The 144,179-nt window shown below is 47.7% G+C and overlaps 1 long non-coding RNA gene across 1 annotated transcript; it reads right to left on the reverse strand.

Annotated features, from left to right (window-relative positions):
- Positions 1-13,598: 13,598 nt before the first annotated feature.
- On the reverse strand, positions 13,599-84,729 carry LOC138527992 (uncharacterized). Its single transcript, XR_011284096.1, has 3 exons — positions 84,593-84,729; positions 84,155-84,269; positions 13,599-13,826 (listed from the first exon to the last, which is right to left on the reverse strand). It is a non-coding gene; the product is annotated as an uncharacterized lncRNA (long non-coding RNA).
- Positions 84,730-144,179: the final 59,450 nt, after the last annotated feature.

Below are 144,179 nucleotides of genomic sequence, written 5' to 3' on the forward strand. Positions count from 1 at the left end.
ACAATAAGGCCTTGCCATAGGTCCCCACAAAGTGGTCATTTCCTTCTACGACAACGACGTGGTGCTATTTATCCAAAACCCCACCGAAAATCTAAACCCCATAATGCATGAGATCATCAAATTCAGCACAGCCTCAGGCTTGAAAATTAATCACTCCAAGTCGATAATCTTCACTTTAACCCCTTACACCAGGAAATTGGCAGATGATTACAATTTTAGGTGGGACCAGGAAATATTCCAGGACAACTATGAATCCAGGTTAAAATCTCTCCAAGAGAAGGTACATAGGTGGAAGTCGCTGTCATTGACACTCTGTGGAAGGGCTTAATTAGTAAAGATGATAATCCTACCCAAACTCCTATACTTGTTCACAAATATACCACTCTTACTGCCACAGCGGTACCTGGTGAAACTAACAAGCCTCATTTTGGACTTAATATGGGCTGGTAAACCGGCAAGGGTAGCAACTCAATACTCATATTACCGACAACGAGAGGGGGGCTCGCGCTTCCCGACCTGGAACGTTACTATTGGTGCACAGGCGCATGTTCTGAGCCACTGGTACTCCGTCCATTTCATCAGGCCCCATGTACAGATAGAGCGTGCCCTGGTGTCTCCGAATCTACTGAGAGCTGTCATCATCAGCCAACAAGCGGTGCCACACGCCACACTAAACGTGGTGCAGGACCACGTATGCAATATGGAAAAAAAATCACCCAAAAGTATGGGGCGGTAACTAGATACTCACCGCTGCTACCCATTAAATTTATACCAGGAATTCCGCTGACAAATGAAAAGGTTTTCCTCCAATGGGCAGACAAAGTACAAATACAATCATTCGGCGACCTATTTGTCGAGGAAACATTCTTGTCACCCCAACAAGACAGGGAAAGAGGTAGCACCTCATCTCTAGACACATTCATATACTTCAGATTGCGCCACGCTATCCAAGCTCTCCTCCCCTCATTCCCACGTCAACCCCCAACCTGGGCATTAATCCATACAAGCACAAGGAGAAGGCAAACTGATATCCTCAATATATAGATCCCTCCTAACAGACACAGTGCTAGAGAACACTCACACGAAAGCGGGGTGGGAAAAAGTGTTACAAACCACCATCCCCGAAGAAGAATGGACATACATACTCAGTCAAACCCAGAGGGTTGCATTGAACTCACGGTTTAAACTTATCCACTTTCACTATTTACATCAAACATACTACACCCCAGCTAAAAGATGCAGACACAGACCAGAATCGGGGGCGAAATGCGAGAGGTGCGAAGAACCAGCTGCTGATTTCTTTCACCTCGCTTGGAGCTGTCCAGCACTGTCCAAATTTTGGTCCTAAGTCATCCAAGAGACTGAGGTGATAATAGGAGAGAAGCTAAAGCCTATCTCCTTAGTGGCGCTGCTCGGGATGACGAAACACTTGACATCCGCATCGAGGAAACTAGAAAACGTTTTGTTGATCCTGGCGCGCAGAAGAGTGGCAATGGCCTGGGGGCACGGCCCGGCCCCCTCAGTCACAAAATGGCAAAAGGATGTACTCTACTATCAGGACGTGGAGACGGTGTTCATAAAGACGCTACCCTTACACGCACGCCCTCCGGACATCTGGGGGCCCTATGTAGCTTATCTGATCAACACCAAAGATGACTCCTCGTCTCCCTCATCCCCGAGTTAACCAATAGGCTGAACTCTAACGAACAGGTACCGCGGGAGAAGCCTCAAAGGGGAACAATACCTTGCATTTGTGAACATTGGCTGGACGGTATGCGGCGGGCGGTGTGGGGAGAGGTGGGGGAAGGGGTTGTTTCGGTGCAAAGTTACCTGTCCCACAGTTGGGCTGAACGAGATTCTAACCTGTAATTGTTTATGGCTGAAAATATAAAGTGTTTAAAAAAAAATCTGCATGCATCTTGGCTTCTGGCGGTGAACTATCCGCCACAGACGCTGAGTTTCTGTGTGAGTTAGCTGGGTGACATGAGGGTGACTGCTTATAGATGATGCAGCAAGACTTGAAGGTGATTTGTGTGTGCTGTTGGAGCCAGTGAAGATCAATGAGGGCTGGGGTGATGTGGTTGTAGCTGCGTAGACCATTGATGAGGTGTGCGGTAGCATCTAGGACACTTCTCAGGGGCACAAGGGAGGATGCCTTTGAGAAGGGCATTGCTCCCATCCAGGTGGGATAGGAGCAGTGCTTGAATGATGGATCTAAAGCTGTCAGAGGGAGGAAGGGCTTGACTTTCCGCAGGAGGGAGAGCTGATACCCAGCTGTCTGAGTTTTCTTAGCTATGTGTGTCTTGAAGGAGAGGTGTTTGTCGATGTGGAACCCGAGGGACTTGGCTCAGATGAGCTCAAGTTTGAAGCCCTCAGGGTTCATGGTTGATAGCCAGGTCTGTATGTCTGTATGTTTGGTGTAGGTGAGGAGAAGGAATTCGGTCTGGGAGGAGTTGAGCTTCAAGTATGCACTGAGCATCCAAGACTGGATCAGCGAGAGGCATGTTTTGAGCCCTTGGGATGTCCTTGATGGAGTCGATCTTGAGTTGTAGCTGTGTGTCAGCGTATTGTTGGATGCAGATGTTGTTTGTGGCTAGGAGGACTCCTAGCGGCTCCATGTATAGATTGTAGCACACAGAGGAGAAGATGGAACCCTGTGGGAGTCCACAGCTGATTGGTAGCATTGGCAATTTAGAGCAGTCCATCTGAACAAACTGCTGGCGGCTGGAGGGGTAGGACTTGAACCAGCATAGGACAAGGTTGCTGATCCACATGCATCGATGTATGGTGTCCGTCAGCCCCAGGTGGTTTACTGTATCGAAAGTGGTTGAGTAGAACCAGGAGGCAGAGGTGTCCGTCATCAAGGATGTTGAGGGCGTTGTCGACCACCTGTTTTTTTGCTGTCTCTGTGCTGCATTTGGCTCGATGCTGCATCTGGGTCTGAACCCGGATTGGTAGGTTTGGAGGAGATTCTTGGGGTCGATGTGTTGCTGTAGTTGCGCGACTACCGCTTTCTCAATGGTGTTACCTAGGAAGGGAAGATGGGTGATGTAGCGATAGTTACCTAGGTTGTTGAGATCCAGAGTGGGTTCCTTTAGAAGAGGGAGGTTTTGTCCTGTCTATAGGCTCGATGGGAAGGTACATTGCGTTAGGTAATTGTTGATCTCCAGGTGGGGAAGGAGAGATTCTGCAGGGAGGGTCTTGAGGATTGATGCTGGGAGGATGGCGTCAGTTTACGATGTGACATTGCGGGTGGCCTACCAGGTCCTCTCTACAGAGTGTCTTGAATGTTGTCCAGAGTGTGGAGATTTGGCAAGGAGGGACGTGAGGTGGGTTTGTGGATGTAGAGCGGGTGTCAATGTGCTGATGAATCTTGCTGATTCTGTCGATGAAGGTATTGATGGTGCTGGATTTTTTGATGAAGTGTTGTAAGGCAGGCTTGGGTAGCGGGTTGATGCAGTGCTTGACGGCTTTAAAGAGGGCCCTGCTTTTGTTGTCGGCTTCTACTTCGGGGTTCTGATAGTAGGAGGCCTTCTCTGCGGATTGCTCTGAGTTCCTTGAGGAGCGCCTGGTCGGTTGCAGTCTTAGAGATGCGCCAGGTTTTCTCTTGTTTCCTGATTAATCTTTTGTTGAGTTTGAGTTCTTGCATGTACCAGAGTTTTGACAGTTTTGGTTTGTATGTGTGTTGTTTCAAAGGCGTGTGGCGGTTGATGGGGGCTGAGAGGGTGGCATTTAGTGCTTCCATTAGAGAGTAGAGTTCGGTTGGGGGTGTTCGGTCCACGTGAGCTGGAGGTTGGCGAGGTCTTCCATGATGGCTTTCTTCAGGAAGTTCTTGAAAGACCTGAAGGTTTGTCTGATGGGTTTATGCTGGGAATGCTTGACCGGGGTGGTGCAGGCACGCCCCTTTACACTCACACCACAATAAATGCAACTGACTAGGGAAAAAATGGCAAGAGATTGCTTGCAAAGATAACAGGTTTTAATCGCACAAAAGGCAACGGTGCAAGAAAAGGACTCTGCTGCTCGAGAATGTTCTGCCAGAGTCTGCATGAACAACACATTATAAGAAGGGTGTTTGGCGTCATCAATTGCATCATCACATACAGTTGGAAATCGCAGGTCTGGTTGGTTAGGCCCTATGCATGAGCCTGCGCCATAGGGGATGCCAGGCTATGATTGGCTGCAGCCTTGTCTGCTTGTCTCTTCCCACGTGGGGTCAGCTGGGCTCATCTCTCCAAGGCCCGAAAGTCGGGCTTCTTACATGTTGCTGTTCTACGATTACTTTTACTACGATAACACTACTACATCATTATAGCATGCACCTGGGAAACTTGGGGACTGGCACGGGGGGAGGGCAACGGTCATGCTAACACACACATTTTCTGGTTGGTTCATATCACACTGTACGCACCCAAGGCTTCCACCCTCGTTTTGACCTATAATGTATTTCTCCTTATAATATGAAGGGTATATTTATGGGATGAGATGAAATGGTTGTGTTCGTTTAGATCTTTTTTGGCCATAGATTTTATTGTCAGTGGCTGGAGGTCCCCCACTATCATGGAATACAGGGGTTCTTGAACTGAATTAGTGGTGGGTGCCATTGCTCCTGCCGGCTGGGTGGGGGTCGGAGGTGTGCTGTTGGCCTGGCTGTGATGAATGTGTGCCACAAGGAGCCTGGTGCTGTCTCATGGCCTTGCAGGGCACATTCCTCTCTGGGATAATAAGTAATTGCAACAGTTGAGGAACAAAGGGAAGTATATGTGAGAGTTAGCAGCGCAGGATCATCTGCCTTCGTTGGGGCCTGTTCAAGTTTCCTTGCCGGGCCTACAAATACTGCGCAGCCATGCAGGACTGAATGTGTCTACCATAAATATAAAATGGCATCCCTTTATGTGCGCGCTCTAAGTCTATGCATCTACAATTCCTCTCATATTGTACTTGTGCCAGTTTTCTTAGCACGGCCCTTTCTCTACTGTACATTGCACGTCTACCTATGGGACTCTCCTCATTCTAAAGCGCCTAGGAGGGTGGGACAGGCTCATCTCCTTCCCAACATTCCCCCCTTTCATTACTTCTAGAGTAACTAATTCCTCTGCATACTTGCGCTCGTTTTCCCTTCTCAGTGGAGCCTCATATGGGGGTTTCCTTTTATTGGCATCCATGCCCTACATACTTTCTGCAAGCTATCTCCCGCTAGCGCATACTCTTCAGGAGTACATGTCATATAAATGCAGCCCTCTTCCCCCGCTAAATCTACCCATACTTATTTATAGTTTTCAGGGTTGGGGGGCAATGATGGTGTGGTCTAGCTCGTCTCCGTAGGGTATTGGGGATCACGCAGGGGATGGGGTGGTCAGTTTGGACTTCTATCTCCTTTGTATTATGAGGTGCCTTTGAAAGGCCAATTGACACTATCATCATTGCGCTATTGGTACTGCTTTGGTACAACACCAGATGCAATAAATGACTGGTATAAACACGAAGATGGGCACCAGCATCTGAAACCAGCGCTCCCAGCCAGGACTGGCTCCTTCCCAGAGAGGATGTGAAAGTCTGGCGGTGGCAGCGTATTTTGTTCTGCGATCATTGGGGACACTGTTGGTACTTCTTCGAGCAGTGGCCCCCCTTTCAGGTGTTCTTCTGGGATTACTAATAGGGCTGAGTGTAGCATAGCTAGCAAACAATATCCCCTCCAGGATGGTGGGAGGTGCAGGTACACTTGTTGGCCACACACCTAATAGTAGTCCATCAGTGCTGCTGTGCCCCTCTTTAGATCTGGAATCAACACTGTCCTGTTGCATCACTCGTTGGAGCCGACAAAGACAGTTCTTTCACTGAAAAAGCACAACTCGTAGTTATTTTATTGGTGCACTTTTACTGGTTTCTCCATTGCTGCAATCCATGTCAGTTTTAAAACATTCTATGTCCATGTGTGTACACGTTCTTTCCATGAGGGCCACTGTTTTTATGGGAAACCCTAGGAGGCCTCCAGCTCGGCATGTGAGGGTTGTTTCCTGCCACTTCTTCTTAATATACTTTGCTCCCTCAAACACTTGCTTTAGACAGTTGGTGTTTGTCGGTTTGTTTTTGCATTTCTGAGCATCTGGATCGACAAGTTGTAGATACACGCTGTGTGCCTGGAAGGTGCCTTTGAGCCTACATAGCGCAAGATGGATCAGGCTTTTTGCCTCTATAATTGGTACTTCTTGTGTGCCCTGATGCGTGCAGTATCAACGAGCATACATAGCAACTACTATTGGTTGTTCATCTACCCACTGCACTCATGTCAGAGTACCAAGTATTCGAGTGCTCAGGATGAGGGATATCTTCAACCGCATCCAGGCCTAAGTCACGTTATGCATCATATTTGAGACTACGCACTTGTCTTTTCATCCTGGCATGGCGAGATATATACCTCTTTGGTGAAATACTCCTGCTAATAGTGGTGCTATTGCTACTATTTGTGCTACAAAAGAGGTTTTTAAGAGTGAAGTAGTATTTCAAACATTTTATTCGTTCATACAGTCATACAGGCGCTGGTGTTACTACTGGTTTGGCACGTGTTATACATATATACAGTTATGTTTGACAGTTCAGTTACATTGAGGGGTGTGCTTTTGTTCAGGGTTCCCCTCACCTTTCAGATGTCTCACCCAGATAAAAGATAACCCCCAATATATTTCCAACAGTAACATAAGGAAGGTAAACAAAATCCCTGTAAAATACAGGCTGCATTGATAAGAATGGGACAAGAGATGAATCGAAGAACATGGTAGCTCTCCTCTTTTTGCAGTTTTTAACTTTCTAAGACACCCCTTTCACTGAACTAACTAGTCCCCTGTAAACCAAAAGGCTGACGGATCCCACTACTTACCTGACTTGATCAAACTGTCCTGAAGACCGTTCGGTACCTGGTGTATCAACGCTGCCTCCATCTCTTCAGCCACAGCCACCAGCTAGTCACACCTAACCAGAAACACAAAATAATGTGTCGACAAGTCCAAGACAAGGCGACACGTCCTGTCTTCTGAAACAACATATGTAAAATACTGTGTTTTTTCACCTTGCATACTAACTCACAAAGTAATGCATACTCCAATGTGCTTAGTATGCATATCTTCAGCGCCACGGCGCAGTTTGTAAATAAATTGTTTTCCTTTTCTTTTTTCTGTGTTAGTGTAAAATAAAAAACCCGGTTTTTGCTATCCTTCACCTCCTCTGGGTTTTTGTCCACTAGAGCTAGCAGCTTTCTAGCTCCACTGCAAATCTTGGTGACCCTATGTCATACCACTGGTCAGGGTAGCTTCGACTCATCTCTTGTCCCATTGTACCTATTCACCCTCCTGAGTCAAAGCCCCCAAAAAAAGAGGGTCCGCCCATTTTTTCTTTTCATGCATTGATAAGAATACATTCTAGTAGAACTAATACAATTTCTGTCGTTATGCAATGAACAATTTGACGTTGAACGATGCATCTTCTTTCACCTGTAATGTGAACAAAAAAGGGTATGGAAAAAGGATGGTAGGGAGAGGGGGTCAGGGGAGGAAGTTTGGGGAGGTAGTGGAAAAGAGAGAGAGAGTTTGTTTTAATTAAAATAGCTTGTACTTTTAGCAACAATGCATGTCTGGTGTCTTTGCACATGCACTCATTTTGACAGCCTTAAGCTATGTAAGGTGAGGTAGACTGGTCGTGTTAACATTTAGGGTACTGATGAGGAATTTGGTGGTGCCCTTCGAATGTCTGAAAGGTGTATCCAATATCGAAGCCCTTTCACCTTTACAGCGAGAGGGGTAGAAAACATCACTTCATAGGGCCCATGGAACCTGGGATAGTTGGGCTTGTGCTCACAACCTCTTTACACAGACTAGCTCCCCCGGCAACAGTGGTTGGGCAGGTGCTGTGTCCGCAAGTGGAACTGTAGTGTTGTGGGTGTCGTCTGGGCGAGGTGATCCGATTTGTTTTGAGACACATTTGATCGAACGTGTTAAGTTTGTCAAGTATTCCTTGAACTCCTCTCCCAGAACTGTTGCAGCTCTGTGGGCATCTGATGCCCTCTTCACAGGGGATATAGGCCTCTGCATATGCCTACCTGTCAACATCTAATGTGTTGAGAGGTGATGGTCCTTACTTGCCTGAGTGCGCAAGTTGAAAAGGGCCAGAGGCAAACAATGCACCCAATTCTTTTTTAGGGTGTTGCAGAGTTTGGAGAGCTTGCTTTTAAGAAGGCTATTGATCCGTTCAACACCATTGGCTTGGGGATGATACATTGAGCACATTCAGTGATTTCTTCCTATCAATGAGAAAATTGACTTTCACACAATAACTGCACCACAGGTATAGTCAAAACCTTGTCTGGTTGTTTTAATTTTATCATTCAACTTCCGTAGGAGAGCCCTTTGTGATAACACGTGTTTCGGCATGTCATGCGCCTTTTTCAAATCTGGGCAATTAGTGTTACATTATCACACGTTACTTTCAAAACAAAAACAAAATTGAGTACACATATGCGTGTCCATAAAACATTCCATGTCATGGCAAGATTGGGCAGAATACATAACATCCCTTTGATGCTCTGAGCGTTTCTATCAACACTACAAGCTCTGCTGCTTGTACCGAGTAATGCATGGGCAGTCTTTTCATTACTAGTGTTTCATATTCTCCCGCTTCTAAGAGCACCACTGCCGCCCCAGAATGCCTTTGTCCTGTCTCTTGGTCAATTGTTGCCGACCCATCAATAGAGATCATTTTGCTCTCTCGTGGTGTACTATCCTTATCTCTGGGGGTGTCATCTTCTTCGCTTTCATAGGTGGTGCAATTGTGGTTTTGTAAATCCTCATCTGTGCATGGTTCTGTTAGGAACATGGGCGGGTTCACTGTTTTGCTCCTTACATCATGGACATTTGGGTTTGAGATAATTTTGTAGGCCGATGCCCACTGGGTGGTGAGAGTGGACTTCAACCTTTCCAGGATTGCAAATACTGAGTGTCACTGAACACCTATTACAATTGTGGAACTTTTCTCGATTGCAAAGGCAGCTGCAGCAAGGGCTTGTTCGCGAACTGTCCTTCCATCACTGAGTCTAATGTACCACTATAATAGGCCAGTGGCGTGTGGCCCATTGTGCTCTTCTGTGTCAGTACATCCGTCATAAATGTGCTGTTCGAGTGGGGAAATATGTAATAATCCTGCGTGTAATCTGCGGTGGCGAGGACTGGGGCTGTAGAAATGATTTCCTTTAGATCATTAAAACTGCACCATGTCTGCTGTCTGCTCTATTTCATGGCTGTCTTTTTGTGCTTCCTTGAGGCCCTGTAAGAGTGGTCTAGTGTAGGCTGTGTAGTCCAGAATCCAAGCCCTACAGTAGTTGCACAACACCAGGAATGAATGCATGTCTTTTACTGTAATTGGCTTGGGCGTGGCGCGCACGATTGCTGCTCTGTACAGTATAATCCTTTTGCCATCTACTGAAAAGAGTTGCCCTAGATGGAGTACTTCGAGCTGGCAGTACTGGAGCTTGGCCTTATCAAACATATAGCTCTTGCAGGCTAGCAGTTGTAGCAGGTCAATGGAGTCTCTGCGGGAATGCTCACTTCTACTGCACACCAATACATCTACGTATTGGATAACCGTGCTGGGTACATGGATGTTGCCTAGGACTTTGTGTAATATCCTGTTAAATATGCTAGGGCTCTCGCAATATCCTTGGGGCAAACGAGTGTGCTCGTAGAGCTTCCTGCCATGTGTAAATGCTGTGATATACTGTGAGTCTGGGTGCAATGGTATTGAGAAAAAGGATTTTTTAAAAGTCGATCACTGTGAAGTGTGTTGCTTTTTTGGGGATACTGCACACGATGGAGGCCGGGTTTGTAACTAGAGGAAACTCCTTCTGTACTATCATTGAGGGGTCGGAGTTCCTGGATCATTCCCAACTACCCCATTGCCTTTTTAACAGGGTATATGGCTGTGTTGCATTGTGAGGTAGAGGGCACTGTGAACTTTTGGTGTAGCAGGGCCAGTATTGTGTCTTTTATCCCGTCTTCTGCCTCCCTTGAAAGTGGGTACTGTTTCACTCGGGGTAATACTGCTCCATTTTTCAGTGTGATTCTGACCTGGGTCACTTCTTTTAGGCGTCCCACATCATGTGGGTTAGTTGTCCACAACTGTATTGCACATGTTGTAAGTGGCCTTGGGTAAAAGTGGGCGTTGTGACAACGGCCACGAGGGGGCTCTGCACGCTCCTATACTGCACCATAATATTGCAGGGGATGCAAATCTCAATTAATATTTCGCTGTCGCTTTCATTGTGCTCAAATAGCTCTGTGTCTGTTAGTTCCTTAAGGGGTACAGTGGGATCAATGCACATGAGCATGTGCCATTAGCATCCATGAGTGTCGGTACCTAGGACCACAATTCTCTTTGCTGATACCAATAGCCCCTCCAGGTCTAGGCACAGTAGAGTGCCTACCACTAACTCAGGGGACACTACAGGGCAGAAAATGAAGTCAGTTGGCACTCACCAACAGGTTTTGGTGATTTGCAGTACTGCCTTTGCAAGTACTGTTATGCCGTAAATGAACATGTCTGGGTCTAAGGAGAGGACTCACACCACCACGTCACATGCCATGGCGTGTATCACGAGCATCGCCCTCACTGTGCACATGCCTAGGGAGGAGCACACAATGCTGCTGTCTGTGAAGGAGATCGTCATGTTCAACTTGCTAAGCAGATCCCAGTCTAGCAAGTTGACAGGAGAGCTTTCAGAATACAGTATGGGGGAGCATGTGCCACCCTTCCTCATACCTTCACATCCAAATCTTTCGTATAGGGAACCGTTAAGACCGCCCCAGAGAATCCCTGCATGTCTAGAGTTTTGCCAGATAGTGGAAAGTTGCCTTCACTGATGCATGATTTCTCAGCTCTTGAGTCTACCATAAAAATGAACTGTTTATTCTTCATCTCTGCCCCCACCAAGGGTTCCTCTTCTCGGTTTAGGGTCATCGATAGGACTGGAGACACAAGTGCTCTCTGTAGGCTGTCCTAGTCAGGATACGTATTTGTTCCTGGGAACGAAAAAAGGTCTCCCTCCCCCACTACTGTAATGCACTGAAACAGGGACACTGTACCATTGGACGCACCACCAAAGGCGTTTGTGTTCCCCGCTCACTGCATGCTGGAGTGGGGCGGGTAGTGCTATGCCATCTGTTGGGGATGTCGCAGTGGGGAGGCAGCATCTGTGAGGGTAGCTGGGTGTAAGCCTGGTGGATTTTGTATGGTATTGAGGTCATTCTGGGAGGATAGTCCTTGGGGGGGTCCCTTGGGGTGGGGAGCCACAGTTCTGCTGCCATTGTCATACCCCGTTCCCTTGCCTACTCCTGCATTCCCTTGAAAAATGTCCCAACTTCCCACATGTCCAACACTTTGCCGTTCCTCCCCCCGGGTCCCAGTCCCCCAAATCCCCTCTGATCCTCTGAGCCCACCTCGTACTCGCTGCTACCCACTGTGGCCCAGATAATCGCAGGTTTCTGGCCCACTGTCCTTGTCCTCCTTCAGCCTACACCGCAGATTTTCTTGCATTTATTAAATTGGGGATATATCCTCCCTCCTCTATCTGTGCTGGTATCGGTCATGATGCTACCCTGCCTGTCGTCTCTGAAGCGTTTCTTTCTCTGTCTCTTTTATTCTCCTACAATGATGTACTATAAGGCTTTGAATCTCAGGCCACCCTTTCGTCTCTATAACGGCGATTTTGTCAATCGCTTTTTGCATTTCTTTCAGTAAGCCTTGTTTTACTATAAAATAGAAAAAGTGTACTGACTGGTCCCAAGCATTACCCGTATCTGCCCTCCACATCTCTTGGACTTTAAGAATGAACTGAGTAGCATCTTCATCATCGCCCATTGTACATTACATGATGGACTGTAAATCTGGCGTGCCTGGGAACACTCGCCGCAGTGCATCGCACACTCTTGATCTGAACTTATTTAACAATGCCCCATCATGAGCATTGTTTGTCAACGTTACTCCCAGGTATCCTACGTTTACCCACACATTGGCAGCCTGATCCCCAATTACAGCTACTAATAAACGTTTAATGTCGCCTACTGCTAAGGGTACACCCGCTGTGTATATTTTGAAAGATTATATCCATTTCCCCGCACCCGCCGTGAGTGGTGGGAGAGCCTTAAGTAAGTTGTTCTTATCCATCTGTGCCCATGCTACGTATTGTGGTATCCCTGCACCCTTGTGTATCAGGTGCATTTGCATTATCATCTTGCTCCTTCCGCACTTAGTTGCACTTCCCTTTTTTCTTGGTATTGCCTCCGCCTAAACCTTTCCCTCAACCTACTGTCCCAAAGACTTTTCTCCCTCTGGGTGCGTTGAGGTGCTAACTCTACCTCCCCATCTTCTCCTTCCTCAACCTCATCTAACTCGCTCCACTCCTCTTCATCTCCCCTTCGGGACCCAACATTCTCATAGCCCAAGCTATCCGTATCGCCATCACGCTCTACATGGACGGCCTTTATGGGCGCATGGTCTATTATGAATAATAAATGTCCTGACTTCCATTGGCTGCACCAGTGTCTCTGCTTTCGTTACATCACATGCCGCCCGCAATCTGGCTACTCGCTTCGCGTTTATGATAGTGATACTTATAAATCTCTTGCGCTTACACCAATGTGTGCTGTGGGGGCACCTTTGACCTAAGGGGGGGAGACATATGGGGGAGGTGTTGCTGTCACTGGTGTAGATAAATTTGTACCCGTTGACACATATGTTGTGTTCATGTACCCCTCTGCAGGACAGGATGCTAAAGGGTAGATTTCTTTCTTCCCTGTCAAACCCTTCCCCTTCTCCGGGATCATATTTCTGTCATCGCCTTGTGCCCTTCTTTCCTCCCTATTGTCCTCTGTTACCCATTGATTGTGATATTTCTTTATTTTGCCGTGATTCAACGGCAGACCCATGTACATGTACTCTATGGGCGTTTCTCCCTCCCAATGGTCGCATCCCCTGTGTGCCTGCTTATTGGAGCTATGCCTGTACTAATGCACTACAGTTGTACACGTCGTGAAAGGAAAAAAAAAACAGTTTAATTCCCCCATCCCTCTGTTGCCAGTTAAAACTTCTCGTTCACACAATCTGCACTCCCAGTATATACCCATACAAACACATACACACACATCCCACACACCGCCCCACCTGGTCCTCTTGACTACACAATAAGAATACAAAAACTAAATAAACTAACCTAACAAATTAAAATAAAAAACACTACTATTCCCGAGCTCTCTAATTATAATGGCACTCCTATGTATTTCCTCCATGTCTTCTTCTTTAAGCAATAGTTATGGTGCCACCTTGCCCTCGGGGAGGCATCCTATCTTCCGTTTTCCTTATTATTCTCTTTTAAAAATCAATAAAACCAAACAACCATCACAATTCATAGACTTGCCACGCTCCCACTTCCATTTACTGCGTGTTCATACTGTTCACACTTCCCCATACATTCGCCCCCAACTAGTTATCCCCTGCAAGCCTATACTCACGTGTGCACGTCACCCGAACTCACCCGTTCATGGGGTTCCAACACAAGCCTGCACCTCTCCTTGGGGCCGCACCCCGTTCCAAGGAGCAGGCAGGATCCTGCAAAGACGGCTCCTGCACGGCCACTGCACTTCGGGGCTGGTTGCTGTAGGTGGACACGGTCCTTCCGGAGAGGTCACCTGGATAATTCTGCAGGTACGGGGGGGTGCTGGGATCACGTTGGGGTCACCAATTAAAGGCACGCCCCTGTAAGCTCATGCCAGAATAAATGCAAACCACTAGGGAAAAAAGGCCAAGAGATTGCTTGTAAAGATAAGTTTTTATCACAAAAAAGGCAAAGGTGCAAACAAATGACTCTGCTGCTCGGGAATATTCTGTCAGAGTCTGCATGAACAATACAATATAACGGTGTTCAGTGTCATTAATTGACTGGTTGGTTAGATCCTCTGCTTAGGTCCTATGCATGGTCCTGCTCCATAGGGGATGCCAGGCTATGATTGGCTCCGGCCTCGTCTGCTTGTCTCTTCCCACGTGGGGTCAGCTGCGCTCATCTCTCCAAGGACCAAAGGTCGGGCTTTTCACATGTTGCTGTTCTAGGATTACTTTTACTACGATAACACTACTACATCATTATAGCATGCACCTGGAAAACATTTGGGGACTGGCATGGGGGGGAGGGGAATACGGTCATGCTAACCCACACATTTTCTGGTCAGTTCATATCGCACTCTAACCACCCTCGTAATTAATTTCTCCTTGTACTACAAAGGGTGTATTCATGGGATAAGGTGAAATGGTTGTGTTCGTTTAGCTTATTTTTGGCCATAGGTGTTATTGTCAGTGGCTGGATGTCACCCACTATCATGAAATGCAGGGGTTCTTGAACTGGGTCCGTGGTGGGTGCCATTACTCTTGTTGGCTGGGTGGGTTGGAGGTCTTCTGTTGGCCTGGCTGTGATGAATGCGCGATGCGAGGAGCCTGGTGCTATCTCACGGCCTTGCAGGGCGCATTCCTCTCTGGGATAAGTAACTGCAACAGTTGAGGAACAAAGGGAAGTTTCGGTGAGAATTAGCAGCGCAGGTACATCTGCCTACGTTGGGGCCTGTTCAAGTTTCCTCACCGGGCCTACCTTTACTGCGCAGCCATGCAGGACTGAATGTGTCTACCATAACTATTAAATAGCATCCCTTTATGTGCGCGCTCTAAGTCTATGCAACTACTATTCCTGTGATATCATACTTGTGCCGGGTTTCTTAGCACTGACCTTTCCCCCCTGGTACATTGCACCTGGGACTAGCCTCACTCTAAAGTGCCCAGGGGGGTGGGAAAGGCTCATCTCCTTCCCAACAGTGGTGTACAGGATGTTGAAAGGCAGAGCAAGGTGGCCAGACCAGTGAAGTGGGAGAGGATATCTGTAATGTAGAGAAAGCAGTGCAGTGATGATTAGGATGAGGATGTTACCTTTCTCGTGTGTTGGGTCTTCTATGTGCTGTGTGAGGCTGAGGGTGTCGAGAACGCAGAGGAGACCTTACTTCATCGGTTTGTTGGCCTTGTTGCTTTGGAGGTTGAAGTCGCCTAGGCATGTATGAGAAACATTGTTTTGACCATGTCAGTGAAATCTCTCATGAAGACGGTGTTGGATTTGGGTGGTCTGTACGTGAAATGGAAGGTGACTGTCTGCCGGGCAGGGTGGGAAGTGGCAGGAGAGGACTTTGAAGGAGCCAATGTTGTCGACATTAAGTCTGGTGCAGGGCCACAAGGTCTTGTGGATGACTGCGAGTCCTCCGCCTGTCTTGTTCAGCCGGTCTCTGTGTTGGATGCTGTAGCCGTCAGGGACAATGATGTCTAGGATGTGGGTGGAGGAGGCGAGGTCCCAGTGATTAAGATGGCGGCAAGGTCATGTGTTGTGTGAATGGTAATGGGGTGCTTATAGGCTTGAGGCTGATGTGGATGAGGTTGTTGCATTACGAGTCCATTCCTTAGAGGAGGGGTGATGTTGACATTGGCCTTGCTGGTGATGGTGACGATGGCCTGTGGGCACTTAGGGAGAAAATACATGTCAGTACGTGTTTACCTGTTGTCCTCCCAGTCCAAGCCGTTTCAACAGTAATTGCCAATTTCTTTGTCTGCCCTTCACTTTGGACATCTGGGAAAGAGACACCCTTGTTCTAAGAGTTAAGAGCAGAAAGTAAGAGGCAGGGCTAAGAAGGTGGGTGGGGCTTAAACAATGTGACCTAGATCCACTTTCACCTGCTCACCAACTGCAAAGGAAGAGAGGGTTGCGGGCTGCTTGAGTAGGGAAAAAGGGCTGAAAACAGGAAGGCACTAACAGTTTAGCAGTGATTTACAGGTGGGTGGGGCTTAGGCCATGTGACTTAGATCCACTTGAACCTGCTCACCAACATCTGTCAACATTTTCAGTGTTTAGCAAAGGAGGAGTAGGATAGACAATAACTTTCCCAGATGTACGATGAAAAGGAACCTGAGCACCACAAGATCTCAGCAGGCTCCCCTGGTACTCTGTGCAGGATCGGTGGAAACCCAGGGGGCCAAATATACTGATACATGCGTTCAAACACTTACCTGAATTTCTTGGCCAACTCCATGGCCCTTATTAATCCACGGCCAGTAACTAGGGAGAACCTTGACTTTAAAAAGAGCTCTTGCACCGTGGAAAAAAATAACATGTCCGCACTGTCATTCATCTAGAAAATGTTATATGTGTCATGAAACATGTACTGACTGTTGCATTGGGGAAAGGCATGTTTTTAAGCTGGTGTCAATCCTTGAATTCACTGGCCCACAGGCCACTTATGATGAACCCTCCAGCCATACATGAGCCACGCACATCAATTTGAACAAAGGAGAAACTCAGCAGCAGCACCCACTGGGCCTGTAGACTCAGCATCACAGGAATAAGACATTTGCAAGGAAAGTCACATTCATGCACCCCTTCTCCACAGAAGTTTGAGTACAAACCTCTGCGGACTGGTCTGGCCTCATATACAGTAAACATACATCCAATATGGGGGCTTGCCTACTTGAAGGTAGCGTTGTGGCCTTGTGCACTGGTATGCCGAGCAAGCAGTTGGGGAATCCTATATATTTTGCACACAACAAACCTTCAGCTAATGTTATTTACTATTTAGATGGCAATGGGTAGACCCAATGGAGTATAAAAGTGGACAGAGGACAATGAGTGGTGTCGGACTCAAAAGTTGGAAGTGTGAGGAGGAAAGAAGCAGGACAGGGAGGAGAGAAGAGTACAAAAGGAGTGAACGTAGTGTCAGAGGAGAAGAGGAGACAAAGAGGAGTAAAGGAATGTAGGTGAGGAAATGAGAGGTTCAGAAGAATGAAGGGTAAGAGATGATAGAGGAGGTGTGGAGCACAGAGGAGGTGGTAATGACAACATCTGAGAGAAGAGGCGTGGAGGAGCTCACAGAGGAACCCAGGAACTGAGAGAGAAAGTGGTAAAGTAAACATCAGAGAGAAAAAGGTTTGGAGGAAATTAAAGTGGTCCAGAGGAGGTGCACTATGACAAGGTGGGGTTTAGTAAGTTATGCATATACAGAAGTATAATAAGAAGTGCCATAAAAAATTAGAGCGGAGTAGAGGAGCGTAGGAGAGGAAAAAAGTTGAAGAGCAACAAGGAGTAACATGAGAAGTTAGCGTGGTGAATGCTGCAGGTGAAAAGGAGGTGATAAAACAGGGAGAGCAGGGACGGAGTCTCATGATTTCTATCATGACCTGTGTTAGAAAAGATTTCATTTATGTGCAATTTTCCTTCCATTTATTGACCCCCGAAACCTTTTGCTTTTGTTTGGCTTTCCTATCCTGACTTTCTCCAGTGGAGCCCAGTCTTCAGCTGAACTCCCCTGGGCTTTTGCTCACTTGTTATGGGGAACCGACACGTCCTTCACACTGTCAGTACTGTGAAACTATATTTCCCTGAGTCTTTCTCTATATTGACATTTCTTGGCAACTTTGTAACCATTTTAAACTGTAAGGGAGGTCCACCCAAGAAGTAAGAAAGCTGAACAGCCTCCCTAAATACCTTTTGTTGTCCCACAAATTGGTACTTTAGGGATCAGTTCATGAGATTTCGGCTGAACTTGTTACCAACGAGAGAGATACTCAGCCGAAGAAAGAATAACGAAGGCATAACAACATGTAGACTGTGTACAAAAGAGGACTTGTACAAAACTTTGAAACATCTCATTTTGTCCAGTAATGAGCAGCTTGATCTTACTTACCGAATCTACTATGCAATATGGTGCCCGAACGCTGGAAGATTGGTGGATTGAGCTACTGGGAGGAGATCATATACCATTGACTGTGGCATTGGTAAAACTACTTCTAAAACTCTTTGCGGATATCAAAGACGCAAAGTAACATTTTTTATTAGTTAATCAAAAAGACTGAAATGTAATGGAAACTGTGTTTTTAAGTTTGTTTAGATACTGGCAAAAGGTTATCTCTATTGTGTAACCATATAAAGTCAATAAAAAAACAAAATATTTGTTTAAAAAGTAACTTTTTTACAGTGCACAATGTACCTACCAGTACCTTGCGCTGGGGTCCCCTTTTGTTTTATGGCCCTAGACACCCTCAAAGGATTGTTTGGCGATTGTACGAGTGTGTTTGGGAAGAACTGGTGGTAGCAGTTACTTTTTATAATGTTTTACTTCTTTTTACTGAATCATATCATGCTTACCGCATTTGGATCAAGACTGTGGGCAGGTCCGAAAAATGGCTGAGCCACAAAATTGTTCTGTCCCATGGCCATTGGTCCCTTGACTGTCTGGTTCAAATTCACCCTACTGGTGCCAAGATGTCTGGAGTGCCTGAATGACTGAGACCACCGTGGACCGTGATTGGTCCATGACTGGGACACCTGCAAGAGAGCAGAACTTCGATTGGAAGTCCTCCGATTTAGGCGCAAAGCTAATCTTGGATAAGATAAGGGGCTCTGTATCCATTCCAGGTCGATCACCAGATTTCTCACCGAACTACAGAAGGAGCCAAGTCTCCTGCACGAAGAAACAGACTTGTGAAACCACCGCAGACGATTTGGAAGGTTTTGGCACCCTTCACCCTATGCTGTCCGGTCGGACCCCTGCTTTCTTCTTTGATCAATAAGGCCTGCCAAGGCATTCGGCCCTCTGGAGTAGTGGGAACTACTCTCGGCGCCCCGTGCTTACCCACCAAACGATCCCCTTCGGAAGTGTTACTGGGCCATTCAGTGAACTTTCCAACTCTATCTTGGGGTATCCTGCAGAAACGCTGCCATCTCGAGTGCTTGTGGTCCCGTACATTCTCCCGCCAAAGTTCAGAGCCTAGTTCCTCTGGGTCCCGAATTAGGAGTGCGTAACACTGACTGCACTTGTGATTCCCACATCAATACCTGTTGGTGACGGTCGCTGTACATCTCTTGCTGCTCTGCTCTCCTGTGCCCTGAAGCCTGCTGCACCGGAATTTTCTTCATACCTCCTTTGGAAGCTGAAAAAAAGCAACTGTCCTGTCACGGACGATCGTTCTTCCCCGCAGTCGCTGAAAGCCAGAGCACTGCAAAACTCGTACCTATTAACAACCTCGACTAAACTGGTAAAATTTGGTGCAGACTGTGCCGAGGGTCAGTGAATACTTGCATCACTTATCAGTGGCCCCTGGCACAACTGATCACCTTTACGCGCGAGAATCCCTTAAAAGGTATTCGAGGTGCTTGGAGGTCACCAGGGAGCGCACAGGCAGTGGCTGCCTGAGCGTACAGCTCCCGCTGGGGCTGGGCCATTTCAGAGGGTTGAGCCCCCCCGAACCCCCCAGGTGAACGCAATTTGGCAACTCAGCGTTGTGACCCCCCCGGGCACCCTAGGCTTGAAAGAGCGACCCCCGGGAACCCCGCGGAGCCTGAGAACGGGCCCCGACACACACGAGAGGAGAAGGGAAACGAGGCCTAGGCAGCCGCGGCTCCAGAGGAACGGAGGCGTTTCACCGAGGCCTCGAGGAGGCGCGGATCGAGAGCACAAACCCGGAGCGCGAGGTGAGCCCTCCCCCCACCCGGGCCGTAACGCACTGCCCCGAGGCCGTCGGGAGGTGGGGGATTGGGGGACAGGAGCAGTGGAGCCCCCACTCATCGGGACGGGTCGTCGCTGGGCTCTGGACAGCATGAAAGAGTCAAGGCTAGCCGGGAGGTACAGCTCCCACCAGAAGAGCGAGTGGAGGGAGCGCGAACACGCCGACTTCAGTCGTGGAGGGATCCGCAGGCACTAAGTGAGGACGGCGAGGTGGAGTAGCCAGGCCCTTTGACCATTCCCTCCCCCACAGGAGACACTGAGGAGGCCCGGGTGCGATGCCCCCACCAGGCATTGGTGGCGCGTGTGCCCGCCCGTGGACTCCCTCTGGGCCTGGCCGGACGGACCCAGTTGCCTGCTCCGCCAAGAACCTCCGACTGCTGCAGTGAAACTAGATAGGGTGTGAGGCCCCCGCTCGGCGACGGCGGGGCGTGTGCCCGCCCAACACCGATACCCCCCGCAGCAGCAGGACCACACTAAATCACCGGCTGCCTCTCGACGGTGGGGGACTAAGGGTGACCAGATGAACTGGCGGAAAACATTGCAGGAATTTCGCTTTCTGGAGGCTTTGAGTAGCATCCAAGGTACGACCCTCAGGAGTGAAATGGCCCAGCCGGAGGCCCTGGCACCCTCCACAGCGGCAATGGAAAAGGGTTTCGCCTCGATCCTGCAGGAGATCAGGGACATGCACTCAGACATCACCCAGAAATTTGAAAAAATTAACCAGAGGGTGGGTAAGGTCGAGGACAGACTACTACAGGTGGAGACCAACCAATCCTCATCTGCGTCCCAAGAAATATAAATAGGCATGAGGCTAGCGGCCCTGGAGAAGAGGGACGAAGAGCGGGCCAGGCAGATGGACGACTTTGAAAATAGGGAATGGAGGAACAACCTCAGGATCTTTGGGGTCCCGGAATCGGAAGGAGAAACAGAGAGAGACATTAACCGCACGGTGAGAGACATCATCACCCTGCTGTTCACGGAGGAGATGACGACGGAACTCACATTTGATAGAGTGCACAGGGTGGAGGCAGAGCGGGGGGGCCCCCAATCGATCCTGGTCTGGTTCCACTATTACTTGGAAAAGACAGAAGTGCTGGAGGAGGCCAGAAAAGCCCGGGAGATCACTTATAATAACGCTCAGATCTCAATATACCAGGATCTTTCGGCCTACACATTGGCCAAACGCAGAATGTGCCGCCCCCTAACGCAACTGCTTAAGGAGAAAGGGATGCGATACAGATGGGGCTACCCCTTCTCTCTGACCTTTGAATATATGGGTCAACGGTCAACTCTGATCACGGAAGACGACATAAGGGGAGCCATCCAGGACTACGTAGTGGACTCGAACCCCCGGAGGGGCCCATCCGGCCCGGAGATGGGCAGATCAAGTGGCGCTGGCCCATCGGGAGGCAGGAGAAGGAAAAAGGGGCACAAGGAAATTCAGAAAAATGAATACACCATCGCCAGCGAAGGACGGAGAGCGGAACGACTCTGAGGACAGAGGACGGGGGCATCCCGTCAGGCTCCAAAATGGTGTAATGATGTCTCGGAAGTTCAATTACTCACAGCGTCCCCATGAACAGCAAGTATAAGGGGGCCAGTGAGGGGACGCTGCAATAAGGGGGTAGGGGGGGCTCAAGGCGATGAGCTTTACACAGAGAGCCTGGCCGAGGTGGGCAGGCTGGTGGTTCGGCCAAAGCCAGCGATGGCAGAACTAATTGGCTGGACGCCGGGGAGGGTGGACACACGACAGTTGGGGTTGTTCAGTTCTGGACAGGGATTGGGGGGCAGTTGGGGAAAAGTTTCAGGCCCACCCAGGGGGGTGGGGCAGGAGGAATGGGGGAGCACAAATTGAAACCAAGGGAGCACGCAGGAAAGAGCGGTGAGAGTATGTCGACAGGGAGAGGAGCGATCTTAGATAATGGCTGAAAGTCCGCCGGCCCTGGGACTGGGTTCCCTTAACGTGCGGGGCCTAAACACCCCCACAAAGAGGTCCCTGGTCTGTAGGGAATTTAGGAGGGCTAACCTTGACCTTCTTTTCTTACAAGAAACTCACTGGGCATGGGGGAAAGAGCCCAAGATGCGGGGGGGGAGGAATAGGGGAGGTTTTTTGTGCATCCCACAAGGGTAAAAAAAGAGGGGTAGCCATCCTCCTGGCGAGGAATTTTGGTTTCGAAAAAGAAGGACCCTGAGGGCCATTACTTGCTGGTACGAGGGTCCCTGGAGCGTGCCCCACTTACCCTAGCGGTGGTATATGGCCCAAATGAAGGTCAAGCCCAATTCTGGGAGGTGGTGGGGGAGAAACTTAAGCTTTTCGTCCGGGGTGTGTTGGTGGTGGGGAGAGATTTCAACATGGTCCTGACCCAACCCAGGACAGGAAACGTGTTGGTCCTCAGTTGTCCAGGGCAACGGATGAGACCATGGCTCGGACCTTCCAAAGGGTTAACTTAGGACTAGGTCTGGTGGACACGGTCCCGACTCCCAGGACGGGAGCCCCCTCCTTCACATACTATTCAGCCATCCACTCATCTTTTTCCAGAATAGATTACATCTTAGTGGACGAGACCCTGCACCCATTCGTCACTGGCCACAAGGTCGACCCCGTCCCCTGGTCAGACCACGACATGGTCCGAACCACCATTGCAAGGGGCTGGCTAAGCGACCGTAGGGGATGATGGAAATGCAACGACTCTTTGTTGAAGGATGAGGTCCACGCTCAGGAGGTGCTAGACGCCTTAACAGAATTCTTCGAGTTTAACGACAACAGGGAGGTAGGTCCGCACACCCTATGGGACGCCTTCAAAGCGACCCTGAGGGGACTCCTTATCAAAATGGGTGCCCAAAATAAAAAAGTAAGAGATGCCCAGGAAAAATCCCTGAGAGAGAAAATAGCTCAACTCCAACCGGGGGGTTCCCCTGCAGATCCATTGGATCGAGATCAGCTCACCACTCTGGCCGACTATAGGCTCCAGTTGAAAGATCTCCTCCTGCACAAAACGGAACACAGTCTGCAACTAGTTAAGCAAAAGTACTACGAAAAGGGGGATAGGGCTGATAGGATCCTGGCCTGGAAACTGAGGGAGGTGCAGAGAAGCAGAATGGTGAAAGCAGTAAAGAACGAAGAGGGGTCAATAGGCCACGACACTCACCACATAGGAGAGGCCTTCCGCCGATACTACGAAAATCTATACTCATCAGAATATAACGGGGGTGACGCGGAGATAGAAGGGTTCCTGAACTCAATACAAATGCCGGCCCTGACTAGGGAGATGGCAGAGGGGTTGGAGGGCCTGGTGACCGAGGATGAGGTGGAACACGCAATCAGCGGGATGAAGGTGGGCACTTCCCCGGGAGAGGATGGCTTCACAGTTTACTTTTATAAAAGGTTTCGATCGACCTTAGCCCCGCACTTAGTGAAGGTCTTCAACGCAGTACTAGAGGGGGGGACCATCCCGGACTCCATGATGGAGGCCATAATTGTTGTATTGCCCAAGGAAGGAAAGGACCCCACGGAGTGCTCCTCCTACCGCCCGATATCCCTGTTGAACATCGATGTTAAGATCCAAGCCAAGATAATCGGGAGGCGGATGGAGGAGATACTACCGGAACTGATCCATGGGGACCAGGTAGGGTTTATAAGGGGAAGACAGGGCTCAGACAACATCCGTAAAACCATAGTCTTGTTCCACCACGCCCAGGAGTCGGACCTCGACGCGAGTGTCCTCTCCCTGGACTCGGAAAAGCCATTCAATAGGGTCGAGTGGAGTTACAACGAACTCCTCCTCCAGAAAATGGGATTTGGCGTACATATTAGGGGATGGGTGGCTGCACTATATAGAGCTCCGATGGCAAGGGTACAAGTGAATGGCAGGTTATCGGATCCCTTCCCCCTTTCACGGGGCACAAGACAGGGATGTCCGCTGTCCCCCCTGATATATGTCCTTACAATGGAGCCCCTGGCCATAGCAGTTAGATCACACCCGGATATCATAGGGGTGAAGTGGAATTTAAGCTTTCCCTGTTCGCGGACGACATCTTGGCTTACCTGGTGGACCCCAGCTCCTCCCTCCCCCCCTCCTGTCTCTGGTGGGCGCATTCGGGCGCTTCTCGGGGCTGAAGATTAATGTGTCTAAATTAGTTCTGCTCCCCATGAGAACACGGGACCCGGGCTTAGACTCAGTGGGCATACTTAACGGCATAGCAGTGGGAAAGGTCTCTATCTGATACCTGAGTGTCCTCCTCACCAGGGATCTATCAAAACTCGCCCCGACCAACTATGACCCTGTTTTAGCAGGTATTACTGCGGACCTCAGGAGGTGGGGTTCAATGATTCTGTCCTGGTACAGCCGCATGACGGCAGTGAAGATGAATGTGCTGCCGCGTCTGCTGTATGTCTTCACCTCTCTCCCAACCAGCGTCCCTGACCAAACCTTTAGGACTCTACAGAATGCGGTCCGTGACTTTATTTGGCAGGGCAGGACCTCGAGGACCGCAAAGGCGGTCTTCACCCTGCCGAAGGAAGAGGGAGGGTTTGACTTACCGGACTTCCAACTTTATTTCCGCGCTGCCCAACTGCACGTCCTCCTGGAGCACATGAGGGAAGGAATGGGCACCTACTGGTCCTACTTGGAGGATATGGATGCCCACCCTCTTAAAGTTCGAGACCACCTCTGGGCCCCACGCAGGTTCATCCCAAACAGACTTAAAACCCACCCCACCCTGGGAGTTCTTTGGGCAATCTGGAGGGAGGGCCCCCAGACAGCGCACCTAACGTTGTGGTCATCTCCGATGTCCTCACTCCCTCAATATGGGTAGTAGGGGGTTCCGCAAGTTACATGCCTAGTCCGACTCGGGACTGGAATGGGTGGGGCAGTTGCTCCGGGAGGGGGAATTCCTACCATACGAGGATCTGTGGGACGCTATTGGGCAGGGTGCCTCTCCATATTCGAATATCTCCGCCTGAAGGGCATTCTTTGCGACCAATCATGGGGTCAGAACCTGAAGAGACAGCTAACCCCCTTTGAGAAACTACTTGACACAGCGACTTCTAGGAAGGGAACGGTGTCAGGGATGTACAGGATCCTGAACACTGCTAATTTAGTGGAGAGACAGGGTTTCTGCACATTTTGGAATGACCTGGCAAGAGAGGTGATCTCGGAGGACGCCTGGTCACGGATATTTAAAATAGCATTCCATGGGAATTTATTCACAGCTGACATGGAACACAACTTCAAGATCTTGCAGGGGTGGCACAGAGACCCCGTAAAGCTATCAAAAATGTTCACGGGAGTGTCCCCCATGTGTCCAAGGGGGTGCAGCCAGACTGGATCGAGGGGCCACATGTGGTGGCAATGCCCAAAAGTGCAGGCGTATTGAGATAGGGTCAGGGGCTGGATTGCTGAAGTCACCAAGGAATTGCTCCCCCAGAACCCTCTGACGGTGTTGTTGGGTCTCCCCCCGGAGGCCACAGACATTTACAGGTACCCCAGAATGTGGGAAACAATGCTGAGGGCGGGAAGGGTGGCCCTGGCTCAGAAATGGAAGAGCCCGGACACCCCCTCAAAGGAGGACTGGCTAAAAAAATTGAAAAATATGTTCTCAATGGACAAGCTGATGGCAATGATGAACAATGACTCTGGTGCATTCCTAGAGAACTGGTATGGGGTGCAGCAGACCTGGGGATGGGACGTCCACTGATGCCCGGTAGGGGGAAGGGAGGGGAGGCCGGGTTCATTGGGCCTGTCATATGTACATCTTTTTGAACATGCATGGAACCCGTTTGTTATATTAAGAAAATGCTAATATAACCAAAGTTTTAAAAAAAAAAAAGATATTCGAACTTGGCTGGGTTAGCTGCGCTCCCTAGCTATTCTCGCCATTTGAACACTGCTTTGCCATCAAGGGCAGGGCCTACTCGAAAAGTGGGAACCAATTCTTCATCCCCCTCAAGCGCCTTCCGGACTTGATACGGCCCTCCCAAGAAGACCCGGATTTTGCTTCACCTGCGCGATCGTGCCCTTTTATGCACAACTATACTGTTGAGCACAAGGCTCCACTTTCTTAGGGCTGAACTCGAAAGTTAGGGAATGGCAAGTTGTGGCTGCATTTTATCACTGAATTGCATTAGGAAATGTAATGTATATATATATATATTGTATAGTATAAGGATTTTGTGTGATAACTGTTTTCAAATTGCTAAAGTTACTTGTGTCTATTGGTCCGACCGACAATAAATGTATAGATATTTTTTCATATACACTTGCCTAAGAGTAATTTGTGGTTCGTTGCTGTGTGTGCTCATTTTGGGCTTCCGATCACTCTCACCCCTACTGAGACTTAGTCTTCACCGCCTGCCAAGCTACCTAGATTGGTCTGGCTTGTCCAGAAGGTTCTCCTGTTTCACTAAACCAAGGGTGGCCTCGTAAAAGTCTGCCCACCTGGTCAGAGTTTAGAAATCCACCTTAATAACCTGCATGCCAGAGCATAACCTTTGCCCCAAAGGTAGTTTAAATGGCCACCATGGGCTGTCGCATGTTGTACAGCAGAGCATAGTGCAGTACCCGACAAGGCTCTGGAGAGAGTTGGTTCACTGAGCTTTGTGCAATAGAAACCACTACTCCTCGACACTTAGGATTACTATTGGACAGAAATATGTTGTGGGCCTAACCTTGTTTGTATGATAGGGGTGTCACGGTATTGGTTTTATGGCGGTATGATAACCTTCTTGCATCATGGTAATCGCGGTATAGCAGGTGGCGTTAATTAATCTTAACAAATATTTTCTTAAGGTCATAAATTGTCAGCATTTTGAAACTTGTCTCTGCACATTTTTAGCTGATCCTCCAGGAATCAAAGGCGGCTGCAGATTTGGTCTTTCATGGCGCTCACTCGTTTATTTGCTTGAATGAAAGAGTGGCTAGAGGAAGTGTTAAAATGCACATTTTGAGCAATGAGCTTGCTGCTCAGTCACAGGTCAGCGTTTTGAAAATCGGCCCGACCTGCATTATTTTAGAACCACATGGCATGGGCACCATGACCCCACTCTGCAGTCAGTCATAAAAGTTTGTTTTGATAATGTTTTATCCCATTAAAGGGAGAAAAGTCACTCTTGTGAGGTCTGAAAGCCCATGTTGTTGTGTTTCTTTTGTCAAAATGTCATAGCCAACACACACTCACCGAAAGGTTGCATATTGATCAAATCACTATAGCTTGTTTACCATCTGCCTGGTGTATGATAAAGGTCTGATGTTGGAGTCACCACTGACCATGTAATCCTAACAGGACAGCGTTCAGTGGGCTCTGTAGATTTCTTTCTTGATTCTTGCAACACATGTTTATTTACCTTCTTAAAGATAGTGGTACAAAAACATTCTGAAAATGACAAAGTTAAAATACATATCGGCACAAATATGGTCTAGAACACTACATCACCACAGCCCCATTATTACCATTTTCCCCAGGTCTGAGCGCATTAGGACCCTTGTCATGTGAGTTGAGACAGAGGAATGCTTTCATGGGTGGTGTCACAAATCGAGAATAGACCTGAGAAATATCTCACCCCCATTGCTCTGGATACTTCAAATTGAATGGAGAATCTGTCCTGCCTGCCTGAATCCAGTGCCATATGCAGAAGGCAGGTGAAGGATCAGGCGAAGCAACAGCTTTAGTGCCAAAAATCTACACGGATGACAGTTGTGGGGGCAGTTTATAAACTGGCACAAAGCACTGATAGGCCCGGTGTTCATACAGACTACAGAGCTAACGTTTTTTGTGGACATGCATCAGAAGGGCATCCAGTTCATTCCCCCCTTTGAATTCTGGGATGTGTAGTTCCCCATCTTTCAAATTGGTGTGAAAACTACAAATCGGCTGATCTTTAACCTGACTGTACTGATCACAGAGAATGTGCATTTCAATCTGATTTGGAAAGGCTGCAGTAAGCAAGTGCTGTGCAGTCTGGATCTTGCACTGCAGGATGGGGCGTCTGCTAATGGGCCCTCACTTCCCCTATGCTCTTGTCTACCAAACAAGGCCCCTTTAGCATTGGTGGTCATGCCTTTTCCATAGCAGCGGCCGGCATTTGAAATGCTCTACCCCGTTCTCTCAGAGCTACCACTAACCACCTTCCTTTCCGTAAAGCTCTGAAGACTTAAGTTTTTTTGTTGCGCTCCGTCATCTTCTTGCTAGGTTAGCGCCAAGATGCCCTTGGGCGAACGTGCGCTTTATAAATGCCTGTCAAATCAAACAGACAGCCATATGCATTTACTTGGGCGCTGAAGATGTCACTGTGGTACCTATGACTAAGATCAGATATCTAGGGATTCATATTGACTGTGCAGCTCAGTTGAAATGGATGAGTAAGCGATATTGTGGTTTCACTATTGTTATTGTTCCTTTAATCGAGAACTATAAAGTCGTGTCATCCAGAATGCAAGCATCATGTTGCTCAGTAAATTTCTGCATGACATGCAGTGGACAAGAACTAATGCTTTTTGACATCGGGCACTTAGTGGCCATGAGGTATCTTTGCCAATAGCCTTACTGACACCTTTAGGTATAGCTGCGGTATAGCAGAATCTATTCTAGTAAAAGAAAAATGTATCTTAAGTAATCATGATGATATGTCGAGTTTTAAAAGTGTAACTAGTGTTAAGAATTGTATATGTGTTTAATACGTGACTTTCTTTTAATATGAATTTTGTATGGAATAATCAACAATTACTTTCGATGTTTGAGCTACTTCCAATTGGTGTCATGTAAGGCTGACTTGGAACAGCCAAATTCATAATAAATAAAACAATAAACAATAAAAATAAATGTGGGGAGGGAGAACGGAGGACCTATCCAGCGGGCTGGAGACAGTCAAGCGAACCCCCAAGGAAGGTCCCATGGAGGCCAGGACATTTTACTTGGAGACTTATGCTGGATTCAAACATTAATAGAATGGGAATCATTGAAACATTGAGACCAACATAGGAAACTGAAAGCTTTCCCGTTTAGATAGGGGTAGATTGATGGGTTTAGACTGTAACGAACTGTGCTTGTGTTGTTTGTGTTGTCTAGATCATCTTCACGTAAATTATTTTCTCCTCCGGGCCTTTGTGGTTTGCGCGTTTATAAATAATTGTAAAGTTAAAATAAACGGAGTCTTACAGGGAAAGTCTATACATTTAACAGTAGCCCATTGTAATGTGAGAGGTAACACAGCTTGACGATTTCTGAAGAAACTCATATCATGGTCATACGCTCCAATACACTGCCACAAGACACTTCTCACCATGAAGGACACCCAGTCATATGAGTAAACATTTTTTAATGCTTTACCCGTCGTCAGCATTCTCCACTTCTCAACAGCCAGAAAATCTTTATTGTTCATGGTTTATTACAAAATTAAAACCTTTCACATAAGTCCCACAAAGTAAAGTACATTCATTATCTCCATCAAGGAAAGTATCATCTTATACCATTTCCACCTAGGAGAAAGCAAATTGACAGCATTACATCCTTGTCATCACCTTGTGTAACAGAGGTAAACCACCTTTTAAAAAAAACAGAAGGGACAGGTATACATCCTTTTCCTATTTCCCAGCTCATTTACTTTTTAAGGACAAATTCCAAAAAGGACATTACCACTAAAACTAAACTAGTCTTACCCCCAAGGAATACCCAGTTCCACCCTTCTTTACTTGTTAGGGATTAAGCTTGCATAATAAAGTTTCCTAAAAATCACCCTTGCACCTCAGCCAATGCCTTATAGCTGGTAACAGATGGAATAACGTCTCTTTCTCCTGGGGATCAGAACAGTATCTGCAGCTCGCATCAGCTTCAAGAATATGCTTCCTAACTCGGAGCACCACCTTTGTCGGCAGAATGTTTAGGCAGCATTGCATGAACAAGTCCCAATAATATGCAGAGGAGAACATGTGCAGGTACCCCAGAATTTAATTGAACCCCCTCCTTTCCTCCGGAAGCGCCAGAAAGAGCTTCTAGGAGCGTCTGGACTGCAATGTATTAATCCAATCATGCTCTCGCATCCTCTTTTTGGCCTTCAATTGATTGTTTATTAAAATGTCTAGCGTTAAGTTACAATCCTTCCATCTTTGGGACCATTTATCTGGCCGGGCTGATTCCGATTGCCTCAGAATTTCAAAGGGAGGGGAGTTATCTGTACAGACATTTCCTATAGAGGGAGACGATTTTCCACGCCACCACTGACTCCAACGATTGCAACCCCAACTCATATCGAATGCATGCCATTGGAGAGAGTTTGGAAGTCGCAAAACATTCCTCCAAAACCATCCTTCAAGGGCCCCCCACTCTTTCCATGCAATATTGAGGATTGCTTCTGCCCCGTATGAAGGTATCTGGACAACTTTTTGTTTATAAGACATCAGCACCAGTAGTAGCGAGAAAGTTCTGAATTTCCTATGCATCATAGACGCCTGAGTCGCAAGTATCCCGACCTTAGCACGCAGAATTACTAAGTGAGCCCTGTCGTCCAGGTTTTTGTTAATTATAGTCCCTAGATATGCTATCACTTCTATCTTCTCTACAATTTCCTGCCCCACTCTCCAAGACGGTTCTCCCCTTATAATTTTTATTAGCAGCGGACATATTGAGGACTTACGCTTTTCTAGCGTTGACCCGCATATCATTAAATTTAAGGTAGGTGACAAAGATATTTAATCTGCGTAATGTGCGTTGGAGGCCGATCAGCGTCTGGTCAATTAAGACTAAATCACTGGCATACAAGACCCAAGGGTGCTCTATCTGCCCGAATTTGGGGGGGAAAAGCACAGACCTTGTTGGGACTCCCTCAGATCAGACATATAGAGGTTAAAAAGGATCAGCGCTAAAGAGCAACCTTGCTTTAGGCCCAGTTATGTCCAGACGTTTTCTGAGAGCACCCCCCTGACAAGAGCCTCACCATGTGTCAGAGTACAGAAGCCTGATTGCTTCTACAAGATCGGGCGGACAGTTCCACGCTAGAGGTTTGTTCCAGAGCCGTTCCCTATTAATGCAATCGAAGGCTTGCTCAAGGTGCATAAAGGCCAGGTACACATTCCTACTGGCTTTGATCAATCTAAGCTTCAGTAGGTTTAAAATATAAAGATTTAGTGAAGTACCAACCCCTTCATGAACCCGGTCTGTCTTGGGTCCATACGTCCAGATTGGGCTGCCCACTGATTCAGATCTCTTAATAGTAGGCCTGCAAATAGCTTATCCAAGGTTTCTAGTAGGGCTATTGGGTGGTAGTTTTTGGGGTCGCTGGGATCACCTTTCTTAAAGATTGGCACTAGTATTGCCTCTCTCCATGTTGATGGGATCTGCTTAGTTGCCAAGACTTGTTTGTATTTGTATTTTGTATTTTTACATTTGTATCACGCACATGACAGACCTAATCATATAGCGCCGCAGTTGGAACAACACATTCATGTAAAACAGAACCAAGCCCAAAAAAGGATGCAAACAAACAGATAGGCATGAGATAACCCTATCTGAACAAAAATGTCTTCAGGGCACTACAAAACAGTTATGATTCAAGGGTCCTGATTTCTATCGGGAGCGAATTCCACAGTTTTGGACAGAAAACTGCAAATCTTCTGTCTCCCCTTGTTGTGTAACCTGAGTGAGAGATACACAAAACATGACAATCTCTGCATCGCGGATGTCTTGAAGGTTGATATGGTTGAATCTTTACCTCAAGAATGCTCGACCGAGCCCATTAAGGCATTTAAAAATAAGGCAAGCTACCTTAAATCTAATCTGATCTTCTACCGCTAGCCATTGTAGTGCACGGCGAGAAGGTGAGACATGGGCGGTTTTGCCCTGCTTGAGGATCATTCTGATTGCCGCGCTCTGGGCTTTTTGGAGACATGGTCCTCGTTAGGGATCAACGCATAGCGCACCGCCTGGACCCTGGCTCCAACTTGACCTTCTCTGCCTAGATCATCCTGCCAAACACAACCCAAGTTCTTGACCTTAGAAACACATTTCAGATTGGTTCCTAGGAGGGTCGGGATAGGCACTTTAAAGATGTTTAGCACTAGAGCTGCCCAGGCCTCAACATTTTTCATCAGGATATGGTTTGCCAGGCCATACGGGCCAGCCGCTCTCGATGAGGTCAACTTATTGATCATAATTTTAATTTCATCTATACCCAGGCTAAACGCCCAGCTTCCACTCGGGGTCGGGGACTCCCATGGCGAAACGTCCTCCCCTTTGGAGAAGAGTTTGGAATAATGATCCACCCAGCTGGCTTCTGGAACTTGGTTTGAGGTGAGAGTCACCTTAAAGTTTCCCCCATTGTTTAACAATTCCGACAGGTGTCTGGTGTTGTGTTTGCAGAGCGTCCAAAGCATATGTTCTGCATCAAATTGGGACCTAGCAGCTCTGGATGCTTTAAGTCAGTTTCGATATCTTTGTTCTCTTTTTCGTCTGAGGTTCCCTGAATGATCGTTGTTAGACCTTTTTAAAATCCTCATATCCAATCTAAAAGCTCTCCTGGCTATCGCAGTTTCATGATTATACCTATGTGCTTGGACAAACTCTGCTTTCCCACCCTTTGGCCTATCTTCTCTATATGCCTGTAGAATCCAGGCATATTCGGTTTCCCCTGGATGTACATAAATGAATTGTTGAAACTCCCTTGTGATTCAGGGTATTTCCAATGCCCTAATTCTAAGCCCATTTTTGTCTCCTGTCAGCTCAATCTGGACCTGCGCTCCCACTTTCCTATCCTGGCATCCCGCCCCCCAACTTACAGATAGCAAATTGTGATCATGGACAGGCATCTCAACAACCATGAAATGGCTTATATCGACCAGAACGTTCTGAGAGACAAAGCAGTAATCAATACTCGCCTGTTGGAGTCCCCTTGACCAAGAATTTGAAGCTGAGATGTCTCCATTGGTCTGGTCATTTAAGAGGGACAGCTCACCCGCCTTAATTTCACCAAGCCATACTAGCCCTCTCTTCTAATAATGACTCACGCTGGGCCACCCCTTCACCATCTAACAGATGCATATTAAAGTCACAACATAGAATAAAATGGTGGTTGTCCACAAGCAAGAGGGCCTCGTCCATCATTAGCATAATCGACTCCATGAGGGCCACTGCCTTAGTTGTTTATCCCCCAATGTAAATTGATGAGAATTAGAGTGTTTTTTGCCTCAAGGCTTGCTTCTGGAACACAATCCATAGTGTCTGAACGAAAAGATTTGGCTGGATCATTTTTATCACCTTGAGGTTGCTGGCCATTTTGATCAGCGTTAATAGCCCTGAAAATGGTCTACCAAGGGGGCCCTTTTGTGCTTCTTTTAGGTAGACCTCATACCCCTCACAAAGTGTTTTAGTCCCCAGACAGGTTTCTTACAAAAAATCTCGAATTCCATTTGTGAAAGTTCCAAGAAGCCCCTTGTGTTCCAAGAGCCAAGTTGCAGGGGCTTTATTATCTCTTCTTTCTGGCTCTAGGGTATCTGTGGTTCTGTCAGTGCTGCTGCCAACCACGACCAAGATTGAGGTTTCTCAGTGTTTGATCTTAAGGCATTACTTGCTGTTATCACTGAATTTTGTGGGCTACATTGGAGAATGTTAGTTAATGCGGGCTTGACTGATTCTGACCCCTTGTGACCATTCATTTTCCTCCCATCCATGCACTTTGGCCCCAGATTGGATCTTCTTCTGTTAGGAGGGGGGGGGGAATCAAGTCGTGAATTGTTTGTTTCTTAGAGGTATCAGTGCCATCGTTGTAATCGCTTAGATTGTCACCCAGTGGGTACAGCAGCTCCCTTAGTTCCAGTATTTCTGATTTTATTAGCTGAGATGGCAGATGCAAAATGACCCAGTCCAATCTGTACTCATTTATGAACTGGACTATATGGATATCTTCAGTTGTTATTGTCCTCAGTTTAGGTATATGATGGAATAGCTGCATAACATGTGCCGCTTTAAAATGAGGTTTTCTTCGTTGGAGAGCAGGTTTTCAAGGCACACTCGGGCATCCTCCTTATCGAGCTGATCATCAGGGCTGGTCCTCACCACCGTCTTCACGGGGGCCGTTAGTTTAAGGCTTTAGACAGGGTGACCACGTCATGGGACTCTGCCTCATTTCTGGCCATCTCTAGGTTATTTCTCTTTTCCTCCAACATTCTAAACAAGGGCTTGGGCATTATAACTTTCGTGGGAGAACTCGCCACTTGCTCCGTTGTTGGTATCATTTTGGGGGTTGATCTTATTAGTTAGCCATGTAACTAGTCTGTTTATCTCCACCAATTATGACTGACTCAGGTTTGCCCATTTGTCATCCTCATCTCATCTCTTGTTATGATGTCACTTAAACAGGAGTCCAAAATCACAGACGACTCGTCCTTCCTCCGGCTGTGTTCTATTTCCAGTCTCTGGTCCCGATTAGCATTTCAAGGACGGCTTTGGGGATCAGCCTTTGGCTGTCTTCTGGGCATTTAGTTTGATTGGGTGGAGGAGGACGGAGGGGGTCTATAGTTGTTTTAAGAATGCCCTCGACCCATTGATTTCCTTTTTGGCCCCAACTTGGGCCAACTTCATGTTTTTTGTTTTCTTCTCTATGGTCCCCGGGTGAACTCGCTTCTTGCCACTGCCATTAACTGCCTTAGGTGGAAGTGGCTTCTCAAAGATTGAAAACATGTTGCTGTCACCCACAGTTGTGATATCTACAACCTCCTCAGTTTCCACTTGTTTATTAGAATGAGCTCCTCCCAGCCTTGGGGTGGACAGTGAGGCTAGAACCCAATCTCCTCCCGGTCTTTTGTCCGATGGTCCAGCCACACGTCCTTCCCCAAGATTTACATCATTGGGTCTGTAAAGACAGTTTGTGGGGGCATTACTAGAGGTTAATCGCAGAGTCTTTGTTTCCTGGATTCTTGAAACAAGACCAGCCAGTGGTTGCTGGGTTTTCATTTGAGCTCTCATCCATTTGCAGTCCTCTAGAACTGCTTCGATTAAGGTAATCTTGCCCAGTTCTTCCCGTCTAGCCAAGTCACTAAGGTGATTTTGCCAATTTAACGAGGACTCAGCCTCGCTATCCTGTCTGTCCTGCGCCGTTAGCACAACGCTTTCCAAACAGATCATCTTGGTATGAGCCATTGCAATAAGGGTGGCCTGGTCTTTCAGTGAGTCATTTAAGAATTCATAGAGTTTTGTGAAAGGGGCTAGCGAGATGGCCAGTAAAGCCATAACTGTAATTTGAATTTGAGCCATCACCTCCCTCACGGTTCTTCCCTCTGCAATTCCATCCTCCAGACCATTTAGAGTGTCCCTTCTCCGGTCTCCTCTAGGTATCGAGTATTGACCATTCTCTGATGAGCCGGAGTCCATTTCAGACAGAGATAGGGACCTCCGCCTCAATCAATTCTGAAGGTGCCAACTTCCCATGCTCTCCAAGACTTGGTCATCATCGATTCCTTGCTCCAGAACATTGTTCCTTGGGGTTATCCCACGATTTCCACTCATATCTGGTAAGGTTTCTTCCATGGCTGGTGACAGTTGCCATTTCATGTCTTTTGCATCTTTATCCCAACCCGGGATGGCAGGCAATCCTCTCAGCTCTTCCAAGGCATTCTTAGAAGTGGGCAGACTCCAACGCCTTTGCGCTGTAATTTTATTGGTCAGGGCCAGGATATATTTAGATAGCCTGGCTACCAAGACCGAATTCTTCAGTTAAAACTCTCTTGTACTCTCTTTGTCCTCGCCCTCGACTTCACAGTCTTGACATACCACATAGGCAGGAGGAGCTACCCCCCCATAACAGTGCGTTGTTTTCATTGATGGTGGTCTGCCTGAGCAGGGGTTTCAACTCTTGGGTCACTAGGAAGCATCTCCAACGTCCCCTCTCCTATAATAGTGGCTGACGCTAAAACCCGATCCACCAGGGGGCTCATATCTCCTTTACTTGTCCTCGCTATTGTTGGTGGTATTAGTGTCCAAACGCTGGTTAGATGCTGCGTTCAGCGGCGGCTCAATAATGGAAGCTGTTTGCAGCCATATACGCTGCCTTGATGGACGTCTCCCACCTCCTTTCTCCTCAACTCCTCCAAGCTTTGTGATAGTACCACCTCAGAGGCCCCCATCAAGTTTACAACTGGGGGGCTGAGCCCCCAAGGGTGCGGGCTTGAGATGGTATAAGCCTCCACATCAACCCCCAGAGTTTCCGGTATCCTCCTAATAGGGGATTAGTTGCGTGCAGTATTTACACTTTTTAACTGCTGGATCTTACCAGCACTTCCTGGGGCTTCAAGCAGCTGTTGGCGTGGTCTTGCTCACGCCAAATGGCATCATCCTTCACTCTGCACCGGGACGCTCCCGTCAGTCCCATTCTGTTCTTAGCATCCAAATATTCAACATTGGTCAGGGGAGGAGACGGTATCTCCCACTCTCACCCACACCAAACTCAAAACACTCAGCGACACTCCGCCGGGGCTCCGCCAGGCAATGATGTTTTATAGGCTCCACCTCTTGAAACTGCAAGCAACAACAGACTCTGTTCTGATTCAGGAAATAGAGCTTTCAAAAGTAGGAGACAAAACACTCAGTGACACTCCCAGCCAGAAAACCAGCATAAGTAGCTCTGGTGAGATTACCTTTAGGAGAGTAGAAAGACCAAGAACTCTTGATCAGTATGACACTTCGTGATCAGCATTTTCCTCTAGTTTTCTGCACCTTTGGCCAACATTAATGTGTCCATTACAGTGTACTTATTTCAAGGAACATTGTGTGTATATTCACATGGTCTTGTAACAGTAGCATATGCAAAGTGCAGGTGTGTAATTACAAAATGATGCTGACAACATATCAGTGTTTTTCAAACATACTGAACAAAAGATATTGTGTGTGTATGTGTGCGCACTTCAACATCCCATACATTATAGTTGCTGTTTATACATGTGAAACATATGTTCCTACCAAACAGGCATAATATATAACATGAGACTCAATGTTTTCTTAAAACATACCAACTCTTCATGTGTCACCATAGTGTGAGCAATATAACCATGTGTTTCCTGCTTGCCGCTTTGCTAAACCTGTAATATGATTGTGAGTTGCACCATTTTTCTGTCACTTACTTCGGCACCAGACACTGATGTTCACATGAATTGTTCCAAATGTGTAGTTTATTTTGTGCCCTTTTAAACTTGAGTTGATAGAAAAGGCATATGAATTTGAAGTGCCACTTATTATCAGAGAATAAACATGTTTTTCTATCCATGTGACCAGCCTACAAGTGAGTGGCTGATTCGCAAAACCATACTTTCTTATGAATGTCGGTGAACAAGGTGGTTGAATATTGAAAGTAGACACCAGCACATTAGCCCCTGAGATTCCCTCCCCACACATGTGGCCAGTGGGACAAATGAATGGACTTCCAAACAACTTCCGAAAACGCATTCAGATTTGCAAATGTGGTGTTCTTTTGAGTGCATGAAAAATCAAAGCCTCCCACTGCTCGGGTTTGAACAGGTGTTGAGACATACACAATGCAAAGATGGATAGTTTTGTACACTTATTTGCATCGTTTTTAAATCAGACATTAGTAATCATCATTAAATGTTTCGCCATGAAAGGAATTTGAATGGCATTTCAAAATGAAATGCAATCCTAGTAACCACATAGTTGTTTGTCTTTTTAAAAAAAATACTATTAACATGTTATAGTTTATTACAAAACTTTCATGGTTCATTTCCTTTAACAAAAACAAGGTGGAGAGGTACAGGATAAGGCTGGAAGAAAATAAAATGAACCGTTGGCACTTTCCCCTAGATTAGGAATAAGCCTCCAACAACCACTCCTATCACCCCATTCCATAGGGGCGTCGTTCCCCACTCCACTTGAGAAACATTTGTACAACATTTTAATTTCTAAAACTTCTATTAAAGATTTCGATATCGCCAGTAAAGCTGGTACCCTTTCTCCCAAAACAGACCATTCCCACTATTCATCACTCGTTAAAGCCCTGTGCTGAGACTACGCCACTGATACATTTCCTTCTCGTCTCATCTAGGGCCTCACAGACCAACAGCAGGTGCTTTGTTGTTTCTACCTGTGACTTACAAAATCTTCCTTCTCCCTTCTGGTCCAAAGGACCTCTTTTGTGGGGAGAATGTTCAGCCTTGGCCTTAAAAAGACATTCTGTGTCTACTACAAGGGCATTTTGCAAGGTTTTTTTTAATTTTATTTTTTATCATCTTAATTTATTGTTTTCAAACAGATTCATACATGGAAGGATAACACAAGAAGATTAGAACAACAACATCTTTAAACCTCCCCATATATCGCAATACATCAGTCATCTCTCAAAAAGATACATATTAAAAGAAGAAAATAGTATAAACAATTAAACAACTTAATAAACTAACATTAAATGTATACATTGAGTTAATAAAGCTCATTGTAAAAACAACATATTTTTATCAAATTCTACTACTCCCATTAACATATAGACAAGACAAGAAGACAGGACAAGAAGACATAACAAACACAAACACACAATTTAAAAACTACAAATAACACTATTCATCCAACTAAAATGCCTTATTCATCACATTCTCAATCAATGGTTTATAGTGATTCCCTCAAAACAAAATGGTCGACATGCTAAAGCAAAGAATACAAACAGTCGAAAGCCAAAGCATCGACAACCTATATTTTATATGTAAAAGTGCAATTCCACCGAAACCAGTCCATCGACAATATACATGGGCCCTCATTACGACCCTGGCGGAATTCGAAAAACGATGGCGGAAATGTAATACCGCCATCGAATACCGCCCGTTGCGATTATGACCCGTCACCGTAAAGTACGATGCCATTAGCGACACCGTAGTGAACGCCAACGCTAACTGCACCAAGTACGCGCACGCGCGCCTTGCAAAACCGTAAATTCCGCCATGGCGCAACGGTACGCGAATTCTGACCCTAGCGGACATTTACTTAACGCCATCAAGCATGGCGGAAAGTACCATTCCGCCATGGTGAGAATTACGGCATCGCGAACCAACCGTAAATGGCCCTACTGAGTGCCTGTACTCCACTCCCTGCCCACATTGCACAACTCCCCGTAGGCGCAATGTAGTCACACTATGCAACCAGTGAAATGTACAAGTCACCCATGCATGCCAACGAACAAATGCATGCAGGGGCTCCAAGTGCCTTGTGAGTGGCCATCCATATATGGCATGTCACCATTGCCGTACTGATGCAGCACAGGCATTTGAAGGTCCAAGTACAACAAAATGAACTGAAATATTCCATGAGACAAAACAACAATAGTCCCCCATCGCTTGCTACCAGTGTAAATCAACATTCAAAGCAGTATCCAGAGGGAGACTGCACTAGCCCTGTACACTTGCCAGTAGACAAACCAACCATCAGCATAAGCATGTACCACACAAGTTGGCAGAGTGACTGAGCAGCCAGGCTCATCTCAAGAGGGGCCAATGGGAGCTGTAGGGCACAGATGGCACGAATACAGAAGCAACACCAATGGACCTGACCTCAGTCACCCTCCAAGAAACGCACGCAAACACAGGCACCTGTGACCAGCCATTTACTGATAATCCCATCATTCCACCAATCCACCTGGCTGACAGGCATCTGATGCACAAAAGCTAATCCCCCGCCCCTGAGCATGACAGCATAAAAACAGTCATAATGGCAGCCCCTATCCCTGACCTTACTGGGCTTCGTAGGCAAACGCGGCCAGTACAGTACCACACAACTCTACTCAGAAGCCGGAACCCAATGCAGATCATCTCACAATACATCGCGCCACAAATCGGAATATGCTACATTACTAGCAAAGAATAACGCTACACGGTTAATATCTGAACATAAATTTAATGCACATCAAAATCACCAAGCCCATACAGCTATTTTCTCATAAACTCCCAAATAATTTTCATTACTGTGGGCTGCATCCGCAATAAATGACCAGCTTCTTCTTGTGTGACGCCCTGTTCCTTCATGGTACACAGGGGCTACATTTACGTTCAAAAAGGCAACATGGAAGCGCCTAGAACCGCAGGGCCGTCCCATGAAGTAGGCACTAGTCCAGCTGAAAGCTTGATATGTTGCTCCTAGCCACTAGTACTGCGTAAGGGCATGTGGCCCATTGGCGATCGTCCCATAAGATCGTAATGGTGCTCCACTGATTAACTCGAAGCTGCAGGTGTCGACTGTAAAACCCATCTGCAGGAGTGGCGTACAGATGGCAGCGGCAAAAGGGGAGGAGATACCTGTCACCCAAATGAAAAAAAATATAATAGTATGGGCATCCGAACTTCATATGTATTACTCACTTCATTCAACACACTAAATCTACAACCATATGCATGCTAGCCCACTCAAAAGGATTAATTTCACCCAAAAATCACTAGCGAATCATAACGATATAAATCGAGGTGAATACACTATTACAAAAGAGTGTTTTGTGTGCATGCGTCTGTTAAAACTGAATCCATCAGATGGGATTAGTTACGTGTATAGACACAAGTGTCTGAAGGCGCGTCGAGACAGGGAGGGTTCAACAAGGGCAGATAGACGATGGTCCCACTATGGTAGCTTTGCTTCACATAGCGCAGGGGAAGGGGATAGATTCCAAAAAGCCATGTACATGGCAAACTCTCAATCAAATCATCTGTCCATGCATCCATTCATCATTCCCTCATCCCGGTATAAAAACGGCTGAATATTCACTCACATGACATTTGAAATTTCCATTGAGTCTGTGCGTAATGCAGTCTGCAAAATCCACTGTGCTCCTGCCCGGATTTCTAGTGTAGTGAAGTAACATGTATTTGGGAACGTCCTGCCTTATCGTCCACTACGCTATTGCGCATCCCATTCAATTCATATCAATCATTACATTCTCGTCATGGGCCCTGTCCCAAGGACATTCAACAATAGAACGTTATATTTCCAGTCAGACCTGTGGGCGTCTCCTCGCCGCCAGTTCAAAACCAAAAGTGCTGTCCTTCGAATTCCTCATTTGCAACATCACATCGAAAAGGCATCTGTGAACGCTTGAACTCACTAATACATCTATGTAGTGCGGCTGTGTGTGAAAATGGTAACTGGCTTCAATCACTAATGGGACTCCCCGCCCGTCGGTGAACGTCGGCACAGTGCTGCATGAGGGTCCACCGTTGATCGAGTACTACATTCCACTGACCCTTCACAAGTTTGCTCGCGACTGCAAATATAGTATGTGAAACAATGGGACCATAGCAGAATTAACAGATAAACCAACATTTCACTGCCATCGGGATTAAATACATGATTGCAATTGCAAGATGCCATGCGTCAAATTGCAGCGTTGTGTGCGGGACGTGCTCGCACAAAAGTAATTGCAGCTGGCACAGGTGGAATGAATCACCACAGGTGGAGGCTATACAGCTTGAAAACACATAAATTGCACACCCAACCCCCTCCCACAACCACACCCACTCCAAAATGCTACCAGCAGGACTAGCGATGTTGGGCCTGGGGGACCTGATAGCACTGCAAGTACTCCAACTTCAAGAAGAAGACGAACACCAACAACTACAACAACCGGCCGCACAGAGGAGACGCAGGAGGAGGAGGAAGAGGCCAAGGCAGGGGCAGCAGGGCCCACCAGCACAGCCACTACCACCACGCAGGCAGCCCGCAATCCCACGCCTCCGAGCTAATCCGTTCAACCTCACTGCTGAGCAGATCCACACCCTCTACCGTTTGGACCGGGACACCATAACCGCCATTGTCAACATGACACACGCTGACCTTGTCAGCATGATAGATAGCCCAACCGCCATCCCACCCCTACTGAAGGTGGTGTCTGTACTCCACTTCCTGGCCACAGGCACCTACCAGCACACAGTCGGACAGGTGCATAGCATTTCACAGCCACTATTGTCACGGACACTATTCCAAGTGCTTGATGTCCTCCTGAAGCACACAGACGACTACATCTCTTTACCACGCTCGGAGCAGGAGATTACAAACACAAAAGTGGGATTCCATGCACTTGGCGGCATACCGGGTTACATTGGTGCCATCGACTGCACCCATGTGGAATTGGTTGTCCCACATGCCATGGAGGTCCAGTACCGCAACCGGAAACAATATCATTCTATCAATGTACAAATGGTGTGTGACTACAACAGGATCTTTACACATTGTTGTGCCCGATTTCCAGGATCAACCCATGATTCTATGGTCTTGAGGAACTCTACAATACCACGCTACATGGAGCGACACGCAGGGCACCGATCCTGGCTACTCGGTGAGTCTCATTTAATGCATGAGAATGTGGGGTAGGTGATGCGTCAATGACCTGGCAGGGAGGGGGGGGATGCGTACGTAGCAATGTCATTCCACAAACATCCTTTCTTGTCCACATACAGGTGATGCCGGGTATCCACTGAAGAGATGGCTCCTTACACCAATCCGGAACCCACAGAACCAGCAAGAGGAGGACTACAACCATGCCCACTCACGTACCCGTGTAGTCATAGAACAGGCATTCGGCCTACTGAAGGCTCGTTTCCGCTGCCTCAGCAGGTCTGGCGGGGCACTCCTGTACCGCCATGAGAAGGTTGCAAAGATGGTCATGGCATGTGTCATGCTACACAACATGTGCGTACGTAGAAATGTGCCCATGCCCCCTGACGCAGAACTGCAAGCACCTGAAGATGGTCATGATGAGGGTGGGGATGTGGCAGCACCTCAAGGAGTCCGTGAGGCACAGGAGGCCCGTGAAATTCGTCAGCATATCATAGATGCATGCTTCTAGCACTCACGCCTGGTGGCTGTTACATGGACACGGGACTTGTGGCACTGTGTGTGTCTGGAACATGCACAATGTGGACTGTACGCCAAGAATGGCCTCGTACACAAAGATCAATGTCCACACATCTCATTGGATGATTTTGAATAATTTTATAGCAAATGTGAAATGATATTACACACCCAATCGACCCGCCACCCAAAAAAGCCCAACACACCCCCTCCACCCTCCTACCTCCCCCCCGAACACCAGTATCCAAAGATGCTCATTGTCAGTGGGCAGACGCTATTGCAAGCCCCCTCTCCGGGTATCAGGGGCACCCCTGCCTGTGGAGCGCAGGTTCCTCCCAGATCTACGTTGGGGGCTGCCCTGGACGGAACTTGCAACGGATGATGTCTCTGCCTGCTCACGTCCATGCATGTCCCTAAGGGTTTGTGTGAGCTCAGTGAGCACACGGCGCACAGCGGCAAGTTCACCACATACGTCTTTGGACGTCGCATGCAGTTCCCCCCTCAGGCTCTCGGTGCTTCTCTCCATTTGTCCCCTCAGGCTCTCGGTGCTTCTCTCCATTTGTCCCCTCAGGCTCTCGGTTCTTCCCTCCATTTGTGCCCTTAGTGTCTCGGTACTTCGCTCCATTTCTGCCCTAAGTGTCTCAGTAGATGTTTCAATGGCTGCCTTAGAACCCCCACATTCAGCAGCATGCTCCTTGAGGAGCGTGGCCAGTTGCTGCTGTTGCACAATCATCTGCTCGAGGCACTGTTGCCTCTGCTGGGCCATGCCCATTTGCGGTGGTGTCACAGAGGGGCTGATCACCTCATGTTGCCTTGCCACAGGCCTTGTGGGGGTTGGCCAGTCGTCGTCTTGTGGGTGCCCCTGCGTGGTTTCCTCATGGTGTACGGGATGAAACAAACAGGGGGATTGAGACAGGTCATGGATGGGTCCTACGTCGACAGCACCGTTTTCTGTGTCGGAGCATGCTGGCATGTAAGCAGTGTCACCTATGGTGCTGCTGCCACCAGAAGCAGTGCCTTCTGTGGCATCCATTGGGGGGACCTGTGGTGCTGCTGTTGTGGACATGCTGGCTGCTGGGGTGCCTGTTGAAGTCCCCTCCAGTGTGCTGCCACTTGATTTGTGCTGCTGCCGTGTCTTGATCCGTGCAGCTGAGGTGGAGGGTCTTTGGCCGTTGGTCTTGGCCCTCTTTGCAGGTGTGCTGGTAGGGGTGTCCTGAAGCTCGTCGTTTGAATCGGACCCTGTGGTGGAGTAAAGGAGGGCGAGCGTTATTTATGGGTCTGTGGAAATTGGAATGGCAATGTATCACATGCATTGGGGTGGTACCTGAGGGTGATTTGGGTCAGGGCCTTGGAGGTGGTCTCATTTTTGTGTGGATTGAGGATGCAGTTGTTTTGCAGCCTGCAGTTAGGGTGTGCATGCTGCACATGTGGAGGGTGTTTTTAGGATTTCTACTTATTTATGTATTTAATCTGACTTTTAAAGGGCGCTATCATGGCAATGTATGTGGACGTTCTCCTGGACATGTGTTTCTATTGCACTATGGGGACACATGGTACTTCACATGATTGGACATTGTGGATTTAGCATTGTTTTATTTGGGCCACCTACCTGATTCTTCGGATGTCTGCACTCCTTTATCCATCCCTCTGACTCCCTCTATGCTCTCCATTCCAATGGTGGAGGCACAGATTTCTTCCCAGGGGGTCAACTTGATGGGTGATTCCGATCCTCCCCCGGTAGCTGTGGCAATGTTTCGGTTGGCAGAAAGTATGCTCCGGACGCGTATCTGCAAGTCGTCCCATCGCTTTCTGCATTGCTGTGGGTTGCGGGGTGCGGTCCCCACCGCACTTACCTGCTGTGCCACCAGGGCCCATATGGCCTTCTTGTTCGCAAGTGCCGTCCTGGTCATTTGCGTCGAGAAGACGACGGCAGCATTGTCCTGGAGGGTCTCTGTGAGCATGGTGAGTTCCTCATGGGAGAAGTGGACCTGCTGCTTGCGATCGCACGCTTTTTTAGCAACTTTTCCCATATTTATTTTTTTGACTGGGGTGGCTGACGGGTTGGGCTGTGTCTCAGGGTCGGATTTTTAATGGTTGTGTGGGGATTCTGTTTTAAAGGTGTACGGCGTGCGGTTTCCCGTTCCGGCCCCATGTTTTTACTTCCGTTTCCGTATATTTACGGTGACCGTAATTTGCGCTGACCGCTCATTACGGTGACCGCTAAGATGGGTGGCGGAATTGCACCTAGGGCGGCGTACGACGGCGGTAAGGGGCGTTTTGGGGTCATTTCCGCCATCGCGGACTTTGCACTTCCGCCATGGCGTAATGCTCGTGCCCGATGGGTCATAATTAGCCGCACTTTACTCCATCGTGCAATGGCGGAAACGCTATTTACGCTATGGCGGTCATGTCAGTTACTTTCCGCCAGGGTCGTAATGAGGGCCATGGACTGGTTTCAATGGAAATGCACTTTTACATGTAAAAAGTAGCATTTCCATGCATTTTTGTGTAACTTTCTAACGTTACATGGCGCTGTCCAGTGCTGAAATTTCAGCACTGGCCAGCCCCTTATAACGTTTTATTTTATTTTTTTATATTGGGGGGTTCCACCCCCAAACCCTCCAAACCCCACGTCTACCCCCCCAACCCTAACCCAAGCCCCAACCCTAACCCTAACCCTGGCCCCAACCCTAACCCTAATGTAACCCTTACACTAACCCAAGCCCTAACTCTAACCCTAATTTAACCCTTAAACTAACCCTAGCCCCAACCCCAACCCTAACCCTAGCCCGAACCGAACCCCTAACCCTAATTTAACCCTTAAACTATCCCAAGCTCCAACCCTAACCCCAACCCTATTCCTAACCCTAGCCCCAACCCTAACCCTAGTTTAACCCTTAAACTAACCCAAGCCCCAACCCCAACCCTTACCCTAGCCCTAACCCTAATTCAACCCTTAAACTAACCCAAGCCCCAACCCAACCTCTTAAACTAACCCAAGCCCCAACCCCAACCCTAATACTTACCATTACATGTTGCTGGAACCATCAAATTCTTTTCAACGAAATGGCCATTGGATGGAATGGTATTTCGATGGAAAAAACATGATGGTTTTACATTCGATAGTTTCGGATTTAGATCGAATGACCGGATACCCAAATAACTGAAAGATTTCCATAAGGACCAATAGTTCCTATCTTTACCCTGCTTCTTAAACATAACTAATTCAAATTCAGACAATACAATCACATCATTAATCCAGTCCTCTACTGTTGGTTTTTTCCTGGACTTCCACACCTTCATGATCTGTTTAACTGCCATTACTAATATTTTATCTATCCAATGTCCATACAAATGAGCCTTCAAACAACGGCCACTTTTTGCCAATAACAAAACCTGAAAAGGCTCTCATGGAAACGAAATTGACAAAGTGATATCCAACCTATCTAACAGCTCTCTCCAAAAGGTCAACACTCTTCGACAATGCCACAACATATGGATCAATGTCCCCTTCTCTTCCTACATCCCCAACCAAAATCTTAATCAGTCCAAAATCAGACATTCGCACCGCAGTCCTGTATAATCTCCCCAAAATCCTCTGATGTACAAGTCGCAACTTAAGATCCATCTTACTATTATATCCAACCTGCCACACATATTTCCAGGCATCATCACTGACTGCACAACTTAAATCTACCTCCCATTTCTGCTTCAATTTATTCCAAGACTCTAACACTGAATCACTTTCCCTCATAAGTTTCAGATAGGTAGATACATTACGTGGCGATAATCAAAACATGGCCCAACCCACCGGCTCCTTCTCAAGTGGGATCGTCATCATACCGGAAACTTGGGTCAGAAGACTTTCCAATTCCCTATATCTATTCCTTTCACTTCCACTTAAATGAAACACTCTTTGAAGTTCTTCAAAAGACAATAAGTTCCGATCCCAGAGTAAATCTCCCAATGTCAACATCCCCTTTGAAACCTAACTTTGCCAGAACAAAACTCTATAACTTATTTGCAAGGCAGGATTATACCAAATCGAAGAATTATGATTCAAAAATACATTGCCATCAAAGTTAAGTATCCACCATGACACTGAGTCTTTAGTCACCTTAACAGTTGGTAACTTAGCAGAAACTCTAGGTAATTTCCCCATTGAGAAAATATTTTCCAATTTGAATGGCAAGGCATCCCTTTCTATAGTTAAACAGATTGGTTCTTCTTCTATCTCTACCTTTGCATATTGTCCTGCTTTTTTCAAAACAAAACCCCTATAATACTTTCCCAAACTTGGATATCCGAATCCCCCTTCCTTAGTGCCCCGTTGCAAAATGTATTTTGGAATCTTAGGGGCCTTTTTCTTACCCAAAAGAAAATCCTGGTAAACGCGATCAATTTCTTTAAGCAATTGTTTAGAAAAACTAAGAGGAAGAGATTGCATAACATATATGATTTTAGGTAGAAGTGACATTTTCTTTTTTTGGTAACTCTTTTTATTGAATTTACAACAAGATAAAACCCCCCAAACAAGAACTCCCCCCCCTATTCCCCCTTGAGGCACATCTGCTTGGCCTCCGGCCCATTACTTCCATGTACCAGTCACCAAAGGTCATTGCAGATCCAACAGTTTTAAACGTTGCGGGCACCAGATAACCCGAAAGTCATCCTTAAGAAAAGCCAGAATTTCTCCCCAGTCGTTTGCAAAGTTATGAGTATTGTCATTCATGGCATATGTCGCCCATTCGAGTGCGATGATCTCCCATATCTTTCGCAACCAATCCTGCATCCTAGGTATCTCTGCACTTTTCCATCCCTGCGCTGTCAACAACATAGCTGCCAGTGTTAGGAGCACCCTTGCTTTCTCCCGAGCTCTAGGTTCCCCCCCTGCGGGGCCTTCCCTCATCCCCAACAGAATTAGCTCCAGCAGTCGAGCCTCCCCAGAGCCGAAGGCATGCTCTTGTGCCCTCTGAATGTCTTGCCAGAAAGGCCCAATTTTCCATATGTGTTCTGCCGTGCCCGTCATCCCTCAGCCCCTCCAACAGTTCCCCGAGGATCCCGGGTATATCTTGTGCAGTTGAGTTGGTGTGTAATGCCAGCCTAATAGGATCTTATACCATGCTTCTTGTAACTGGGATGCTCTAGCTAATTTGGGAATCTTTCTCCACAGCCTTTCCCACTCCTCCCTACTTACCTCTCTCCCCAGTATTTCCTCCCATCTCCTCATATAGGGCCACTGCTGCCTGTCTATTGCACTAATACCTTGTATATATTTGAGATTAACCCCTTCGACCCATCGTTTGATAGGAGGAATTTTTCAAATCGCGTTACATCCCTGTTTGCCGCTCCCTTGTTCCCAGGGCTCAGTACCCAATGTATTATTTGCGCATGCCGGAGTCTTTCCCCCTCCTTCACCCCGAATTCCCTTTTACAGTCCACAAAGGATAATAATTCCTCCCCTCTGAACATATCTCCCAGCCTCCTACATATCCCGTTCTGCCACTGTGTAAATGCCCCCTTCTCCATCCCTGGTGTGAAATCCCCGTTATCGAAGATGGGCGTGAAGGGGGGCGGGAACGTCGTTATCCCCTTGGTTCTCACTAGTTTGTCCCAGTTATCCGCTACTAGCTTGGTTATGGAGCTCTCATATAGATGTGTTTACCTGCTATGTTTCGGTAACCACAGGACTTCCGCCAGGTTGTGATGCGCGACTGCCCTGTCCATTTTAACCAACTGCTTACTTTGTCGCATTTCCCCTTCCTGGAGCCATTCTCTGATTACTCTCAATTGCGTGGCTTCATAGTATTGTTGGAAGTTCGGAACTGCCATTCCCCCCTCCCGTTTGGGTGCCATAAGTAGGTGCTTACTAACCCTCGCTCTTTTCCCTTCCCATATGAATTCATTAGTCAGGGTTTTTAACTGCCCGAATAGGCTTGCTGGCACCTCTTGGGGGATTGCCTGGAATAGGTACAACAACCGTGGGAGGGTGACCATTTTCACTGCGGCTAAGCGACCCAGCCACGAGACCCTGATGGTCCTTCACCTGTGGAAATCCTGCTTAATGTCCTTTAACCAAGGGGGATAGTTGGCCACATACCAACCCGTGAGTTTCACTGTAATTTTCACCCCCAGATATCTGATTCCCCCTGGGGTCCACTCAAAGGGGGTGCTTGCCCTCAGAGCATCCCATTCCTCTGCCATCAAAGTTAAGCTTAATATTTCCGATTTACTGATATTCACCCTCAGGCCAGATACCTCCCCAAAATCTTCCAATAGGGCTCTACTCGCTCGGATGGATTCAATGGGTGCCATCAAAGTGAGTAGCATGTCGTCTGCAAACGCCGCTAATTTTTGCTGTTCCCCCCCCAAACGGGATGCCCTGTATTCCTTCCGTTACTCTTATTGCCTGTAGGAGGGGCTCTAGATACAGTGCGTACAACATGGGGGAGAGAGGGCAACCCTGTTTTATCCCTCTGCTCAGCCTAAAGGGCCTTGATAGTGTGCCATTCGCCGCCACTCTCGCCGATGGTGTCTGATAGTTTGCCGCACCATTGTCAGGAATTCTCTTTCCAATCCCATACTGCATCACCTGAAATAGGAAGGACCACTCCACGCGGTCAAACACCTTTTCTGCGTCCAACGTCAGCAGGACTGCGGGAGTGTCCGTTTTGTGGACCTTTTCCACCAGGTGTGCCACCCTGCGGATATTATCCGCCGTCTGCCTCCCCGTATAAAACCTGTCTGATCCGGATGGACCAAACACGGGAGATATGCTGCCAGCCTGTTTGACAGGATCTTTGTATATATCTTGGCGTCAACATTTATCAACGCAATGGGTTGATAAGATGTCCTCAACTCTGGGTCCTTATTGGGCTTGAGAATAAGGGTTAGCTTGGCCTCCTCCATGGATGGAGCTATTCTGCCTGTTGACCTGAAAGTGTTAAAGAGGACCGTCATGTGTGGGATAAGGGTGCTTGCGGTTTCTCCCCCCTCCTCCCCTTCCTATTCCATTGTTCAATTTAGAGGCCCACCACCCCTGTTTCACCCGTTGCTTCTGGACCCTTCTTCTTTTCTCCCCCACCGTTGACCACTCCCACGGTCTCAATCTGGGTCTGTAATCGCTTGTTTGGGAACTGCTCTGTGCTTGATTTCCCTCAAGCTCAATTTGCAGCATATCAGCTCCTTCCTATGCAGTTGTGATGTGTTTTTTGGATTTCTTCCTATTCGAACACTAGGCCAAATGGGAATGTCCAGTTATATCTAATGGCTTTTTCGTTAAGAACCTTCAGGATGGGGCCCATCTGTTTTCTCTTTACCAATGTGCTGCTTGCCAAGTCCTGATAAAGCGCTATTTGTTGGCCCTTATATGATATTGGTTTCTGTTTCCTTGCCGTCCGGAGGACAGTTTCCTTCTGAGCGTATCTAGTAAAGGCGGCCAACACATCTCTTGGTCTTGCTGTTGCGCCTTTAGGTAATCTTCCTACCCTGTGTACACGGTCCAATTCAATCTTATCTGGGAGCTCTTCTCCCAGGATCTCTGCAAAGATGCCCTGTATCTCATCTTTCAATTCCTTGTCCTTTACAGTTTCTGGCAACAATTTCACCCTGATGTTGATCCTGCGGGATCTGTTTTCCAAATCTTCCATTTGGGTTTCCAGATTCCGGGTGGCCACATCTTATCTCTCAATGGTCTCACTGTTAGCGGTTGTTTCCTTGTCCACATCCTGAAGGCCCTTCTCCAGGAGGTCAGTCCTTTCCACCAGTTATCGCGTATCCTGCCTAATCTCCCCCAGAGCCTCGTTCAAGTCCGTCCGCATGAGCTGAAATTGGTCCTGAAATGTTTTGGCTAGATTGGCCTGCAAGTTGTGCACCTCTCCCAAGAAATCCTGTTTATATATCAAGGCCGTCCCCTCCATACTTTCTGGGGTGGTGCGATCCATTGCCCCTTCTTAGCCGATCTTTGCCCCTTCCCTAGTGTCCTGTGTGGGCCACAGGGAGTGGAGGGTACTCGGCATGTCACTCGAGTTTTGGGGTGCCCTTCCTCCTTAAGCCTTTGTTTTTGTGGTCATGACTCTCTCCCGTCCTCAATGGGCCCCTACCCAGGCCCCACGAACTCCGCTTGCCAAATGCCCCGCTCGGGTCACAGGGCCTTCTCACTCTCCTCCTGCTTCCCGCTATGCTTTCCCCCAGGGCCCATCTCTGTCCGTCTCCCGCTGCCTGGAGCCCCTCTCTCCAACTCACAACTTGCTCAGGCAGGTCCCCCTGGCCAACCTCTGAGCCCCCATAGATGCCTGGACCAATCTGGCGTCCGCTCCTTACTCCTGCCCAATGGCGTCTGTCAGCCCGGTTGGTGTTTTGTGCAGGGAGAGTCCCTCCGGGGCCAGGCCCCAGTTGTTTCTGCCTCTGTTGCTCTGTTGCGCACCTCCGGGGGGATCCCCTCCTTCTCCCCGTTGATCCCAAGGTCTTCCTGTTTAGTATACTTGCAGGGGGGCCGGTCCCCAAGATCCCTTCGTGTCCTTCACCTCCCAGCCGTGTCCCTATGTGCAGGAGACCTCCCACCCCTGGTGGAGCTCCAGGACCCCTGCACTCACCGTCCTCTCCTGCTGCCTTCCACTAGGCTCCGGCTGGGTTACTGTGAGATCCCCCTTGAGTTCCTTGGCCTTCCTTCTGGGCCTGGGTGCTCAGTAGCTCCCGGCAGGCGGCGGCCTCCTGTACAATCCGCCTCGCTGTGCTGGCTGCGCAGCTGTTTCCAGCAATCCTCACCTGCCGCCCGCCTGGTTTCGTCCACTCGGCTCCTGTCACCGGCTTCCCAGATCTTCCTCCTCCTGCCACGTGATATATGGCTGCTGGGCATCCTGTCACCACCTCAGGAGTCGGCCTGCGTTGGTCTGCGGGTCTTTCCTGGGCAGATGGACGCCTCGTCACGCGCCACCGGTGTCTCCTCTCTCTCCTCTCTTACCGGGGTAAACCCCAAGCTCCCATCCCGGCAGCCCGGGATCCACCGGTGCTCCTGCTGCCCGTTCTGGGGCGCAGCCACAGCAGGGGCGGCCAGCACCTCCCCGGGTCTGACAAAGCTTCCACACTTGCCCAGGCCTCCTCGTCTCTCGGCCGGGGCCCGCCGCTGAGTGTCCCCGCACCCGTCGAGCCGCAGTCCCGGCAGGGGTCGTCAGGGGAAGGAGGGCTTGCCTCCTTCTCGCCTCTCGCCTCCGATGAGGACTGGGCCGCCGGATCCCGTCTCCTTCAGCTTGCGTCCTCGCTCCGATTACGCAGAGCCTGGTGCCGCCCGGGGTCCTCCCCCTCTGCTTCGTGCTCCGAGCTGCCGTGGACCGCCGGTGTGCCTTACGGCTCTCTCAGCCCACAGATTCTCATGGAGCTCCTCGGATCTTCACCCCTGCAAGTCCCCACGACGTGGGATCTGCTTTCTGCATTTTACTATCCCGTTGGCGGGGTGGTGGGCACCTCTTTGCCTTCAGGGTCCGGGGAGCTCCGTGGGCACGTCTACGCTGCACTGGCGGCCATCTTGGAATCAGAAGTGACATTTTAATAGTGTTAAGCTTTGCCCAGATCACTAAATCCAATCTTGACCATTTTCTAATATCACTCCTAAGTGTATCCAATAATTTAGTTATATTAAACTGAACCATTTTCTGCACATCTATGATCAGAAAGATCCCCAAACATTTTACATACCTCTCTGACCACCTACAATTCCACCCTGCAAAATCCGCTCTTCTAACTGCCATTGAGAGTGGGAACACCTCTGTTTTATCCCAATTAATTTTATAACCTGAAAACTTGCCCACTCTTTCAAGTATCTCCTTAAGTACCATATTACCTCTCTCAGGATCCGAGAGCACCACTACCATATCATCCACTTAAGAGAGGACTTTAACTTCTTTTGTCCCAGAGTTCAGGCCATGTAGTGTCTGTTCATTACGTATCAATGCTACCAAGGGCTCCAGAGCCATATTAAATAAAAAAGGTGATAAAGGACATCCCTGTCTCGTACCTCTGCTAAGACTAAAAGCATGAGACATTTCACTATTGAACCAAACACGCGCCATTGCTGATCTTTGAAGACAATGAACCATCCCTCTGAACCTATTCCCAAATCCCATTTTCTCCATAGTTAGTTCTAGAAAATCCCAATTCACTCTGTCAAATGCCTTCTCAGCATTCATGAAGACCAAGGCAGCATTGGCACGTTCATTATTATAAAGACTTATTATGTCTACCAATGTCCTTATGTTGTCATAACCTGATCTACCCCTCATGAATCCTACTTGGGACTCATGGATGATTTTCCCAATGCAGCCACCCAAACTATTTGCCAATACCTTTGTAAAAAGTTTGACATCCACGTTTCACAGAGAGATAGGTCTATAGTTCTTACATTTTTTACTATCTCTTCCTTCTTTAATTGTCACCGTAATCATGGCCTCAGTCATTGATTGACACAGATTTTCCCCTTTCAAAAAAGAATTAAACAAATCACATAATATCAGAGCTAAAAAAGTATCAAATTTCCTATAAAACTCAATGGGTAGCCCTTCTGAACCCGGAGATTTCCCTAATTGTAATTGCCCAATAGCCAAAAGAACCTCATCAATTCCAATGATTGCTTCTAACATATTCTTATCATCAAGTGACACTTTTTTTATAGGAATATTTTCAAATAGATTTTCTAAAACTTGCCTGGCTACTGACTCTTCTTCCGTATATAACGTTTTGTAGTAGTTTTTGAAACTTCAATAAATATCACTATTCTTCTACACTAATTGTTCATTCTCATCTTTAACCCCCTGAACAAAAGTCCCTCCATGCATACCCTTCAGTCTAATCGCCAGTAACCTACCACTTCTGTCACCAGTCTCCCAGTATTTTTGTTGTGAAAAGAAAAGACCCCTTTCTGCCAACAAACTGTTTGCATTTGCCAATTTTTCCCGAATCTGATTAATTTCTGTTCTGTCTTCCATCCTCCCATGTCGGGCATATTTTTGCTGCAGTTTTGATAACTGCCTTTCCAATATACCCACATCTTCCATGTTTTTTTCCCAAAGACAAGAAGTCCAATCAATCATAAAGCCCATAATCGTCGCCTTAAAACTGTCCCATGCAATCCCTTTTCCATCAGAACCCTCATTTATTTAAAAAAAATGAGTCATACGTAACAACAAATCCATTGTTACCTCCTTTTCCTCCAATATACCCGTCTTCAACCTCCACTTTCTAAAAGATGGAACTGCCACATTAATTGGTTATTTATAACACGCTTAATACCAGAGTTTTCTAAGCGCAGACCCATGTTGCTCTGCTTCCAAGACGAGCGTGTTGCCCCTGAGCTATCCTCCCTTTCTATGGGGAAAGCTGGAAGGATAGCTCAGGGTCGCTGTGGTTGTCTTAGAAGCAAGAGGATTCCACAATACAGCTACCCTCCTTCACAAATACCAGGTGTGAAAGTCCACACTTAACACCGATTAACAGCTGCCATTTTCAATTTAGACAGACCAATGCTCTACAGTTAACATATTTTAATATTCATATATCAAATGTGTACAAAAACATAAAGTCTTATAATATCATTGAGGGTTTTCTTTCCATTAAACATGTCCCTCATGCCCCCATACTAACCTCACACATTGGTTAAAATGTCTAGATTAAATTGAGACATTTGGTGTGCTTTCGCTTTAACAAACAAGTGATGTCTGCTGGAAATGTCATATCATGCATTTTTTAAGACTTTTTATGTTTTTGTAGACATTGATAAATGAATATTAAAATATGGTAACTGTAGAGCATTGGTCGGTCTAAATTGAGATTAACCCCTTGGACCCATCGTTTGATAGGAGGAATTTTTCAAATCGCGTTACATCCCTATTTGCCGCTCCCTTGTTCCCGGGGCTCAGTACCCAATGTCTTATTTGCGCATACCAGAGTCTTTCCCCCTCCTTCACCCCGAATTCCCTTTTACAGTCCACAAAGGATAATAATTCCTCCCCTCTGAACATATCTCCCAGCCTCCTACATATCCCGTTCTGCCACTGTGTAAATGCCCCCTTCTCCATCCCTGGTGTGACATCCCCGTTATCGAAGATGGGCGTGATGGGGGACGGGAACGTCGTTATCCCCTTGGGTCTCACTAGTTTGTCCCAGTTATCCGCTACTAGCTTGGTTATGGAGCTCTTATATAGATGCGTTGGCCTGCTATGTTTCGGTAACCACCAGGTAACCGCATCACAACCAGGGCTTCCGCCAGGTTGTGATGCGCGACTGCCCTGTCCATTTTAACCCACTGCTTATTTTGTCCCATTTCCCCTTCCTGGAGCCATTCTCTGATTACTCTCAATTGCGTGGCTTCATAGTATTGTTGGAAGTTCGGTACTGCCAGTCCCCCTCCCGTTTGGGTGCCACAAGTAGGTGCTTACTAACCCTCGCTCTTTTCCCTTACCATATGAATTCATTAGTCAGGGTTTTTAACTCCCCGAATAGGCTTGCTGGCACCTCTTGGGGTATTGCCTGGAATAGGTACAACAACTGTGGGAGGGTGACCATTTTCACTGCGGCTAAGCGACCCAGCCACAAGACCCTGAGGGTCCTCCACCTGTGGAAATCCTGCTTAATGTCCTTTAACAAAGGGGGATAGTTGGCCACATACCAACCCGTGAGTTTCGCCGTAATTTTCATCCCCAGATATCTGATTCCCCCTGGGCTCCACTCAAAGGGGGTGCTTGCCCTCAGAGCATCCCGTTCCTCTGCCTTCAAAGTTAAGCTTAATATTTCCAATTTACTGATATTCACCCTCAGGCCAGATACCTCCCCAAAATCTTCCAATAGGGCTCTACTCGCTCGGATGGATTCAATGGGTGCCATCAAAGTGAGTAGCATGTCGTCTGCAAACGCCGCTACTTTTTGCTGTTCCCCCCCAAACGGGATGCCCTGTATTCCTTCCGTTACTCTTATCGCCTGTAGGAGGGGCTTTAAATACAGTGCGTACAACATCGGGGAGAGAGGGCAACCCTGTTTTGTCCCTCTGCTCAGCCTAAAGGGCATTGATAGTGTGCCATTCGCCGCATCTCGCCGATGGAGACTGATAGTTTGCTGCACCATTGTCAGGAATTCTCTTTCCAATCCCATCTACTGCATCACCCGAAATAGGAAGGACCACTCCACGCGGTCAAACACCTTTTCTGCGTCCCACGTCAGCAGGACTGCGGGAGTGTCCGTTTTGTGGACCTTTTCCACCAGGTGTGCCACCCTCCAGATATTATCTGCCGTCTGCCTCCCCCGTATAAAACCTGTCTGATCTGGATGGACCAAACACGGGAGATATGCTGCCAGCCTGTTTGACAGGATCTTTGTATATATCTTGGCGTCAACATTTATCAACGCAATGGGTTGATAAGATGTCCTCAACTCTGGGTCCTTATTGGGCTTGAGAATAAGGGTTAGCTTGGCCTCCTCCATGGATGGAGCTATCCTGCCTGTTGACCTGAAAGTGTTAAAGAGGGATGTCATGTGTGGGATAAGGGTGCTTGCGGTTTCTCCCCCCTCCTCCCCTTCCTATTCCATTATTCAATTTAGAGGTCCACCACCCCTGTTTCACCCGTAGCTTCGGGACCATTCTTCTTTTCTCCCCCACCGTTGACCACTCCCACGGTCTCAATCTGGGTCTGTAATCGCTTGTTTAGGAACTGCTCCATGCTGGATTTCCCTCAAGCTCAATTTGCAGCATATCAGCTCCTTCCTGTGCAGTTGTGATGCGTTTTTGAATTCCTTCCCATTCGAACACTAGGCGAAATGGGAATGTCCAGTTATATCTAATGGCTTTTTCGTTAAGAACCTTCAGGATGGAGGCCACCAGGAGGTGCAGGCAAGATGGCTGCCTGAGCCGTGAGCTCCGTACCCAGCCCCGGGTCAATTGAGGAGGAGAGAAGAAGCAGGGGTCCCACCAGCCATACGACCCCCAGTAACGGCCGTGTGAACCTGCAGCCCCCACTGGGTCCAACTCTGGAGCCGAGCCGACACTCCTGGGCCGAGCACTGCAGCTCTAAAGTTTTCGCAGCCCCTCCCCCACCATCCCGCGTACCGCGCTGGGAGAAGCTGCCGCAGCTGAGCTCTACGAGGGCTCCGGGAACCTCTACGGCACACCTAAAGGGAGCCTGCTATGGGGGAGGAGAAGAACACGCCGTTGAAGAGCAGTGGCACAGCTGATAGCCGGCGGGACGCCGGGCCTCTGTGTTCTAGCCTTCTGGTCGAGCCCCGTGCGGCCCGTGCTACGCGGGCCCATCCCGCCTCGGGGACTCATTTTCCACACGTGCGGGGACCGGCGCGGTGCGGCCCCCGCCCACCCCCCCGCATCTGAACCGTCAGGAACATTGGGAGGCCGACGCGGGAGCACGCCCCCGCCTCCCCCACCAGCAGTGTACTACAGGAGGAGATATCTGGGTCCCCGAACATGGGCCCTCCACCACCTTGGGCGGGCCCCCTGACAAGGCGGTTACATTTTGAATTGCGCCTCAGAGACCAGGCACCCCCCTCTGCCATTTACACCGAAAGGGGGCATCTGGAATACTGAATAAGGACCCCCCACAATCCCGATAGGGCCCGTGGCACTTCCCTCACAGGTCCCACTCACAGGTGCGGCCTGCCCGGATCCCCACGGCGGAGGTGGGACTGCTACACAGGGAGACCTCACCCCCGCAGTCCGGGCCGTCGCGGGAGCGCGCCATTGATATCACACGCCGGGGGACACATGAAGCGGCGCACTACAGTTGAGGGGCCCCTCGGGCCAGAAACCTCGTAACTACCCCCCAGGACCTGCACCCCCTCGGGGAGGGCTACCCAGAAGGAGGCTTGGCCACAGGGCGCATCGCAGGAGACCCTACTCACGGTAATACTCTCGGACAACCACCCGTGGAGTGCCACCGGCCCAAAGCGCACTGCACCACGCCGCTACCACTGCCGTGGACCTAGTGCCCGGTCGATGGGATACCTAGAGATCACCATCTGCCCACTCCAAGCAAACTGGGCCCACGCGAGGTGCCAATACCCACGAACAGCGCGCCCCCACCCTCCTCCCATCCTGGTGGGTCCCAACAAGGCCCTCGGCCAAACAGTGATCACCAACAACAACCGATCAGAACAAGCACCCCATGAGTTGGAAAGAGAACCTGTCCAAATATCAATTCGTGCCCATCGAGGGCACCATGGCATCCGGGGGCCCATCCACTCCGCCTCCCGACCTGGGCGCCCTCCAGAACAATATTCAGATGATCCTGGAAGAGATCCGTGGGATAAGGACGGACATGGGCGCCAAATTAGCCGACCTCACGACCAAAGTCACCACCTTAGAGGACCGAATGGAGGGAGTCAAGAACAATCTGCTCTCCACAACGCTCTAGGAGACTCAAATGGAAGCCAGATTCCAAGAACTGCAACGGCGCGAAGAAGAACTCCGTCTCAAGGTGGATGACATGGAAAACATGGAGAGGAGAAACAACCTGCGTATTTTTGGCCTAGCAGAAGCCGAGGGCGAAAGCGCGCAAGACCTGGAGGGCAAAGTGCACGACATCATAAGGATTGTTATGGGGGCGGACGACGATGGGGAGATCAAATTTGACAGGGTCCACCGTGCGGGTGGAGGGGGCAGGGGCCCAAGATCGGTGCTGGCTCGGCTACACTACTACAAGGACAAAGCCAAGATCCTAGAGAAAGCGAGGAACCTCGGCAACATCCAATATGGAGATTCCAGGGTGGCTATTTTCCAGGACCTGTCAGCCCTCACGTTGTTAATGAGAAAGAAGTGCGGCAATCTCACCAGATGGCTTCAGGGAAAGGGGGTCAGATACCGTTGGGGCCACCCCTTCTACCTGACATTTGAATAGCTAGGGGAGAGACACCACTTGGTGTCAGAGGAGGACATTCAACGGGTCACGGATGACCTAGTGGGTGACTGTGCAGGCTACTCAGGGGGCCGAGAAGGAGAAGCCTGGGACCCCCCCAGGGGGCCCCGAGGGACTGGCGAAGCTCAGTGGCAAAACTAAGGTCAAGGGGGCCTGCAAATTCAAAAAAACAGACACCCGTCAACGACCTCAGAGGGTCATTCGAAGTAACAACTGCACCACCTCCTTGGAGGCGGAGGAACTTTTTCCTGTGTCCACTGGCACCAAGCAATACCACTGGGAGGGCTGAGGGCCGGAGCCCGGAGGCACTACAGTTACGTGCCACGTTGGCACATTGTTTGGCCCGCAAGGTTTTAGTGCCGGTTGATGATTGCTAAATGTTCATAATGTTGTTATACAAGCGGAGGTGGGGGGCCTCGGTTGTACGGCCGCACCTCACACATCTGTTCCAAGGTTCAAAACACACACTCTGAAAGAAAGAGATGGGTCACCCGAACACTCACACTACCCAGGGCTGGGGTAGAGTCCTTGGTGGTTCGTTGACTTTCCCCGAAGGAGATCGGGTGACATGGACGAACGCCTCAAGATGGAGGGGAGAGGGAGGGGGAAGGTGCGGGGGAGGGCAAAGGATGGTGGGGGGAATGACCAACACAAATCTCAAAAAGGAGTCTCCAAGAATGGTCTACGGGGGGAGGGGAGATTAGCCAGATCGAACCAGAGTTTTTTTTATCTCACAGCAGGTCTCACACCAGCACTACACCAAGGGGCAGAAAGAGAAGGATTCTCTAGACGACAATGGTTGAAGGCAAGATAGGCACACTCAATGTCAAGGGCCTAAACTCCCAAAACAAAAGATCTCTGACCAGTAACATGTTCCGTAAACAACAACTAATGGTGCTCTTCCTCCAAGAAACCCACTATAAACAAGGCAAGGAATCACCCATTAGGGGGAGGGAAATCGGGTCCAATTTCTGGGCCTCCCACAGAAGCTAAAAGAAGGAGGGGGTAGGGATCCTCCTGATTAAAACATTCCACCTCTCAGATTGCGAAACCAAGCAAGGTTTTGGGGGGAGGTTCCTGGGGATCAAGGGCACCTATGAAGGCGAGCGCGTCACTCTGGCTACCCTCTATGCACCCAACTCAGGCCAGATAGGGTTTCTGACACAAATCATGGGGGTAATGGATGAATGGGCAGAGGGGCCCATGACACTGGGGGGTGATTTCAATCTTATAATGGATCCCAAACTGGATTGGTGGACGGCGAGAGGGGTTGAGCCGAAGGGGATAGCGAGGGACAACTTGGCGTTCCAGACCCTCCTAAGAGAACACTACTGGGAGGACGTCTGGCGAGCGGCACATACAGAACCGGGGGGATACACATTCTTCTCCCCCCCACACCACACCTACACCAGAATTGACTTGCTTCTTACTTCAAAGGAGGGTGTGGGGTGGCCACAACCCCAATGGTCGAGGCAATAACTTGGTCCGACCATGAGCTCCTGGTGGCAAATTGGTCGCTGCCCAGGTCGCCCAGATCAGCCCGCTGGCGATGCAATGACACACTTTTGAGGGATCCGGTTTTCAGGGACTTCCTGAGAGGTGAAATGGTGGGGTACTTCGAGACAAATGATAACAGGGAAACAGACATGGTGACAGTGTGGGAGGCGGCAAAAGCCACCTTTCGTGGCCTTTTCATAGCAGAGGGCGCCAGACGCAAACGTGAGAGAGGGCTTATTGAGGCCAAGATACGAGCGGAGCTCAAGATCCTGGGGGGTAGGCTTAATCAGGAGGGAGCTGACAGGGATTCCCTCCTGGCGGAAATGTGGGAGAAACGACAGGCCCTACACACAGTCCTCATAGAGGAGGTGGTCAAGAAATTGAGATATACGCGACAGAGGTATTATGAAAGGGGAGACAGGGTGGGGACACTACTGGCGCGTAGAGCCAGGGGATGCAGATTGGAGAGGAGGGTCGGCCCTATTAGGGACAGGGAGGGTAATACGCTCAACAAAAAGGCTGAGATAGTGGGCTCCTTTGCAGATTTCTACAGGGATCTGTATGCGAAACAGGGGGGGAAATCGCTGGAGGAGATCCGGGCATACCTGGAGGAACGCCCACTACCCTGTTTAACGGAGGTTGAATTGCAGGACCTCGAGGGGGATATAGCTGTGGAGGAGGTTGAGGCAGCCATCAAGAGACTGAAAGTAGGGAAGGCCCCGGGGGGAGACGGGTACACGGCCGACTTCTATAAACAATTCCAGCCCACACTGTTGGAGCCTCTAGCCAAACTGTTTAATCAAATCCGAAACAAAGAAACAATCCCCCCCACTTTCTTGCAGGCCCTCATAACGGTAATCCCAAAGGCAGGAAAAGATCTAATGGAATGTGGTTCTTACAGACCTATATCTCTCCTGAACCTCGACGCCAAGATTTTTGCTAGGATACTGGACACTCGCCTGGTGAAATGCCTCCCCCGCCTGGTCCATCCAGACCAGACGGGCTTCGTACTCAACAAGCAAGCTTCAGATAGCATGCGTAAAACCCTTCATGTGCTTCACTCAAGGGAAACCCGGGAGGAGGGTGCTCTACTGCTATCCCTGGACGCAGAGAAGGCCTTCGATAGGGTGAGCTGGGCATTCATGTGGGAGGTTCTGTCGGCAGTAGGGATGGGCTGAGGTGGTTGGGATGGATGGCGGCACTGTATTCCGCCCCCGTGGCCGGGGTTGTTGCCAATGGAATGGAATCGGAGGCCTTTCCCCTCGGGAGAGGAACAAGACAGGGCTGCCCGCTATCCCCCCTGATATACGCCCTGGTTATGGAACCCTCGGCGATCTCGGTGCGCAACAATGAAGCTATTACTGGAGTTCGGATGGGTGACTCCCATTGCAAGATTAGCTTGTTTGCTGACGACGTCCTCCTGTATGTCACCAAACCGTCGCAAACAATCCCCCATGTGTTGCGGGCCTTGGCGCTCTACGGGGACCTCTCAGGATATAAGGTTAGCCTAGGCAAGTCGGTGGCTTTTATAGGGGGCCAAATGCCGGAAACCGAGATAAAATTTGTGGAGGATCTCCCCTTCCAGCTGCAGAGAGGCGGGTTTCGTCACCTGGGGAACCAAATCACACCTAACCCAGACGACCTCTTTTCAAGTAACTTCACCCCACTGTGGACTGAGGTCAAGAGAGATGTGGAGAGGTGGGCCGCCTCAGGATTTTCATGGATGGCACGACTCAATCTGATTAAAATGGTAGTGCTCCCCAAATTCCTCTTCCTCTTCCAGATGCTCCCCACCCAGGTGCCCAAGACCTTCCTACACTCAATGAAGGGCACCTTACTCAGGTTTCTCTGGGCGGGAAAGAAACACAGGATCTCTTATGATGTCCTAAAGAGGTCAAAAGAAGACGGAGGGGTGGGATTCCCGGATTTATATACATACTACAGGGCATCCCAGTTGAGGTTCCTTGTTGATCACTTTAACCCTGGGACAGAAAAGCAGTGGGTGGCCCTGGACAATAGATTGCTCACCCCAGTCACACTCGATGAATGGTTATGGGTTCCAAGAGCACGTAAAAATGACAATAAAAACTATATTTTAAAAAAAAGAACCTTCAGGATGGGGCCCATCTGTTTCCTCTTAACCAATGTGCTGCTTGCCAAGTCCTGATAAAGGGCTATTTGTTGGCCCTTATATGATATTGGTTCCCGTTTCCTTGCCGTCCGGAGGACAGCTTCCTTCTGAGCGTATCTAGTAAAGGCGGCCAACACATCTCTTGGTCTTGCTGTTGCGCCTTTAGGTAATCTTCCTACCCTGTGTACACGGTCCAATTCAATCTTATCTGGGAGCTCTTCTCCCAGGATCTCTGCAAAGATGCCCTGTATCTACTCTTTCAATTCCTTGTCCTTTACAGTTTCTGGCAACAATTTCACTGTGATGTTGATCCTGCGGGATCTGTTTTCCAAATCTTCCATTTGGGTTTCCAGATTCCGGGTGGCCACATCTAATCTCTCAATGGCCTCACTGTTAGCGGTTGTTCCCTTGTCCACATCCTGAAGGCCCTTCTCCAGGAGGTCAGTCCTTTCCCCCAGTTATCGCGTATCCTGCCTAATCTCCCTCAGAGCCTCGTTCAAGTCCGTCCGCATGAGCTGAAATTGGTCCTGAAATGTTTTGGCTAGATTGGCCTGCAAGATGTGCATCTCTCCCAAGAAATCCTGTTTCGACATCAAGGCCGTCCCCTCCATACTTTCTGGGGTGGTGCGATCCATTGCCCCTTCTTAGCCAATCTTTGCCCCTTCCCTAGTGTCCTGTGTGGGCCACAGGGAGTGGAGGGTGCCCGGCATGTCACTCGAGTTTTGGGGTGCCCTTCTGTCATGACCGCTGCCTCCAAGGAGTCAGACCCAGCCCAACATCCTTGGAAGCAGGGTCACAACTTCCATTCCAGGCACCAGCCGGTCCCCACAGGGGCCTTTTGGACCTTGTCCTGGCGCCAGTGGCGCCAGGCTCATAAGGGAACCCAGTCCCGGCACAGGAAGCGCCGGGCTCATATTGAGAGGAATGGTGCTTGGGTGGACCTACTGTCATGATCTCTGCTTCCAAAAGGTCAGGGTTTTCCCAACTCCCTTGGAAGCAGATCCATAACCCAGGTTCCGAGTGCCAACCAGTCCCAATTGGGACCTTTTGGACCCAGTCCTGGCGCCAGTGGCACCAGGCTCATAAATATGCCCAGTCCCAGCGCTGGAAGCGCCGGGCTCATAATGCTTGGGTGGACTTACCTTCAGCAGACCATGCTGCTTACTTGCCTGCCAGTTGAGCCTCTGATCCTCTTCTGTTTGGAACTACTTTTCCTGTTGGGTGGGGCTGGAGCCACTCCCTAGATTCAGAACACTGGAACTGTTCTGGAAGGCAAGAACTCTTTTCTTACCAGGAACTCTTTTCTTACTTAGGCGTGGCTGTGGAAGGAGACACCTAAGCACTACAGGAGGCTATTTAAACCACACCCGGTGGATGAATCTTGCTTTGCGTTATTCTGCAACCTCTGCAGCAGAACGCTCATCGTGTCTTCTGCATCCGGTCCTGGGCCTAAGGAAAAAGGCTTACCATCCTGAATCCAGTCTTCAGCAACACCTATAAAGACAAGAAAGAACAGGTTAGCATTCCGGCATCTGAAAGGCAAAGGCTTACCTACTCTTCGTGCGCTCCGGAGGTCTTCACACTGCATTCCGGCATCTGAAAGACAAAACAAGGTGCGTTTAAAGACATTGGGGAACTTTAATACTCACGTGCCATTACTCCTTTCCACATCTAATCCAGTGGGTATTCCGGCACCCTGCAGCCGCTCCGAACTCGTACCTGCAAAATAAAAAGACAGTTAGAGCGCATAGTGAAGCAGGCAACAAGCGCTTACTTACGTGCTTCCAGGCGCTTCTATTCATCACACGGGCTCCATCTTCAACTCACTTCAGCCCGTCATCCACCATCGCCGGAACCCTGCAAAACAAGAGACATCATTACTAAAGACTTTAAAGACATTTGAATGACTCGAAACTTACCGTTCGTGCAGTAAACGACGGACAGCAGTCCTCTGAAGTCAAGAGGCCTGCGCTACCTATCCAGTGAAGAAACTGGTTACAGCACCCTGTCCCGAGGCAGATGGAGAGCTCGGCATTCACTTACCTAAGGTGAGAGCGTTAACCTTTGGGGGTCTACAGGAGAGGAGAAGAGGAAAGAGATAGGGACACCCCAATAACCCCAGTTCATTAACCCCATATTTTCTATCTGCAGACATCTTACTCTACACGTCAGGAATACAGTGCACAGAGGTCCAGCCCAAAGAGCCAACCGGGTGCTACACATCACCTTTGAAGATACGGTAGTCGCCCAGTCAAGACCGGCGCCTCTGCGAGAATCAGGTGAGCGTTACACCTACCTGCTGCAGACCATGCTGCTCACTTACCTGCAGGATGATATCCTCATCCATTCCTGGCTGGAACTACTTTACCTTCTGGGTGTGGCCAGCACCACTCCCTGGGACTGGATACTGAAACTGTGCTGGAAGCTGGAACTTCTTTCTTGTCTGGGCGAGGCTGTGGAAGGAGACACCTAAGCACTCCAGTGGCCTATTTAAACCACACCCGATCAGTGCAACGTGCTTCGCGTTATTCTGCACTAGCAGCAGGACGCTCACCGTGTGAGCTCCAGAGAATCTTCAGCTTCTGCATCTGTGAACAAGAAATCTTCAGTCTTACCTCCCGGCAGATCAGTCTTCAGTCTTCAGCAGCGTCTGAAAGAGAACAAGGACACCAGGTTAGGACAATACAAAACCAGCGCAGCACTTACCTCGTCCATCGGAGCATCCCGAGGCCGCGTGCTGCACTCTTCATACTCCGGCAATCCTGCGGAAACAAAGGACATTGGTTAGTGAACCTCCATGATTATTCTGCTTACCTGTGCCACGTACGCCTCGATCTTCGTCAGGCGCTGTTTGTCCGCACCTGCTAAAACAAGAAGGACATCATTAGGGGCACGGTACGCCATCACTACTCACGTGCCTCCTAGCTGTCATCGGCTTGCCCATTCTCCGGCACGTACCTCGGCGTCCATCTCCACGCCGTCAGCTACGGCTACCTGAAAAAAGGGAAAGAGACATTAAGAAGTGCATTTAACTTTGCATAACATTCTTTTACTTACGTGCCTTCACGAACTCCGGCATTCTTCTCGCTTACCTTAATTACATACCGGACCTGCAATGGCGAGAGACATTTAAGGGGTCATATAAATAAAACTCCATATTCAAGCAATCACCGTTCGTGCAGCTAACGACGGCCTTGCTCCCTGACTTCATCCTCTGCAATCAAGAGGCTGGGCAATTAACCAGTGAAGCAACTGGCATCAGCACCCCTGCACAGACGCAGGATGGAGAGCTCCGCTTTCACCTATATAAGGTGAGCACATTCAGCCTACGAGTAACGTGGGGAGTCCAGGAAAGGGGAAGGTCAGATTGGCCAACCAGACATTCATTAACCCCTTGTTCTCCTACTTGCAGACACCTCACCCTCCAGGTCAAAATTACGGTGAGGAGAGGGTCTATCCAGGGTGTTACCAGAGGCCTGCGTGTGACCCTAGAAGACACTGAAATCTCCAACCCCGGACCTGCGCCTCCGAGGGATTCAGGTGAGCGTTATAGAACGCGAAGCCTACCGCAAAATTCCCACCCAGGCGCAATGGAAACCTCGGACACAGATCAGTTGGCCCAATTGCTTGGGGCACTGAGAGCTGAAGTACAGGCATCCCGCCAAGAGACAAATGCTTTACGAAGGGAGTTGATCGTTTCAAAAGAACGAACGGATGATTTGGCCAGACAGTTGCTACACACATAAGCGGGACAGACGCCTCTGCCTGCCTCGGGAGGGAGCTACACTCCTACAACCTCAAATAATCCGGTGCAAATTAATCTGCCAGGGAATGTGCCTTTGGCCCCGCCCGAACGTTTTTCAGGTGATCCAAAACGGTTTGCAGTATTCATCAATCAATGCCGCTTGCACTTTCTGTGTAGACCCGCCGCATTCCCAACTGACCAAACCAAAGTAGCGTTCGTACTTTCCTATCTTAGCGGTAGTGCTGCAGATTGGTCCGTTCCTCTGGTGACACAAGATGATCCGATCCTCCATAACTTTCAAGATTTCCAGACCAGTATGGAAAAGTTGTTCGCAAGACACTCACAGGGGCAGGCCTTGGACAATGAACTCCTATCACTAAGACAAGGGAATCAGGATCTCCTAGCATACATAGCATCATTTAACAGACTGGTGGTTGAGACTAGGTGGCCTGAGGATAAGAGAACCACGCTTTTCTACAGAGGGCTGCGTGGAGAACTTAAAGATGTCTTAGCACAGGTGGTGAATCCCCCGCAAGATTGTTCCGATTATATCGACCTAGTAGTCCAATTAGATCACCGGCTACAGAACAGGAAGACCGATCGTTCCAGATTTGAAACCCAAAAATTTTCAAGACCTCAGAGCTCCGCTAAAGGAACTGATTCCGTGGAGCCCATGCAGATAGGGGTTGTTAAAGGACCATTAACCCAAAAGGAACGGGAAAGGAGAAGACAATTACAGCTGTGCCTCTACTGTGGGAATTCAGGACATTTCCTTCGTGATTGTTCAGTGAAACCGGTCAAGAAGGCTGTAGGAGCTTCCGATAAGAATGCTGAAGAACCAGAATCGGGAAACGACCTCGCCCGACAAGTGTAGAGGTCCGCTTGCCGAGCGTTAAAACCAGTTCCTTGACCTCGCATTTGGTAATGCCTATGGTCCTCATAAGTCCAGATCGACCAGATCGCATGCATGCAATTAAAGCATACATTGATAGCGGAGCGATCGGTAACTATGTAGATCAAGATATGGCAACCAGGATGAATCTTCCTCTATGTTCGAAGATGGTTAAAGACATAATCACTACAGTGGATGGTACAGAAATAGCTTCCGGACCGGTTTCTCACACCACCATGGAAGTGATGTTGCTATGCCAAGATGGACATCGGGAGAAGATCGTGTTTGATGTAATCAAGGCCCCGCAGTTTCAAGTAATCCTGGGAATTCCTTGGTTGGAAAAGCACAATCCTCAGATAGACTGGCGAGCCAAGGTAATCCGGTTTCCAGAATGCGCCCCAACTTGCTACCCTCGACCCGATATCAGGCTAGCAGCCATCGCTTCCGAGAGCTCCCAATTGCCTCCAGAATACCAAGAGTTCCGCGACGTCTTCCAGAAAGATCAGGCCAATACCTTGCCCCCGCATCGGTCATACGACTGCCAGATAGACCTAATACCCGGATCTACCCCTCCGTGCAGTAGAATATATGCTCTCACTGAGCCAGAAAATCTCCATCTCAGGCAATACCTGGACCAGTACCTGGCTAACGGATTCATTCGTCCCTCGAAATCTCCAGTTTCTTCAGCTTTGTTCTTCGTTCCGAAAAAAGAAGGTGACCTGAGAACATGTATCGATTATCGCGCCCTGAACCAGATTACAGTCAAAAATAGATATCCTTTGCCTCTGATTCCCGAATTATTGGACCAAGTTAAAGGAGCCTGCATATACACAAAGCTAGATCTCAGAGGAGCTTACCACTTAGTACGCATTAAGGAGGGTGACGAATGGAAGACGGCCTTTCGCACTAAATACGGATTGTTTGAGTATCAAGTAATGCCCTTTGGACTATGTAACGCACCGGCCGCCTTTCAGTTCTTTATGAATGACGTTTTCCGAGAACTTATTGATGTATGCGTAATTGTTTATATCGATGATATCCTGGTATACTCATCCTCAGAAGCTGAGCACCGAAGACATGTCACAGCGGTTCTACAGAGACTTCGCCAACACCGTTTGTTTGCTAAATTGGAGAAGTGTACTTTTCATGTAAAGCAAGTCGAATTCTTGGGGTTCATCTTGTCACCCAATGAAGTTCACATGGATTCAAGAAAGGTGGACGCTATCACCAAATGGCCATCCCCAACTTCCGTGAAAGGAGTACAGAGCATGTTGGGCTTCGCTAATTTTTACCGGAGATTCATTCCAGAATTTTCTCGAGTTGTTCAACCCATCACGGCCCTTCTGAAAAAGAATAAAGAATTCGAGTGGACTCCAGAGGCCGAACAAGCCTTGCAAGAATTGAAAGCTAAGTTTGTCTCCGCTTCAGTCTTAAAGCATCCTCGTCCAGAACTTCCGTATATCGTCGAGACAGACGCATCCAGCCTCGCAATGGGGGCTGTGCTATCACAACGAGATCCCGAAACACACCAATTACACCCTGTGGCATTTTGGTCCCGCAAATTTTCGGCCCCCGAAATCAACTATACAATTACGGACAAAGAACTTCTGGCCATTAAGTCCGCCTTTAAGGCCTGGCGGCATTATCTCCTGGGAGCCCGGCACACTGTCACTGTAATCACGGATCATCGCAACCTCCAGTATCTGAAGTCAGCCAAGGCCCAATCTTCGAGACAACTCCGCTGGGCATTATTCTTCGCGGAATTTGATTTTGTGATCACGTATCGGCCAGGCAATAAGAACGGAAAAGCAGATGCCCTTTCCCGAATAGGGGTAGACGAACGCACAGCTAATTCAGAGCCGGTACCAATAATCCCCGAACAAAAGATACTGGGAGTGATCAACACGCTATCCCTTGAAGAAATCGAAGCAAAAGTCAGTCAACTAATAACTCCTGAAGATTCATTGAATTGGCAACTGAAAGGGAAAGATTTTACGATAGATCAGAATCTATTGTATTTCCAAGGACGACTATATTTGCCATGTGTTGACTTACAGAAGCAGGTCATCACCTGCTACCATGATTCTCTAATGGAAGGACATCCTGGGGTGGGCAAAACCCTAGAGAAAATCAAAAGACAATTTTGGTGGCCGACTTGGAGAAAAGACATTAAAGATTTTGTGGCTTCTTGTGGCATCTGCGCACAAAACAAGAGTCAAAAGGAAAGACCAGCAGGTCTGCTACATCCAATAGACATTCCACCATGCCCTTGGCATACTCTCTCAATGGATTTTATCACGGATTTACCCTCCTGCTCCGGATACAACACAATTCTAGTAATCGTGGACCTTTTTTCAAAAATGGCTCATTTTATTCCACTGAAAGGTTTACCCACAGCTCCCATTTTGGCCCGAGAATTCCTTGAAAACATCGTCCGGTTGCACGGTTTCCCTTCAGTGTTAATCTACGATCGAGGGAGCCAATTTATTTCCCATTTTTGGCGAAGTTGTTGTCGTTTAGCGCAAATTGATGTACGACTTTCCACCAGCCATCACCCCCAAACTGACGGGCAGACTGAGAGGACTAACCAAACTCTGGAACAATATCTACGCTGTATGTTGCAACAATCGGAGGGCACTTGGAAGGATGTCCTTTGGATTGCTGAATACGCCTACAACAATTCAATCCATTCAGGAACTGGAAAAACCCCTTTCTTTCTGCTGTATGGAAGTCATCCTCGAACCTCTAATTTGGATCCACCTCATGCTCTCGGAACGCCCGCGGTAGACCATCTGCATGGGACAATAACTCAAGCATTCAAGGAAGCCACAGCTCACCTTCAACGAGCCAAGGAAAGGTATAAGAAAGGAGCGGATCAACATCGAAAAGAGGCCCCTCAATACCAAGTAGGAGATCAAGTCTGGCTGTCCACGAAGCATTTATCCCTAAAAGGACCACGCACCTTCAACCCAAGGTATTTAGGACCCTACACGATCTCGGCTGTGATAAATCCGGTGGCTGTGAAATTGGAGCTACCTACTCGGATGAAGATACATCCCGTTTTCCATGTTTCTCTCCTTAAACCTATGCAACCCGGAACCCGTCTGACTAATCCTCCAGAGCCAATCCAGGTGGATGGAGAACTCGAATTTGAAATTCGAAACATCTTGGATTCCAAAATTTCCAAATCGAAACTGTACTACCTGATTGATTGGAAGGGATTTGGCCCCCAGGAGAGATCTTGGGAGCCTTCAGAATATGTCCATGCACCTCGTCTAGTCAGGAAGTTTCATCGGACTTTTCCCAACAAGCCAAAGCCTCCGGAGAAGACAGGCTTGGGAGGGGCCTTGAAGGGGGGTGCTGTCATGACCGCTGCCTCCAAGGAGTCAGACCCAGCCCAACATCCTTGGAAGCAGGGTCACAACTTCCATTCCAGGCACCAGCCGGTCCCCACAGGGGCCTTTTGGACCTTGTCCTGGCGCCAGTGGCGCCAGGCTCATAAGGGAACCCAGTCCCGGCACAGGAAGCGCCGGGCTCATATTGAGAGGAATGGTGCTTGGGTGGACCTACCTGCTGCAGACCATGCTGCTCACTTACCTGCAGGATGATATCCTCATCCATTTCTGGCTGGAACTACTTTACCTTCTGGGTGTGGCCAGCACCACTCCCTGGGACTGGATACTGAAACTGTGCTGGAAGCTGGAACTTCTTTCTTGTCTGGGCGAGGCTGTGGAAGGAGACACCTAAGCACTCCAGTGGCCTATTTAAACCACACCCGATCAGTGCAACGTGCTTCGCGTTATTCTGCACTAGCAGCAGGACGCTCACCGTGTCAGCTCCAGAGAATCTTCAGCTTCTGCATCTGTGAACAAGAAATCTTCAGTCTTACCTCCCGGCAGATCAGTCTTCAGTCTTCAGCAGCGTCTGAAAGAGAACAAGGACACCAGGTTAGGACAATACAAAACCAGCGCAGCACTTACCTCGTCCATCGGAGCATCCCGAGGCCGCGTGCTGCACTCTTCATACTCCGGCAATCCTGCGGAAACAAAGGACATTGGTTAGTGAACCTCCGTGATTATTCTGCTTACCTGTGCCACGTACGCCTCGATCTTCGTCAGGCGCTGTTTGTCCGCACCTGCTAAAACAAGAAGGACATCATTAGGGGCACGGTACGCCATCACTACTCACGTGCCTCCTAGCTGTCATCGGCTTGCCCATTCTCCGGCACGTACCTCGGCGTCCATCTCCACGCCGTCAGCTACGGCTACCTGAAAAAAGGGAAAAGAGACATTAAGAAGTGCATTTAACTTCGCATAACATTCTTTTACTTACGTGCCTTCACGAACTCCGGCATTCTTCTCGCTTACCTTAATTACATACCGGACCTGCAATGGCGAGAGACATTTAAGGGGTCATATAAATAAAACTCCATATTCAAGCAATCACCGTTCGTGCAGCTAACGACGGCCTTGCTCCCTGACTTCATCCTCTGCAATCAAGAGGCTGGGCAATTAACCAGTGAAGCAACTGGCATCAGCACCCCTGCACAGACGCAGGATGGAGAGCTCCGCTTTCACCTATATAAGGTGAGCACATTCAGCCTACGAGTAACGTGGGGAGTCCAGGAAAGGGGAAGGTCAGATTGGCCAACCAGACATTCATTAACCCCTTGTTCTCCTACTTGCAGACACCTCACCCTCCAGGTCAAAATTACGGTGAGGAGAGGGTCTATCCAGGGTGTTACCAGAGGCCTGCGCGTGACCCTAGAAGACACTGAAATCTCCAACCCCGGACCTGCGCCTCCGAGGGATTCAGGTGAGCGTTATACCTTCCTCCTTTAGCCTTTGTTTTCGTGGTCATGACTCTCTCCCGTCCTCAATCGGCCCCTACTCAGGCCCCACGAACTCTGCTTGCCAATGCCCCGCTCGGGTCATAGGGCCTTCTCACTCTCCTCCTGCTTCCCGCTAGGCTTTCCCCCGGGGCCCATCTCTGTCTGTCTCACGCTGCCTGGAGCTCCTCTCTCCAACTCACAACTTGCTCAGGCAGGTCCCCCTGGCCAACCCTCCGAGCCCCCACAGATGCCTGGACCAATCTGGCGTCCGCTCCTTGCTCCCGCCCAATAGCGTCTGTCAGCCCGGTTGGTGTTTTGTGCAGGGAGAGTCCCTCAGCGGCCAGGCCCCAGTTGTTTTTGCCTCTGTTGCTATGTTCCGCAACTCCGGGGGGATCCCCTACTCCTCCACGTTGATCCCAAGGCCTTCCTGCTTAGTATACTTGCAAGGGGGCCGGTCCCCCAGATCCCTTCGTGTCCTTCACCTCCCAGCCGTGTCCCTATGTGCAGGAGACCTCCCACCCCTGGCGGAGCTCCAGGATCCCTGCACTCACCGTCCTCTCCTGCTGCCTTCCACTAGGCTCCGGCTGGGTTACCATGAGATCCCCCTTGAGTTCCTTGGCCTTCCTTCTGGGCCTGGGTGCCCAGTAACTCCCGGCAGGTGGCGGCCCCCTGGGCAATCCGCTTCGCTGTGCTGGCTGTGCAGCTGTTTCCAGCAATCCTCACCTGCCGTCTGCCTGGTTTCCTCCACTCGGCTCCTGTCACCGGCTTCCCAGACCTTCCTACTCCTGCCACGTGATATATGGCTGCTGGGCCTCCTGTCACCACCTCAGGAGTCGGCCTGCGTTGGTCTGCGGGTCTCTCCTGGGCAGATGGACGCCTCATCACGTGCCACCTGTCTCTCCTCTCTTACCAGGGTAAATCCCAAGCTCCCGCCCCGGCAGCCCGGGATCCACCGGTGCTCCTGCTGCCCGTTCTGGGGCGCAGCCACAGCAGGGGGGCCCAGCACCGCCCTGGGTCTGACAAAGCTTCCACACTTGCCCAGGCCTCCTCGTCTCTCGGCCGGGGCCCGTCGCTGAGTGTCCCCCCACCCCTCGAGCCGCAGTCCCAGCAGGGGTCCTCAGGTGAAGGAGGGCTTGCCTCCTCCTCGTCTCTCGCCTCTGATGAGGCTTGGGCCGCCGGATCCCGTCTCCTTCAGCTTGCGTCCTCGTTCCGATTACGCAGAGCCTGGTGCCGCCCGGGGTCCTCCCCCTCTGCTTCGCGCTCCGAGCCGCCGCGGACCGCTGGTGTGCCTTACGGCTCTCTCAGCCTGTGGATTCTCACGGAGCTCCTCGGATCTTCACCCCTGCAAGTCCCCACAACGTGGGATCTGCTTTCTGCGTTTTACTATCCCGTTGGCGGGGTAGTGGGCACCTCTTTGCCTTCAGGGTCCAGGGAGCTCCGTCGGCACGACTACGCTGCACTGGCGGCCATCTTGGAATCAGAAGTGACATTTTAATAGTGTTAATCTTTGCCCAGATCACTAAATCCAATCTTGACCATTTTCTAATATCACTCCTAAGTGTATCCAATAATTTAGTTATGTTAAACTGAACCATTTTCTGCACATCTTTGATCAGAAAGATCCCCAAATATTTCACAATTCCACCCTGCAAAATCTGCTCTTCTAACTGCCATTGAGAGTGGGAACACCTCTGTTTTATCCCAATTAATTTTATAACCTGAAAATTGGCCCACTCTTTCAAGTATTTCCTTAAGTACCATATTACCCCTCTCAGGATCCAAGAGCACCACTACCATATCATCCACTTAAGAGAGGACTTTAACTTCTTTTGTCCCAAAGTTCAGGCCATGTAGTGTCTGTTCATTACGTATCAATGCTACCAAGGGCTCCAGAGCAATATTAAATTAAAAAAGTGATAAAGGACATCCCTGTTTCGTACCTCTGCTAAGACTAAAAGCATCAGACATTTCACTATTGAACCAAACACGCGCCATTGCTGATCTTTGAAGACAATGAACCATCCCTCTGAACCTATTCCCAAATCCCATTTTATCCATAGTTAGTTCTAGAAAATCCCAATTCACTCTGTCAAATGCCTTCTCAGCATTCATGAAGACAAAGGCAGCCTTGGCACATTCATTATTATAAAGACTTATTATATCTACCAATGCCCTTATGTTGTCATAACCTGATCTACCCCTCATGAATCCTACTTGGGACTCATGGATGATTTTCCCAATGCAACCACTCAAACTATTTGCCAATACCTTTGTAAAAAGTTTGACATCCACGCTTAACAGAGAGAAAGGTCGATAGTTCTTACATTTTTTACCATCTCTTCCTTCTTTAGTTGTCACCGTAATCATGTCCTCAGTCATTGATTGGCACAGGTTTTCCCCTTTTAAAAAAGAATTAAACAAATCACATAATATCGGAGCTAAAAAAGTATAAAATTTCCTATAAAACTCAATGGGTAGCTCATCTAAACCCGGAGATTTCCCTAATTGTAATTGCCCAATAGCCAAAAGAACCTCATCAATTCCAATGTTTGCTTCTAACATATTCTTATCATCAAGTGACAATTTTTTTATAGGAATATTTTCAAATAGATTTTCTAAAACTTGCCTGGCTACTGACTCTTTTTCCGTATATAACGTTTTGTAGTAGTTTTTGAAACTTAAATAAATATCACTATTCTTCCACACTAATTGTTCATTCTCATCTTTAACACCCTGAACAAAAATCCCTCCATGCATACCCTTCAGTCTATTCGCCAGTAACCTACCACTTCTGTCACCAGTCTCCCAGTATTTTTGTCATGAAAAAAAAAAAATACTTTCTGCCAACAAACTGTTTGCGTTTGCCAATTTTTCCCGAATCTGATTAATTTCCGCCTTGTCTTCGATCCTCCCATTTCGGGCATATTTTTGCTGCAGTTTTGATAACTGCCTTTCCAATATACCCACATCTTCCATGGATTTTTTCCGAAGACAAGAAGTCCAATCAATCATAAAGCCCCTAATTGTAGCCTTAAAACTATCCCATACAACCCCTTTTCCAGCAGAACCCTCATTTATTTCAGAAAAATGACTCATACGTAACAACAAATCGATTGTTACCTCCTTTTCCTCTAATATACCCGTCTTCAACCTCCACTTTCTAAAAGATGGAACTGCCACATTAATTGGTTATTTATAACACGCTTAATACCAGAGGTTTCTAAGCGCAGACCCATGTTGCTCTGCTTCCAAGACGAGCGTGTTGCCCCTGAGCTATCCTCCCTTTCTATGGGGAAGGCTGGAAGGATAGCTCAGGGGTGCCGTGGTTGTCTTAGAAGCAAGAGGATTCCATAATACAGCTACCCCCATTCACAAACACCAGGTGTGAAAGTCCACACTTAACACCGATTAACAGCTGCCATTTTCAATTTAGACAGACCAATGCTCTACAGTTAACATATTTTAATATTCATATATCAAATGTGTACAAAAACATAAAGTCTTATAATATCATTGAGGGTTTTCTTTCAATTAAACATGTCCCTCACGCCCCCTTACTAACCTCACACATTGTTTTAAATGTCTAGATTAAATTGAGACATTTGTTGTGCTTTCGCTTTAACAAACAAGGGATGTCTGCTGGAAATGTCATATCATGCATTTTTTAAGACTTTTTATGTTTTGTACCATTGATATATGAATATTAAAATATGTTAACTGTAGAGCATTGGTCTGCCTAAATTGAAAATGGCAGCTGTTAATCGGTGTTAAGTGTGGACTTTCACACCTGGTGTTTGTGAAGGAGGGTAGCTGTATTGTGGAATCCTCTTTATACACCGTTGTATCTTTTGGTCCTCTCCACAGTCCCCTATAAAAAAAAGAGCACCTCACAGCTCTGTACTTGTACATTCTGTTTTAGAAGCAAGACAACGCAGAGCGTCACGTTGTTATTTGGCCCCTGCTTATAGACACTTGATATAAAAGCTCTATTTATTTATTTATTTTGGTAGCTGATTGATAGCCCTCTGCTCAGTGCTGAGAATGAGGGTTAATTTATATGTTACTTGGTGGGGTGAAAAACCTTTGTTAGTTGTGGGCGCTGGCTGGATTTAGTAGTGCAATTGCTAAAAGATCTGATAGTAATAATCCAGTCCTTTAGTCATGTGAGTTGGAGTTTTATTAGTGTTTGAACAACATCATAGATCATATCTTTTGGTGCCAAGTTGGTGAAACAAAAAAGGCCGACGCATGTTTCAACCGAAGTCTTTATCAAGGCAAAGTTCAGGTGGTAGCAGACTCGTCGTAGAGCTGGTGGCCCAGGTTAGGGTGCCAGAAGGAGCTGGAGCTACCAAATATATTGGCACCCAGGTATTACGGTCCCTTTACGATAAAAGAAATTGTCAATCCACTGGCCTTTCGACTCCAACTACCTGAATCATGGAAAAGGCTCCACCCAGTTTTCCATACTTCCCAGTTAAAGCCATATGTCCAACCCTCTCGAACTGCTCCAAGAGCTACACCAGTGATTATCAATGACCAACTCGAATATGAGGTCTGCAGAATATGTGATTCCAGGTACCGACGTAGTCAGCTGCAGTACTTGGTCGAATGGAAAGGTTATACACCTAGTGAGCGAACCTGGGAACCCCTTTCAAACATGAATGCCACCAGGTTGATTTGAAGATACCACCTTATCCATCCAGGCAAACCCGGAGGAGCTGAGCTTCAGAAGAGGCATGCTGTCATGAACCGTCGCCTGCGCCCCTTTTGGACCTCCTGGTCCCTGACCCATAGAGCTCTGAATGCAGTAACCTTCCCAACATGGCCGTCGTATACGAAACGTAGCTTGCTAGCCTTTACGTTCCGAGCTTCACATACTATTAAAAAGAGACACACCCCCGCGGCGCTGCGCGTCTCAATGCTGATGTTCGCCGTAGCTGGACGTGTGCTGCCGGAGTTCGCTCGGGGCTATCCTCTTGAATTTCCCCTTTCCCGGTTCCTTGATTCCTCCTCCTTTCCTTACATCCTCTAAACTTACCCAACTTCCTGGATTTTCACCGCGCTCAAGTCACGGCTACCGTGCCTCTGTGCGCGGACATTGTTTCTTCCTGGTTCCACGCCGGATAGTCTGAACGAAGCACGCTGGAATCCGAAGACCCGCGCACAGCTCTATACAAATCCCAGACTGTGCGGAAGAAGTCACGAAAGAAGGTCGTAAACCAACAGGAAAGACAGGTGAGAATGGGAGAGACTTGCGACAGAAGCACAGTGGATAGAAAGAATGGGATCCCTTGCTCCAGAAGGGATGAATAGCTGGATCTGAGTTGCTTTTAATGAATCCTTCAACTGGTTCTCAGACCATTTGTGAATGCGACATTGTCAGGTTTTGATGTATCTTTATTTAGTCACTATGACCTGTAGGACGATTTTCATTTTGTTGTTTTTATTGATGTCTGTTGGGTGTTTTTGCTTATCACACTGTATATATTTTTTTGAGTAGTCACTTGACTTGGTGGTATTTGTTATTATTTTTTTTTCCTCCTGTTATTTTTTATGTAAGCGCCTTTTGTATTGGCACCCGTTTTGTATCTGCTGCGCATCCAGAGACATTTCGCAATTCAAAAATATTTTTTCAGTTACTTTAGATGCTTTACACACAGTACGGTACATAATTTATCAGCAATACGTGCATTAGACTGCATTTACCTTTGTGCCATGCAAACATGGCCGCCTGATCAACACGACGTGTTTCATTGAGTTTATACCTTGTAAAATGGCCACCGCGTACTGAGCAACGGTTGCCTAGGCAACCCGGTAACAACATAGCAGGGACTTGGTGGTGCATGTGCGCGATCGCGCACGGCACCAGCGGGGTCCTGACAATCAGAGTTTAAGTAAGTGCACACCAATAATGTTGTAAATGGCAGCATACTATCGTTATTGTATATTTGCATCTAACTCACATGGTTGATCTCTTTACAGAGACTCAAGCCGATCGCTCATTAGTCCCGCGGTTTGTCCGCCGGAAATAATTCACGTTAATATTTGCATTTACACAGTACACAGGTTAGTGAAGCTGTTATAGCTTATCGTTCGGAGACATTATGGACCCCTAATGATGTGTCTAATTTAAGACGTGATTTGACACTGCATTGATTTTTCTTTGTACCCCTTTCTGTTATTTTCCTTTTTTCTTTTTCTTCGTTTATTTCTTTTTTTCAAATACCTACAGGATTTGTGTTGCATACGTTACTGGATTGGAACTGGGGTAATGTATGACATCATGTGTATTCTATATATGCTCTTTCATGTCCGCATTATGCGTGGTTTTGATATTCTTTGAATATGGTGACAACGTTTATGTTGCCTTATGGTATGGTGACCCTGATAATTTTCCTTTACTTAATGATATTTGTTTTGTTTTTGCAATGTAATGTTGATGTGACCAAATAATATATGAATAGGTCTAATCACAGGCCCTTATGAAGGGTTTTTGACCCGAAATGCATAGGTCAGACATGTGATTCTTCTGCCACAAGAAGTTATTTGAAAGACTGGCATAGTTTGCAAATAATACCTAATTAATTAAAAACTTTGAAGAAAGAAACTTACTTTGAAGAATGATATTTATTTGAATCATACCACTGTGTAGTGGTTTTAAGGTGTGCAGCCCGCACCGCTGGCCTCACGGCCAAGTTCTTTTCGCTCTTTCATGTTGCTGACACAATTGGTTGACCCGATGGAGCAAAGAGGTCAGTGAAAAACCGAATCCAAACCCTCTCTGGAACTGCTGCTGTCATAGAAGCCAGCTGGAATGTGGCATTATTTTTAAGCAGTTTCCAGAGATCTTGTGTATTTCTATTTGCCAGGGACTTCATCATGGTTTCAGCATCTTCTTGAAACCGCTGGGCTTTATACGGCAACAACCAGTTCCTATACCGTTGTTTACTTAATTTGTTTAACTTTGGTTTATAACCGGATTGTTGACGATCTATAATTCGAAGGTCAGCTCTTAACAACCTTGTCATCTGCTTCACCGTCTTACTGGTGAAATGTAGCCTCTTCAGCTCTTTTTTTACCCCCGAGAATGGTTTCTGCTTAAAGGCCAGAAATACACTAGCACAGTCCACACCCCCTCCATTGTTCAACATAATTCTCTGAGGTTTTGTCATAATCTTTCTCACCTCTTTTAAAGGAATTCTCAGGCGCTTGCCTCCCTGGATGACCTGCAAGGGGCCTTCAGGTGTGTCAATAATCGCCTGCGTTCAACCCTCAAAGGTGAATTTCAGTGAACAATGGTCGCTGCTTTCCATTGGGGTTACCTTCAAGGTGCATAACCATTCATACATATTGTTGGAAGCAAGTGAGCAGTTTGAGAGCCACCAGAACAAGTTGTTTTCCCCAGGCTATCACCTTTCATATTACCATTTAACATAGTTATATTCCGCTCTTTTAGTTCCGACACCCTTGTAGCTGCTTTCTTTCATAATTTTGTTTTGCATAATTTGAAGGCCCCTGCATCAAGCCATTTGATATTAAGGTCTACACATATCAATTACATGGGTGTCGTTATATTCCGCAGTTGCTATGTCTAATGCATGTATCAACAACTCTACAAAATCCCCATCCCTAATCCCCGCCGGATTCCAGTACACATTCAAAATCAATAATGTATGATGCACCCCATCCATCTCCCTCCTCCAAGACAGAACCACCAATTGTACAAACGGACTCAAACATTTGACTTCCAGAATCTCACGCGAGCATCCCCTTTTCACCAGTGTAATATGGCCCGCCGAGAGTCGTCCCAGGGTTTTGACCAAGGCCGGGGAAAAACAGACATCAAATCCCACACACACCGGTTTGGACAAAAACCATGTTTCCTGCATGCAAATAATATTGATGGTTTCCAGGTCTAATCCCCATTCATTAAATAAATGCATGAAACCCCTTGTTTTCCATGTGGCGAAAGAAAGGGGCCCTTTTTTTGATGTATGAAGTTATGAGTTCAACCTTTGCGCTAATGAGGCCGCTAACCAGCTCCAATCCGCATTAGTCTTGCAATTTCCCGTTCCCCTGGGATAACTTAGCATTTCTCTCGTCAACCCGCTGACATTCAAATGTTACTTTCAGGCAGGCTCCCCTCACCCCCGCCCACCAGGGATCTTGACTCTTTCAGGAGCTGAGAGACCTTTCCCACTACTGGAGCGTGTCCGGCCTTTCCTCCAATAGAAGGAGGAATTTTCTGCAAAGGCGATTCATTATTCAGCCCTTGGGGATAGTGTCATCTTCCCTCTATTAGCTGAAAGACCAAAGGTAAAAGGTTCATTGCAGCTTCGAGCAAACATACCTTCACCAGAGTTGATGACAGATGGAGCGTCACCCACTCCAATCTCTCCTCTTACACACACTCTACAATCCTTATATCCTCCGGGGTGATAAACCTAAGTCTAGGCGAGCAGTGAAGAAGTTTTAAGACATTTGTCCTATTCATTATTAAACGGTCCCTTTCCGGTATCAGTCGTTCGATGGAGACGAACATCTTTTCTGTATCTTCCCAGAGTCGCATAGGAATTCTCTTGTCTTCTTTGAGTAGGTGAGAGATCTGTGATCTCCGATGAGCATCAGCCTCAGAGTGTTGGTTTCCTTTATCCAGAAGATGTATTTTTTGCTCCATAGTACAAAAGAGGGGGGACGACTCCCCTAAATCACCCCTAGGCTTTCGTTGTTCCTCAAAGCTTATTTCCATCTCCCTTTTTCCTTGCTGAATGATGACCAGACTTTGTTCTAGTTCTTCCACATCAAAAGTTACATTAGGAAGACTTTCCCCATACATAGGCGCCTTCTCAGAATAAGTCGAGAGATTCAGTAACAGGAGTAAGTCTTCTTCCGGCACCTCCTGTAGTGGCAATCTCACTGTACCTCTTTCTTCCCTTTTTGCTACGGCCCGACAGACTCTCTTCGGATTAATCTCCACTTTACGTATTAGGGAGGGTGAGATTTCTAAAAAAGGCCATAGAGCCGATTGGGTGCCCCCTTTTAAGCGCCTGTTGATTTTTAGATTGTTTTTGCTGAGTAAGAAAGGGTTTTAGTCTCTCCTGAGGTCCCTCTGTCCTATTTTCAAAAACAGCAACGATTTTTGGATCATCCCCAATCATAGCTTCGACATCTTGAGGGGAATCCAACTCCTGTTGATTCTCCATAACGGGTACTTGATCACTCAGATCTATATTCATACTTTGTAGGGAGCTCTCCATTGACGGGACCTTTCCTTCATTAGCCAGTCATAAAAACATACCCAGGCTTCTTTGATCTTAAAATTGACGTTTTAGCAGTTGAAGAGGGCCATTCCAAAGAAGCGGGATCTACTTCCTCTTCTCCCCCTCTCGAACCTCTGGTGAAATTGCACTGGGGTCCATTTGGGCTTGATCCCCTATCTGTGATTTTGTAGGTGCAAGCCTAATGTGTGCCTCATTCAGGCATCTCTTCCATTTCATTTGCTCCAGAATGGCAGACATCATTGTGGACTTCTCTGTAATCTCTCTGCTGGCTAAGTCAAACAGCCTAGCCTGCCACTGTGCTGTCAATTCCGCCTCTTTATCAAGTATCGCCTGGACTGTACCCACAAATGCTTCTAGAAAGATAGGTTTGGTGTGGGACATTGCCAGGAGGTTGGCTTGATCCTTGATTGTCTCTTGTAGATTCTCGTACAGTTTCATGAAGGGATTCATGGCCACTGCAAGAGATGCATGATCGAATTTTTCATTTGCGCCGCATCCATACCTCCATTACTTAACTGAAAATCCACCTCTGGGGTCTTTGTCTGAAGTGTCTGGTTGGATTGAGAATCATTTGATGCTGAGGATTCTGTGATGTCGCTACTCTCATCTTCGCTGGAGTCCTCTTTTTGTGTTTGTGTTGCCTGTGGACTGCGACCCACGTGTGTTGAGGGGCGGGGTTAACGCCCGAAGTTAGTTCGAGCCTGGGAGCTTCATGAATAAAGACGTGTTGCACCCCAGCTCTGTCTCGGCCCCGTTGTTTGAATGATTGAACGAGTGACTGCCGACAGAGCGTGAGGAGGTCCACGTGTGAGGATATCACAGATTCTGAGCTCATTTTTCGCAGGGAGTATGTGGGAGATGCCTGCAAATCCAGGAGCGCCCCACCCGGAGACCTCATTTCAAGGTTGAGTTGCTTGAAAGGACATGTCCCCTAGTTTGTTATTATCACGCCGGAATACAAATCGCGGCTCTTCATTTGGACTTAAAGCAATGCCTGTTAAGGCTGGGGATCCCAATTGCTTCCCCAAGGGACCAGGAGAAGAAGTTGCCAAATAATTGAACGCACTAAGCCTTCTCTGGTATGAGCGAGTTGTATTAAGCAATTCTGCATCCCTGGCCAATCTAGTCACTAGCGCTGTATGCTGCTGTTCAAGTCTTCACACCAAGTTCAAGGACGGCTGCGGAGACAAAAGGGTTACTGCTCCCTCCCTCACAGGGAGGCTAGCATAGTCCGGGGAGTCAGGTCTGTTAAACAATTCTTCAAGATTCGAGCAGTCCTCTACACAAAGTGACTCCTTCACATTGCCTTTCTTGGGTCTTTTATCACCCCCTCCAGGTCCAGTTCCTGGTCCAAATCCTATAGCCCCACATTAGCCTGGGAACTGATGACTAGGTCCCCCATGAGCCCTCCATCCCTGCTTTCTGGGGGTACTACCTCTCCCATTTCGGCCTCTACACTCGAATGGGGATTCCCCCGGATTTTGGGGATTGTTGCTCTTGTGCCTGGGCCTCTGCCTCAGAATCTAACATTGCACTCACCTGCTCACCGACCCCGCCGTGAGGTCTCTCCACAACTCTCTTCACAGCTGGCCTGGCACCGTTATCCTTTGAAGATAGTCTTAGCCTACCATTATTCTGGGCCGGTGCCATGTCCAGTTGCTCCGTGAAGGGCACACGCCTGTGATCCAATGGAACCAGTTGTGGGCTTATCAGCCCTTGTGTTGAGTGGGCCAGGCGGTCGGGCTCATAGGTTTGGCTCAGATTATTTGTGTTCAAGTCATCTACTTTTTGCTGATGCTTGACCTGTCACCACGTGCGTGGGTGAGTGTGCAGTATTATGCGCAGAGAAAGTATTTCTGTGCAGCTCTTCACTTAAACAATCTTACAATCTTACTCCTGAGCGTGTTCAATATGCGCAATGTGCTCAGTTGAATAAACACTGGAAGAGCGGCCACTGCAACACACTGCCACACGCAAAGCACACGCAAAGATGATGCAGCGCCTCACTCCGGTCTCGCTCTCTTGCTCATCAAGATTACCTCAGATGGCACTCAAAGGGAGCGATTCCCCACAGCCACTGCCACACAGTGAGACGAAGTTCGAACCACAGCTAGGGCTCGTTTGACAAAGGCATCCAGCAGTTTATATAGGCGGGACTTACTTAGAGGGATGTCCGCACCGCGACTCCTGCAGTCCACCGAAGACCACTTTCTCCCACTTTCCGCTCCGTGTTCCGCAGTTGCAATGGGTATATGTGTCTTTGCTCTGCAGTCCTCTCAGCAGGGCCACGCCTCCAGTGAAGAAAATGGTAAGCAGATTCTGGACCCACAAAAGACCACTTTCTCCCACTTTGTCTTCTATAATACATTATTGTTAGGCATGCGCCACTGATACTAATGTTGTCAAAATTAGCCACAAATGTGAAAGCCCTGCTACTGAGGACAAATATGTCTTAAATAACCTGTTTGGTGTGATAGTGTCCACTCAGGAGGATCTACAATGGTGTGTTAGCACATTGTGCTTTGCCAATCCAGAAATACCCATTTGTACATCAATCCGCTCCTAACAACAACACCAGAGCTGCACCAACATTCTGGGCAATTCTTCTCTGAAAAGAATAACAGTAACCACAGAGACATGTGTCTGACTTGCTGGGTTCATTAGTGAGGTGAAGATATATTTCTCTAGGCACAGAGAGCAAAAGGGTCCATGTGTGGCTTGCCTTTCGTTTTACCGTGAAAACCCAAATATTTGAACATTTGTCAAAAATGTGCTGAGGATGAATGCAACTTAAAAATCCTGCTTTTTGGAAAGGTTCCCACTCCGGCAGGTGTGCGCAAACCAGCTAGGGTTTTCTACTGTAAAAACTGCCACATTCTATTGAGCAAACATTGTAAAATACAATATTCTCTGTTATTGCATACATCCCTATCTATGAGAAATGTAAAATTTCAAAATACAAAAACACCTTTCTTTACAGTCGTCTACTAAAGGTTGTTCAGAGGGGCAAATAGTTACGCACTATTCAATATAGAACTTCCCTTATTTTAGTTTCGACAGATAAACATCTAGAACTGATGCCCATCTTCTTCAGGAACAGACTGTTTTCGTGGGAAGGTGCCTGATCGGTTTCTGCTTTTCACAAATCATACTGAAAAACATGTATATACCATTACAATCTCTTATTCACAGATTTGCCTGTTCAACAACCATTCATTTTAATTTTAATCTCGTATAGATGGTTCACAAGAGCAGCATTTACTATTAGCTCCGCTTGAATTACTTGATAGGAAACACCACCATCATCATTTCAAATATAACAGGTAGCCAAATCCTGCAACAACATGAGCAAAACATAATAGGGTAAACGACCTCTAATAATTAGGGGTGGTGCCCAAACTACCATGTGCTAACTAGGCAAAGAGAAAACGAGACACCTACCTCTGCCACATATTTAATGTGGTCTGGTGGGGCTAGCAGTCATCAAGAGATCCTTAAAAGTGTACTTCTTATGTCAGACTGTGGCAATTATTCACTCTGCATACGCTTTACATATCTACAATATAAATATTAGAAAATGTTTATTTTGTTAGAAACAGACAGAAGTAATCATTCCATAAAGTCAACAGACACCTAAATGCTGACCCCCTCTTTATTCTCTAAAAATATTCATATTAGACATACACTCAACAGTGGGCCTTGCATGTCTCTCTAAACTGCAAACAAAACACATGAACCAAAAAGTTAACATACGTCAACCAAAAAGGTACCTTTAGTTGTGTTTCTACTTCAGAAATGTACCAGGGTAATATGTGAAGTACTTATAGCACCCTAACTACATCTTTGCACAAATCATCCTGCATCAAAGTTTCTCCTTACCTGCTTCTGTCTTGTGTAACAGGGAACCTAGCACCAGCGTGGGAAACGCTGTAGCTAAGTTACCAGGGTACTTAAAGCGCGATTTTCTTGAGTAATTTTAGTGAGGGGGAAGCGTGGAGGATCTGGCTGCTGGTGTGACGTCGGATTTCTGTCAGAAAATGCTATCCCTGCTGACTGAGCATGCGTAGTTTGCCTGCGCATGAACACGCATAGTGTGTCTGCGCATGCTCAGTCATTCATTCACAGGATTGCATTTTCTGACGGCGTTCCAACCGTTTTTCAGCGGTGTGCTGAGGGTGGGTAACCCCCGACGACTCCTGCAGGAAAATGACAGACAACATTCTGCTCAAAACTTCATATCACCTCAGCTATTATTACTGAGTCGCGACCAGTACTGTAACAGAGACAGTGCTTCGTGAAGTATGGACGACCACGCACTCATATAATCATGACCGGGCTTTCCTTTCAACACGCGACATACTACTGTATTTTCAAGCATTTTCGGCCCTCTGTGTTTCCATGCATGTCTGCTGAAAATTATAACCCAGTCCCCACAGCTTTATGAAGTAACTGCCAAACACGGGTGCTGTAACCATGCTTTCTGGAAACCGCTTCATTTTTAACAAGGAACAAGCAGCTCTGCTCCTGTTTTCTTCATTCATTATTCATTCCAATATGACAACAGAGATTAACCCGTTTACACCCTCTCTCCTCATGGAGCAAGCAATTCCAAATCTCTAATCATGCTCATGAATATGTTTTTGATAAATCCAACTGCAAAAATATATATAAGGCATAATATACACTCTACCATATCTTACAAGGATATTGGAATCCACCTAAGGCCAGTTCCTTTATAAGGTCACGAAACTCCCAGGTTACTTGCAAAATCCTTTTTATTGATGGCATGGGCTACGTTACTCCTTATAGTCCATGGCGAAACAATGGAATTCCCTCTAATACCTCATCTCTTGCTTACTCTAATGTAAGAGATCTTCAATTTTTTCATTCATACATATACACTGTGTAGAATCGGTTTAACTTTAATAAAAAATAATAATTTTTAGCTTCTGATGTGTGCAGAAAAACTGTTTAAGTAGTTTAATAAAATACACCCAAAATGTTTTGTGCTTTAAAATATGTACTAACTTGCAGATAGCGGGCCAGATTTATGGAATTAGGTGTGTGGAAAAAATGGGAATTGCGCGCAGGACTTTCCCGGGATTTGCGTGTATTTTGTGCAGACTCCGCCCGCCTCTGCGAGTGGTAGAGTGCCATGAGCGACACACCACGCAAAGCTTGGGCGAGGCCTGCACAGAGGGTGGAGTAGGGGGCTGAACTCAAAATATGAGGAGGAACAAGGGAAAAAGTGGGCGTTACGAAAGACGGGCCACAAGCATACCATAGCACGCCCACAACAAAGCACAACAAAGCATATTCATGAATGTGACTGTGCAACCTCTCGCTTGCATAATGCCCACGCAAAGCCTTCAAACTCTACACCACCCGAAAGCAGGCATAAGTACTTGCGCAAAGGATTTGCAACTTCGGAGGTAAGTTTGCATGTCGGATTGAAGGGTGCATGCAAGCAAACGGGGTACCGATCATACTTGGGGGTGTGCGTACGCAGCGTAGCGGGGTGCAGGAACGGTTTACAGTGGATCTCACGCAGGTTTTCCCGATTTATAATCGAGTTACGAAAAATCATACGCATGTTGTTGGGGTGCCATTGACAGTTGCGGGGGACCCTGCGCAGGGTCCCCGAGATTTAGGCCTGCTTGCGGGGGACCCAATGCACGTTTTACAGGGTGCATGGAGGCGCGTCTGGGCAGCACGCAAACATGGCTATTTCTGGCTGTTTCGGATTTGCGTGTGGGCGTATCTGGGGCGTTCTGGACTCAAATACGGTTACTTTGTGCGTACAATTCCATGAATAAGTGAGGCGTGCATTTTTTATTCTGCGCGGAGGCTCATGCAGGGTTGTTTTCACCGTGCTGCCCTTGCAGGAAAAATTCGCAGATTTCCATGAATCGGGCCCAGAGTCTGTCGCCCATGTGTTGAACTTCAGCAGTGCACAAAATGAACATACTACCATAAACAGTTCTTTATCAATTACTGTCTGGATAGTATCCCAGGAAGCTATTTTACGCAAAAGGAATTTGAAAAAATTGTTAGAGATTTAATTCGGTGCAGCAGTGACAACTGGAATTCTGCTCTGGGCTGGATCAAGCAGCAGGATTTGTGATATCACAACTGAAGTGTAATAACTGATTCAGTGCAGAAGGGATGCCATTTTCTTATTACAGGCCAAAAGCAATATCACTACTAGTCTGTAATAAGAACATTATTTACATGCTTTTATACAGTTATTGCAGGTTGCCATGTATTGTAAATATATCACAGCATTCACAATAACAACTTAGTAGTCATAGTTGAGCAAAGCAATACTTTCCATAGGAAGAGGCAATTTTTAAGCAGCAAACATCGACGCATGGGTACTTTACTCCAGGTAATGCCCAGGCCAGTTATTTGCCTAGGCATTACCTGCCCCGGTAAGGCCCTGCCTGGAGGGGTTTATTGCTATTAGCATCCCAGCATGTTATACCGGTTTGCTAATAGTTTTTTTTTCTTAAGTTGAGAAATGGCATGCATGCTGTTAATCAACTGAAAAAATAAAACTGCAAATCAAGATGGCCGCCATGGATTAGAGACAAGGGAATTTCACATAGTCCATTCTCCCTTTCCATGGCGGCCATTGCTGTGACAGAGATGAACCGGCAACGGAGCCAGGGATACCTCATCAAGGGTTAGACTGAAGACAGTGCTTAATTTGTAAAAAAAATAAAGTTCCACGGCCCAAAGATTTTCTAGCATGCCTGTTACACATTGGGGTGGGCTACTCCCTGCAACCGGTTGACACTACCCACAGGCAGCTCCATACTTTATCAATATATTTGTGGGTAAAGCTGGCTGCAACGCCCACCGGTTAATTGAGGGTGATAGATCCACTGCAATTTACGATATCAATCGGCATAAGATATTAGTTGTGTCTTAAAATAAACTAAATGTGCAAGTGTTTTTTTAAAGCACATCATCGTTAACATTTTGCTCTGATCTTATCAGTTGCAAGTGGAACATGTTAAACATCTATCTGCAGAAAAAAGAGCAAGCATGCTTTCCTCCTACGGTAAATTGATGGACAAATGGAGTCAAAATCATTACTTAACTAATGAACCTGACTAACAAACACTGCAGCAAGATTGTCTTATATAGCTTGTCACTAATGACAGGAACTCCTCTACGATATTGGCCTTTTCACTGACTTCCGCCCCTGTGTTGGGGATGCTGGCTGGTGACTGTCCAGTTGTTGGCAACCTACCTTGATGGTTATTTGAGTAGAGAATTTGCAGTAATGTCATGCAGGATGAGTGGAGCAGTGTGCGGACATGGTCAGCATCAGTACCCAGCATTGTCACTGTCCAACCCATTGTTATTCATGTAAATTGATAAATAGCCCTTCCAACCTGTGTCATCATGAATCACAATGAGGGAGCCCATGCAGAACCCTGGCCAGTGCACACTGCAGGGCTCAAAATTAAGGTTCAATGAGCAGGAGCTAAAACAAGGTCCTGAGTGCCTGGCATCACCCAGTAAGCACGAGCTACGGCTTGGTAACCAAGTACACAGCACACCACAAATCTAAATTTCACCTCCAATGCACAATAGCTTGTTGGCTATTGTGTATGATCCATTATGTTCAAATGTGTCCTAGTTCTCCTTTATTAACATTTTCAAACACTCAAAGTTAATGTCACATATGCATGTTTGTAAGGCACCACTTGGACTGGGGAGCCAAAAGCAGTTCTTGGTAGCTGTTGGTTTCAAGGTAACCAGGCTCTCCTAGGATAGAGGTAGAAATGAAATAGCGCACAGAAATTCCGAACCTTGCACTGTTGTTGTTATGTTACTATGACTGACTGATTGCCAGCTAAAATAGTAAAGTTGCCAAAACACCACAACAGAATCAAGCTGGGATCAGAAATAAGTGCCAGGGCCCAGCCCTGGTAGGCCAACCTAAACATTAAGCATTGCTGAAGGGTATTCATTTGGCACTTCCTGCATAATTAAGCAACCTCAGACCTGCACAAGCATATCTATAGTACATTTTCATGCTGATCATACTGCATCTTTGATGACCGCACCAGCGGTAGACCCTTCAGGGTGGATGAGGCGGAGGCACCCATAGTGAAGCAGGGAGATGATTTTCAGGATCAGGAGATGAGAATACTAGAACTTTTTGTTTGGCTGTGATAAACCACCAGGACAGTTGACATATTGTTTAGTTGGTTCCAGGTGAATTCCCTGCAGACCAGTTTTTTTAAAGCCTGGTTTCCTGGTGCGACTTTGCCGCTGCAGGAAATCACTTTTCTTTTCTTTTTTTTTTATTGTTATAGCTGAATTAAATCAACTTTACAATATATCAACTTAAAATGCATACAAATAAATAAATACATCAACATACATTCAATTAATCAATTCACTACAAACCACATTTCAACTCATGAATCCGAACACAATTATCGTATTATAAAACATGTAATAATTATCTGAAGGAAAAAAATAAAGGAATAAAAAGAAAAAAAAATGAAAAATATAAAAGATAACGTACTAAATCAATAACTTTTCATATTGAATCACGCTTCAATACCCCTGCTCCCTCCTGACTGTCAGCTTGTGTGAAGGCCCCCCCACAGCCCGGTTTGTTGGCCCCTCGCCCCTCAGCCACACCTGGACCCTGATCCTTACCTTGTGCGGGGGACACCCCAGCAGCCCCTGATCTCAAACTAGGCCGGGCTTCTTACAATCCCGCAAACCCTAAACCCTGTCCCTCATGCTCTCCCCTAAATGAAATCCTGTCTCCTTCCATACCTCTTGTTGGTCTGGTACCACCTCTACCTGCCTCTACCCAGTAATGCGTGATGATCGCCTGTGCTATTTCTGACTGACCGCTGTTCGAGCAAAGTGGCTTATTGGGAAATAGGCCTTAGGGAAAATGGGTATTTCTGTTTGTTCCTTCTGTTGTTTTTTTGTTATTCATTTTTGTGGACCCTGTTTTTAAAACAAAATGTGTATTACTTGTTTATTACCAAAAATAAATATTTTTGATTTTACAAGGTAGTTTCCATTCGAAAACTCAAAACATGTTTTAATAAATGCATCATCCCTTCTACTCCATCTCATAAAATACATAGGACCGTGAGGGAGTACTAGAGTACTATTAAAGATTTGGCTACTTTTAGTATTTCAATACAGTAGGCCTCATATCAGAGGAGACAGTTTGGACTGAATGGTGAGGGGAGATATGTACACGTCATGATGACTCATTACTCCCATGGCAAATACAGTTTTAGGGGCTGCAAAGGAGGTTTTCCTTCTGTGGTAGGTGACTAGTAAACAAATGAGTGGTCTTGAGCCAAAGGCGAGGGCATTTAACAAGGATGAACATCACCTAGCACACAATGCAGCTTTTTGGTAAGGGCTCTTGTCATATTAGAGTTTATGTATGGAGGGAAAAGAGAAGGCTCAGATGGGGCTTTGTGTTAATGACCCTGTGCATGGCTCCTTGCAAATTGGATACACATCAGAAATGGAGGGCTGGCAAACTGCCTTTACACCACATAGAGCCTCCATTTTCTTTTTTCAAAGCTTACTTTATTGAGCATTTTGATAACATGTGATTCCAGATTTCAACTTTTGCACATTCAGTCAATCAATATCGCCGGAAACACAAGTGAAGTGAGTCCGTAAACTGAGTTAACATTCTCCCACCTCCCTCTCCCATCCCCTCTACCCCCTGGGGTCCAGACAGCGTGTGAAGAATAGGTAATGAGTCATTGGGGTGGCGTTGTGCTGCATCACTTAGGCTGACGGGGCAAGTTGGGTTTAGGATTGTTTGTAGATTCCAAGGAAGGGGGCCCATAGTGTTTCTCTGCTTGGCGACATTTCATGAATGGCCCCTGTGATGGTCTCCATCTTATAGAGTTCTATGGCTTTCCGGGCCCATGTAGTTTCTGAAGGGAGGGCTAGAGCTTTCAAACATCTTGGATAGTCTTTTGGGGTCGTACTGTCATCTGTGTAGCAATTTTATTCCATTGAGCTTATATTGCACCAAAATTGAGGTTTTCTGTGCTGCCCTGCGCATCTGGGACCATAGCTGCAGACATCAGTGGGCCCAGGTATTTGTCGCAACTTTTTTTGAGGGCTTCCAGTCCGCTTCCTGTTTTGTTTATCAGCGATCTATATAACAGTGCAATGAGACCTCTAGTTAAGCAGGTTTCGCTAATTATTTTCTCAAAGGGGGTGAGCTCTCTCTGGAGAATTTCTTTCCATTTCGGCTTCGTGAGGACCCCTTTCAATTGCAGGAACATGAACACCCCCAATGGACCACTCTGTAGGCCCGCTTCCAGGTTTTGTATAGATATGCATCTGCTGGCCTTTATGAGTTGACCAACCCTTTCAAGACTGGCCTCATACCATTTCTGGTAACGATTGGGGTCCTGGAGTACATTCCTGATGGGTGGGGCCCACACACAGCTCAGCGGGGAAGGCCACGTCGTGAGACCTTTCATCTCTCCTTTCGTCCACCATAGTTTCAGGAGCAGACCCATTGCAAATTGGTTCAGAACACTGGAGGGGAAAGCATTTTTTGGGGGCCCACAGCCATTCCCCCGAGGGACACTTGTCTCAGACAGTGTTTTTCAATGGAAACCCATTGCTTCTGCTGGACTCCTCTCAGGTGTGGGCACCGGGCTCGAAATAGGGTCGCTTGGTGGCATGTGTAAAGATCCAGGAACCCCAATCCTCCCTCCTCCTTTGGATGAATGAGGGTGTTGTAGGCGATGCGTGGCTTTTTCCCTTGCCAAAGAAATTTTTGTAATCTGGTCTTCATTTCTACAATATGGGCTTGGGGGACAGCTATGGGTAACATTTGATATTGTTAGAGTATTTTGGGCAGAATTACAATTTTTATGGTGTTGATACGCCCACGCCACGAGACTGTACATTTGTTACATCTTTCCAGGTCTTTTATTATTTCCAGTCGGAGAGGGGGGAGATTGGTTTCATATAGGTCTTCAGTTCTTTTCGTGTTTTTGATCCCAAGGTATTTCAAGTGGTGATTTGCGATGGGTATCCACTTGTGGTCATACCTCCCGTGTCTGACTGAGACACGAGTTGTATGGGAAGAGCGTAGCCTTTTCAATGTTGACTTTCAGTCCTGCCCACTTGCCAAATTCGTTTATAGTTCTTAACACTTCTGGTACGCTGGAGTCTGGATGAGCCAGATAGAGTAGAATGTCATCGGCGAACATAGCAAGTTTGGATTCTGTGTCGCCGACCCGGATTCCCTTTATTGCGCTGCTGTTTCTAATTGCGTTGCCCAGTGGCTCGATGGACAGGGCGTAGAGGAACGGGGAGAGGGGGCACCCCTGCCTCGTCCCCCTTGTCATGCCAAATTCCTCTGATATTTTGCTATTGACTGCCACTCTGCGGATTACTATAGATCGCCTGGACCCCCCTTATGAATCGTTCGCCAAAGCCCATGTTTCTCAGCACGTCCCAGAGAAACCCCCACTCGACCCGTCCATGCTGAGAAGCGCGCAGTCTCTGTCAATCCCCATGGAGTGCTCCAAAATATTTAGGGTTTTTCACATTGCGTCTGCCCCTTGTCTTCCTTTTATGAAGCCCACCTGGTCTGGGTGGATCAGCTGTGGCATTATGTCTTCCATACAGGTGGCCAAGTCTTGCGCATAGATCTTGGCGTCCGTATTGAGGAGAGAGATGGGACGATATGATTTGCATGATGTTGGGTCTTTCTCTGCCTTTGGGATTACCACAATATGCGCAACCGAGATGGAAGGAGGAGCCTGGCCAGACTCACGTATGTGATTAAAGAGTTTGGAGAGTTGTGGGGCAAGGGTCTCGGCAAAGTGCTTATAGAAGCCCATGGTATATCCATTTTCGCCGGGGGCTCCTCCAGGGGGGAGCCTTCTTATTGCTGCTTTGACTTAGTCGGGGGATATGTCTGTGTCCATTAGCAATTGCTCATCGCTACTCAGGCGAGTGAGTCCTGTTTTCTCTATGTAGTGCTCCATCTCCCTCTCCAACCCATCCTCTTCCGAGGTGTTAAGTTCCTATAGAAGCTGGCAAATTGGTTGGCTATGTCCTCTGGTGATCGAGCCCAATTGTCCTCCTTTATTTTGATCTTTTTGACCCATCTCTCTGCTCTTTGTGCTCTTAGTCTCGCGGCTAGCATCTTGTCGACCTTGTTTCCCTTTTCACTTGCCTTTTCATAAAAAACATCTGTTTCAGAAGGGTGAGTTTCCTGAGAATGTCCCCCTTTCCCAGCATTTTCAGTTCCTCCCTTTTCTGTTTGAGAGACTCTAAGCGATCACTCCGGTAGGATTTCGAGGCGTGCATCTTTGCCTCCAAATTTGAGATTTCTCTAGCCAAGTTATTCTCCAGTAACTTTCTTTCCCTCTTTCTTCTGGCTCCTTGCCTCATCAGGTGACCCCCTCCAGACATCTCTACCCACTTCCCAGAGTGTTCTATTACCCATCTCTCCATTATCATTCAAATGAAAGTATTCCTGTATTTCTGTTCCAAGTTCTTTTGAGTAGATTTTGTCCCTAAACAGGAATGCATTGCATCGCCATTTAGCGGGTTGTCAGCCCATCCCTTCCACCTCAAGTATTACCGTGACCATGTCATGGTCTGACCATCCTATCGGGCGTATATCACTTTGTCTAATTCTGAGGCTGGCATCCTTATTGATTAACAAATAGAATGTTCCGTGGACACTGGACCTGAACGTGTATCCTTTCTTGTCTGGGTTGATCTTCCTCCAGACATCCACCAGGCCTGCGTGGACTATGTCAGTAAGGAATCTGCCTCCCACCTCCCTAAGGATGTCCCTGGTAAATACCCTTGTGGGTTGCCCGTCAATCTTGGGGTCTGCCCACGTGTTGAAGTCCCCCCCTATCAATGTAAGGCCTCTAATGCTTGCCACTATCACAGAGAGCGCCTTCTTGTTGAATTCCCCTTGACCCTGATTGGGAGAGTAAACTCCTGCAAGGGTGATGCATGTGTTGTCCCATTCCCCCTGGACTACCAAGAGCCTGCCCTCCATTGATGCCCGGACCACTGTGTTTGCTAGTCTGATTCTCTTGTGTAATATCAGGCCCACTCCTCCTTTCTTATGGTCTTGTGAGGCCCAACGTGTCTGACCAATTCTTTTTCCTCTTAGTGGTTTTTCTCCCCCTGCCGTGAGCCTGGTTTCTTGAATGAAGAGCACGTCCAGATCATCTCTATCAAACTCCCTAGCTACTAGGGTCCTCTTGTTGGGGGAGTTGAGTCCCTTAACATTGAGCGCGGCCACCCGCAGGGTACCATTACTTACTCCTGTTACATTTGTCGCTGCCATTATTCTAGAGAGTCCTCTATCTCTTGTGTGATCATTCCCGACTTGTCCCTTGGCTTTCCCTTGGCTGTGCTCGACCCCTCGTGATTCAACCTTCCTATTACCCGTCTGTGTGCCCCTTTTCCCCTCTTCCCATTTTGAACTAGTAACAAAACTACACCCACTAACTGGGCCATGGACAACATATGAGTCCCAGGCCCTCGGGGTGTGGACGCCCTCTTCGAGTTGAGGGCCACTAGGTTTGAAACTTGTCCCCTATGGGGACGGACATTTGTTAATCCCGCTCCATGTTATGTGCATGTGATTGTGGTTGGCTTGATCCCTGGGGGCTCTTTTACCTTATCATGGCAGTTTTGTAGGTGATTCCAGACTTAGTTTGGCATATTTCCTCCTTGCCTTGGTTCTTTTTCACCATTGGGGGGACGCTCCGTGGTTTGAGGTTTAGTTGCTTGGGCTCCACTTGGACCAGCAGGGGATCTATTGTTGACGAGCTCGGTTAGGTGTTTCTGCACCTGTTTCGCCTCCTCCGGAGTGATGATTCTGTAATCATCTCCTTTGTATTCAAAGGTTAAGTCAAAAGGATATCACCACCTGTATCAAATTGATTTTTCTGTCAGCCATGACGTGAGTGGCCTGCACATCCTCCTTCTTCCCAGTGTGAAGTTAGATACATCTTGGAATATCTTTATCTTGGAGCCCTGGAATGTGAGGTCTTGTGTTTGCTTGGCTTTGAGGAGGATCTCCAATTTCTCCTTATAACTGAGAAAATTGACTACTATTGAGTGGGGTCCTCCTGCGAATACTCGTCCTCCCCTATGGGCCCGCTCAATTTGTACCTTTTTGCCCCCTTCGGCCTCGAACATCTGGTTTATTATTTACTGGACCTTTCTCTCGATGTGCTCCGGTGTTTCTCCTTCTTTCTCCTCTAAGCCCAAAATTCTCAAGTTGGTCCTTCTCTCTCTATTTCCATGTCATCCATTTTGAGCATGAGTTCCTCCTCCCTTAATTCGATGTCCGACATATTTGCATTTAACTTCATTTCCACTAAGTCCATGTTCATTTGGTTATGTTCTAGGTTTTCCACTTTACCTTCGATACACTCCACTTTACCTCTTATTTCCGCAATAGATGTCTGGATGTCTGATCAAAGGGCTCTGATTTCTGACATAATGCCTGCGATATCTTCTTTTGTGGCTGCACTGGTCATTTTGGTGGACTTTGTTTCTGGGGTTCTATCTCTTCTGTATTGTTGAAGCCTGTCCAAGCTTTTTTGTGGAAAGAGGCTTTGCTTTTGTGCTCCTTCCACCTCAGGGGCTTCTGCTGGCGGTGTGGAGGGCCTCTCCTGGGACCTCTGGCCCGCTGTCCAGGGTTGCTTTATGTCTTGTCGCTTTGGTGGCACCTGTTCTACCCCTCCCTGTTTCTGCTGCTCCTCTTGCGTGGGGGGGGCCTTGAAGATGTCGCGGGGAGGCTCATTGGGTGTCCCCTGAAAGTGGATCCAGGACGGGCCTAAGTCCCTGTGCTGACCACACCTTGGTGGTCTTTGCAGCAGGTGCTTAGATGGCCTGTGCAAATGCACAAATGGCTTTAAATTCCACAGCCCATTGCTGCTAAGGGGGGCATGTTGTCAGCTCTTCACTAGTGGTTGCCTTTATACGGTTGTGCTGCTTAGGTTGGGGGCCACTTCATTAGTATTGCCGGGCTCCCCGTTCCCACCTAGGGGTGCTGAGGAGGGATCTCCCTTCTGGCTGCTTGGGAGCACTGTTATCCGGCCCTCATATGGTGTGGAGATAGATGGGGGACGGGGAGGGAGTTTTTCTCACCTTCGTGCTGGAACCAGCGTTGCTTTGCAGAACCTCTATGATGGTAGGCTGGTACCCGCTCCTCCTCACTGCAGAGTGTCTATGGGTAACGGTAGCAGGGGCTCTGGAGGGCATTGGGGGTGTGTTCAGACCCTGAACAATTGCGCCAGTGCAGTCCGCCAGTTTCTCACGCAGGCGGGTTCCATTGTACCCACTCGCGCTGTTGAATTCTCCCCACGGGTCCTCTGTCTCCTCAGAGCCGCCCCAGCTCAGGGCTATGGACTATCCTTTCTGCGCCCCCGTGGTCCATCGCCCCCCAGCCAGTGGACGGGGGAGGAGATGCCAGGAAAGCGCGGCCTGATCTCATGGGCGTCCGACGTCCGGGGTTCAGCCTTTATGGCGCACAACCGAGAGTCCGCCTCGGTATGCACCGGGGTGCTTTAATCCGTCTTTGAGCTCCACCCGCGTGTGGTGCAGCTCTGGACACTGCTCAGCTTTCTTCCAGGGCAGAACGTGCTAGGAAGGCTCAGCCACGCGGAGGTGGGATGCCTCCCTGCCCAGAGCCCCGTGCCGCACAGCCCGCCTTCTCTCTGTCTTCTGGGTGTCGGCGTTCTGGCGTGATCGCGTCTGCTCCTGGCATGGCGGCCAGTGCCCGGGGCTCTGCAAAATTCTGACTGGGGTCTCTGGTACGAGTGCTCGTTATCCGGGGCCTGTTTGATCCTTTTGGCGCCCAGAGCCTCCCGGACAGGACCTTCGTAGGTGCATGGAGGAGGGGGTACTCAAGTACTGCTCCGGTGATTTCCTCTGCGTTTTCTCCCCCTCGCCCTGCTCTGAAGTCGATTTCGGGAACCCTTGGCTGTCTGCAAAGAAAAGCCAATTATTTGTATCCAATATTCAGAGCAGGATTATCTCTATCTCTCCTCTCAAACGTCCCCGTTGGAGCGGGAGCCGAGGTTCAGGCAACCATTAGCCTCTGCGCCCCCTAGTGGTCTCCAGAGCCTCCATTTTAAACTTACTGATTGAGTAGAGAGCTGGAAATAGGGCAAAGTACAAAGAAGAAGCATGGAGAGGAAGAAGAAGTCACCTATAGAGTATATTCTCTTGTCGCGGCATTCAGAAAATACACTGGGCAATTTGGGAGTGCAAGCGGTAGGTTGAGAAATGCACTAATGCCTACACTACCCACATTACCTCATGTAAGCGTGTACCAAGGTGGATGAAAGTGGTAGGTTATTACTCATTTACATTTAATGTTGATGTCAGAGCAGGTCTTATGTCTGAGCCATGCAGGGTTGATGGTTTCATGGACTGACCAAGTTTCTGCCACAGTTCACAGTCCCCTTGTCTACCCTTATAAAATGAATGTACAATTGGTGAGTACTAGTAAAATAATATATTTTTTTAAATAAAATACAGTTGGCATCATTAAAGCTAACAGAAATAGGTACCTTGGATTGAATATGAGAGGAGTGATGTGTAAACTGAAAAATGACTGTTAGATTTGGCAAGCAGAATCATAAATCGGTGTAACGCTCACCTGATTCTCGCAGAGGCGCCGGTCTTGACTGGGCGACTACCGTATCTTCAAAGGTGATGTGTAGCACCCGGTTGGCTCTTTGGGCTGGACCTCTGTGCACTGTATGCCTGACTCGAAGAGTAAGATGTCTGCAGATAGAAAATATGGGATTAATGAACTGGGGTTATTGGGGTGTCCCTATCTCTTTCCTTTTCTCCTCTCCTGTAGAACCCCAAAGGTTAACGCTCTCACCTTAGGTAAGTGAATGCCGAGCTCTCCATCTGCCTCGGGGCAGGGTGCTGTAACCAGTTTCTTCACTGGATAGGTAGCGCAGGCCTCTTGACTTCAGAGGACTGCTGTCCGTCGTTTACTGCACGAACGGTAAGTTTCGAGTAATTCTAATGTCTTTAAAGTCTTTAGTAATGATGTCTCTTGTTTTGCAGGGTTCCGGCGATGGCGGATGACGGGCTGAAGTGAGTTGAAGATGGAGCCCGTGTGATGAATAGAAGCGCCTGGAAGCACGTAAGTAAGCGCTTGTTGCCTGCTTCACGATGCGCTCTAACTGTCTTTTTATTTTGCAGGTACAAGTTCGGAGCGGCTGCAGGGTGCCGGAATACCCACTGGGTTAGATGTGGAAAGGAGTAATGGCACGTGAGTATTAAAGTTCCCCAATGTCTTTAAACGCACCTTGTTTTGTCTTTCAGATGCCGGAATGCAGTGTGAAGACCTCCGGAGCGCACGAAGAGTAGGTAAGCCTTTGTCTTTCAGATGCCGGAATGCAGCGCGAGGCGTTGGTGACAGCCGATGGACCAGGTAAGTGAAGAGCTGTCAATGAAGACCGTAATGCTAACCTGTTCTTTCTTGTCTTTATAGGTGTTGCTGAAGACTGGATTCAGGATGGTAAGCCTTTTTCCTTAGGCCCAGGATCAGATGCAGAAGACACGATGAGCGTTCTGCTGCAGAGGATGCAGAATAACGCAAAGCAAGATTCATCCATCGGGTGTGGTTTACATAGCCTCCTGTAGTGCTTAGGTGTCTCCTTCCACAGCCACGCCTAGGTAAGAAAAGAGTTCCTGCTTTCCAGAAGAGTTCCAGTGTTCTGAATCTAGGGAGTGGCTCCTGCCCCACCCAACAGGAAAAGTAGTTCCAAACAGAAGAGGATCAGAGGCTCAACTGGCAGGCAAGTAAGCAGCATGGTCTGCTGCAGGTAAGTCCACCCAAGCATTATGAGCCCGGCGCTTCCAGCGCTGGGACTGGGCATATTTATGAGCCTGGTGCCACTGGCGCCAGGACTGGGTCCAAAAGGTCCCAATTGGGACTGGTTGGCACTCGGAACCTGGGTTATGGATCTGTTTCCAAGGGAGTTGGGAAAACCCTGACCTTTTGGAAGCAGAGATCATGACAATCGGTGCCAAGGGATAATACAAGAAATACCAGACGTGTCTGGATATACATTGTATACTTAAAGCATCAAGGCATACAAATCAGCTGCACACACAGGAACACTCTAGTAAGGAGGAAACCGTTTTTATGACCAGAGAATGAAACTAAGATTAGAGTTCATTATCATGCATATAAAATATAAAATGTGTATTATCTGTTTGGGACCTGCTTATTGTTACATGTATGCACACCATGAAATTAGGCCAAACCCTAAGGAAAGTATGTTAAAAACATTGTGAAAGGTTAAGGTTTACATATACAGCACCCATATAGTATGTGTATCATGCTTTCAATGCAGTACGCCTAGGACAAGTCCAGTGTTAGTAACCACCTCACTTTTCTTCATCACAGTCCCCCACAAACTCCACCTCACTCTTCTTCACCAAAGTCCCCTAGTAATTGCACCTCACTATTCCTCTTCACATTACCCAACTCCCCTACCCCACTCTTCCTCATCATAGTCCCCCACTAACTCCACCTCACTCTTATTTATTTATTTATTACTTTTTCGAAACGTCGAGACCCAGAGGTATCACAGCGTTGTTACAGTAGAGATAAAGACAATACATGGGATAAATACAGTGAACATTGACAAGCAAAGAATAGTGCTAGTTGTCATGATCTCTGCTTCCAAAAGGTCAGGGTTTTCCCAACTCCCTTGGAAGCAGATCCATAACCCAGGTTCCGAGTGCCAACCAGTCCCAATTGGGACCTTTTGGACCCAGTCCTGGCGCCAGTGGCACCAGGCTCATAAATATGCCCAGTCCCAGCGCTGGAAGCGCCGGGCTCATAATGCTTGGGTGGACTTACCTTCAGCAGACCATGCTGCTTACTTGCCTGCCAGTTGAGCCTCTGATCCTCTTCTGTTTGGAACTACTTTTCCTGTTGGGTGGGGCTGGAGCCACTCCCTAGATTCAGAACACTGGAACTGTTCTGGAAGGCAAGAACTCTTTTCTTACCAGGAACTCTTTTCTTACTTAGGCGTGGCTGTGGAAGGAGACACCTAAGCACTACAGGAGGCTATTTAAACCACACCCGGTGGATGAATCTTGCTTTGCGTTATTCTGCAACCTCTGCAGCAGAACGCTCATCGTGTCTTCTGCATCCGGTCCAGGGCCTAAGGAAAAAGGCTTACCATCCTGAATCCAGTCTTCAGCAACACCTATAAAGACAAGAAAGAACAGGTTAGCATTCCGGCATCTGAAAGGCAAAGGCTTACCATCCTGAATCCAGTCTTCAGCAACACCTATAAAGACAAGAAAGAACAGGTTAGCATTCCGGCATCTGAAAGGCAAAGGCTTACCTACTCTTCGTGCGCTCCGGAGGTCTTCACACTGCATTCCGGCATCTGAAAGACAAAACAAGGTGCGTTTAAAGACATTGGGGAACTTTAATACTCACGTGCCATTACTCCTTTCCACATCTAATCCAGTGGGTATTCCGGCACCCTGCAGCCGCTCCGAACTCGTACCTGCAAAATAAAAAGACAGTTAGAGCGCATAGTGAAGCAGGCAACAAGCGCTTACTTACGTGCTTCCAGGCGCTTCTATTCATCACACAGGCTCCATCTTCAACTCACTTCAGCCCGTCATCCGCCATCGCCGGAACCCTGCAAAACAAGAGACATCATTACTAAAGACTTTAAAGACATTTGAATGACTCGAAACTTACCGTTCGTGCAGTAAACGACGGACAGCAGTCCTCTGAAGTCAAGAGGCCTGCGCTACCTATCCAGTGAAGAAACTGGTTACAGCACCCTGCCCCGAGGCAGATGGAGAGCTCGGCATTCACTTACCTAAGGTGAGAGCGTTAACCTTTGGGGGTCTACAGGAGAGGAGAAGAGGAAAGAGATAGGGACACCCCAATAACCCCAGTTCATTAACCCCATATTTTCTATCTGCAGACATCTTACTCTACACGTCAGGCATACAGTGCACAGAGGTCCAGCCCAAAGAGCCAACCAGGTGCTACACATCACCTTTGAAGATACGGTAGTCGCCCAGTCAAGACCGGCGCCTCTGCGAGAATCAGGTGAGCGTTACAGAACGCAAAGCCTACCGCAAAACTCTCGCCCAGGCGCTATGGAAACCTCGGATACTGACCCCCTAGCCCGGTTACTTGGGGAACTAAGGGCAGAAGTGCATGCAGCTCGTCAGGAAACGAATGCTCTAAGAAGGGAACTAATTATTTCCAAGGAGAGAACAGACAATCTTGCTAGACAAGTGCTACAGTCACAAGCCGGACAGACCCCGTTACCCGCATCAGGGGCAAATCTTCCTTCAACATCCTCTATGAATCCAGTGCAGATCAACCTACCTGGGAATGTACCACTGGCTCCGCCCGAACGATTTTCTGGTGACCCAAAGAGGTTTGCAGTATTTATCAATCAGTGCCGGTTGCACTTCTTATGCCGGCCAGCAGCCTTTCCAACTGATCAAGCAAAAGTAGCTTTTGTACTTTCGTACCTTAGTGGCAATGCGGCAGACTGGTCGATCCCTCTAGTTAATCAAGATAATCCGGTTCTCCATGATTTTCAAGCCTTTCAGCTTAGTATGGAAAAACTGTTCGCAAGACATTCACAGGGGCAGGCCTTGGACAATGAGCTTCTTTCGTTGCGACAGGGTAATCAAGACCTTTTGGCTTATATTGCATCTTTCAATAGACTAATAGTGGAAACTCAATGGCCTGAGGACAAAAGGATTACGCTGTTTTATAGAGGTCTACGTGGAGAGCTCAAAGACGTTTTAGCCCAAGTAGTGAATCCCCCACAAGACTGTTCGGATTATATAGACTTGGTCGTTCAAATAGATCACAGGCTGCAGAACAGGAAGGCCGATCGTTCCAAGTTTGATGCTCGAGTATTTTCCAAACCGCCAACTCCTTCCAAAGGAGTAGACTCCGGGGAACCCATGCAAATAGGGGGTCTGAAAGGTCCTCTAACACAAAGGGAGCGGGAAAGGAGGAAACAGTTGCAATTATGCCTATATTGCGGAAACTCAGGGCACTTTCTTCGAGACTGTCCGGTGAAACCTGCCAAGAAGGCAGTAGGAGCTGCAGTTACCAAAGTTACAAACTCTGAGCAGGGAAACAACCTCGCCCGACAAGAATAGAGGTCCTCTTGCCGAGCGTGAAAACCAGTTCCGTGACCTCGCATTTCGTGATACCTATGGTCCTCATTAGCCCTGATAATCCGGATCGATTACATGCAATTGAAGCTTACGTCGACAGCGGTGCCATCGGCAATTATGTGGATCATGAAATGGTTTTGAGGATGAATCTAACTCTTTGTCCCAAGGCTGTAAAGGACGTCATTACTACGGTGGATGGTACGGAGATAGCCTCCGGGCCAGTAACGCATACCACTCAAGAGGTGACGCTAGTAAGTCAAGATGGACACCATGAGAAGATCGTGTTCGATGTGATCAAGGCCCCTCAGTTTCAGATTATTCTAGGAATACCTTGGTTAGAGAAACACAATCCTCTGATCGATTGGCGAGCAAGAACGGTCCAGTTTCCAGAATGTGTCTCTACTTGTCACCCTCCACCTGGTGTTGCACTGGCCGCAATTTCTTCAGAGACTCCCCAGTTACCTCCCGAATACCTAGAATACCAAGATGTTTTCCGGAAGGATCAGGCTAACTCTCTACCTCCTCATAGGTCTTATGACTGCCAGATAGACCTGATACCTGGATCTACGCCTCCTTGTAGTAGAATTTATGCCCTCACCGAGCCTGAGAACCTTCACCTTCGACAATACCTGGATCAATACCTGGCAAATGGGTTTATTCGTCCTTCCAAGTCCCCTGCTTCTTCAGCTTTGTTCTTCGTTCCAAAAAAGGAAGGAGACCTTAGAACTTGTATCGATTATCGCTCCCTGAACCAGATCACCGTTAAGAATAGATATCCGTTACCTTTGATCCCTGAACTCCTGGACCAAGTCAGAAAAGCATGCATATATACAAAGCTGGATCTTAGAGGAGCTTACCACTTGGTACGAGTAAAAGAGGGCGATGAATGGAAGACGGCCTTCCGCACCAAGTATGGGCTATTTGAATATCAGGTCATGCCCTTCGGACTTTGTAATGCCCCAGCCGCCTTTCAATATTTTATGAACGATGTCCTCAGAGAGCTCATAGATGTATGTGTTGTTGTTTACATTGACGACATCCTCGTTTATTCTTCATCGGAATCTGAACATCGGAAACACGTAAAAATGGTCCTCGAAAGATTGCGTCAACACAAACTTTTCGCTAAATTGGAAAAATGTGTTTTCAACGTGACTGAAGTTGAATTCTTGGGATTCATATTATCACCTGGCGGAGTGCGTATGGATTCAAAGAAGGTCGATGCAGTTCTCAAATGGCCATCACCCTCCTCCGTAAAAGGTGTGCAAAGCATGTTAGGCTTCGCTAACTTTTACCGCAGGTTTATCCCCGAATTCTCTCGAATAGTCCAGCCCATCACTGCCTTGTTAAAGAAAAACAAACGTTTTGAATGGTCTACCGAGGCGGAACAAGCTTTCCAGGATTTGAAGACTAAATTTATCTCTGCACCAATCTTAAAACACCCTCGCCCCGAACTCCCCTACATCGTGGAAACTGATGCTTCAAGCCTTGCCATGGGGGCAGTTCTATCACAAAAGGACCCGGTAACCAATCAGTTGCATCCCGTGGCATTTTGGTCCCGCAAATTCTCGCCTCCTGAAATCAATTACACGATTACTGACAAGGAACTTCTGGCTATCAAGTCTGCCTTTAAGGCTTGGCGGCATTATCTGCTGGGGGCCCGACACACCGTTACTGTGATTACGGATCACCGAAACCTGCAATATTTGAAGACCGCAAAAGCCCAATCCTCTAGACAACTCCGTTGGGCATTATTCTTTGCCGAGTTTGACTTCATAATTACCTATCGACCTGGTACAAAGAACGGTAAAGCCGATGCCCTTTCTCGGATGGGAGTGGAAGAACACTTGGTCAACCCTAAACCTGTACCAATCATTCCCGAACAAAGAATTCTGGGTGTAATCGCCACAGAATCCATAGAGGAAGTTAAGGATAAAGCCAGGCAACTTGTAACTCCAGCAGACATACAGAATTGGCATCTGCAGGGAAAGGACTTTGCAGTAAAGGACAACTTATTGTATTTCCAAGAACGATTATACCTACCCAGCACAGATTTACAGAAAAAAGTAATCTCTTGTTATCACGACTCTTTAATGGAAGGTCATCCCGGTATAGCCAAGACCTCAGAAAAGATCAAGCGCTACTTCTGGTGGCCGTCTTGGAAAAAAGATATCAGAGACTTTATAATGTCCTGTGGAGTATGCGCCCAAAACAAGAGTCAAAAGGAAAGACCAGCAGGCCTCTTACGCCCTATTGACATCCCACCTCGCCCTTGGCATACGCTTTCTATGGACTTCATCACCGATCTACCTCCATGCTCCGGATACAATACGATTCTAGTAATCGTGGACTTATTCTCCAAGATGGCGCATTTCATTCCGCTCAAAGGCTTGCCAACAGCAGCAACTCTGGCCCGAGAATTTCTCGAAAACATCGTCCGACTGCACGGTTTTCCTTCGGTTCTAATTTCGGATCGAGGTAGTCAATTTATTTCTCATTTTTGGCGAAGTTGCTGTCGGTCGGCTCAAATTGATGTGAGACTATCGACCAGTCACCACCCTCAGACCGACGGACAAACCGAGAGGACCAATCAAACTCTGGAACAGTATTTACGCTGCATGCTGCAACAAACTGAAAAAACTTGGAAAGATATCCTTTGGATAGCCGAGCATGCCTACAATAACTCTGTCCACTCGGGAACTGGGAAAACCCCGTTTTTTCTTTTGTACGGCAGTCACCCTCGAACCTCGGAGTTGGATCCCCTCCAAGATCTTGAAACACCAGCAGTAGACTACCTGCATTCTACAATCACCCAAGCCTTTAAGGAAGCTGTTTCTCACCTTCAAAGGGCTAAAGAACAATACAAGAAAGGAGCAGATCAACATCGGAAGGAAGCCCCTCACTATCAAGTAGGGGATCAAGTCTGGTTATCCACCAAATATCTATCTCTAAAAGGGCCACGCACATTCAACCCAAGATACCTTGGTCCCTATTCCATCACTACCATAGTAAACCCAGTAGCGGTCAAGTTGGACTTGCCCCCGCACATGAAGATACATCCGGTCTTCCACGTCTCTCTATTAAAACCCGTGCAACCTCAAACCTGACTAACCAAATCTCCAAAACCTATCCTAGTGGATGGAGAACTCGAGTTTGAAGTCAAAAGCATTCTGGACTCCAAGATCTCCAAATCTAAACTATTCTACCTAATTGACTGGAAAGGCTACGGCCCCCAAGAGAGATCCTGGGAACCTGCTGAATATGTCCACGCTCCTCGCCTAATCAAAAGATTTCACCGAACATTTCCTGACAAGCCAAAACCCCCGGAGAAGCCCGGTTTGGGAGGGGCCTTGAGGGGGGGTACTGTCATGATCTCTGCTTCCAAAAGGTCAGGGTTTTCCCAACTCCCTTGGAAGCAGATCCATAACCCAGGTTCCGAGTGCCAACCAGTCCCAATTGGGACCTTTTGGACCCAGTCCTGGCGCCAGTGGCACCAGGCTCATAAATATGCCCAGTCCCAGCGCTGGAAGCGCCGGGCTCATAATGCTTGGGTGGACTTACCTTCAGCAGACCATGCTGCTTACTTGCCTGCCAGTTGAGCCTCTGATCCTCTTCTGTTTGGAACTACTTTTCCTGTTGGGTGGGGCTGGAGCCACTCCCTAGATTCAGAACACTGGAACTCTTCTGGAAGGCAGGAACTCTTTTCTTACCAGGAACTCTTTTCTTACTTAGGCGTGGCTGTGGAAGGAGACACCTAAGCACTACAGGAGGCTATTTAAACCACACCCGGTGGATGAATCTTGCTTTGCGTTATTCTGCAACCTCTGCAGCAGAACGCTCATCGTGTCTTCTGCATCCGGTCCAGGGCCTAAGGAAAAAGGCTTACCATCCTGAATCCAGTCTTCAGCAACACCTATAAAGACAAGAAAGAACAGGTTAGCATTCCGGCATCTGAAAGGCAAAGGCTTACCATCCTGAATCCAGTCTTCAGCAACACCTATAAAGACAAGAAAGAACAGGTTAGCATTCTGGCATCTGAAAGGCAAAGGCTTACCTACTCTTTGTGCGCTCCGGAGGTCTTAAAACTGCATTCCGGCATCTGAAAGACAAAACAAGGTGCGTTTAAAGACATTGGGGAACTTTAATACTCACGTGCCATTACTCCTTTCCACATCTAATCCAGTGGGTATTCCGGCACCCTGCAGCCGCTCCGAACTCGTACCTGCAAAATAAAAAGACAGTTAGAGCGCATAGTGAAGCAGGCAACAAGCGCTTACTTACGTGCTTCCAGGCGCTTCTATTCATCACACGGGCTCCATCTTCAACTCACTTCAGCCCGTCATCCGCCATCGCCGGAACCCTGCAAAACAAGAGACATCATTACTAAAGACTTTAAAGACATTTGAATGACTCGAAACTTACCGTTCGTGCAGTAAACGACGGACAGCAGTCCTCTGAAGTCAAGAGGCCTGCGCTACCTATCCAGTGAAGAAACTGGTTACAGCACCCTGCCCCGAGGCAGATGGAGAGCTCGGCATTCACTTACCTAAGGTGAGAGCGTTAACCTTTGGGGGTCTACAGGAGAGGAGAAGAGGAAAGAGATAGGGACACCCCAATAACCCCAGTTCATTAACCCCATATTTTCTATCTGCAGACATCTTACTCTACACATCAGGCATACAGTGCACAGAGGTCCAGCCCAAAGAGCCAACCAGGTGCTACACATCACCTTTGAAGATACGGTAGTCGCCCAGTCAAGACCGGCGCCTCTGCGAGAATCAGGTGAGCGTTACAGTAGTTACCATAGATAAGAGGTAGAGGCAACCTTACTCGTATTTGTCGAATAACCAAGTCTTCTTCATTACAGTCCCCAACTAACTCCACTTCACTCTTCCTCATGGCAGTACCCCACTAACTCCACCTCACTCTCACTCATCACAGTTGCCCAGTACCAGCAACTCACTCTTCCTTGTCACAGTACTGCAATACTACCACCTCACTCTTCTTCATCACAGTCCCCCACTAACTCTACCTCTCTCTTCTTCTTCACAGTCCCCCACTAACTCCCCCTCACTCTTCTTTGTCACAGCCCCTCACTTCGTCCACCTCTCTATTCTGTTTCACAGTCCCCGACTACCCCACCTCACTCTTCCTCTTCACATTCCCCCACTGACTCCACCTCACTTTGTCCTTGTAACCGTCACCCACTAACTCCACCTCGCTCTTCTTTGTCACAGTCCCCAACTACCCCACCCCACTCCTCCTCGTCACAGTTTCCCACTAATTCCACCTCACTGTTCCTCATCATAGTCCCTCACTAACTCCACCTCACACTTCCTCGTCAAAGCCCCTGACTGTCTTCACATCACTTGCCTTCCACACGTTCCCCCACCTCACTCTTTTTCATAAGAGACCCCAAGTACCCCACCTCACTCTTCCTTGTTACAGTCCCTAACTAATTCACAGTCTTCCTTGTCACAGTCTCCCACTAATTATACCTCACCCTTCCTCATCACAGTCCGCTACTAACTCCACCTCACTCTTCCTCGTCACAGCCCCTGACTGTCTTCACCTCACTTGCCTTCCACACGGTCCCCCACCTCACTCTTCTTCATAAGAGACCCCAAGTACCCCACCTCACTCTTCCTTGTTACAGTCCCTAACTAATTCACACTCTTCCTTGTCACAGTCTCCCACTGATTACACCTCACCCTTCCTCATCACAGTCCGCTAGTAACTCCACCTCACTCTTCCTCGTCACAGAACCTAATTAACTCCACCTCACTCTTCTTCGTATCAGTGCCCCACTAACCTCACTCTTCTTCATCACAGGCCCCCACAATCTTCACTTCACTCTCCTTCTTTGCAGTACGACACTAGCTATACCTCAGTCTTCCTCGTCACAGTTAAAAGGGTGTCCCTCAACGCTCGCACCAGAAAAATACAACCCGCTAGGGAAGGAAGGCCCAAGTCAATCTTGTAAGGTTAACACGTTTAATCTCACAATGAGAATGACAGCAAAGAGATCTGCTGCCTGAACATTCTTTTTGAAAAATAATATTTTATCATTTTCAATCCATCAAATACAAGCAGTATACAACCGTGTTAACAAAATCTAATACTAGTAAAAAGCAAATAAATTGTAACGCAAGTAATCCAATGAGAGCGAAAGCAGAACATAGCAAACAAATCAAAACATCTCATATTGTTGTAATAATACAGAATATCCCAACTCCACTTTACACACTTGTCCTCAAGCACAACAATACACAAACACACAACACAGGAACAAACAGGACAAACAACATGAGCAAACACTAGGTGCAAAAGGGCAAAGTGTGAGCCAAACCAGCAGATCATTATTCATACACACATTATAAGATTCCATAACAGTAATATTTTAAGCATATACGTCATTGAAAATACCCCAAATTGATTGATAGTCTTCAACCAAATTTATTTTAGCTTGTGGAACTTTTCCCCTGGCAGCCAAACATACTCTGAAACCAGTCCTCAAGTTGGGGTTTCCCATTAGGTCTTAGTTTTGTGCCTACATATAACACAGGCTTGTTCAACACCAAAATAGAGGTTTTCAAACTTATTTGCAAAATGAAATGAAACTCAAAGCCTTTTTTATCTCTCAACACCCCCATAACAGAAGAATCTTCCAGAGAATATATTGAACTCAAACCTAAAAGCAAATTTCTTCCATCACTACCACATGGAACTATTGATGTCTTTCATGCGACACTTTTATGGGATTTACTTAAAATCTCACATAAACCCCCAAAACACAAGAACCTTAGTTCCAATGAACTGGGTATCATTACTAATCTTTATCAAGATGACGACATTGTCATCCGTCCATCGGATAAGGGAGGGGCACTCATCATACTTAATGCTAAAGATTACAATGATGAATGTGCTAGGAAACGTAGAGACGGCAACATATACTAACGCCTACCGTTTGATCCAACAAGAGATATTGCAGGAAATGTAAGTCAAAAACATGATATTGCATTGGAAAATACCTGGATCAATGAAAAGACTCATACATTCCTTACACAAGAACATCCCAAAACTCAAAATTGTTACTTACTCCCTAAGATTCATAAGTCTTTGGTTAAACCTCCAGGATGTCCCATAGTTGCAGCAACAAACAGTATCCTACAACCACTGGGTGTCTACACTGACACCATTTTACAACCCATAATACCGAAAAATCCGACATACATTAAGGATACAACAGACTTTTTGAATAGGCTCAAAACATTGTGATTGAAGAAACAAACATCCTGGTTACCACAGATGTTTGCAGTCTCTATACTTCTATTCCTCACAACTTAGGTCAACAAGTGGTTGAATGCCTCCTTCTGTAGAAAGAGAAGGTTGGTGCATCCAAAGAATGGATTATGATCATGCTAGAATTCATTGCACAAAATGCTTACTTCGAATAGAAATGCAACTACTACCTGCAGACCAGTGGAGTAGCCATGGGGGCTTCCATTGCCCCAATTTATGCATTTATGTTGAGATTTGAGGACGAGCATATCATTAAACATCCAGTGTGGCACAAGTACATCACCCATTGGGGTCGATACATAGATGATATCTTCATGGTCTGGAATGACTCCATTTTGAGATATGTGAACCTAATCGATCCCAGAATCCAATTTACACATGAAATAGGCACTCCAGGTATTCACTTTCTTTACGACCAAATTACACCTATGGCCCCAGGATTTAAAACTACGTTGTACCATAAACCCATGGATCGCAATAATCTTCTCCACAGGCTCAGCTTTCACCCACCATCTACTATCAGATGCTTGCCATATAGTCAGCTGCTACGTGTTAAACGGATAGATACTCAGAAGCAGAGCAACGACAGGAGCAGGAATGGATGCTTAAAAGATTTAAGGAGAGAGGCTATATGGAGGAGGAATTGCAAAAGGCAACTGTCAAAGTGGACACTAAGATACACACTTCTCTACTGTGCCCGAAGACCAAGATCAATGTAGAGGACAACTAAATGGTTTTTGAAACCAAGTAGAGTAAACAAACCCCTAGGATTAAGAAATTGATTCTGAGATACTGGCACATTCTACAGACAATGACAAATTGAATGACCTAGTTAAGGAAAAAACATTTTTTGTTTTCCAGAGAAGCAACAATTTCACAGACCTCCTGGTCAAAACACATACCAGAAACAAGAATCCTCAACTCACAGACAAAAAGGTTACATTTCCCTGTTTGTCTTGGTGCAATTGCAACAATATAATCAATGGAGATTTTGTGTTGTACCCCAGAACAGGGGCTAAAATCAAATTACGCAACTATGCCACATGTCACACTGAGAATGTTGTCTACACTATTAAATGCCCTTGTGGATTGCTATACGTTGGACAAACGAGCAGGAAAGTGCGAATCAGGTGGAATGAGCATAGATCCAACATTGAAACCAACAACCGTACCTCCCTTGTGGCACGCTGCTTTCATCAAGAACACCAGTTAGCTCAAATCAAATTCCAAATTTTAGATGTCATTAACTGCAAAAATTGCAGAGTGGACGTCATGAAGAAATTACTTCAGAGAGAGTTCTTCTGGATAGGCAAACTGGATATGGTCACCCAACATGGACTTAACGAAAAACTAGATCTCTACTGCTTTTTATAACTTTACACATATATATTGTGCTGCCAACGGCCCTATTGCCTCTCCTATTATTTGAATCCACAGCATGCCAAGGTACGGCACAACCCTTGACCCATCACTGTTTGGAACACATGTCAACATGTTTCCAGTAATGGTGTAGTTTTGCACCATTATCCTCTGGCGTGACAACCAATATGTGTTATAAGGATTAGATAGATCAATACCCTGAGTTCCTAGACTCTGTGCATGAACATATTGTGTATTTAGACCCCATGAGTATCTCATGTAAGGACACAGAATTTTGAATTGGAGCCAGGACTCTCATGGACTCCTTCTGTGTGTGATGATTAAAGTGCAATGTTTATCTCTTTCACAATATGTTCACAGTATGTTTACAGAACATGTCTATAATTTGATTTTGTTCATCTTATGTATCACACTAGGATTTATCATTGTTTTTATATTATACTTTTTCAAAAGACTGTATGAACTTGAAATGGGGCTACCCAACACAGTGTGTGTTATTCTGTATAACAAGTTAGTCTGGTAAAGACATGGTAAAGATTGAAACAAATGTCAACACTGGCCAAAAAGAATAAGGTTGCAATTTATTTATTTTTGCACAGCCTTTTGTTATTGCAATGTTTGTGGATATGACTGTAGCCACGTTAGGTTCTTGTCCTAGATGGTAAAGTGTACATTCATATCTGAGGCCATTGATACACGGTATCTTGCTTATTTACTATCCTGTTAGGATCTGTCTTCACTAGAGCATACCGACCGCACCACACGTGCTTGTTATCTTTACAGTGGCGATGCTTAATTAGATGCACTATGCATTGCTTAGACAGAGACGTTTATCTTAGGAAACATTTACTGTTGATGTTTTTTTACTCCCCGAGTTGGCAAAATCTTCAGGCTACTGACATCATGGCAGTCAGCAGCAGGACACACCAGCCCGTGTTTCGTGAATAATGTACGATCATCTGATTGCAACATATTGGGCCTCATTCCGAGTTTGGAGGTAGCCATGGTGCTATTAGCGCCATGGCTGCCTCCAAAATCGGTCCGGGTTCCTTGAATGGGGACTTACCGGGTAATTCCAACCTTGGAGGACCCGGTAAGTACCCATTCAAAATACCTATCCCCATTCCCATTCGAGCCCCCGTAGGGCTCAAAGGGAATGGGGAGGGAGCTAACGGGCCCGTTATTAGCTCCCTGGTCCCCTAGCGGGACCCGCTTAGGACGTCTGGTCTGACAAGACGTCTTGAGCGGGTCCCGCTAGGGAACCTCGTAATAGGGAGGTAAGGGGTTAATGGCACCGGCATCCTTACCGGCGCCGTTAACCCTTTACCACCAAGGTCAGAATGAGCTCATTATCTTTCAGATCTGCATACTCAGTAAATATCTGTAATAGGCACGACAAAGCAATATGCTTCCTCGTTGTCCTGGTAACACCAATTACGATTAAGGACCGTACATTTGCATTGCACATCATCACAACAGCAACGTGCGCAGGCGTGATGACGTGAGGCACACACCCTCCATGGACATTATTGGTGTCCGTGGTAACTGTTAAGATTAATTTTCACCGATCCCAACACGCTCTGGTAGCTAACAAAACACACATCTGATGCAGAAAACGACCTTGAGTTATCAGAACCGGATCATCTCGTGCTACCAACGAAAACCTCCTGGGGTTTCCTTTTTATCACTGTCATGCTGATGACTTCACAAGCATTAAGCTGCTGGCGCTTGTGTGTCTCACTGTGAGGTAAGGCGCGCAACCACCTATGCACTTACAAGCTACACATTGCTGTATTATGCGAGTATTTGTAAGTAATATGCTTGCATCATTTCACATGCATATTTCTCCATGTTCATCATTACTCGGATTATTCACAGAGTGAACTCTCCATTTTACTCACTGGCCACTGTGACCCACAGCATTGTGTGGACCCATAGTTACGTCAACACGGGATATGAGAGGTAAGTCCTCTTTAGTTCCAACCCATGACTTCCTCTTATAATACATTGTAGTTAGGCTGGTGCATGGTCTTTCCATTTTTGGATACACTGGGTGTGGTCTCATAGACAATATAGTATCAAGTACTTACACTCACATACCTACATTTCAGGTTCCCTCGCAGTGACTTCAAAAAAGCCAACACCAGCAATCCATATGTCCATTTAGAAATCAAATCAAGACAACTGGTACTACTTTATCATGGCCTTTTTATGATTGTACCACATGTTTGTCTGAGATTACAGTTGCTAGGAATACAAACTTTTGTGGATAATATTAGTAGACTATCCCCAATGTGGTAATAGCCATTTACTTTAATTTATTCTGTATACAACACCCTGATGATGGACATGAGTCCGAAATGCATCGGGGAAGTTGGCCTCTGTGCCTCTGATACATAAAGATAAGATTCTAAAGATTTGTTTGTTTATTTATTTCTGTTTTCTGTAATCTATTTGCTTGATTACTTAAATATCAACAATATAAGCTTTGTAGCATTTACATATGGTAGTACCCCCTACCCCCAGTTGGCGTTACTGGGTCTGGTGTAGTTTTATACCAGACATTTCTTTGCTTTAAGTTTCCCATTAGACTGCCATTTCCTCAAACTCTGTTTCTTAGCCAGAAACAATGCTTTTAGGTCAAATTTCTAACTCCAGCTGATAACTTCAAACCTTTTGGGACTAAGCCCAGAACACAGAATAGTGCAGTACATGGCAGTACTGACTGGGTTACAAACTCCATTCAGGAGAGGACTTGCTCCCAGTATTGAGATGCTTGCGCACAAGACCAAAACATATGGGTATTGATTCCAATTTCCTTTGCAGTTCCAGCAAATATCAGATAGTGAAAGTTTACATATTTTCATCCTCCACAGCAACCAATACAGACAAGCTCTGCTGTGTGTTGTGTAAATTCAGGTCCAGTTGGAATTTCTTCAGGCTTTTACATATTATTGACCAGTTGGAATCAGATATCTGCACATGCATTTCAGACTCCCAAATGTTTCGCTCTGGCCATTCCAAGGGCACTCTAGAGGTCACAGAGAGTAGGCGGTAGACCACAGATGCAGGGAGGGCAGTTCTTCAACATTACATATAGGCCAGGAGGGTCATGGATCTTGGCATTTAATGGAGAGAAAAGGGATGTCAAAATTCCTTGCAGCACTATATACTTTGATCTTTCAGAATTACGTAATTTATATTTAAATTTCAAGAAGCCAAGGTCTAAGGTGCTATTCTCTAAAACATGTTTCAGCTTCCAAATACCTGCAAGCTTCCATGTGCGCCAATTCAGCATCTTAGTGTCAACAGTAATTGCTGGATTCATGCAGATGCATGAATCCAGAGATAGCAGGACCTTTGACTCAGTTATGTGCTTCACACATTTCCATTCAGAAACCATATGTCATACTGTAGGAAAAGTGTTGTCAAGACGAAGTCGATAATCCATTGTAAGAAGACAATCCAAGGGTATAGGTGACACAGAGTCCTTTTGCATCCCTACTGTGAGAAACCAAAGGGTGTCTCACCCATAAGTCCCCAGGGATCTCTCTCTCTGGTGGTCAGGGCACGGCCATCGCCTTTGGATCCAGTCCCTGGGGGTGGACCAGTGCGGGAGGATCACCTGGGTGAGGGGCATTCAGACAGTGGTAGTGGGAGTGAGGCGACTGAAGGTGAGACACAGTGTTCCACCCTTTCTCTTACACATATTTTATAAGATTCTTCACTCTCCCAACTTCGCACAAACATTTTACACAAGCACTGGGCAGGTGAAGAGGACGACTGAGAGTAAAGAGGCTAACCCTTCTGGGTCAAAGGCGAACCTATTGGAGCAGATTGATGGACCGAGGGATGAGAGCGAAGGGTAGAGAACCCCAGGTTTCCCTGCAGGAGGTTGTTGCCTCTAAAAGGCAGTGAAAGACACCTGGATAAGGCCAAATCCCAGACAAGAAGACTGCATTGTGTTTCAAGGACGCCAGTGACCCTCCCGGTTGAATGGCAGAGTTGAGGAGGCAAGGCCAAGCCGGTGGTATTAACCTTGACTTGCGAAATACAAACTGCAAAAACGAGAAAGAAATGCACACAGCTTGTGAGTTGGCGAGCAATATGAAAGACTGGTGTGTGTTAAAAGAAAGATTGAAGTTGCAACAGTGTATCCCACAATTGAAGGCTGCACGCGGGTGGATGAGGCGCAAAGAAAGGCAGACCTGTGATGAACTTTGAATTACTGGCAGCTGTGAAACTAGTGATACTGAGTAGCATAGTGGTCGAGCGAAAAGGAAGTAGCCCACTCGAAAGTCACTGTGAAAGGTGAAATATTTTTGTTATGAATCGATAAAGTGAATGAACTATAAAAAGCAAAGTGATCAAAATGAACGCCGGCAGAAAGGGCGGGAGTAAAAAGGTGAACATTGAACGTTTGTGCTTATAACATTGAACTACACAGACCAAGAGACACTGGGGAAAATAACACAAGAGTGTGAGCTGAGGGAAAGTCGAAGTGGTCCTATAGTAAAAGCCACGCACATTTCAAAGTCTTCAACATCAGGAAAAGGTCTGAGCCCAACTGAGGGAGACTAGAATTGTGATAAGTTAGGGGAAAGGAACCCCTCAAGTATGTGAATTAAGCTTGGGGAAGGGAATCCCTGCAAGTGTTGTGTTTGAAAGGTCCAGGCCTACGTGAACTTTGTGCTTTGAAAGGTCTGAGCCCAACTGAGGGCGACCTAAGTGAACTTTGTGCTTGGAACGGTCAGATCCCGACTGAGGGAGACTGGTGTGAACTTTTTGTTGAACTGTGTTTTGAAAGCTGGGAAGAGAGACTTTAACGTGGAAAGCCAGGTGGGCCTTGATCCACGTTTTGAACTGCCTTTGTCTTGAGAACCTGAGCCAGAGTGTGTCATCTTGTCTACGGGGACCACCTTACTCCGTTCTGTCTAACGTGGGGAGGAGAGCTGACTCTGCCACATATATGCTTCATATTCTAACACTGATTTTCCTTTGCATACATATTCAACTTGACACACTTTTTGTACAAGAGAAAGGGCAGGCATACGTTTTTTTGTTAATATATGCCATTTTGATCTGACTGACTCAACTGGGACTGTTTTATTTATTATTTGATTATAGAGACTACTCCCATCCTGGCTATAGGGCAAAGTAGGAATTTATCCAAACCCCTGAAAATTGAATAAAGGTTTTACAAATTGTACCTTTTGTGTCAGTGTCACACTTGTGATACCATGCCTCCCTTACACTTCCCACATAGGGGCTAACTCAGAATCGTCATTAACCCAGTGAAGTAGATTCCTCAAGGAGAAAGCTGTGTGATATTTCCTCACATTTGGAAAACCAAAGCCCTCATCCTCCAATGAGCACAAAAGAATTGACATTGGAATTTTCAGGTGAACTCCAATCCCCCATAAAAATTCTCTAAATACTGTCTTAATTTTTCCCAACAAAGACTGCTAAAGAGGAAGAGGCAACATACTAAACAGATATAAAATCTTAGGAAGCATGGTCATCTTAATCGTGCTAATTTTCTTCCATATTACTAGGTTGATTCTAGACCATCTTTTATAATCTGAAATCATGTCCCTGAGTTCGACGTATGTTACTCTCCAGCATATGAGTGATGCCCATGGATAAATGAATGCCTAAATGTACAAATCCTTCTCTAGTCCATCAGAACTAATTTCCAGGAACATAACCTTTGTTACACATTAGGGTAATTGGAAAAATGTTTAGGGTTTGTTGCCTTCCTTGCTTTCTCGCCTTCTTGTTTCCCTCTGGTGTTTCAAGCTCTGTATTTTCTCTCTGTAAAGACTGTAATCTCTAAGGGTAACCGGATGGTAGGCTGTCACCGCTTCATAGTGGTCTCTGTGTATTTCTGGGGACCGCCGGCTATCCCACCATGGGATTTCCGTAGTCATGCCACTGCCACCAACCTCTCTTCTGCGTTCTCGAAGGACGCTCTGCGTCCCATGCTCTGCTATTTGCTTTCCAGCAGCTAAAACGTTATTTTTGGATCAATTCTGTGTGGTGAATGATGCTTGTGTTCTTGATGTTTTTGTTTAGAACAGTTTTCAGTGCCGGAAGAATTTTGGTGGTTTGTAGGAGTGGAATAGGGAAAACCCCAAAAATGTATAAATAGAGTAAGCTCAGTCCCTACACACAGCTGTTCGGGGGGGGGGCGCAGCAGGAAGACCAGGAGGCGGATGGCTGGAAGGAGAGGAAGAGCAGCAAGGCTTTCCAAATGGTAGGGACAGGTCCCTCCTAATTCTTATTCTGGATTTTTGAAGCTGCAGCTGGATTCTGGCTGTTTTTAAATATTTGTTAGCAGCGTACATGTAAGTTCTTCTTGAGCTGCTTTGGGAAAGATTCTTTGCACCCACCTCCCCCAGGCACTTCAGCTCACAGCCTAAAAGCATAGATGTTATTCTTGATTGGCTATATGCTGGCACCAGTAAGTCTAAAAGACATTTAATTCTTTTTGAAGCATTGTATCCTATATTTGATGTATTTTAGATGAAAAGCTCATGGTGCAGTAATAGGTGCCTTTTCAGATTTTTTTCCAATTTTTACATTTTACAATTCTTCCTTGAATTGTGGATTTTTCCAGTCATCCAATCCTCTCCAGCCCGCATCTATATCCTCTGCAGTTAGTTAGTATGAGATGTTTTGTTTTGCCCTTCATTTGATATCACATTGAGAAAGGTATTGAGGTATTTATTGAAGCAGATGCTTCTATGAGATTGCTGGTGCTAGATTGCCTTGCATGATTAGTGAGGTTGCCTATCACAACCTTGTTAGGGAGGTAGTTTGTTTTTAAGGTGACTGATTTCTTGGAGAAGGTTGATCAGTCTAAGGGCCTCATTACGAGAATGGAGGTAATGAAAAAAGGAAGGCAGAATGGCAATACCGGCATCGTTAACAGGTCCGGGGCATTACGACCCCACAACCCGCCAATACCGCCACTGCCCGTACCGTGCCCCCTCATACCGGCGTGGGCGCGTACACGCGCCCCTTTGACGGGTAATTACTGGGATGCTGGTAATAGGAGGACACCACAACCCACGCGGGCATGCAATAACCGGCATCCCGAAGGCGGTAATTAGGGCCTGCACGATAGCGGCCATACAGGCATCACAGACCACCCATAAACAGCAAACTGCATTCAAGCAAACTGACCAAGGCGCACACAATCACCACAGGTGGAGTCAATGGAGCCTGTTCCAGCATAAAAGGAGTACACTGACACACCACAACCCTTCCTACACCAAAATGATACCATGGAGGACATGCCTATACTGCTACAACTACAGCAACAACAGCAACTACAACAACAACTACAGCAGCAACAACAGGCAGCACAGAGGAGACGCAGGAGGAGGTGGAGGGTGAGACAGACCCAGCAGTTACCACCAGTGCAGCCAGTAGTACCTCGTAGGCAGCCACCAATCCCTCGCATCTGACCCAGTCCATTCAATCTAACCCCTGGGCAGATCCACACCCTGTACCGGTTGGACCGGGACACCATCACCACCATAGTGGACATGATGCACAACGACATTGTCAGCCTCATAGAAATACGCAAATACGCACTGCCATCCCCCCGCTACTAAAGGTGGTGTCTGTGCTCCACTTCCTGGCCACAGGCACCTACCAGCACACAGTGGGACAGCTGCATGGCATTTCACAACCACTATTTTTACGCATGCTGAACCAAGTGCTGGATGCCCTCCTGAAGCATGCTAGCACCCGCATATCCCTACCACGGACTGGCCAGGAGATAACCGACACCAAACTAGGCTTCCATGCACTGGCAGGCATGCCCAATTGTGTTGGTGCCCTCGACTGCACCCATGTAGAATTGGTAGTCCCTCATGCCATAGAGGCGGTGTACCACAATCGCAAGCAACACCACTCCATCAATGTGCAGATGGTATGTGACTCCAGCAAGATCATCACATATTGCTGCGCCCAATATCCCGGATCGACACATGATGCCAAGGTTCTGCATAACTCCACGCTACCCCTTCACATGGAGCGACATGCTGGACCACGTGTCTGGCTGCTTGGTGAGTTGCCTGACTGGTCCATGGAGGTGCATCGGGGTAGTGATGTGTTGGGATGCATACTCCAACTGGGTGAGAATGGGGGGGTGCATACTCAACCTGGGTGGGAATGTGGGGGATGCATACTCCACCTGGGTGGGAATGGGGGGGATGCATACTCCACCTGGGTGGGAATGCACGGTGAGAGGAGAATGCACGCAGAGCTAAACACTCCTGACCTCAACCTCCCAACCCCAACATAACACATCACTGGCACACATTGGACCAATTACGTATATCAATGACAACATGTAAGACGCACAACCTGGCCATCATGGGTATGTCTAGCAATGCATAACTAAACATGATTGCAACTGTGCCAATGTGGCAAGTGTGACCATGCACTGGTTAGTATACACAGCAAAAATGGGAGGCAAAACATCGTCCTGCAACCACAGTACATCTGCATCAGCATGCAAGAATTCACCCTGCATCATCTGTAAAATGCCATCCAGACTACCACACCATATTGCAGTATAGAATGCATCTAAATAATATTTGTGCATACGTGCAGGGACATGTGCATGTCGACAGAAAATAGCTGCGGCCATGACTGTGAATCCTGAAGGTGGCAGCTCAGAGTGACACACACCTATTTGTATTTGCTTGCAGATGATGGAGGATATCCCTTGAAGCCGTGGCTACTTACCCCTGTGCGGAACCTGCAGAACAGCCATGAAGAGGAGTACAATCGGGTACATACCCGTACCCGTGTTGCGATTGAGCAGACCTTTGGCCTGTCGAAGGTGCGGTTCCGCTGCCTAAGCAGGTTTGGTGGAGCACTCCTTTATAGGCCTGAGAAGGTAGCAAAGATCACCATGGTCTATGTCATGCTGCACAACATGTGCATCCGGAGAAATGTACCACTGCCACCTGACATTGACATGCATGCACCGGGTGAGGATGATGAGGATGGAGACGGTGGAGAAGCAGCACCCCTGCCAGTACGTGATGCACGGGATGGCCGTGCAGTACGCCAATCACTGATTGACGAATACTTCTGAACCACAGTGACGTTGATAGATATGTGCCAGTGACACATTGTACACTGGGTCCATGTGGACATGCACACAGGGAATGTGGGGAGTTGGGCACTGTGCACCGTCATACATTAAATGGATGCACACAAAATGAACAATGTCCAGGCATTGAATGATTTTTCACACAATGGGTGTATTGATGCCAACTGCAGAAATGTGCAACCCACCCAACCCCCCAGTGAACTCCCAAACCCCCCCAGTGAACTCACAAAACCTGCCAATGAACTCTCCCTAATACACCCATTCACCGCCAACACCATCTGACCCACTCCCATAGTTCTCCCACACTATTTCCTGGACTTCTTGATGTCTGGGGGCAGTATTTCAGTGTGCCTCGCACTGCGTCTTGTTAGATGCACAGGGCTGGAGGGTGCAGAGGAAGTGGGGGCAGAGGAAGCGGGTGTGGTGGATGGGGTTGAAAAGCCGTGGTGATTTGCACGGCTGGTGCGGGTTGTGGCTGCTGCATGTGCAGCAGGATGGAGGTGAGGACCTGCGTGATGGCGCCCAGACTGTCTCTCATCAACAATGCCGAGGCACTGACGGCGGCTGTGTTTGCCGCTATGGCGGCTGTGGTCGCTGCTATGGTGGCTGTGGTGCCCGCTATGGTTTGGGCTATCTCCCACCTCATGTCCTCCCCATCTGCGACATATCATCGGAGCAGGTCCAACATAGATACCTGTCTGGCCTCCACCCTCGCTAGCCGTGCCTCAAGGGTGTTGGTGGGAGCAGCAGTGGTCGAGGCTGCTGTGACCGGGTCTGCATTGGCAGTGCTGTCCTCGTGGATGCTGCTGTGGTCAGAATCATGCAGCAAGGGATCCGCACTGCTGTAGGTGGGTGAGGGCTGAGTGTGGGGTTGGGGGGTAGACATGGGGGTTGGGGAGTGTGGACATGCCACATCGGTCAGTCCATCCTGGTCCACATACTCCTCCACTGCTGTATCAGTGTTGCTCAGTGGGTCAACGGCCTCGCCTTCCACTGGTGTAGCCAGCTCAGTGTCCACGGTGTCAGGCGCCCTTGGTGTTGGTGTGGGCTGCGAGGCTGCCCCGAAGATGGTGTTGTCGGTGGCCATTGTCTTTGGCCGGGACGTGGATGCCCTTGTGGTAGGATCCTCGCCGGCATCTTCTCCATCGGTGCCTGGGGGGGTAGAAGAGATGCAGGGCATCAGTGATGGTGTTACATGCTAGATGCACTATATGGTGCTGTGGAGTATTTCATTTATCATGCATTCATATCTTACAGGTGTGTCACACAGGGTAGCATGAAGGGGGCATTTTGGCGTTTGCTGCATGGCACGTGACATGCCGTTGTATTGGGGTTTGTGTGATGTATTACATGGGCACGGTCCGTGTGTGTTGGCTGTGTGTTGGTAATGGGATTGGCACTCAGCATGCATTTCAGTGTGGCAGGGTTTGGCCCTCCATCTGGACAAGGATATGTTAATGTGTGTGTTGGGACATGCATTGCCTTGCCTAGACTCTCTTCCACATCACTTGTTCTACGTCATGGTTTCCCCTGCAGGGATCTGCAGGGTCACTCACCTCCATCTGCAGATATTGCGACACACGTCTCCATCTCCCCAAATCCCTCGATGGACTCCATCTGAATAAACATGCTTGCCGTCTCCTCCCAGCGTGACAGTTTGGCAGGTGAGTGGGGACCCCCGCCTGTAGCCATGGCCTCCCTCCTGTTGCTGGCCAGGATATTCCGAACTCTGAGGCGGAGGTCATCCCACCTCTTTTTGCAGTCCTTCACTGTCTGTGGGGTGGTGCCGACTGCCGAGACCTTGCGGGCTACCTCCTCCCAGATCTCCTTTTTGCGCTGCTGAGCATCCCTCTTCAGGTTTCTGCATGTTGATCTCGTCTGCATGTGCGGCAAGGGTGTCTGCCAGCATATACAGTTCTTCATCAGAAAAACGCTTTTTGCGCTGGCGGGGAGTTGTTTTCCGGGTATCCTTTGACATGGTGAAGGGATTGGCACTGGTCTCTCCTGAACACAACTGGTGGTTTGGGAGGATTGAATGGATTGTGTTTTTAAAGATGGCCGCCGGCGCATTTCCCGTTCCGACGCAATGACGTTACTTCCGGGTCCGTTATACGAGCCCGGTATTAGCATGCTGTTATTACCGGGTCGGTATTAAGGGGTGCCTTCTAGGCAGAGGTGTATCGGCGGGTCCCGTGATGGCGCTATGTGGGGGGGATGTAGGGGGTATTTAGCGTCATGGCGGTATGGTTTATTGCCGGCATGGGGGTTAGCGCGTGCTTGCGCACTCGTAATCACCCTCTATTAGCGGCGTCATACAAGCACGGACCCGCTAGTTCCTCCATGCCGGTAATGAAGCCGTTTTTTCTGTGCTTCTCGTAATGAGGCCCTAAGTCTTGATTCGAGGTAAATGCAATGACGCTGGTTCAGCTTTTCCATTAATTATTTTTTGCAATTTTTAACTGTGTTGTGTATAGTGATGATACTAATGACAATGCTTCTTTATTACAAATGTCTCATAACTAAAAGATGTATTTTTTTACATGATAGTGTAAGAAGCATTCATTGGGCCTCATTACGACCCCGGCGCTAAGCACCATGGTCCATGCCGGGGTCCGCCATGGTGAATGGCGGAATTACCGCCCCATTCCAAGGTTGGCGGGGCGGTAATTCCCCATTCACCATGGGCCCTTCCCCATTCCCATTTTTGCCCCATAGGGCTCAATGGGAATGGGGAAGGCGCTAAGTACGGTGCTGCAAATTGGGACACCGTACTTAGCACCAAGGTCCCTTTGCGGCACCCTACTTTAACGCCTGCTAAAAGCAGGCGTTAAGGTCGGGTCCCGCAAAGGGACCTCGTAATCAGGCGTTAAGGGTTTAACGGCGCCGACACTTTTTACGGCGCCGTTAAACCCTTAACGCCAGGGTCGTAATGAGGCCCATTGAGTGTTCATTACTGAGTGACAAGTGTTTGAACATGAATGTTAAGTGTGGGGCATCTATTTCAACTACTGTGTTTTGATGTGTTATATATGGTACATGTCTTTTAATACACATATGAAGGGTAACTGGATGGTGTGAGACGTGGACTATCAATTACAATATCTGTGACATTGGTAAACCTCAGCTATGTTGGCAATTGAGAGCAGCCGCCAACTGCAGGGGTTGTTGCCTGCTCTCTTTACTGTTGCACAGTAACAGGTACATGCTTTTCCCTACCCCTACTCCTACCACATCCCCTGCTGGGGGTGTCATGCACACTCCCTTGGGGGTAGAAGGAAGGCTCTGGAGGTAGGGATGTTAAAAAGCATGTCACCACACTGAACAATACCAGTGGTGAACTTTCCATTATTCACAAATCTTACTGGCCATGCACGAGAATGGATGTGCCCACTATCCATACGAGGTCTACTGGGTTCTTTAATAAACTCAGAAATGGACTTTCAAGGAGTCCAAAATGCTGCTGTTTGCCTTATTTCCGATTGTCATTGTTCCTTTTGATTTTCTCCCTGTGAACAAACAAATTGATTTTGAATACTGTGCCACACCTTCAAATGCAACCATGATTTGGCACCTAGCTTCCTTCAAACTAACATTTTGGGATATTTCCGCTTAAGAGTCTTACATTTGAAAGGAAAAAATGTCTTGATAATTCCTTCAGCTAATTTTTTGAAAAGGGGACCAGAGTTTTTCAGTTGCAGCTTCCACACTGTGGAACTCTTTACCACAATTTATCAAACTTTCTTCAGTTCCACAAGGGCATTAAAACCTATTCTGTGAATGTTTTTGATTATCTGTCCGTGTCGCTGGTCACACAAGTTTCATTTTGCTGGGTCAGTTGCGCCTTGACACAGTTCAGTCTGCAGGTGGCACATTACAAATATAAATACAAACACAACTTCTGTGGACTCCTTCAAAGCACTACCTGCCACACCCCAACCTCACCGACTGAAACAGCCACCTTTCCTCCTCTACACGCCACCTGAACCCAGCACTTCCTTCATTTTAAACCTTTGCATCCTCGTCACCACAATGCCCAAGGTCACTCAAACAACATCTTTGAGGCCTTCACCCTCCTAAGCACCATAGCCTCCAGGACTATGAGCAAAACATTGTTCAGCCTGTTGGACTCACTGAAACTCGCCTAGCACACAACTCAGCCAACACACAACCAAGGCAACATCTGAGACCTTATAATCGCAGCCATGCTGATGCTCGATTAAAACACACCTATATCCCTTGACTGATTAGATCACCTTGAAAATTCCCTTCCCAATAAACTGAGCCACCCCCAAACACCACACACAGCCTAATGATTTTAAGCAGACATTCTTCTTCTTTAAAGGCTTCTCCATATAACAATCACTGATGACCTTTACAAAAATCTCCTCCTCTCTATCAGCACCCCAGTACTAGGATGGCAATCACAAACTAGAAGCACTCAGCAACACCCTAAATACTATCATCGACATATAAACATTGGAGAAACAACAACCCATCAGCCATAACACACAGGAATTTAATATCAGTCAAAGAGGGATTAGCAAACAAGAGACAACATAGTACAAATCCAAAAACCCATCTGACCTAACACAACTTAAAGAAGTCTGGATAGCCCACAGAAAACTGATAACCACAGTGAAAGCTATTTACTACCAGAAGACTAGAGCCAAAGCCAACAATGATAATCCATGCTATATTCAAGACAGACAGTAAATCAACCCTCTCACAGAAAATTCATTCCCTAATTCCATAGAGAAATCCACTCCGATAAGCCATGCTTTCCCATTTTGGAACATCATTTTTATTTTCTATGCTTGCACCATCAAGAGACTCCATCATGTAATCTTGTTAGATAGACCTTTTAATTATCCCTATAGTGGTGACACACTGAGTGTATCGTACAAACACATCAGCCTGTACTGCACCTCATATGTCTTTGGCCATGATACGCTGATGTAACAAAGCAAGTATGGAAGAGAGGAATCCTTCTAAGGAGATTTTTAAATGTTTCTCCTTTTCCACCCAACAGATTTAGATTAATTCTAAGTTGTTCTTAGTAAACTGCTCTTAGAAGCCATGGGCATTCCACAGAGATTTGTTAACCCTTTCCATTTAACGTGTTATTGCAGGGGTTGGTATGTATAAACTCAAGAGTTCCCTGCCTTGACCGGGCAGCATCACTATTGTGAGTATTATTTTAAGTGTTCTGGTTCCACAAGGGCTACACACACATTTATGATTTGTTGTATGATGCTTTCACAATTTAGAAGTACATAAAGTAGTAGGATGCTGGGACTCTAGTCAAATACATTGGGCCTCATTACATGGACAGCGGTAACCATGGTGCTATTAGCTCCATGGCTGCCGCCGGTATTTTACCGATTCCGCCTTGGTGTATGGGGGAATTACTGCCCCATTCCAAGGTTGGCGGGGCGGTAATTCCCCATTCACCAAGGCCCTTCCCCATTCCCATTTGAGCCCCCATAGGGCTCAATGGGAATGGGGAAGGAGCAAATAACGGTACCGCTATTAGCGGTTCCGTTATTTGCCCTGAAGTCCCTCAGCGGGTCCCTTCCTTAACGTGTGTTCTGGCCACACGTTAAGGACGGGACCCGCTGAGGGACCTCGTAGTATGGCGCTAAGGGATTACCGGCACCGATGCCCTTACCGGTGCCGGTAATCCCTTAGCGCCATCCGTGTAATGAGGCCCATTGTCGCTAATATTGGGAAATATTATACTATTTGACTATACTCTTTTAATGCTCATATTGTACCTCTTCAAGAAGATACATATACATACATGTTAAACAAAATGGTGCACGCACGTGTAATGTGTTTCTACTTATTAGTTCATAAGACTCCATTTTAAAAAAAGTAAACACTTTTGGATTAGTGATGAACCTGTGTAGGGAAGATGTTCATAGCATCTGATATTTATCATTCAAACAAAGGTAGACCTACAAACATATTGTCAAACAGTGAGCATGTCAAGTGCTCAGGAGTAGTGGTTTCTATCACACAAAGTTCAGAGAACCAACCCTCCGCATGCATGAGTACATCAATATGCTTTTCTGCACAACCTGCCTCAGCCCAGGGTGGACTTTTTCGACTGCCTTTGGAGTAAGGTTTAAACTCTGGCATGCAGGTTAGGATAAATATTGTGACACTCCTTCCTTGCTCTGTCTGTTTTTATCACCTCCTTTTCACCTGTATTTTTCAACACATTCTCACTCCTTGTTGCTCCTCAACTTCACTCTTTCTCCTTCTGTTCTCCTCCTCTCCACTTTTTCTGTCACTTCCTTAGTATTCTTCTGTACCTCCACATCCTCCTAGCGCACCTCCTCTGCACCTCTATCATTTCCTCCAAACCTTTTCTCTCTGATGTTAACTTTACCACTTTCTCTCTCTGTTCCTGGTCTCCTCTGTGACCTCCTGTACTCCGCTTCTCTGAAATGTCCTCTTAACCACCTCCTCTATCATATCCTAATCTCCACTCTTGTGTAACCTTTTCATGTGCTCATCTTCACTGTTGTACTCCTTTTGCCACCTCCTCTTCTCCTCTGACACCGCCTTCACTCCTTCTTTACTCTTTTGTACTCTCCTCCTCCATCCCACGTCTCTCCTCCTCACACTTCCAACTTCTGACTCCCACACCACTCCCTTATTATTTATTATTGTTATTATTATAATGGTATTTATTGAGCATGGACCTAACTTCCAGAAGCAAGAGTGCTTTACAGAGGAATACAACAGTACAGAGGCATAATGGAGTGCTTTTCAGAGGTAACAACAGAACAGATATACAGCATAGGGTAGGATACGGAGGGGCACAGAGGAGGGGTACAGCTGTACCGGATAGCAGGGAGGAGAGGGGCAGGCAGTGTCTAGTGGTGTCAGGTGGTGCAAGAGGCAGCATGATGGCCTAGGTGTTGAGGAGGAGAGACTCCTTGAAAAGGTGGTTCTGGAGTTATTTTCAGAATTGTAGGATCCTGGGGGCGAGACTGATGCTGATGAGGAGGAGGTTCCTTAGACTTGGGACGTAGGCAGAGAAGAACAAGTTACTTACCAACTGTAACGTTCTTTCGACTGGATGTTCCTCCCACATATTCCTCATCTTGTGATAATTCGTTATCGCCAGGTGCGCTGCTTCGGAATTTTGTTTTCGGTAGAGGGTGGTGTGTTCAAGGTCGTGGTGTCGATTGTCCCTCGACAGGCTCCTTTCCGTGTCTATGTCACTGTTGGTATAAGTAGCTTGAGCCGCGCCCGTTGACTTCAGTTCTATTTTTTCGAGGAAATACTCATGGAACATCCATGCGTATGCTGGATAGGCCCATCGTGAGAGGAAAGTGTAAGAAAACGTAAACTGTACTGCGGGGTAGGCTGGGAGGGTCGATGAGGAATACATGGAAGGAACATACTGTCGAAAGAACGTTACAGTTGGTAAGTAACTTGCTCTTCGAATGGATTGTGTCCTCTCACGTATTCCTCATCTTGTGATAGACTCGCATAGCAATGATCAATTTGGAGGTGCGAGTGCTAGTTTTTGTTTTCATGGACGGAGTGAAGTACCGTCCTGGCAAACAACCCCTCATTGGAGGAGGAGGCATCTAAGCAGTAATGCTTGACAAAGGTATGCATTGATGCCCATGTTGCAGCCGAGCAAATGTATTTTGCAGGAACCCCCCTCTTCAAAGCCGCAGAAGTAGCCATTCCCCTAGTGGAGTGAGCACGTAGCCCATCCGGTGGGTCTTTTCCTGCTAATCTGTAGCATTCCAATATAGCCAGAATGATCCAGCGGGATATAGTTTGTTTTGTCACCGCTAACCCCATTTTACGACCTGTGTAACCCACAAAGAGTTGGTCGTCTTGACGTAATTTTGTCATTCTTGAAATGTAAAAGCTGAGGGCCCTCTTGGGGTCCCGTCTATGTAATCTCTCCTTTTCTTTTCCCAAATGAGGAGGGGGATAGAATGTTAGTAAAACAATTTTCTGTGACAAATGGAAGTCGGAAACTACTTTCGGTAAGAAAGATGGTTTAACTTTCAGAACTACCTTGTCCTTGTAAAATGGGGTATATGGAGGTTTACATGAGAGAGCCTGTAGTTCACTAACCCTGCGGGCGGATGTTGATGCCACAAGAAGGGCAGTTTTTAGTTTTAAAAGTCTCAATGGACAGGAGTGCAGAGGCTCAAATGGTATACAAGTTAGAAATTTAAAAACTAAGTTTAAATCCCAAGCTGAAACGGTATTGGTGGATATACATTGGTAAATCCTTTCAGGAACTGTATGATTAATGGAATTTTAAAGTAAGAAACCTCTTCTGAGGAGCGCTTAAAAATGGACAGCGCAGCAAGATATCCTTTGATTGTTACGATCTGGAGCCCCAGATTGGCTAGATGTAACATGAAAGAAAGCACCATTGGGGTGCCACATTGAAAAGGGTCCATATCCCTATCTTTGCACCAGTTACTGAACTTGTTCCAACGACACCGGTACAAGGATTTTGTTGCTGGCCTTCTGGCCGAAAGAAAAATCTCCATTACGTAATACGGAAGATCACAATCCTTGTATCTCAACCTCTCAGAAACCATGCATGTAGGTTGAGTGTCTTGACCTCTGGATGGAGAACCCGACCTTCCTCTTGCGAGAGAAGATCCTCTCTTTGTGGAAGACGTATTGGAGGGCAGATGGACATGTCCAGAAGGTCCGGGTACCACGTCCTCCTGGCCCAGTCCGGGGCAATTGGGATCATGGTTTTCCTGAACTTTCTCAACCTCGTGATTACTTGAGGAATCACGGGGACTGCAGGAAATGCATACAGCAGGGGGAAATCCTGGTCCTCCACGAACGCGTCTCCTAGAGCTCCTCTCGGGGGAAATTCCCTTGAACAATACTGATCACACTTCCGGTTTACTGTGGTTGCGAACAGATCCACTTGAGGGGTTCCCCAAAGGGCGAAGATCTCCAGAAGGACTTCCTGAGCTAACTCCCATTCATGGGAGAATGTGCTCTGCCTACTCAGAGGGTCTGCCGCCGTGTTCTGCTCTCCCGCTAGGTAAACTGCCGATAGAGAGATTCCTTCTCGTATTGCCCAGAACCAGAGCTGCATTGCCTCTCTGCACAGAGGAAGTGATCCTATGCCTCCTCTTTTGATGAGGTAGTACATAGCCACTGTGTTGTCTGTCATTATCAGGAAATTATTTCCCTGTACAGAGGGCAGGAAGGCCTTCAGCGCCAGTCTGATTGCCCCCAGCTCCAATAGGTTGATGTGTAGTTTGGACTCCGATGGAGACCAACGTCTGCTGATTGTCAGATCGCTGGTGTGAGCTTCCCACCCCATGAGTGAGGCGTCCGTTACTACTGTTATCTCCGGCCATGGTTGCCAAAAAGATTCTCCCTTTAGGATGTTGTAGTTGCAAGCCCACCATAATAGATCCTGAGCAACTGCGCTCTGCACTTGCAGAAGATCCGACATACTCCCTGAAAATTGGGACCACTGAGTTCTGAGGGCCCATTGGAGGGATCTCATTCTCAGTCTGGCCTCTGGCACCAGAAAAATGCAGGATGCCATGAGGCCGAGCAACCTCAGAAAATCGAAGGCCGGCAGATGCTGGGCTTTCTGGAATTTTGTTACCATCTGCTGGATGTGGAGAGCTCTTACCTCTGGCAGTGAGGCTTTGCCAGAGGAAGTGTCCAAGACTGCACCGATAAACTGGAGTTGTTGGGATGGTATCATGTGGGACTTCTTGAAATTGAGGGAGAAGCCCAGGTTGTGGAGGAAATGGCAGGTGATCGACAGATGTTCCTGAGCTTGTTCTGGAGAACGTGCTCTGATCAACCAGTCGTCCAGGTAGGGGTAGACGTGAATCCCCCTCTCCTGAGATACACTGCCACTACCGCCATCAGCTTGGTGAAAACCCTCGGAGCGGAGGTCAGCCCGAAAGGCAGAACTCGAAACTGATAGTGAGAACCGCCAACTGCGAACCTCAGGTATTTTCTGTGCTTGGGATGGATTGGCACATGAAAATAAGCATCCTGAAGGTCCAATGATACCAATCAGTCTTGGAGTTGGAGAGCCTGAAGGATCTGCGAAAGGGTTACCATCTTGAACTTGTCCTTCCTGAGGAACTTGTTCAATTTTCTTAAGTCCAAGATGGGTCTCAGTCCTCTGTCCTTCTTTGGGATGAGAAAATAAGAGGAGTACCAACCTTTGTTCCTCTCCGCTACAGGTACATGTTCTATTGCACCTTTCTCTAGCAGGGTTAAAATTTCCTGCACAAGGAGCGGGTCTGGAATTTTGGTAGAGCTGGCTCCCGGTGGATGAACATGAGGTATTTTTAGGAAGGGAAGGCAGTAACCTTGAGCTAATGTTTCCAGTGCCCAGGCATCTGAAGTAATGCCTCGCCATGCTTTCAGATGCTGAGAGATTCTGCCTCCCACTGGTGTTTTGTATGATAAGACCTCAGAGTGATTTGGAGGCGGCGGTAGGAGCGGCTGAGGGCATAGATGCCGTTCCTGAAGATGGCTTTGTAGTCTTTCCTCGTCCACCACGAGTGACATTCCTTCTGCCCCTTTGAAAAGCCTGTCCTCTTCCTGTACCAACAGAAGAGTAGTATCGAAAAGGACAACCACTCCAGGAAAATGAGCCCGAATATGGTTTCTGAGGCTGTCGCATGGAGGCGCTAAAGGATTTAGCTGCCGCTTTTGAGGTCTGTAGTTTTTCTAGGCTCTCATCAGCCTTACTACCAAACAGCCTCGAGCCATCAAAGGGCATGTTGAGAAGTCTGGTCTGCACATCTGGTGCAAACCCCGACTTTCTCAACCACGCAAATCTGCGTAGCACTGTGCTTGATGCCATGGATCTGCTAAAACTATCAGCATTATCCAGTCCAGACTGGAGACATTGTCCCATTGCCCCATTGCCTCCTTCCCGTCTTTGACTATATTCAGGAAGCCTTCCCTTTTCTCGCCTTCCAGAATGTGTTCAGCCGCCGCCGAAATGCATTCCCACAGGGTATGTGTGAACCTGGCCAGAGTACAGGTGACATTGGTTGATTTCAAGGCCATGCTACCTGAAGTAAAAACTTTAGGAGCCAAGCATCAACCTTCTTATCCTCCCTATCCGGAGGTATGGTTGTGTATGCTGTCTGTCTTGAAGTAGTAGCAGCCTGAATAACCAGACTTTCAGGAGTAGGGTGTCTATTCAGATATTCTGGATCAGAAGTAGAGGTTCTGTACTTCTTTGGAAGATTGCTTTCTACTGCAGCAATGTTATCAGGTTGTTCCCAGTTTCTTTCAACTGTCCTTTGAAGCACCCTATGAAAAGGGAGAACTGGAACTTACTGGGGTCCTTGGACTATTATGTTCATCATATCATCTTGCTCAAAAGTAGGTGAGGCTCTTTCCCAACCCATATATTCTATCACCCTGTTCATCAAACTCCTGAACCCTGAGTTTGCATGTTCTGTAGGATCAGGTGCAGCAAACTCTAATTCAGGTGATGTGTCAACACCACTAGCAGAATGTAGAGTTTTGCATAGGTCTCTCATTTTAGTTTCAGGGTTTATAAGTTCCTCTGGAACTTGTCTAGTGCCATATTTACTCCAAAAGGAGTGACATCTTCATCCTCCGAGCCAGATTATTCAAAAATTGAAGACATGGACCTAAAAAAATCTGACTTCGGCAAAAGTGTAAACCTTCTCTCTTCCTCCTGATTTTTTGTTGAAGGAATAGGTGTTTTCTTCGAAGGGGTTGAAGGAACCTTCGACACACTCGACGAAGTCTTCGATAAGGGAGTCGAAGATAGTATAGGCTTCGATGTCAAAGTTGTCAGCGCCGATGGCATCGACGAAGTTGCACTCGACTTCGACAACTTCTGCCTTTTGTGAGGGATCGGAGAAACACTCGATCCTCGAGGATCTCTCGACAATTTTTCGACTCGTGTTTTATGGGTACTACTGGGTTTTACCACCGTAGTTCCCGACTTCCCTGTGTCGTCCTGTGGAGCAACCGGGGTCTGGCTTTTCTGAGGTTTCTTTGAGGGGGTCGAGGCCGCATTCTCAAAGACCTACATCATTTTTCTTCAAAAATTTTCCCATTTTGTAGGGGGATCCGATCTTGTTGGACATCGAACCAATTCAGTTGGTGTATCGGAAGATGACGCTGGAGATCTATGTCTCCTTTTTAGTTTTTTAGAAGAAGACGAAGAAGATAGTCTCGATCTACCACGAGATCGGGATCTCTTCGAGTGTTTTTATGATGTTCCAATTCCTTTGAATCGGACGATTTCTTATGCTTTTTCAACAAGGCCTTCGAAGTGGCCTTTGAAGCCTCCCGCCCCACCGCTAACTTACTTTTCCTCTCATGGAGGGCCTTCTCCGTCATCGACTGACAGGAGCCACAGTCGCTGGTTCGATGATCCGAAACCCAGACACCAAAGACAGATACGGTGAGGATCGGTGATAGACATCTTCGACCTGCAGTCGATACACTTCTTAACCCCAGTTTTGGGTGTAGAAGCGGTTGATGATGAAGATATTTTCTGACAGAAAATCTCGAAGCGCGCAGTTTACGAGAGCAAAGCAATCTGGAAAAACAGAACTGAAGCCAACGGGCGCGGCTCGAGCTACTTATACCAACAGTGACGTTGACATGGAACGAAGCCCCTCGAGGGACAATCGACGCCACAACCTTAAACACAGCGCCCTCTGCCAAAAAACAAATTCCGAAGCAGCGAAGCTGGCGATAACGAATTATCACAAGATGAGGAATACATGGGAGGACACAATCCATTCGAAGCCTTGTTTTCTGGTCCTTAGCTTTTTGCAGTGGCAGATTTCAAGTCTGCACATGTCCTGGATTCTGGTGGTGCCCTGTCTGCCGTAAATGCAGAGTTTCTTTGCAAGGTATTTGGGTGACTTGAGCGTGACTGCTTAATAAATGTTGAAGCAAGACTTTAAGGTGATTTGTGCATGCAGTGGGAGCCAGTGAAGGTCGATGAGAGCCGGGGTGATGTGGTTGTATCTGCGTAGACCCTTGATGAGGCATGCAGCCTTGTGTAGGCCACTTCTCAGAGGCACAAAGGAGCACGATGGGAGGTCTTTGAGGAGTGCATTGTCCCCATCCAGGTAGGATAGAACTAGTGCTTGAATGGTGGATCTAAAGCTGTCCGGAGGGAGAAAGGGCTTGACTTTCTGCAGGTAGGAGAGATGATACCAAGCTGTCTGACTTTTGTTAGCTATGTGTGGCTTGAAGGAGAGGTGATTGTTGATGTGGAATCCGAGGGACTTGGTGCAGCACTTGAGCTTGGTTGTGAAGCCTTCAGAGTTCCTGGTTGATAGCCAGGTCTGTATGTCTGGGTGTTCGGTGTTGTTGGTGAGGAGTAGGAATGTGTTCTCTGAGGGGCTTCAAGTATGCACTGAACATCCAAGACTGGATCAGTGAGATGCAGGTTTTAGGCCTATGGAAGTCCTTGATGGAGTGGATTATGAGGTATAGCTGTGTGTCATCGGCGTATTGGTGGGTATGGATGTTGTGGTGTGGCTAGGAGTTTTCCCAGTGGCTCCATGTATAGATTGAAGATCACTGGGGAGAGGCTGGAACCCTGAACGACTCCACAAGTGAGGGGTAGCATTGGTGATCTAGAGGAGTCCATTTGAACAAACTGCTGTTGGTTGACGAGGTAGGAATTGAACTAGCATACAACAAGGTTGCTGATAACCCATGCACCGATGTAGGGTGTCCGTAAGTGTCTGGTGGTCTACTGTGTTGAAAGCGGCCGAGAGGTTGAGTAGAACCAGGAGGCAAGGGTCGCTGTCGTCAAGGATGCTGAGGGCATCGTCGACCACCTGTATGGTTGCAGTCTCCGTGCTGCATCTGATTCTGAACCCGGATTGGTAGGTTTGGAGGAGATTTTTGGTGTCGATGTGTTGCTGCAGTTTTGCAGTTACCACTTTCTTAATGATCTTACCTAGTAAGGGACAATGGGTGATGGGGCGATAGGAACCTAGGTTGTCCGGATCCAGAGTGGCTTTCTTTAGTAGAGGGATGATTTGTCCTGTTTGTAGGGTCGATGGGAAGGTGGCTTGAGTTAGGGAGTTGTTGTTGATCTCCGGGAAGTGAAGGAGGGATTCTATGGGGAGGGTCTTCAGGGTGGATGCTGGGAGGATATTGTTTGTATACAATGTAGCTTTAAGGGTGGCATAGGTTTCTACCAGGTCCTTGAAGGATGTCCAGGGTGTGGAGATTTCACGAGGAGGGATGTGATGTAGGTCTGTGGATGCAGAGCTAGTTTCTATGTGCTGGTGAATCTTGCTCAATTTGTCAATGAAGAAGGCGTTGATGGTGGTGAATTTTTCGATACAATGTGGTATGGCAGAGTTGGGTAGAGGGTTGACGCAGTGCTAGATCGCTTTGAAGAGGGCTCTGCTTTTGTTGCCAGCTTCTGCTATGGTGTTCTGATAGTAGGAGGCCTTGGCTGTGTTGATTAGTTGTCGTCGGGTTGCTTGAGTAGCACCAGGTCGGATGCATTCCTGGAGTGGTGCCAGGTTTTCTCTTGCTTCCTGATGACTCTTCTGCTGAGGTTGAGTTCTTGAGTGTACCAGGGTGCTGAGAGTTGCGGTTTGCAGCTGTGCTGTTTCAGAGGCGCGTGTCGGTCGATGAAGGCAGAGAGGGTGGTATTGAGTGCTTCCAGTAGAGAGTCGTATTTCAGTTGGGGGTGTTAGGTCCATGTAAGGTGGAGGTTCGTGAGGTCTTTGTTGTAATGAGTTCTGCAAGTGGCGCGTGTGGAATGTTGTTCCGTGTTTAGGAATCAACATTCCACATGGGCCAGTTGATTCCTGCTGTTCTCCGGTGGCGTTGCCTGCTCCGGGGGTCCAGTGAATAAAGTAGTATAACCACTTACCTTGTGTTGGTTTTCTTCACTGACGACGAGTCTGGACCCCGTCCCCATGCGTGCGGGTGTTAGAGTGCTGGCAGCCCCAGTTCGGAGAGCGGAGGAAGTGGGAAAACACTACGGAGCTCGGCCCCAGCCTCCCACGCAGGTCGGGGAAGCGAATCAGAGTGGCGTCTGCCTATGGTCCGAGACCGCGGCAATCCGCAGGTCTGTGGCAGCGGACTGCACCTAGGAAAGGATGCGCAGTGGTTCTGTGCACTGTAAATCGTTCCCCCTGTGCCGCGCGGGTGGTCTGCGGCAACCCGCCAAGTCTGTGTGAGGCGTGCTACCTTCAGGAGGGGGTGAACGCACATTCAACTGCGACCCGCGCATCGTCGCGTATTGAGGCACAACTGTTGCTGCTGCAGCGTACAATCAGCCCCAGCTGCAGCGGCCCTCGGAGGGAGGCGGGGGATGGGTTGCCAGCCGTCCCTTGCAATACTGTTGATTCCGGGGGCCTGAACGACGTGCGGGTGATCCCGGGGGCGTGGCTAGTGGAAAACCGGAAGAGAAGTCTTTGGAAACGTTTCAGTGGCCCCTTCACCGTACAGTGGGCGGGGCCATAGGAGGCCTGAGTGACACACAATGCTGTCCTGGGGGAGTGGCAAGTGGAGGCCAAGACGTGAGGCTGTGTGAACAGCACATATCAGTGGGCGTTTGGACGCGAGAGCACCCTTTTTGAGGTGAGAGGGGTGTTGGTAGCTGACGTTTGTTTCACTCCATGGGCCCCGGTTCACATGCGAGTGGATTTGACGCCCGGTTGTGCTTGGGCGAGCTGTGCACTCTATATATCTGCAGGTGAGTGTGTTTACAGCAAGGCTAGAGCTAAACAGGAAAAGGAGTGCATTGCATTATATATATTATATAACGGACCACGTGAATTTTATTCCTATTTTATTCCTGCCAACGTCAGGTGAGCCAATTGCCCCCTGGGACCAGTGGGTTGACTCGTTTAAGGTGTGTTTGTTACGCTCACCTGGCTCCCACAGAGGCGTCGATCTGGATTGGACTGGTGCGAACTCCACCATTGTGACACGTAGGGCCGAGATGACGGACTGAACTGGCCCACCTAGCTTCGTTTGCTTGGCCCGTAGGAATATTCTTCTGCAAGTGGAGAAAGGGAATTAACCACCCGTGGAGTTGAGCGTAAATCCCCCCACCCCATTGTTCTCCCCACTGATCACCTTGGATGTCCCCTCTTATAGTCTCACCTGATGATTTGAAAAGATGAGCTCTCCATCCTGCATTGAGCGCAGGGGCGCGTAGATAACCAGTTGCTTCACTGGCTCAAAGGAATGGTGAGTTCCAGCACAATATTGACTCCGATATTCCCGGCAAGACGCCGTAAGTATGTAGTTCGTAAGAGTTCAAATGCCTGACTTTCACTCTTGTCCGATTCCTTGCAGGTTGCAGCTTGACCTTACTGAAGAGTTCCTCGTGGCAACCGGTAATGTTCTGGTAAGGATTTGTATTATCCAACACAGTTCGATAAAGTAATGTCCATATGTAACCTGTTGCTTTCTCCCTTATTCAGGCGCTGAGAGAAAGTATGAAGTCTCGGGGAATAATGCCTCCGGCGGTAAAATCAGGTAAGTCTTTTGTGGTGAGGAGGGTTCCCCTTGTTTCACCTTGCTGTCCTTTTGTTTCCCCTTAGGGGCCGGGGTTCGGCTAGGATGCAGTCGAAGCTGCGTCGACCCGTGAAGAAGAATAGTACCCCTGGTGGTAAAATCAGTTAAGTCTATGGCGGGTATTCCTCTGTGTATTCCCTTGGCTCACCTTGCTGTTCTTGTCTTCTCCTTAGGTGCCAGAGTGCGGCGGGAACATGCAGGAGGATGCAGTGAAATGTGAAGATGCTGCGAAGGCCGGTGAGTTCAGCGCGGCGCTGCAGGAGGTGAGGCGACGCGCATTAAATAACTTCTTTCTTCCAGCTCGAAGGCGCGATGAATCGGGAATTCAGGTAAGGATCAAAGGTATTGCTCTTGTTCTAACCTTTTCTCCTTCTTTCTCCCTTTTTCTAGGAGCTCCAAACTCGAGGCGGGCGTGGCAGAAGACTGGATGCAGACTTGCAGGCATGGTGAGCGTTACGCTGTGTGCTGCACTTCGGGCGTGGTTTAAATAGCCTCCAAAGTAGTCCCAGGTAAGTATTCCTCCCCAGCCCCACCCGAGTAAATAAATAGTCCCTAGGTAAAATATTCCCTTCCAAGCCTCTTTTGGCTTGGAGCTCTTGCAGCATGGTCTGCATCAGGTAAGTTTGCAGCATGGTCTGCATCAGGTACGTTTTAACCTATGAGCCTGGCGCTTATGGCGCAAAGACTGACTCTCCATATGAGCCTTGCGCCTTAGGTGCCAGGACTGCACCCAAATAGCCCCTAGCAGGGGTTGTTGGGCTTGCTTGGGGTAACTTGATGCCTGCTTCTGGGGTTTGTGGACTTGGTCTGGGTCCCCGGGGGTAGGCATCATGACAGAATTTGAGGGCGGCGGTGTGGCGCCAAGTTCAATGATGATGAGAAGGAGGTAGCATTGCTGAACTGCATTAGCACTGAGGGATTGAGAGTTTTTCGCCATTTGCCTGGTGAGGATGTGACAGTTCCTGGCAGCGGGGAAGAGGAAAGTATAGTGAGTGCATATGAGACTGCGTTAAAGAAACTGGAAGTTCGCTTTGGAAAAAGGGTTAATGTGGTACTGGAGCGATACAAGTTCTTCTCCAGGGCACAAGGTTCTGGGGAATGTATTGATGCTTATGTGACTGCATTACGGACTCTAATGGCTACTTGTAGATTTTCCGGGAACTTGGATGAATACATTAGTGACCAGATAATGATGAAAACAAGCAACCAGAAGATTAGGGAAAGACTCTGGTTTGAAAGCGATCCGCCACTGGAAAAGGTGCTAGAGATTGCCAGAGCGATTGAAGCTTCCAGGGCAAGCATGCAAATCGTCATTGAAAGAGAGAATTCCAGGGATGGAGTTCAAGCTGTTTTGCCTCGGAGTAGGGGTGAGGGAGTGGAAAGTAAAAAAGGTGGGGAGAAGAGTGGTAACCTAGGGGGAAGGTTGCCTAAAGGGAGGGAATTTTGCAAGAAATGTGGTTGGTCAAGCCATTCTTCTGACTCTAAGGTGTGCCCTGCGGGTAATGTAGAATGTAGAAAGTGCAAGCGCACTGGACATTATGCTCGCATGTGCAAGTTTAATATTGTGGCCAGTGTGGCATCGGAAGAGTGTACTTTAATTCAAGAAGGTGTGTCTGTCAGTAAGCCTGAGCAAGGTGTGATTCTGCATGTTGAGGGGATGGTTCGCAAAGGCTCGTGGGTCTCAGTACTGGTGATGATCATTCTTTGGAAATTTTGGTTGACTCGGGGTCGCCATATACTTTGGTGGCTCCAGAGGTATATGTAGAAAAACTGGGTAAGGAGATTTCAGTTTTAAAGGCGTCTTATATCAGCCCCAATGCTTACAGGCAGAATCCCTGTGAAGTCTTAGGTTATGATTGGTCCAGTTTCAAATTCAAGGGTCGGCAGGCCACTGGCAAATTGTATGTGGCGCACAAGGGTATCAGTATCCTGGGTTGGGATGAACAAGTGGCTTTGGATATGGAGATACACCCAGCGAAGGAGGTTCCTGTACTTAGCATTCTGGGAGGGTGCAGTCAGTTGACATCGGATTCACTTAAGGTAGAGTTTTCTGAAGTGTTTTCTGATATCTTGGGTAAACAGTGCTGTACCTAAGGTGCACAAAGTCAGAAACGTTCCGGTTTTGGCAAGGGATGGTTTGAAGGGGAAGTTGAACAAACTGGAGGTGGCTGGGATTATTGAGCCTATTGGGGGTAATTCATAGAATTCAGCGCACAAGTGGCGCGCGCGGCTAGTGCACAGCGTGAACGTGCGGCAGGCTGCGCCAGCCGCGTGCGCCAACACACATTTAGGCACACAGCGTATTCATGGATTTATACATCCATAAGTAGCCATGGCCTAGAGTGGCGCAGCAACCCTGCAACAACGCCAGTTACGCCCCCAACCCTGCCCGGTGCGCCAAAAACATTGCACAAATCCAGTACATGGCGCAAAGGCCAGTGGACCAGCATACAGCCCCCCAACCACGAAAACACGTGTAAAACTCCCCGCGCACCCCTCGGAATACACGGACCCCGTTCGCACTAGTCCAATCTCATGTAAAACTCCACGCAAACCCCCGAAATACACGTACCCAGCCCAATCATGTGAAAAACCTTGAAAAAGTCCTCCCTGTAGAGTCGGCTGCCTGTGGGGCATGGCCATGGTGGATGGGCTGCCTGTGGGGCATAGGGATGTGGGTGGATGGGCAGCCTGTGCGAATTTGGGGGGTACGCGGGAAGTTTTACACGCGATTGGCCTAGCGCGAGTGGGGTACGTGTATTCCGAGGGGTGCGCAGGGAGGTTTACACACATTTGGCCTAGAGCGAGCAGGGTATGTGTATTCCGAGGGGTGCGCGGGGAGTTTTACACACAATTGGCCTAGCACGAGCGGGGTACGTGTATTCTGAGGGGTGCGTGGGGAGTTTTACACACGATTGGCCTAGCGCGAGCGGGGTACGTGTATTCCGAGGGGTGCGCGGGGAGTTTTACATGCGATTACTTCACAGCGGGTGGGTGTTGGCTACGTGTTCTTCTTCTACACGCAAGGCAGACGGTGAGTCGCACACGCTATTTTTCACACTGGGGTTATCCATGTTTGTCGCTTAGGCCTTTTTTCACGGGCATACTAGCCTGCATGTTGATTGCGTACGTATTTTTGGGGCTCCTGGCTACCACAGCGTATGGCGTGTGTTTTTTTACACGCACGTAGGCAACAGGGGTCACTTATCTCTTTTTCTTGCTTTTCAGGGATGCCTGTGCATTGCGTGACACGTCATTTATCCTAGGGGGCCACTGAATGGGACATTCATCATAGCTGTATGTACGTGTTTTTTGTTTGCGCACACTTTTGTAATGCGCAGGGACGCTGCCGCCTGCCTTCGTGTGGCGGACGTGTTTAGGCCTGTGCATGTCTTTGGCCATGCGTGGGTTTTCCCTATTCGATTCCATGAATACGTGTGGTTCGCCTGCGTGTGGGCGTACTGTGTACTTCCCAGCAGTACATCCCCAGTTACGCCCTTATTTTCACGCGTTGTTCCCCCATTCCGCGCATTACGCCCCGTGTTCCGCCCCCTTTTTGGTGTGTGTGCTAACGTTGTGCGCTTTCGCTGTGCGCCTCGCGCACAGCGTTCTGGATGTTGCAATGACGTGTGCACCACGCACGGATTTGGCGCACATCCAGAGGAAAACACGCGCAGGGCCTTCCATCCATGAATTGCACGCGTGCATGTGCACCTGCTTTTTCACGCCTGCGCCAGCTTGCGCCTGCTTGCGCCAAGATTTTCGGCGCACATTTATTCCCTGAATCGGCCCATATTGAGTCTTCAGAATGGTTATTCCCTGTGGTTCTGGTTAAAAAGGTGGATGGGAATATCAGGATGTGTGTGGACCTCAGAAAATTAAATTCAAGTATCTGGGTTGATCGCCATCCATTGCCGAACATTAATGAACTGCTGTTGACCCTGGGTGGGGCAACATGTTTTTCCACGTTTGATTTGTCTACAGCATATCACCAAATTGATTTACACATTGATTCCAGACCCTTACCTCATCTGTGACTCCATTTGGAGCTTGTCACTTTTGTCACATGCCATTTGGGTTGGCATCGGCATCAGCTGTGTTCCAACGTTTGATACAAGAACTGTTTGGTGGTTTGCCGGGTGTGTGTTACTTTCAGGATGACATTTTGGTGTGGGGTGGTTATAGGGAGGAGCATGATGCCAGAGTTCGGGATGTAATGAAAATACTAAAGGGAAAAAGGTCTTACTGTGAAATTGTCAAAATGTCAGGTTGGGGTGGATAAGGTGACATACTGGGGTCAAACCCTGAGTGCGGAAGGTATCAGTCCAAAAGCAGGTCTGATTCAGGTGATAAAAGACACCCCTGTTCCCATCAACAAGGATCAGTTGTGGGCATTTCTTGGTTTAGCGGAATATTATGTAAAGTTCATACCGAATTATTCTGAGAAGACTGTGGCTATGAGGGCTTTGATGAAGAAATCTGTTAGATGTGTGGTCTGACAAGTGTGATAAAGAGTTTGATGCAGTAAAGAACGATGTGTAGAATGCTCCTTGTCTAAGGTCCTTTGATCCTAAATGCAAAACCATGCTCACAGTTGATGCCAGCGAGGTTGGGTTGGGGCGGTTTTGGAGCAATAGGGTGATGGGGAGCGCAAGCCTGTAGCATTTGCATCCAGGGCATTGAGAGAAGCCGAAAGTAGATATTCTGTGATTGAAAGACCTGGGCATCAAAACACTTTAGGACATTCTTGTGGGGCATGCCATATGTTGTTAGGACAGACCATAAGCCCTTGGTTCAGATGTTTTCCATGCGTGGCGTTGTGGCTGTATCCCCAAGGATAGCTAAGTGGTCTGTTGAGTTGCAAGAATACAACTTCACCATGCAATATGTTACGGGGAAACAGAATCTGGTAGCTGACTGTTTGTCTCATTTGCCGGCATGTGAGCATTCCAGGTCCTGTGATGGTGAAGTTAAGAAGGAGGAGGAGTTGCAAGGATATCGAATTGCTTGTATTGTTCCTGCTGTGGAAAAGTCAGTTTGGGACAAAGAAAGTGACGCTGATGAAGAATAGAGATGGATTAGAGAGGGTCTCACCAAAGGATGGGAGGTAGTTAAGGATAGACCAGAAGGCAGAGGTTATGTCCAAGTGCTGGAGGAGTTGGCTGAAGGCCCATGGGGTGTGTCTAGGGGCACAAAGTTGGTGCCGCCGGTTAGTTTAAGAGATAGGATTGTGGAATTGGTCCATGTGGGACACCTATGCCGTTTATTGACTAAGAGGAGGTGCGGGAGTATTGGTGGCCCTCCATGGATCGTGATGTTGAGGCAGCGGTTAAGGAATGCCAGGCTTGAACCACTAGTGACAAGAGCAAGGTGATGCATCCCTAGCCTGTACATCCTGTCGAAATTCCCAGGGAGGTCTGGTCCAAGGTGACTCTAGATATCATGGGTCCTTTTGAGTGTTTGCAGCAATATTGCAGGTTTTTGTTGGTTCTTGTAGATTACACCTCCAGATAGATTGAGGTGGCGGCATTTGGGATAGTTACCACTGATTGCGTCATTGCTTTTTTTAAAGAAGGTGTTTGACAGAGAAGGGATACCGGTTAGCTTGGTCACTGATAATGGCGTGCAGTTTACTTCTAGGGCCATGAAGGAGTTTCTGGGACAGTGTGGTGTAGAACACCATCGAACGGCTTTGTATAATCCGAGTGCCAATGGCCTGGTGGAGAGGGCAAACGGCACCATCAAAGGTGCCATACAATTGGCTTTGGCCAATAGAATTGATTGGCAAGAGGTTGTTTCGAAGTATTTGGCTGCTTATCGTAGAACGCCATCTATAACCACTGGGTCACCCTTTGAACTCATGAGGGGAAGAAAGCCGGGTACCACCCTCAGAACCTTGGCACTGGGGGGGGGTGGTCATTGTGAGTTGGACCTCGATAATATACATCCCAGGTTTTGACGCGCCAGGAGGCCGTGAGATCTTGTCAAGGGAAGAGCAAAGAGTTGCAAGTGGCGGTGGGTGACACGGTTTGCCTAAAAAATCCCAGATTTGTTCAGAAAGGGGGGAGCAACTTTTTACCGGCCACAAGGGTGGTCAAAAGTGGCAAGGGTCATGTACGGTTGGAAGATGGCTCGACTTGGAGCCAAAAACATGTAGTAGTCCTTGATGGGTGTAGTGGTGAGGCTGACGAAGTTGAGGTGGGTGATGTGTTTGATTTCAATCCCGAGAGAGTGGATGAGGGTGTGGGTAGAGATGTTGGTAGAGGTAGGGATGATGTGGCTGTGGCAGTGGATCATGCCGTGGATGGTCAGTGTGTACCGGAAGATGAGTGTGTTGGGGTGGGACGTCCGATTAGACGTCGTGGACCTCCTGTCAAACTTAGAGATTATGTGTGTTAAGGAATTTGTAATTTATGTTATTCAATGGTCAAGTGTTAGCTACTGCGACACCTTTTGTCCATTTGTAGTTTTGGGTTTTATTTTGGTTCCCAATGTTGTTCTGCTTTTACTTCATCTTCATTGCATTGTTTTCAATCTTTTACAACTTTGAGTGTTTTGTTTTACATTAACATGTTATCTTTTCTGTAATGTTGTGTAAGGGAAGAGGATATGTTGTAATGAGTTCTGCAAGTAACGCATGTGGAATCTTGTTCCATGTTTAGGAATCAACATTCCACACGGGCCAGTTGATTCCTGCTGTTCTCTGGTGGCGGTGCCTGCTCCGGGGGTCCAGTGAATAAAGTAGTATATAACCACTTACCTTGTGTTGGTTTACTTCCGTCTTCTGTGATGGCTTCCACCGGGAAGTTCTTAAAGGACCTGAAAGGACCTGATGGTTTGTCTGATGGGTTTCTGCTGGGAGTGCTTGACTGGGGTGGTGTGCAAAATGTTGAAAGGCACGGCTAGGGGGTCAGACCAGTCAAGCGGGAGAGGAGAGCTGTAGTGGAGAGAAGATTATGTCGAGGATGTAACCTTTCTCCTTTGTTGGGTCTTTCATGTGCTTTGTGAGTCTGAGGGTATTGAGAAGGCTGAGGAGAGCTTCCTTCATCGGTTTGGTGGCCTTGATGCCTGGGAGGTTGAAGTCGTCCAGGAAGATGTTGTTGGCTTTCATGAGGGACATGGTGGTAACCAGGTCAGTGAAGTCTCTGATGAAGGTACTGTTGGGCTTGAGTGGTCTGTAGATGAGATGGATGGTGACTGTGTCCGTAGGGGAGAGCGGGAAGTGACAGGAGATGACTTTGAAGGAACCCCTGTTATTAATGTTGAAAGCAAGCCCCTGAATGCTCCAACCCGAGATAATACAACCTGCTAGGGAAGAAAGGCCCACGTCGATCTTGTAAGGATAACAAGTTTAATCTCATGCTCAGATGAGAGCAACAGCAAAGAAGTATACTGCTAAGAATGTTCTGCCAAAGAGAGTGCAGGCAGAAACATATAACGTGAAACATCGTCATAAGTGACGCAATACATACAGTAAAAAACCTGCACAGCTGATTGGATGGACCCTATACAGGTGCTGCCTTTATCCATATGGGATGGCAGTTTATTGGTCCCAGTCCAGCCATCTGTCTTCCATCACGTGGGTGCTGCGGGGCTCATCGTCTTCTTGCGACGAAGGTCAGAAAACAAATTAATTCTACTCCTACTATTTAGCTTGTTTATCATTCATACTGTGCACTTGGCAGGCTTCGAAACGGACACACAGGAAGTTCCAGGGCACTCACATTTCACTCACTCCCTCCGCGGCTCAAGGTCTCCTCCCTCGTTTTGCAGTATTATTTATCCCTCCCAGCACCTCGCAATACAAATCGCATGATTTTTGCTTCAAAGACACACCCTGTCCATCCT

The sequence above is a fragment of the Ambystoma mexicanum genome, chromosome 7q (assembly GCF_040938575.1).
Source record: "Ambystoma mexicanum isolate Mex_15411 chromosome 7q, UKY_AmexF1_1, whole genome shotgun sequence".
Classification (NCBI taxonomy): Eukaryota; Metazoa; Chordata; class Amphibia; order Caudata; family Ambystomatidae; genus Ambystoma; species Ambystoma mexicanum.